The sequence below is a fragment of the Haematobia irritans genome, chromosome 2 (genome assembly GCF_050003625.1).
Source record: "Haematobia irritans isolate KBUSLIRL chromosome 2, ASM5000362v1, whole genome shotgun sequence".
NCBI classification, from domain to species: Eukaryota; Metazoa; Arthropoda; class Insecta; order Diptera; family Muscidae; genus Haematobia; species Haematobia irritans.
In genome coordinates this window covers 91115913-91232145 of record NC_134398.1, presented here as the reverse complement: position 1 = coordinate 91232145, position 116233 = coordinate 91115913, and the positions used below count along the sequence as shown (strand labels likewise).

General features: G+C 37.4%; 2 protein-coding genes across 3 annotated transcripts in view; one reads left to right on the top strand and one right to left on the bottom strand.

The window, feature by feature from the left end:
• The first annotated feature begins 4134 nt into the window (after positions 1 to 4134).
• Positions 4135 to 63310, top strand: Cox10 (Cytochrome c oxidase assembly factor 10). The gene is made up of 4 exons (XM_075295579.1): positions 4135 to 4302; positions 4366 to 4558; positions 4620 to 5306; positions 62956 to 63310. The coding sequence occupies exons 1-4, from the start codon at positions 4231 to 4233 to the stop codon at positions 63195 to 63197; spliced, it is 1194 nt and encodes a 397-aa protein (XP_075151694.1). The 5' UTR covers positions 4135 to 4230; the 3' UTR covers positions 63198 to 63310.
• A 44332-nt stretch (positions 63311 to 107642) lies between these two features.
• The window catches only part of TfIIB (transcription factor IIB), a 53426-nt gene continuing 44835 nt past the window's right edge, over positions 107643 to 116233 (bottom strand). Inside the window, exon 5 of one of the 2 annotated variants that reach the window (XM_075295577.1) lies at positions 107643 to 107871. In XM_075295577.1, the coding sequence (XP_075151692.1) occupies positions 107710 to 107871 (162 nt within the window). In that variant the 3' untranslated portion in view covers positions 107643 to 107709. Of the gene's footprint in view, positions 107896 to 116233 lie in introns of both variants that reach the window. The other variant, XM_075295578.1, reaches the window with a different exon arrangement.

Here is a 116233-nt window from a genome sequence, read left to right as displayed (position 1 = left end):
AAATGCACATCATAGTATTTGGGGAAGTAGTGATACTAATGCAAGGGGAGAGTCGCTAATAGAGTTTATTTTGCGTACTAACCTGGTAGTTTGCAATAAGGGAGATGCACCAACCTTCGTCACCAGGAACAGACAAGAGGTTTTGGACGTAACGTTGACCTCTCCGGAACTGAATGATAAGATATCTGAGTGGCAAGTTCTGAGGGAACATAGCTTCTCAGATCATCGCTACATCAGTTTCAGATTGGCTGTTCGTACTTCAAAGACCATATTTCCGCCAAATGTTAGGAAAGCTGATTGGAATAGGTATAGGGAATCGTTCAATTTGATGATACCGGAAGTGCCGGAGACAAATATGAGCACTGTGCAAGATATCGAACACGCAGTGGAGCGGATTACTAAGGCCTTCAACATTTCACTGAAAGCTGCATGCCCTAGAGGAAAGCCAAGGGGAAAAAATCGGCCGCCATGGTGGACTACGGAGTTAAGTAATATGAGGAAATCCTGCAGGAAGCTCTTTAACAAAGCAAAGTCCACAAGAGCTCCGGAGGATTGGGACACTTACAAGATGAATCTGAGAGAATATAAACGAGAACTGAGAAGGTCTCAACAAAACTCTTGGGATGATTACTGTAGCAGTATTGAAAATACGTCAGAGGCTTCCAGACTACGGAAGGTACTAGCATCCACTAACACCGCTCCAGGTTTCATTAAAACATCGGAGGGAAATTGGACAACGTCCAGTGAGGAGACGTTGGAGGTACTTTTGGACACGCACTTCCCTGGAAATCAGACGGTTGAACCATTTTCCGGCGGTGTAACAGAGGCTCAGCGATCATTTCCTATCGAGGAAATTGTGTCGGAATCTAGAATAAAATGGGCGCTAAATAGCTTTGGACCATTCAAATCCGCCGGACCTGATGGAATTACTCCGGCGGAGTTACAGGCAGTGGCTGAAAGAATTATCCCCTGGTTGACGGTGATATATAAACAATGTGTAAACTTAGCATATATTCCGGAAAAGTGGAGGGAAACAAAAGTCGTCTTCATACCTAAAGCAGGAAAAGCCTCTCACTCGAGTGCGAAGGATTTCCGACCAATCAGCTTATCCTCATTCCTACTTAAGACCCTGGAGAGGATGATAGACATGTATCTTAGAACTAGCGTGGATTCAGGTTTGCTCTCGAAACGACAGCATGCATACTCGAAGGGCAGGTCTACTGAGACCGCATTGCATGAACTGGTCAGCTTTATTGAAAGCTCACTATCTGTCAAAGAATACACAATCGTGGCGTTTCTAGACATCGAAGGGGCGTTCAATAATGTCCATCCGAGCTCGATATTAAATGGACTGACAACTCTGAATGTTGATCCAGGTATACTTAGGCTGTTAGACGAACTTCTAATGAAGAGACGTATTTCAGCCACACTAGGGCAAGCAAACATACAAAGGTATGTGAACAGAGGCACTCCCCAAGGAGGAGTTCTATCACCTCTTCTTTGGAATGTTGCTATAAACAACCTTCTGGTTTCTCTAGAAAAAGAAAGGATAAAAGTAGTGGCATACGCAGATGATGTGGCGCTAGCAGTCAGGGGAAAATTCCCATCCACAATCAGAGATATTATACAGAGAGCTCTCCGGATGACTGAGAAATGGGCGAAAGATAATGGTCTTGGTGAAAATCCAGCAAAGACAGAAATAGTCATGTACTGCACAGATCGCAAAACTCCCACGGTTAGGCCCATTTCCTTAGGGGGTACTGAAATTCCCTTTGGTGAGTGTGCAAAATACCTTGGCGTTATTTTGGACAGGAAGCTGAATTTTAGGCTTAATATTGAAGAGAGGGCGAGAAAAGCCACGGTAGCTTTGTACTCGTGCAAAAAGGCAATAGGGAAAAAGTGGGGACTAAGACCAAAAATTGTGCATTGGCTATACACGGCAGTGGTTAGACCTATAATGCTATATGGTGTTGTAGTCTGGTGGCCGGCACTTCAGAAACCGACTTGTTTAGATAAAGTTCAGCGTATGTCGAGCTTATGTATCTCAGGCGCATTTAGTAAGACAGGAACAGACTCCCTTAATGTCATGCTACATCTATTGCCTTTAGACATTTTGGCCAAACAGTCAGCTGCAACAACGGCTGTGCGGTTGCGCGAGCTATCGCTGTGGTCGGAAAAAATGTACGGTCATAGTTCGGTCCTCAAAGTAATGCCAGATGTGCCTAACGTAGTGGATTACACCCTGGCAAAACCACTTTTCGACAAAAAGTTTGAAACTCTAATTCCCAACAGTGAGGCGTGGTGTACACAGAGACCCCGGGGAATAAAAGATATATAGATTTCTATACTGATGGCTCCAAATTGAATGGACAAGTGGGGTTCGGAGTATATTCTAAAGATCTGGAAATTCGAATAGCGAAAAGATTACCTAATCACTGTAGTGTTTTTCAGGCTGAAATATTAGCAATAAGAAGGTGGCGAATTGGCTGAGAAGTAATGTTCCAACAAATATTGGCATTAATATATACTCAGACAGTCAACCTGCAATAAAATCCTTGGACTCTGTGTTCCTTAACTCAAAAACGGCCATAGACTGCCGCAAATCTCTCAACGAGATGGCTGAGCAGTACAATATTCACCTCATATGGGTGCCTGGTCATAGGAACATACCGGGGAACTGTGAAGCAGGCGTGTTAGCAAGGCTAGGAACTACCTTACATATTCCAGGGGAACTAGAATCTGTTGGTATGCCTCTGTCCACCTGCAAGCTCTTACTGCGTGAGAAGGCTGTTATGATGGCCAATATTCGATGGGAAAATTGCAAGGGTTGTAACGACACCAAGCAAATATGGCCCCATTTAAACTTAAACCGCACACTAGATATGCTAGTGTTCTCAAGGCGTCAGATAGCACTCCTAATATCTGCTATAACGGGTCGCTGCCTGATAGGCGAATTTGCAAAAACTATAGGTGCGAAGTATAATGACTATTGTATAAGCTGTCATGACGTGGAGGAAAAGGAATCAATTAAACACCTCTTGTGTGAGTGTCCTGCTTTTTGTGTAAGGCGTAAGCGAATTTTAGGAGCATATAGCTTTAGATTACTGGCTGACCTGGAAAACGTTAACTTAAGCAGTTTGTTAATGTTTTTGGAGCAATCTCGTTGGTTCCACAAAAGTAAATAATAGAGAAGGTTCAGTGGTTAAGACTAGAAGTGCCCATATGTAATAGGTACTTTTAGTTAATGTGGTATCACAATGGACTGAATAGTCTAAGTGAGCCTGAAATTTAATCGGGCTGCCACTTTAACCTAAACTAACCTAGCTCCACAATTTTATGAAACATAAAACTAAATTGATCGGCATTGGTTGTTGTAACCAATTGAATGGTTATGGGAAGTCCTATTTGATGTTGTGAACTTTTTTACAGTTGTGTTAGATATATAAAGGGGGAAATAATCAAAACATTGTTCTTGTAACCATTTCACTGGGTGTAATAGATCCGTTCGAGAACCCGATCATTTTTGATAATTATCACAAAATTTTGCTGCAAGTTGTTCGTTTAACAGCAAAAAAAAAAAAGAGCCGGAGAGAGACTACATTTGACAGTTATCAGATAGAAAAATTGCAGATTTTTGTTAGAGATTTTTTTCCAGTAAAATCTTGCAAACCAGTTGGTTGCTGATAACAGACAAAGCACCAGTACAATGTACATGTAAACCATAGCATACGTTGCCAGTTGGTTGCTGATAACAGACAAAGCACCAGTACAATGTACATATTCCACAACTACAACTGGAAGTTAAAACAAGAGGATCCGTTTTTTTGTTTTGAATATTTTAGAAGTTGAAAATTTTGAATGTGCAAATAGTTACTGGATGCCGTTTGAGTAATTGTCAGCAATTTAAGCAAATAAAATATATTCCTTCTCACTTGCTAGTTTTTAATGGAAAAAGTACGCGAACAGACCTATTATCTAGATTATCTTTGGGGGTTCAAATCAGCGTTGCCATATGTTTTATAAAATATTGCTGCAAATAAAGATACGAACGGTACATTAGGTTCCATCTATACACTACTTGAATGTTTTACCATGTTAGAATTCAATTATGCAATACAGAGTAATTGTATACAACTTTCGTCTTCCATCACTATTGATGGTCTGTTTATATTTTTTAAGTTGAAAGAATGAATATTACGATAATCAAGTTTATTTTTTATAAATGAAAATATGTTAAGGTTGTCTTTGAGATCACATAACATCAAGTTCTTTTATAGGAATTTTTACCCATTGTGTGCTCGTGTAAGTATAAAAATTTGTGTTTAACTTCTATTATGTAAACATAGCATGCTTTCTCATTACCAGCCTTTTGCATCCGACGCCAGTAAATTAGAGAGAAATCTGAAAGACGGGACTCAGAAAGAGCTCGACAATGTAGCCCCAGCACTTGATTGCTCCGGGGATAATCAAAAGAAAACGGTTTGGGAGCCTAGTCCTTGTTTGAAAGAAGGGCAGATTATTGGCCAATACAAGAAGCTTTCGAAGTTCCGTCTCACAAGTAAGATCAATAAAAATATATTTAAATGATATTTTAACAATAGTCAAATATATAAAATTAGCTCTAGTGGTTATTACAACTATGGCTGGATATGCCATTGCGCCGGCACCATTTGAACCAATATCATTTATCATGTGCACAGTTGGTACTGGTCTAGTATCAGCAGCAGCAAATGCTGTAAATCAATTTCACGAAGTACCTTTTGATTCCCAAATGTCCAGAACCAAGAGCCGAGTTATTGTGACAGGAAAGGTGACGCCCCTACATGCAATGGGATTTGCGGCTTTATCAGGTGCTGCCGGTTTAAGTATTTTATATTATGGGGTTAATGGCTTAACAGCAACATTAGGTTTAAGCAACCTAATACTCTACACCTCGATTTATACTCCCATGAAGAGAATTTCTATTGCAAATACGTGGGTTGGATCGGCTGTAGGGGCTATTCCTCCATTAATTGGATGGGCTGGTTGCTGCGGGAGCATTGACGTCGGTGCATGGATTTTAGCTGGTCTTTTGTATGCATGGCAGTTTCCACATTTCAACGCATTATCGTGGAATTTAAGACCGGATTATTCTCGCGCCGGATACCAAATGATGGCTGTTACGAATCCAGGACTGTGCAGACGTACGGCACTACGATATACAGTTGTAATTACTCTCCTTTCAACATTGGCTCCAGTAATGGACGTTACAAATTACTGGTTTGCATTGGAAAGTCTACCTCTTAACGGATATTTTTCGTATCTTGGTAAGTTGTTTTAAAATTATATATTTTTTTGTCGCCCAATTAGTGTGGCAGCAATGACAAATTTGAAAAAATCATATACGTTATACAATCTATTTAGTTCCTTTTGAGCATTTACCAAAAAAAAAAAACATTCCATGTCAATACAATGCCAGTGGAGGTTGGGAATCCTCCACTAAGCTTAGAGATTACATCAGTTAGATCATGTATAAATGAATCGAATTACAATCTTTAATCCTTTTGTTGCCACTCATTAACACTACAACCTGATACATTCTTTGATAGTAAAAAAAATGGATAATAATGGGTGGTTAAAATTTCAAGGGCCGATGTTGATTTTGAATAAAACACAATCTATTTAGGAAACTATTGTAATTTTATTTTATTATAATATACTGGTATTACTCAATTATGTATGGAACAAAATATCGGACAAATAGGCGCCGCGACCTCGGTGGCACACCTTCATCCGATGGTCTAAATTTTCGATTACGCTGAGCCATAATGTAGGTTCTATGCCGTTAATGTGCCGAATTATCTCATCCTTTAGCTCTTGAAATGTTGCTGGCTTATCGACGTACACCTTTTCTTTCAAACAACCCCAAAGAAAAAAGTCCAACGGTGTCAAATCACATGATCTTGGCGGCCAATTGACATCGCCATTACGTGAGATAACACGGCCATTGAATTTGTTGCGTAAAAGAGCCATTGTTTCGTTAGCTGTGTGGCAAGTGGCACCGTCCTGCTGAAACCACACATCGTCCACATCCATATCTTCCAATTCGGGCCATAAAAAGTTCGTTATCATTTCACGATAGCGAACACCATTCACAGTAACTGCCTGACCGGTCTCATTTTGAAAAAAAATACGGCCCGATGATGCCGCCAGCCCATAAACCACACCAAACAGTCACTCTTTGTGGGTGCATTGGTTTTTCGACAATCACTCTTGGATTCTCATTTGCCCAAATGCGGCAATTCTGTTTATTGACGAATTCACTGAGGTGAAAATGTGCCTCATCACTGAAGATGATTTTCTTCGAAAATTGATCATCCATTGTTGCCATTTCTTGGAACCATTAAACACGTTGTTGGATTGTGTATCTCTTCATGGTTCAAATTGAGTAAGTCTGAAATAGAGAAATGTCAAATAAAATTCGGAAAAAAACTTGGCGTTTAGGTGTGGTTCACATTCAACATCGGCCCTTAAAATTTAACCACCCTTTAAATATAAAACATTAAAATAAAAATAATATTCGTAATAATTGAAAATATAGTGGTAGGTCCCATTGGACCTCATCGCACAGAAACGCACTAAATTGCTTCAAACACCTATAAAACCCCGATCTTACGTAAAACACTTTAAGTCATTAACCATCACGCTGCAAATCATATAAAAGATAATGTTATATATGAATAAAAATCAAAAAGGTGCACCGAGCCTCATCACGCCCAAAAGGTTTAATTTTCCTATTTTGTGCGTGAATTTCACTCACGAGCACATCTCTAATATCGATCAATGTTGTTGTATACAACGGACGAACGGCCCATAGATTACGTAGCATTCCCTGATCGTTTCCGTAGATAGTGGATTGTAAGAAATGGCGAAAAAGTTACATCAAAAAGATTGAGTGTTACGATCAAGATATTTTAAATTCAGAGATAAATATATGCGGGAAATGCATTAAATATTATCCGACGAGAACCGTCAAAATTTCTACCTAAGTAGCTTAATTAAAGGACATAAGGATAAATCCATTCATTGACTCAAAAAATTAATAGAAATTTAGAAAAAAAAGTGTGAAGGAAAATGTAGATAATTTTAAAATAAAATTTAGAATATAATACTAGTGAAGGTAATTCACTTCACAAATACTTCGAATGTTTTGTCTAATGAATAGAACAGAAACACTGAAAAGCGATTACAATGTCAATCATTGCAGAGCCATCACATTCAAACGGAATCGTTGTGCAGTTCTTTTCATTTTTTTGTTGTTTTGTTGTAATCGCCACGAGTAGAACACACACTAAAAAAGTGGAAGCTCTATTTCATTTCATTTATTTAACAAATAGTAATACAAAACCTTTCATAGGCCAATATATATATTACTTAGAAAGAATACCTGAATACAACACAAATTTCTTAATTTAATATAATTATCTAATTTAAATGACATAATATCTAATTTAAATGATTTAAATAAAATCAAGTACAAAAATAAGTTAAAAATTGTTTTTTGTACTCTTAACAATTTTCTGTAACACTAGTCAATTTATCGGCTCCCCAGCCTAACTATAAATTAGCAGTTTTTAGGAATGTAAGAATAAATAAAGAATATTAGTCCCGCACGAGGTAGACATATACAAATAAACATTAGCGTAGCTAGACAATTTTCCTAGGGGGGCTATAGCCCCCCCAAGCTAAAACTTTATAGACTGACTTATAGGCTCAAATAATTTTTTATTTCATAAAATTGAATAAAAAAAATAGACATCAAAATAACTCGACAATCAATTTATAATAAAGCAACTAAATGTACCCTACGGGAAATTGGTGCAAATTGCCACTGACGGACCTATCACAGAACTGGTACCCGTGCTCCAGTTAGTTAGGTTAGGTTAGGTTAGGTTAAAGTGGCAGCCCGATTAAGATTCAGGCTCACTTAGACTATTCAGTCCATTGTGATACCACATTAACTAAAAGTACCTATTACATATGGGCGCTTCTAGTTTTAACCGCTGAACCTTCTTGAATATTTTTCTTTGTTGAACCAACCAGATTGTTCCAAAAATATTAGCAGACTGCTTAAGTTAACGTTTTGCAGATCCGCCAGTAATCTGAAGCTATATGCTCCTAAAAGTTGCTTGCGCTTTACACAAAATGCAGGACACTCACACAAGAGGTGTTTAATTGATTCTTTTTCCTCCGCATCATGACATACAATAGTCATTATACTTCGCGCCAATAGTTTTTGCAAAATCTCCTATCAGGCAGCGACCCGTTATAGCAGATATCAGGAGTGATACCTGACGTCTCGAGAACATTAGCATATCTAGTGTGCGGTTTAAGTTGAAATGGGGCCATATTTGCTTGGTGTCGTTACAACCCTTGCAATTCTCCCATCGAACATTTGTCATCATAACAGCCTTCTCACGCAGCATGAGCTTGCAGGTAGCTAGGGGCATACCAACAAATTCTAGTTCCCCTGGAATATGTAAGGTAGTCCCTAGCCTTGCCAACTCATCCGCTTCGCAGTTCCCCGGAATGTTCCTATGGCCAGGCACCCATATTAGGTGAATATTGTACTGCTCAGCCATCTCATTGAGAGATTTGCGGCAATCGATGGCCGTTTTCGAGTTGAGGAACACAGAGTCCAAGGATTTTATTGCAGGTTGACTGTCTGAGTATATATTAATGCCAATATTACTTGGAGCATTACTTCTCAGCCAATTCACCACTTCTGTTATTGCTAATATTTCAGCCTGAAAAACACTACAGTGGTCAGGTAATCTTTTCGCTATTCGAAGTTCCAGATCTTTAGAATATACTCCGAAACCCACTTGGCCATCCAATTTGGAGCCATCAGTGTAGAAATCTATATATTCTTTATTCCCCGGGGTATGTGTGCACCACGCCTCACTGTTGGGGATTAGAGTCTCAAACTTTTTGTCGAAAAGTGGACTCGCCAAAGTGTAATCCACTACGTTAGGAACATCTGACATTACTTTGAGGACAGAACTGTGACCGTAACCATTTTCCGACCACAGCGATAGTTCGCGCAACCGCACAGCCGTTGTTGCAGCTGACTGTTTGGCCAAAATGTCTAAAGGCAATAGATGCATCATGACATTAAGGGAATTTGTTCCTGTCTTGCTGAATGCGCCTGAAATACACAAACACGCCATACGCTGAACTTTATCTAAACCAGTCGGTTTCTGAAGTGCCGGCCACCAGACTACAACACCATATAGCATTATAGGTCTAACCACTGCCGTGTATAGCCAATGCACAATTTTTGGTTTTAGTCCCCACTTTTTTCCTATTGCCTTTTTGCACGAGTACAAAGCTACAGTTGCCTTCCTCGCCCTTTCTTCAATATTAAGCTTAAAGTTCAGCTTCCTGTCCAAAATAACGCCAAGGTATTTTGCACAATCACCAAAGGGAATTTCAATACCCCCTAAGGAAATAGGCCTAACCGTGGGAGTTTTGCGATCTTTGCAGTACATGACTAATTCTGTCTTTGCAGGGTTTACCCCAAGACCATTGTCTTTCGCCCATTGTTCAGTCATCCGGAGGGCCCTCTGAATAATATCTCTGATTGTGGATGGGAATTTTCCCCTGACAGCCAGAGCTACATCATCTGCGTATGCCACCACTTTTATCCTTTCTTTTTCTAGAGTAACCAGAAGGCTATTTATAGCAACATTCCAAAGAAGAGGTGATAGAACTCCTCCTTGGGGAGTGCCTCTGTTCACATACTTTTGTATGTTTGCTTGTCCTAGTGTGGCTGAAATACGTCTCTTCATTAGCAGTTCGTCTAACAGCCTGAGTATACATGGATCAACATTCAGAGTTGTCAGTCCATTTAATATCGAGCTCGGATGGACATTATTGAACGCCCCTTCGATGTCTAGAAACGCCACGATTGTGTATTCTTTGACAGATAGTGAGCTTTCAATAAAGCTGACTAGTTCATGTAGTGCGGTCTCAGTAGACCTGCCCTTCGAGTATGCATGCTGTCGTTTCGAGAACAAACTTGAATCAATGCTAGTTCTAAGATAAATATCTATCATCCTCTCCAGAGTCTTAAGTAGGAATGAGGATAAGCTGATTGGTCTGAAATCCTTCGCCCTCGAGTGAGAGGCTTTTCCCGCTTTAGGTATGAAAACGACTTTTGTTTCCCTCCACTTTCCTGGGATATATGATAAGTTGATACATCCTTTATATATCACCGACAACCAGGGGATAATTTTGTCAGTTACAGCTTGTAACTCCGCCGGAGTAATTCCATCAGGTCCAGGGGATTTGTATGGTCCAAAGCTATTTAGCGCCCATCTTATTCTAGTTTCCGATACAATGTCCTCGACAGGAAACGACCGCTGAGCAACTGTGGCACCGCCAGTACATGGTTCAACCGTCTGATTTCCAGGTAAATGTGTGTCCAATAGTACCTCCAGCGTCTCCTCACTGGACGTTGTCCAATTGCCCTCCGATGTTTTAATGAAACCTGGAGCGGAGTTGGTGGATGCTAGAACCTTCCGTAGTCTGGAAGCCTCGGACGTATTCTCAATACTGCTGCAGTAAGCATTCCAAGAGTTATGCTGAGCCTTTCTCAGTTCTCGCTTGTATCCTCTCAGATTCTTCTTGTAAGCGTCCCAGTCCTCAGGGGCTCTGGTGGACTTTGCCTTGTTAAAGAGCTTCCTGCAGGATTTCCTCATATTACTTATTTCCGTAGACCACCATGGTGGTCGATGTTTCCCCCTTGGCTTTCCTCTAGGGCATGCAGCTTTCAGTGAGATGTTGAAGGCCTTAGTAATCCGCTCCACTGCGTGTTCGATATCTTGCACATTTCTCATATTTGTCTCTGTTATTTCCGGTATCATCATATTGAACGATTCCCTATACCTATTCCAGTCAGCTTTCCTAACATTTGGCGGAAATATGATCTTGGTGATATGAACATCAAATTTAAAACTGATGTAGCGATGATCTGAGAAGCTGTGTTCACTTAAAACCTGCCACTCAGATATCATTTCATTCAGTTCTTGCGAGGCCAAGGTGATGTCCAAAACCTCTTGCCTGTTTTTAGTGACAAAGGTTGGGACATCTCCCTTGTTGCAAACTACCAGATTAGTACGCAAAATAAACTCTATTAGCGACTCTCCCCTTGCATTAGTATCACTACTTCCCCATATACTATGATGTGCATTCGCATCGCATCCCATAATGAGTTTCGTCTTTGTTTTCAGTGACTCCTCCACTAAGGTCTTAACGGCATATGGAGGCATCTCCCTGTCATGTCCCATGTAGACCGAAGATACCCAATATTTGCATTTGGCTATTTCTAAACTTGCAACGACAGTGTCTGTATTGCACATTGAAGGAAGCAGAAACAAGTTGAGCTCGTTTTTAGCCATTATACAGGCTCGATTTACATCATTACCAGTATACTGCAATAGTTTGAACCCCGGAGTACTTAATTCACATATTTTGTTTTTATAAACATATGGTTCTTGAATAAGAACTATATCTATGTCCCCTTTCATCAGGAGAACTTTTAAGGCAGCACATGCAGCCTTACAATGATGAAGATTTATCTGGAGGATCCGTAGGACCATCGAGATTTTCAACAACCGTCACATCAGCCGCTTCAATCGAGTCATCAAGAATGTCCTCTTCAGAGATATCGGTGACTCTCGCAATAACCATAGGTTCAACTTTGGTGAGTTCTGAGGCAGTAGAAGCCTCCTCACGCATACGGTATCTATCCATGTCTTCAAATGTCTTGGTATCCCCCTCGACTTCGCAAGAGGATCCGCTTACTTCTGATTCAGACAGAGGCTTGTCCATTTCTGAATCCTTTAGCTGATCGTTTTTATACACCTTCATTTGGATATAATGAAAGCCATAACATACACGGCCCTGGGACTTTGCTAGATGTGGCAAAGACTGAGTGTTCAATATAAACACTGCATGCCGTCTTGGCCCATCCACTTCATCCAAACGGCCAACCTTCCAATCAGCTGTTGGAAGATCTGGATTGCATTGTTTCAGTCTATTTAAAATAGATTCAGGGTCAGGAGGGTTTGCAGGTATCCACGCATGTGCTCTTGGTCTAGCCGGTATGTCTTTCTTCTCGACTAACTCTAGAGCAGCTCCTTCCCAAACTTCACCAATTAGTATCAGAGCAGCTTTTGGAGGATGGCAGCTCATCCGGTGATCGTTCCCTTTTTCCAGCCTCAAGAATTCCTTGAGCCCATTTTAAGGAATCGCTTTGTTTAGCCGACAACGTGCTTGGGTCGACTGATCCTAATTTCTTTAGGATAAACAAAGCATTTCTGCGTTCTTTGAATCTCTTTCGTGAGGGATTACCTCCTTTTGATGCCGTTACCTTGGAAAAGGTCCGACTTGTCAAATTGTCGCCACCTGTCGACCCGTCTACAGGTCGACTAATTGGGCCTAACTCTTGGTCATTGCCCAAATTTATAACTCCAGTCGATACCCGTCCACTGGGCCCTGAAGTTAGCAACCCAGTGGATGTCTTTGAATTTCTCTGCATGGTGGCCTAATATCCCACCACACTTGAAATTCGTAGTAGGTACTTATTACGATGATTTTATCCGCTATTAAAAAAACACGTCCGTTCCGTTCGACGGTTGAAATAATAATATCCAGTTAGTTGCAATTTTCACATTTAGTGAAATAAAATTATCAGAATAACCTTTTGTTCGACATATTTCAAAAAAAAAAAATTCATTTCGGGTTCGATTAGGAGCCCAAATTGAAAGAGATTTCTAAGAGTTTGTCCGAGACTGGTTCCTGAGGACCTGTTTATGGGTTGTCCCAGGACGTGTCCTTTGGGATGAGTCCAAGACGAGTCCTAAAATGTAAGTTTACTCCGTCAATGAAAAACCCATGTTAAAGTGGACGGTCCCTTCCATACGTTTTGATCAGAACTGGGACTGGTCCATACACACCAGGGACTAGTCCTGTACCAGTTCTGTGGTTGATCCATTTCCCGTAGGGTAGATCCACACTTTTCCCAGCAAAAAATTGGGATTTGTTCTAAAGGCACAACTTTAAAAGCACTTCCAAAAATGTCCTCACAAAGAAGTTAACTATTTAAACTACACAGGAAGTTTTTTTACTTCTTTTTTATATTTTAATGCGTAATTTTTTGTTTTCTTTTTTCAAATAGTTTAAAAAAAGGGTAAGAATAAATAAAATGGTACAAATTATTCAAATTTTGTCACAAAAATGCTAAATCCACTGTAGAAAAATCGATAATATTTTAAACAATTATAAACGGCCGTAAGTTCGGCCAGGCCGAATCTTATGTACCCTCCACCATGGATTGCGTAGAAACTTCTACGAAAGACTGTCATCCACAATCGAATTACTTGGGTTGTGGTATCTTAAATCGTTTTCTAAATTGTGAGTTAGTCCATACGTGGTATATATTAGACAAAAAGGTATGTAAGTCTACAAATAATTACGAATCGATATAGAATTTTGCACGGTACGTAGGGAGCCAGAATTGAAATATGGGGGTCGCTTATATGGAGGCTATATACAATTATTGATAAGGACCAATTTTTGTGTGATTGGGGATCGATTTATCTGAGGGCTATATATAACTATAGACCGATATGGACCTAGTTAGGCTAGGTTAGGTTAGGTTAGTTAGGCATGGTTGTTAACGGCCATATACTAGCACAATGTACCAAATTTCAACTGACTCGGATGAAATTTGCTCCTCCAAGAGGCTCCAAAACCAAATATCGGAATCGGTTTATATGGGGGCTATATGTGATTATGGACTGATTTGGACCACTTTTGGCATGGTTGTTAAATATCATATACTACTACCACGTACAAAATTTCAATCGGATCGGATGAATTTTTCTTCTCCAAAAGGCAATGGAGGTCAAATCTGGGGATCGGTTTATATGGGTGCTGTATATAATTATGGACTGATATGAACCAATTCCTGCATGGTTGTTGGATACCATATACTAACATCACGTACCAAATTTCAACCGAATCGGATGAATTTTGCTCTTCCAAGGGCCTCCGGAGGTCAAATCTGGGGATCGGTTTAAATGGGGGCTATATATAATTATGGACCGATTTCGACCAATTTTTGCATGGGCGTTTGAGGCCATATATTAACATCACGTACCAAATTTCAACTGAATCAGATAAATTTTGGTCTTCCAAGAGGCTCCGGAGGTCAAATCTGGTGATCGGTTTATATGGGGGCTATATATAATTATGGACCGATGTGGACCGATTTTTGCATGGTTGTTAAAGACCATTTACTAACACCATGTACCAAATTTCAGCCGGATCGGATGAAATTTGCTTCTCTTAGAGGCCTCGCAAGCCAAATCGGGGGATCGGTTTATATGGGGGCTATATATAATTATGGACCGATGTGGACCAATTTTTGCATGGTCGTTAGAAACCATATACTAACACCATGTACCAAATTTCAGCCGGATCGGATGAAATTTGCTTCTTGGCCTCGCAAGCCAAATCGGGGGATCGGTTTATATGGGGGCTATATATAATTATGGACCGATGTGGACCAATTTTTGCATGGTCGTTAGAAACCATATACTAACACCATGTACCAAATTTCAGCCGGATCGGATGAAATTTGCTTCTCTTAGAGGCCTCGCAAGCCAAATAGGGGGATCGGTTTATATGGGGGCTATATATAATTATGGACCGATGTGGACCAATTTTTGCATGGTTGTTAGAGACCATATACTAACACCATGTACCAAATTTCAGCCGGATCGGATGAAATTTGCTTCTCTTAGAGGCCTCGCAAGCCAAATTTGGGGGTCCGTTTATATGGGGGCTATACGTAAAAGTGGACCGATATGGACCATTTGCAATACCATCCGACCTACATCAATAACAACTACTTGTACCAAGTTTCAAGTCGATAGCTTGTTTCGTTCGGAAGTTAGCGTGATTTCAACAGACGGACGGACGGACATGCTCAGATCGACTCAGAATTTCACTACGACCCAGAAAATATATACTTTATGGGGTCTTAGAGCATTATTTCGATGTGTTACAAACGGAATGACAAAGTTAATATACCCCCCATCCTATGGTGGAGGGTATAAAAACGTTTCAAACAAGCGTTAGAATGCATTAAAAATCATAAAAAAGTATAAAAATTATTTATTTGGGAAAATATCACAAGATTTTTAATTCACATTCAAAACACTGAATTCAGATCACACCTTAAGAAGTGATGCAAATTCATTGCAACGGTTGTTGAAACGGTGGACATTCGTTCTATGACAAGTTCATATTACATTCATCGCTTCTCCGCCAATTTTGTACCACTTGCAGACCCAAAAAGAATATTTTCACCTCGGCGACGCTTTTTTGCAGCATTATTAAGATATTAATTTATGAAAGAATAGTTTTAATATCAATTACTATTTTTTATTCAACTAAATCATAAGTTCAACCACAGCTTTATTTCATAAATATCAGACTTCTACCACAACCCAAGTAATTCGATTGTGCATGAAAGTCTTTAGTGAAACTTTGTGCGTTGTACGAGTATATACTTGTTTAATTTTTATAAAAATGTAAAATCGTAAATAGGTTTTGAAATTCTGGGGGGGCTAAATTTTTTCTGGGGGGGTCTAAGCCCCTCCCCAGAGGCCTTCCTACGCTTATGCAAATAGACCAAGACATACATAACCAGAAATAGAGTCCCTCCTTCGATCATTGTAAACAAAGCGCACAATCACATTCACAGTCCGTCTTAGCTTCGCAAAAAGTTGTCCAGCGCAGCCTGAGATAACTTCAAGACATTAAGAGCGAATGAGCCAATTTGAGCTTGACATTGAGTGGCAAAAATAAATTCGATGAAGAAATCCTACGCAATGTAGAGCAGATCCTACCAGTCAGAGCATCAATATGGAATTGAAACGAAAGCTCAGAGTCAAGTACAACACCCAAACAACGATGCCTATCAACAAACTCTATGCGTTCATATCCAAGGAACAAATTAGGCAATTGAGAGAGCCCCCTGTTCGACCTAAATATCAAGGCTTTCGTCTTAGCCACATTAACCATCAAATCATTCACCAATGCCCAATGCCTAAAACGATCCAACCCGGCATTAACCTGAACCTCAAAGTTCCTAGTCGAAGAGCCACAACCGCTAAACAACAAGAAAACGTCATCCGCAAAAACGAACGTTCTACACAACCTAGAACAGTGGATATCATTAACATACAGGATGAATAAAAGTGGGCCCAAGACCGAACCCTGAGGTAGACCAGAAGCAAGTGGAAGAAAGCTAGATTCTGCACCATTCAAAGCAACAAATAGTTCCCTATTTCTTAAATATGAATAAATAAGCTTATAAACGTAATAATAAAAATAATAAAAAACCAAATTGACCTCCAAGTTTAGCAACTAATTTAGCATAACTCGCGGAGTCGAAGGCCTTAGATAGATCAAGAGAAACAAGAGAACTCAAACAACCATTGTTAATATCTGTGCGGACATGATCAGTTAATAACAAAAGCAAATGCGTAGTATTTAGACCCTGGTGAAGCGCATATTGAGACCCATGAATAAGATTAGAAGTAGCCATAAGTATCTGTCCTTTCATAATATGCTCAACAATTTTAGAAATTGCAGGTAGGATCGAAATTGGACGTAAATCGGTAGGTTCAGAAACAACCGGAGACTTCGGTATAGGAACTACACGAGCTTTCTTCCAAGCGGAAGGAAAAGTGGACGTTGTCAGAATGCAATTTACCAAATCCAAAATAAAGCTCGATACAAACGGGAAAATAGATTTAATAAAATTAATAGGCACACCATCCACTCCCACCGACCTCGATTTAACTTTTCCCATCGCTTCAAGAAACTCTAGGTCGTCGACACCACGAAAAGAAAACGGTGAATCTGATTCATGGAAACTATCAAAATCGAATTCTTCAATTCGGCTAAAAGGAGCTGAACCGTTAGCAAAAAAGAATTTATACATTCGACATCCAAATTAGTTTCCACGAAGTCATCAGCAACACACCCAGAACTACGCAAAATCCTCCACATACCAGATGAGTTCAAAGATTCAAACCGAGCAGAAAAGTGCAACCTACTCGCTTTGCGAATCATAGTCTTTGCCCTATTTCGGTATTTACGATACGTTATCCAATTCTCCTGGGATCTGTCTGACAGAAAGGCAGAAAGATCCCTAAGTGATCTGGCCAATCTAATATGGGAGGCATTCATCCAATTCTCATCCCTGCGAAGCTTCTTCCTAACATTTGGTACGAAATTAAAAAGATCATTAAGTAGAGTAGACAAAATAGTGCATTTCGTATCAACAAATGAACCCATATATAATATTCAACGTATTCAGAGATGGAAGCAAATTCGAACAACAGACTAGAAAAAATTTGGGCATGATCTGAGATTGAAGGGCATTGTACCTGATGCGAGAATTTACATAGAGAAATATCACTTATAAGCATATAATCAATAAGTGAAGTGGACCTCCTGCCTAAATCGAAATGAGTCGGCGCTGAATTGTGTACAACAGACATGTTCTATATAGTACAAAGACTACGAAGAATACTAGCTCGAGAATAATCAAAAAGGTTACAATTGGAATCACCGAGTATTACAATATGGTTATATCTCCAAAAAAGATCGCGGTGTAAAGTCTCAAATTGTTCCATGTTACCTGTAGGCAGGTAGACAACACCGAACAGTAGTACAATATCGTTAAAAGTAAATTCTAAAAATAAGGACTCACAGAGATAATTAGATGACTTAAAGATTAATTAAAATCTTAATCCATTGGTAATATAGACAGCAACTCCACCCCCCTAGATGAGAATTGCCTACCATTACGACATAGCTTGTAACCCGAAATGGAAAATGAACGGGTAGCAATATCATCCGAGAGCCACGTCTCCGTAGCGGCAAATAGCCGAAAAGAGCTGTCATCAAGTGTACATTTAAGTTCATCAAACTTACAGGGTTATTTGATATTTCTACAGTTAAGGTGTCCAACATTCAGTTGACCATCATAAGGTAAAAGTTTAGATTTAATATATGAGTTACCACGCACAATGGGACCAAGATTTTCGTTAAAAGACATCAAACTCAGTGTATAATATTAGGTTGGGGAACCGAAAGAATAATGAAAGAGATAAAATTACCATTAAATAACATAAAAATTCCATTATTATTAAAATCTTCATATTACACTGCTGATCATAGCAAAAAAAAAAAATAACAGGGATAAAATACTTAAGAGATCAAAATAATTGCATTCGCATAAGAATAGAATACAAATATACTCTATATAACGTATCAAAAGGTGCAATACTTCAGAGCAGACTACATTGTAATATAGTTACAAAAAAGAAATATAGAAAGAGGAAGAGTAGATAATGAGATAATACATATAGACCAGAGAATGAAGCCGACCCATTTTTGTCGGCGGAGGCGGACACTAAATTTTTGCCTCCCTCGGCGGCGGCTTAACGGCTGGGCCGATATAAATTTGTTCACTCGGCGGCGGACAATTATCCATTATAAAATCAATTTGAAGTTAATCGAATGGCAATGAGATGAGTTGTACAACCTATCTTACAAATAAATTTACTTTTCAAATATGCTGAGCTAAATTTTTGCTAAATTATTATAGCAGATTAAATATGATTGGTTGTGTTCAAAATTTTGGAAAAAATACGACAATTTAATAAAAAAAATTCTGATTTAAATCGATATTTTTGATTACTTGGCGGCTAAATTTGAGTCGAGATGAGTCGACATATTTGGCGGCGGCGTCGACTGGCAAAAAATGGTCGGCGGCGCGACTCGGCGGCTTCATTCTCTGATATAGACAGAGAAAAACATGCAAATAAAACTTCATCATAATTTGCATGAATTTCACTATAAAGTACTAAGGCAAGGTAAGTATATAAAATATAAAGTACATAAAACTAAAAGCAGAAAGAATAAACTAAGTAGAGGGCGCATCAGCATCACTGAGATGCAAAGCACATTGAGAGGTATCCTGGATAATTTCCTTACCATTAGGAAGAGTAATTTTGGCGTTAACTCTATCACTATTTAGCATTTTAAATTTGGTTATTTTACTCTGGCGCATTAGTTTGTTGCAGAGGGCATTCAGTTGAGCATCAAAAGGATAATGGTCATTGAGATACACTCGACTCGGAAATTCCCCGCCAGGTCCTTTCATGATGTCAAATACTCTAAGGGAACGAGTTTTATAGTACTCTCTCATAATACTGTCGCGTAACATAATGCTATTCAGCTTCACCAATATTTGTCTCTTATTATTTATATAGCATACATGGCACACATCTTGATTTGTTAGGATGATGTTATAAAAAGCAGCGATGGCGAAAACAGGTGCTGGGTCCCTTCTGAACCCAGCAATTCAGGATGTCTGCCCGAATTGTGGACATTCGCCTCATATCACGAGGCATCTCTTTGAGTGTCCTGCTAAGCCGACGGACCTGACACCAACTTCACTCTGGACACAGCTCGCTTCCTCGATCTGGATGTTGACGCTTAGATGTCTAATCCCTAGTAATTGTTTGTTTTGTCTTTCCTTTGTTTTTGTCTACTTTTTTCTTTCATACAAAATTCCCAGGGGCTACAACAACAACAACAACAGGTGCAACAAGATCTGTTAAACCATCAGGTAAGCCACCAATAAGGAAGTCGGCCCGATTTGATTTACGGTGTAGAACATTAATCAAGACATCCTGAGCGCCGAATTTCGAAGAAACCATATTTTCAAGTACGGAAATCGTTTCTTTGCATTTGTGGATGTCAGCTCGTAATTCAGGAAGACAGGCACTAATTTCCAAATTAATCTTATCAAGGGATTTCTTAATAGGGTCCATCTCCTCATCATTTTTAGCGATAAAGGCATCTAGTTTCTTGCTAACGCTTCTAATCTCGTCATACACAGCACTGTTGTTATTGGTTTTGTTTGCTAGGTTAGGTTCACATAAAACGCAAACGAAGAAACACTTCATAGCCTTCAATGCCGATAAGTCTTTATCAGATAGTTTTGCACAGGATCCATGGGTCCACTTGGAGCAGACTTTGCATTCAATGGATCCCTGAGTTTTGGTTATATGATTATTGCAATCGTGGCAAACATCACTTTTACCAGTCATAATGCAACCAACAAGAACAGCGGCAACAACAAAACTACTTCAGCAACAGTTATGAATACAAGGCACAACAGCAACAATAATAAACCAGTGAAATTGCAAGTTATGCAATAACACCCCAATAATATCACCAGTATTTTAAGCAGCTAATGCACAATTTACTTATAAATTCCAATTGATCCAAAAAATATTTCACAAATTTAGTACTGGCGCGAATAAACAGCAGCAAATTAAATCGAAGTATAACCAGCAGTGCTAAACAAACGTCTATTCAGGTATCAGGGTTGCCAAATTTCACTAAAGCCAGTTTAACTTTATTTTAGTTCATGGAATTAATATTTTAGGAGAAAGTTTCTTTTACTTATTTAACTAAAATTAACTAAAAATGGGAACAAATTATACACAAATGAAGCATAAAATTTACTAAATTCGTACCTCTCACATAAACAAAAGAAAGCCAACTGGGAAGGCTCCAGAGAATACACAGATAGCCGCTTCAGTGAGCTCCCGCCCCTCCCATATTCATGTTGCCCAGAGGGCGTTCCGGGACATCATCAACGCAGCAGCCGCTCGCTTCATTTCAGCTGGTCGAATTTCCCAAGTGAGGCCCAACTTCCCAGCCGTAGCGGTGGGACTCGCAGAGGAGCGTGATGAACGCCGTCGTGCTAGAGATTAGGAAAATAGTCGAGATTAGTAAGATAGTCGACGAGCACAAGCGGAACACTTAGTTATAGCATCTGAAGCAATGTAAACTAGGCACGGGAACAGGTAAATTGTGGTCAACAGTGAGAGCCCGCTCGAACCCCGCTACTAGGGATGATGGCATTTCAGTCACCTTTGGCGACGTGAAAGTGACTGATCCGAAGATGTGCGCCACATTATTCAACCGTCTGTTTTTCGAGCACCGCGAAAGTGATAGATCCCAAAGGAGAGCCATTCGTCGTATCCGTTCTCCGAGCCGATGACACACCACAATTTACCATAGCCGAAGTTACCAAAGTCATCAACAGCGCGAAACCATCCAAAGCGCTGGGTCCTGACGGAATCTCTATGATAATGCTGAAGCATCTGGGAATACTGGGAGTTGAGTACTTGACCAGAATGGGTGATGTCGCTCCAGACGGCGTCGAGATTGTATCTTACGTAGACGATTGTACAATCTTGCCACCTGCGCCCAATGTTGATGACATCTGCGATCGTTTAAACGTCTACCTCGCTAATCTTACCAGTTATTTCACTGCGAGAAACTTGACGATATCCCCCATAAAATCTGGCAGAAGTACGCAGACAGCTGAATATTAGTGTCGATGGCGAAATAATTCCGACCACAAATTACCCCAAGATTCTTGGGGTCACATTCGACAGCCTTTTCAGGTCGTCTGCCCATGTCACTGCAATTTGTAATAAGCTCCGTGGTAGAAACAAGGTCCTCAAGTCACTTGCCGAGTGCGGTACTTGGGGTGCGGACAAAGAAACCTTGTTAACTACCTATAAGGCAATTGACCGGTCAGTGGTAAACTATGCAGCTCCAGTGTGGACACCGCAGACTAGTGATACGCAGCGGAATAACATAAAGACCTGCCAGAACGCTGCCCTTAGAACTGCGACTGGGTTATTCCGCAGAACACCCCTGGATCACGTTTATGTGGAGACAAAGATCATCCCTGTGCGAAGACACAACTACATGTTGTCAAATACAATACAAACCACCATTTCATGGATACACAACCACCACCCAGGAACGTAAGGGTTTATATACATTATCTAGAGCGCGAGATTAAGCTCTACAAAAGAGAGCCTCTAGATCAAGCAGGATTAGAACAGTATTCATTAGGATACTGTAGGTGAAGCGGTGAGAAGCTACAAGGTTAATCCTGTTCTCGGAGTCCGACTACCGTCCATAGCACCGGAGGAAAGAGACCTCCCACGGCAGTTTTAGCCCAATGAAGATCAGGCAAGTGCAGCAGCCTCAATTCCTACTTATCAGTGACGTATATCCAATATTCAACCAAGGGCCACACGACACGCGTCATCTGTTCTCTTGACCAGCTAAACCAACCCGACTTACCACCAGATCACTCTGGACACACCCTTAGTCGCAGAGTTCCTCGATCTGGCCACAAGCTGAAGTACCAAAGCGTATAACACAAAAATGGATGAAATCATTTTTTCAACAAACAAACAAAACATGGAGACATTTGCCTCAGTTCATGCTGATTTATTCACTTATTACTCTGATATTATAGTAGTTGGCGACTTTAATCGCAACCTGTTTAATGTTACCCTATCTAATCAAGTTAGATCGATATGCACTCGTTTAGGTCTTACTATATCGCATAACTCACTACCTACACACTACGATGTGGTACATAATTCTTGTTGACTTATCGATTTTACATTATTGAGAACCACATAAACTTAGCCATTCGTGTGAAGTGCAATGTGCTTTTATTTCCCACCACGCCTTAATTTACGGGTCTTATGCATCTATAGCTTCTAACTCCAATGATTTTGTGCAATACCACGATTATAATCGAATCGATTGCGACAGTCTAATGGATTGCTTGACATCCTATGATACTGATAGTATATATACTACATCTGATGTGATAAGTACACTTCAAATGATTTATGGCGACACATTCAGCCAAGTATGGGACGGTACTTCGTTATCAGAACCGTTTGCGGTTACGAAGGGAGTACGTCTGGGCTGTTTATTGAGTCCATTGCTATTCTGTTTGTATCTGAACGATGTACATGACACTCTACCAGGGGGTATGTACATTGCTGATGTACGCGGATGATATTGTCATTCTATCCGATTCGCCAACGGAGCTTCAAAAGATGATACGGGCGTTATGGGAGTATTGCTCTATTTGGGGACTGAAACTTAAATTGGATAAGTCCAAAATTGTTGTTTTCAGGAAAGGGTCTAGATTTGACAGCAGATTGACTTGGTTTTATGGTTCTCAACCCATAAGTGTTGTCAATGAATACAAATATCTAGGGTTAAACCTCACTTATAACCTCTCATTTAAAAAGCATGTCACAAGTAAACTTCAGACTGCAAAGATGGCAATAAATTCCACTTGGCAACGATATTTACTGAATAGTCGTATTCAGTTATCGAAGAAAATGAAAATTTTTAACACTGCTGCCAAATCCATCTTGTTTTATGGAGCACAAGTCTTGGGATTCTGTTGGCACGTGGAAGTTGAAAAGCTTTTCAGATTCTTTATCAAGAAGATACTTTTCTTACCCGACAACACACCAAATTATATGTTACACATCGAAACAGGTCTCCCTAGTTTATTTACGGAAACTCTAAAGCGGTCCTTAGACGGTCGGATAAACACTCCGACAGAGGTTCGTCTATTTGTTGTGTGTTCGTTCAAGTTTTGCCCTTACACTGCACGAACAAATGTGATGACAACATGAAAAAATAAGAAAAAGCAAAAACAAACAATGAAGTTATACGAAGATTTATGGGTGAAACTATTTTTTACTGAAAAAATGGAAGAAAATAATAAAAAAAACCCTGGTATATGTGTCAAAACAATGATTCCTGAAGAAATCCACATTTAATATATTATTAAATTACTTGATGAATTTCAAAATACTTGTCGCCTGGTTTCCCATTGATTGGAAATGGAATTTTTCCACGTTTTTGCCACAATACTGGTTTAGATTTATATATTTCTTTAATTTTCAACCAGAATTGGCGATCCATCATTAATTTCATTGCAGAAATGCCTGTTTTTAATGTAAAAATAAATTTGTCTTTGATAATGTTTGTCGAACATACCCTTACACACAATGATTTGTACCACCCAACCAGAAAAAATCAAAGTTGTTTTGATTTTATGCCAACACGTTCCCGCGACAGCCGAACACGACCTTATACTATCGGATTTGTCGCCGCAACGTGTTGTGTCGCAGGGTTTATCCGACCGTATAAGGTGCCCTTAAAATAGAGGTGGAGAACTATCGATAGCACTATCGGCACTATCGATTGTTGGGCACTATCGAGCTATATCGATAGCAGCCAGACATTTTCGATAGTACTATCAATAGTTAGTCGATAGTTTGGCTTTCACATCACCAAATATTTTCCTTTTTTGTGACGTCTGCTGCAGCATTAAAAGGAATGGATCGCTTCCTCCAAAGAAGTGTAACATTTACTTTTAAAGTAGTTCTGAGTTTTGACTATGTGTTGAATTTCAGCTAAACTTCGGAGCTCCATGACAGTCAGTGAGTCGACCATGTCAGGCATGTGATTACAACAGCACAAACTCAGAGAAAAAGAAAAATAAAATCTTTCAAGTATGAAAATATTTTAAAAGGTCAGAGGACAAACAATTTTCTAAGTGCCTTGATTGCGGAAAGGAGTATAAAACGGGCAGAAACACATCGAATTTTCACGACCATCTAAAAAGATACCATTCTGGCTTGGAAATTCTAGCCTCTGATTCCAGCTATTTCGGCGGATACTGCCAATATTGCACCGACAAGCAGAAGTTGTAGATCGTCAATACATTCAGTAGCTTCTTACTTTAAAAGAGCCGTTTTGTACGACACAAACATCCCTGAAACAAAGCGGGACAAATTGTTTTCGAGAGGCGAAAAATGTTAGCATTATTTTATTTTTAAACCAAATCTTTTGGATCAAATAACATTAATATCGTAAAATATTCATATTAAAATATTAAACAAATTTTAAATACGAACCAAATATGTATATTATTGTGGACGATACTATCGTCGAATATCGATAGTACTATCGTCAACTATCGATGGTTGTGAAATTACTATCGTCGACTATCGATGGCACCGGCTATCGATAGTTCTCCACCTCTACTCTAAAATTGCATTTTACCTATATTAGGAAAGTTCTGGCGATGCCTAGTACAAGACTACCTCGTATATTAGCTGAGAAGACAATCGAATTGGGTGTGTTCTGGGCTGGAAGTTGGGTTGATATAAGGGGTGGTTTTAACATTGATTTCGATTTCGACACTAGGAATAGAGAACTAGGCATGTTGCAAGACAGAGTACTTGAATGTGTTAAAAGACAAGAGAGTGATCTATACAGGAACAGGGCACTGGCTTCTCAATTCCATGAACACTATCCGAATCTAAGATACGATTTCCCTCCTTATTTTGTGGATACTAATTCGCAGACAGTTATAAGTTTGATATTTCGTGCAAGGTGTGCTCTCTTCAACCTGGGTGCGAGAGCTTTCCGAGATGACACAGATGGCACTTGTACAATTTGTAATTTACAGGTCCCTGAAAACACTTTTCATTTTATTGGGGTATGTCCAGTATATGCATACGGAAGGAGAAAATGTTTTGAAAAGAGTCCGCTAACACTAAACGATTTTTACGACATACTAAACGGCAACCACTTTAAGCCTCTCATAAATTATTTAACATATAGCCTTAGATACAGGAAACTTATCATGAATGAATTTGATGCATAGAAATACGCAGAAGCAAACTATTTTTTGTTATTATTATTATTATCTTTTATTTATTATACCTTTCAATCAAACTGTTTCACATATATAATACAATAATGCCGATCTGACACACAACAAAATTGTTATGTCATATAAGATTTTCTTTAATAATTGTTAAACAATTTATCTGATGTAAATGAATTATCAATAAAATCTTTTCTAATCTAAATCTAATCTACTAAATCTGATGTAGATACTCAATTATATATTTTGAATGACCTTGTTAGTAGACTTTTTTTCCTTTGGACCTTTGATTAGACGTGAATTATCCCATAAGAGAGAACCTTGGTTATATTCGAGGGAAGTTGTCTAGGTCTCTGATGGACGTCGAATAGAGAATATAGGAAAAATCCCACTGAGGAGAATGGACGTATTTTTCGAATGTATCGCAACAGGGCAAAATTGGTCTTGCGGAGAACGAAGAAGAATTTTGACCGACAGAGGTTTACAGGTATGGACTCGCGTAAAATATGGAGAGCATTACGTAATAGTTGATGTTTTAAAGACACGGTTTCACCTACGGTTGATGCTGATGCTCTAAATGACCATTTCCCCGAACATAGGACACATACTGACCAGTTATCGGATTTGTCACGGTATAATTTACGCACTGGGCTATTTGCATTTGATTGCATTTATGAGGAGGACATATTGAGGGCTATGATTAGCAATAAATCCAATTCAGCTGGTGTAGATGGCGTTCCTATCAAGTTTCTTAAATTGATTTTTCCGTATATTTCTCGTCATATTCTTCATTTTTTCAACTCTATCATTACTACAGCAGTATTTCCGTCCGCGTGGAAATTGGCTCGCGTCGTGCCAGTTCCGAAATCTAGCAATTCTTTTCGGGTTGATGAGTACAGGCCTATTAGTATATTACCAGCGATGTCAAAAGTCTTTGAGTCTGTCATAAATAACTTTATGTTGAGATATTTGAACGATCGTGGTATCATTAGTGTCCACCAATACGGATTTCGGCGTGGACTTGGAACCACTGCTCACCTTATTCACCTCACCGATACAATTAGACGAACTATCGATAGTGGTTCCAGCGCTATCCTCGTATCACTGGATTTGTCAAAAGTTTTTGATCGTGTTAGTCACGTGATGCTAATTCATAAATTATACACTGACTTCCATTTTTCTGAGTACTCTTGTAAGCTTTTGCAATCATACTTGACTGGTCGTTCTCAATATGTTTCCTTAAGAACCTCCAATTCAGCCATTCGAAGTATTAACTGTGGAGTACCCCAGGGATCAATTTTAAGCCCTCTCTTATTTCTCTTGTATATCAACGATATTGTGGATAATATTCATGGCTCTAACTGCATACCTTTTCTATTTGCCGATGATATACATATATTGTTCCTTGGGAGCTCTACAAATGCTTCGGTTTCATTAGTTAATACCGTCTTAGGGGATATTAGTCATTGTGTGAATTCAAATGGTCTTGAAATTAATGCACGTAAGAGCAAGGCCATGTGTTTTGGACACATCCGTGCAAATCATTCTGATCCTGGTAAATTTTTGACGATGCCAGGGTAAAAATAGTTGACCTGATCAAGTGTTTAGGAGTTGTACTCGATCCTAAACTGGTCTTTGGTAGCCACATTGACTCCATAGTATCTAACATTGTAAATGTATTCTCTATTCAACCGTCGAACGGAACGGACGTGTTTTTCAATAGCGGATAAACTCATCGTAATAGGTACCTACTAAGAATTACAAGTGTGGTGGGATATTAAGCCACCATGCAGCGAAATTCAAAGTCATCCACTGGGTTGCTAACTTCAGGGCCCAGTAGACGGGTATCGACTGGAGTTATAAATCTGGGCAATGACCAAGAGTTAGGCCCAATTAGTCGACCTGTAGACGGGTCGACAGGTGGCGACACTCTGACAAGTCGAACTTTTTCTAAGGTAACGACATCAAAAGGAGGTAATCCCTCACGAAAGAGATTCAAGGAACGCAGAAATGCTTTGTTTATCCTAAAGAAGTTAGGATCAGTCGACCCAAGCACGCTGTCGGCTAAACAAAGCGATTCCTTAAAATGGGCTCAAGGAATTCTTGAGACTGGAAAAAGGGAACGATCGCCGGATGAGCTGCCATCCTCCAAAATGGATCAAAGATCGTTTGCCTCAGTTGTTAAAGACAGCCTTGTGATGGCTATCATTAATAAAGGAGCATTGGACGGTATGGTTCCAAAGTAAAAATGGGGGAAATTTAGAATGCTCTGTCTGTCGTCTACTCAAAGGTGCTGGAAAAGTTTCCCGGCCCAGATCCTCGACACCAAGAGGCTGGTTGGTATCAAGGACGATTTAAGCTAGTCGCATTTGAGGACCAGAGGTCTATAGAATGTTTTAAAGCTGCTCTGATACTAATTGGTGAAGTTTGGGAAGGAGCTGTTATGAAGATGTATAAAAACGATCAACTAAAGGATTCAGAAATGGACAAGCATCTGTCTGAATCAGAAGTAAGCGGATCCTCGTGCGAAGTCGAGGGAGATACCAAAGTTGAAGACATGGATAATTACCGCATGCCTCAGAACTCACCAAAATTGAACCTATGGTTATTGCGAGAGTCACCGAGATCTCTGAAGAGGACATTCTTGATGACTCGATTGAAGCGGCTGATGTGACGGTTGTTGAAAGTCTCGATGGTCCTACGGATCCTCCAGATAAATCTTCATCGTTGTAAGGCTGCATGTGCTGCCTTAAAAGTTCTCCTGATGAAAGGGGACATAGACATAGTTCTTATTCAAGAACCATACGTTTATAGAAACAAAATATGTGAATTAAGTACTCCGGGGTTCAAACTATTGCAGTATACTGGTAATGATGTAAATCGAGACTGTATAATTGCTAAAAACGAGCTCAACTTGTTTCTGCTTCCTTCAATGTGCAATACAGACACTGTCGTTGCCAGTTTAGAAAAAGCCAAATGCAAATATTTGGTATCTTCGGTCTACATGGGACATGATAGGGAGATGCCTCCATGTGCCGTTAACACCTTGGTTGAGAAGTCATTGAAAACAAAGACAAAACTCATTATGGGGTGCGATGCAATTGCACATCATAGTATATGGGGAAGTGGTGACATTAATACAAGAGGAGAGTCACTCCTAGAGTTTATTTTGCGTACTAATTTGGTAGTTTGCAATAAGGGAGATGCCCCAACCTATGTTACTAAAAACAGGCAAGAGGTTTTGGACGTCACCTTGGCCTCGCAAGAACTGAATGAAATGATACCTGATTTGCAGGTTTTAAGTGAACAAAGCTTCTCAGATCATCGCTACATCAGTTTCAAATTTGATGGTCATACCACCAAGACCATATTTCCGCCAAATATTAGGAAAGCTGACTGGAATAGGTATAGGGAATCGTTCAATATGATGATACCGTAAATAACAGACACAAATATGAGAAATGTGCAAGACATCGAACACGCAGTGGAGCGGATTACTAACGCCTTCCACATCTCACTGAAAGCTGCATGCCCTAGAGGGAAGCCAAGGGAGAAAAATCGACCACCGTGGTGGTCTACGGAATTAAGTAATATGAGGAAATCCTGCAGGAGGCTCTTTAACAAGGCAAAGTCCACTAGAGCCCCTGAGGATTGGGACGCTTACAAGAAGAATCTGAGAGGATACAAGCGAGACCATTCAAATCCCCCGGACCTGATGGAATTACTCCGGCGGAGTTACAAGCAGTGACTGACAAAATTATCCCCTGGTTGTCGGCAATATATAAAGGATGTATCAACTTATCATATATCCCAGGAAAGTGGAGGGAAACAAAAGTCGTTTTCATACCTAAAGCGGGAAAAAGCCTCTCAATCTAGGGCGAAGTATTTCCGACCAATCAGCTTATCCTCATTCCTACTTAAGACTCTGGAGAGGATGATAGATATTTATCTTAGAACTAGCATCGATTCAAGTTTCGAAACGACAGCATGTATACTCGAAGCGCAGGTCTACTGAGACCGCATTACATGAATTAGTCAGCTTTATTGAAAGCTCACTATTTGTCAAAGAATACACAATCGTGGCGTTTCTAGACATCGAAGGGGCATTCAATAATGTCCATCCGAGCTCGATATTAAATGGACTGACAACTCCGAATGTTGATCCATGTATACTTAGGCTATTAGACGAACTTCTAATGAAGAGACGTATTTCAGCCACACTAGGACAAGCAAACATACAAGGACGAGTTCTATCACCTCTTCTTTGGAATGTTGCTATAAACAACCTTCTGGTTTCCCTAGAAAAAGAAAGGATAAAAGTGGTGGCATACGCAGATGATGTGGCGCTAACAGTCAGGGGAAAATTCCCATCCACAATCAGATATATTATACAGAGAGCTCTCCGGATGACTGAGAAATGGGCGAAAGATAATGGTCTTGGTGTAAATCCAGCAAAGACAGAACTAGTCATGTACTGCAAAGATCGCAAAACTCCCACGGTTAGGCCCATTTCCTTAGGGGGCACTGAAATTCCCTTTGGTGAGTGTGCAAAATACCTTGGCGTTATTTTGGACAGGAAGTTGAATTTTAGGCTTAATATTGAAGAGAGGGCGAGAAAAGCCACGGTAGCTTTGTACTCGTGCAAAAAGGCTATAGGGAAAAAGTGGGGACTAAGACCAAAAATTGTGCATTGGCTATACACGGCAGTAGTTAGACCTATAATGCTACATGGTGTTGTAGTCTGGTCAGAAACCGACTTGTTTAGATAAAGTTCAGCGTATGGCGAGCTTATGTATCTCAGGCGCATTTAGTAAGACAGGAACAGATTCCCTTAATGTCATGCTACATCTATTGCCTTTAGACATTTTGGCGAAACAGTCAGCTGCAACATCGGCCGTGCGGTTGCGCGAACTATCGCTGTGGTCGGAAAAAAGTTACGGTCACAGTTCGGTCCTCAAAATAATGCCAGATGTGCCTAACGTAGTGGATTACACTTTGGCGAGTCCACTTTTCGACAAAAAGTTTGAAACTCTAATTCCCAACAGTGAGGCGTGGTGTACACAGACCCCGGGGAATAAAAGATATATAGATTTCTATACTGATGGCTCCAAATTGAATGGACAAGTGGGGTTCGGAGTATATTCTAAAGATCTGGAAATTCGAATAGCGAAAAGATTACCTAATCACTGTAGTGTTTTTCAGGCTGAAATATTGGCAATAAGAGAGGTGGTGAATTGGCTGAGAAGTAATGTTCCAACAAATATTGGCATTAATATATACTCAGACAGGCAACCTGCAATAAAATCCTTGGACTCTGTGTTCCTTAACTCGAAAACGGCCATAGACTGCCGCAAATCTCTCAACGAGATGGCTGAGCAGTACAATATTCACCTAATATGGGTGTTTGGCCATAGGAACATACCGGGGAACTGCGAAGCAGATGAGTTGGCAAGGCTAGGGACTACCTTACATATTCCGGGGGAACTAGATTCTGTTGGTATGCCCCTGGCTACCTGCAAGCTCATGCTGCGTGAGAAGGCTGTTATGATGGCAAATGTTCGATGGGCGAATTGAAAGGGCTGTAACGACACCAAGCAAAGATGGCCCCATTTACACTTCAACCGCACACTAGATATGCTAGTGTTCTCGAGACGTCAGATATCACTCCTGATATCTGCTATAACGGGTCGCTGCCTGATAGGCGATTTTGCAAAAACTATTGGCGCGAAGTATAATGACTATTGTTTAAGCTGTCATGATGTGGAGGAAAAGGAATCAATTAAACACCTCTTGTGTGAGTGTCATATAGCTTTAGATTACTGGCTGACCTGGAAAACGTTAACTTAAGCAGTTTGTTAATGTTTTTGGAGCAATCTGGTTGGTTACACAAAAGTAAATAATAGAGAAGGTTCAGTGGTTAAGACTAGAAGTGCCCATATGTAATAGGTACTTTTAGTTAAATGTGGTATCACAATGGACTGAATAGTCCAAGTGAGCCTGAAATTTAATCGGGCTGCCACTTTAACCTAACCTAACCTAACCTAGGGGGTATTGAAATTCCCTTTGGTGAGTGTGCAAAATACCTTGGCATTATTTTGGACAGGAAGCTGAACTTTAAGCTTAATATTGAAGAAAGGGCGGGAAAAGCAACGGTAGCTTTGTACTCGTGCAAAAAGGCAATAGGAAAAAAGTGGGGACTAAAACCAAAAATTGTGCATTGGCTATACACGGCAGTGGTTAGACCTATAATGCTATATGGTGTTGTAGTCTGGTGGCCGGCACTTCACCAGCCGACAAGTTTAGACAAAGTTCAGCGTATGGCGTGCTTGTGTATCTCAGGCGCATTCAGCAAGACAGGAACAAATTCCCTTAATGTCATGCTACAGCTATTGCCTTTAGACATTTTGGCGAAACAGTCAGCTGCAACAACGGCTGTGCGGTTGCGCGAGCTATCGCTGTGGTCGGAAAAAAGTTACGGTCACAGTTCGGTCCACAAAATAATGCCAGATGTGCCTAACGTAGTGGATTACACTTTGGCGAGTCCACTTTTCGACAAAAAGTTTGAGACTCTAATCCCCAACAGTGAGGCGTGGTGCACACAGACCCCGGGGAATAAAGAATGTATAGATTTCTACACTGATGGCTCCAAATTGGATGGACAATTGGGTTTCGGAGTATATTCTAATGATCTGGAACTTCGAATAGCGAAAAGATTACCTAATCACTGTAGTGTTTTTCAGGGTGAAATATTAGCAATAAGAGAGGTGGCTAATTGGCTTAGAAGTAATGTTCCAAAAAATGTTGGCATTAATATATACTCAGACTGTCAAGCTGCAATAAAATCCTTGGGCTCTGGGTTCCTTAACTCGAAAACGGCCATCGACTGCCGCAAATCTCTCAATGAGATGGCTGAGCAGTACAATATTCACCTAATATGGGTGTTTGGCCATAGGAACATACCGGGGAACTGCGAAGCAGATGAGTTGGCAAGGCTAGGGACTACCTTACATGTTCCGGGGGAACTAGATTCTGTTGGTATGCCCCTGGCTACCTGCAAGCTCATGCTGCGTGAGAAGGCTGTTATGATGGCAAATGTTCGATGGGCGAATTACAAGGGCTGTAACGACACCAAGCAAAGATGGCCCCATTTACACTTAAACCGCACACTAGATATGCTAGTGTTCTCGAGACGTCAGATATCACTCCTGATATCTGCTATAACGGGTCGCTGCTTGATAGGCGATTTTGCAAAAACTATTGGCGCGAAGTATGACTATTGAATGCGCTGTCATGATGCGGAGGAAAAGGAATCAAACACCTCTTGTGTGAGTGTCCTGCATTTTGTGTAAATCGCAAGCAACTTTTAGGAGCACATAGCTTCAGATTACTAGCGGATCTGGAAAACGCAGTCTGCTTATGTTTTTGGAACATTCTGGTTGGTTCAACAAAGAAAAATAATCAAGAAGGTTCGCTAGTATTAAATGCATATTATTTTATATAGTACCAACCTTCAAATGATTCGTGTCAAAATTTGACGTCTGTAAGTCAATTAGTTTGTGAGATAGAGAGTCCTTTGTGAAGCAACTTTTGTTATTGTGAAAAAATGGAAAAAAAGGAATTTCGTGTTTTGATAAAATACTGTTTTCTGAAGGGAAAAAATACGGTGGAAGCAAAAAATTGGCTTGATAATGAGTTTCCGGACTCTGCCCCAGGGAAATCAACAATAATTGATTGGTATGCAAAATTCAAGCGTGGTAAAATGAGCACGGAGGACGGTGAACGCAGTGGACGCCCGAAAGAGGTGGTTACCGACGAAAACATCAAAAAAATCCACAAACTGATTTTGAATGACCGTAAAATGAAGTTGATCGGAATAGCAGAGGCCTTAAAGATATCAAAGGAACGTGTTGATCATATCATTCATCAATATTTGGATATGCGGAAGCTCTGTGCAAAATGGGTGCCGCTCGAGCTCACATTTGACCAAAAACAGCAACGTGTTGATGATTCTGAGCGGAGTTTGCGGCTGTTAACTCGTAATACACCCGAGTTTTTCCGTCGATATGTGACAATGGATGAAACATGGCTCCATCACTACACTCCTGAGTCCAATCGACAGTCGGCTGAGTGGACAGCGACCGGTGAACCATCTCCGAAGCGTGGAAAGACTCAAATGTCCGCTGGCAAAGTAATGGCCTCTGTTTTTTGGGATGCGCATGGAATAATTTTTATCGATTATCTTGAGAAGGGAAAAACCATCAACAGTGACAATTATATGGCGTTATTGGAGCGTTTGAAGGTCTAAATCGCGGCAAAACGGCCCAATATGAAGAAGAAAAAAAGTGTTGTTCCACCAAGACAACGCACCGTGCTACAAGTCATTGAGAACGATGACAAAAGTTCATGAATTGGGCTTCGAATTGCTTCCCCACCCACCGTATTCTCCAGACCTGGCCCGCAGCGACTTTTTCTTGTTCTCAGACCTCAAAAGGATGCTCGCAGTGAAAAAATTTGGCTGCAATGAAGAGGTGATCGCCGAAACTGAGGCCTATTTTGAGGCAAAACCGAAAGAGTACTACCAAAATGGTATCAAAAAATTGGAAGGTCTTTATAATCGTTGTATCGCTCTTGAAGGGAACTATGTTGAATAATAACAAGTATATGCAGCAGTAAGTTCGGCCGGGCCGAATCTTAAATACCCACCACCATGAACCAAATATTAGGGTTTCCTTTGAAATTTCAGGAGGGCTTGAGGACACTTCCCGAAGATAAATTTAAAAATTTCACCTATGAGGACTATATCAGATTCTGGATTTATAAGAACCATTTTTGTTTAGTTTTAGAGGTATCATTAACATCTCTTGTAAGTGTGCAAGAAAATTATAAAATAATGTCTTGATTTGAAATCTTAAATCTGTAGTTTTTCACCCGAGAAGTAAAATCTGGAAATTTTACATTGAGTTTCAAGCAATTTTCATGATCAGTGCGCCTTCTATACCCTCAAGAAGTGAAGTCGCTCTATATGGAGGTATTACCAAAAGGACCGGTAAAAACTTAATCCGATACACGTTTTTGTGAGCCTAAAATACCAGAATATTTACAATTTCAAGCAAATCGGATAAAAACTACGGTTTCTAGAAACCCAAGGAGTTAAATCGGAAGATCGTTCTTATGGGGGCTATACTAAAATATGGACCGATATTAACCGTTTTCGGCACACCTCTTTATGGCCCGAAAATACCTCTAGATTTCCAATTTCAGGCAAATTGGATAAAAACTCCGTATTCTAGAAGCCCAAGAAGTAAAATCGGGATATCGGTCTATATGGGGGCTGTATCAAAACATGGACCAATACTCACCATTTGTGGCAAACCTCTTTATGGTCCTAAAATACCTATAAATTTCCAATTTCAGACAAATTGTATATAAACTACGGATTCTATAAACCCAAGATGTAAAATCGGGAGATCGGTCTATATGGAGGCTATACCAAAACATGGAACGATACGGTCCATTTTCGGCACACCTTTTGATGGTCCTCAAGTACCTCTAGATTTTCAATTTCAGGCAAATTGGATAAAAACTACGGTTTCTATAAGCCCAAGACCCCAAATCGGGAGGTCGGTTTATATGGGGACCATACCAAAACATGGACCGATACTCACAATTTTTGGCACACGTATTTTTTATTTTTATTTATTTTTTATTTTATTTATTTATTTTCTTGGCGAATCCAAGCCGCAAAGCCATTTACGGATTCCAAAACTACACAAACATAGCAATAATTACAAATTATAAAAATTATGCGCTTAAAAACTAGAAATTAATAACAAAAATAGTATCAATAAGTGTATCAATAGTATCAATTTGTGGTCCTACAATACCTCTAGATTTCCAATTTCAGGTAAATTGAATAAAACCTGCGGTTTCTATAAGCCCAAGAAGTAAAATCGGGAGATCGGTCTATATGGGGGATATTCCAAAACATGAACCGATACTCACCATTTTTGGCACACCTCTTTATGGTCATAAAATACCTCTAGATTTAAAATTTCGGGCAAATTGGATAAAAACTACGATTTCTATAAGCCCAAGACCGCAAATCGCGAGGTCGGTTTATATGGGGACTATATCAAAACCTGAACCGATATAGCCCATCTTCGAACTTGACCTGCCTGCAGACAAAAGACGAGTTTGTGCAAAATTTCAGCACGATTGCTTCATTATTGAAGACTGTAGCGTGATTACGACAGACAGACAGACGGACATCGTTATATCGTCTTAGAATTTCTCCCTGATCAAGAATATATATACTTTATATAGTCGGAAATCGATATTTCGATGTGTTACCAACGGAATGACAAACTTATTATACCCCCGTCACCATTCTATGGTGGTGGGTATAAAAACGAATTTTGACAAAAAAAATGTGTTTTTCTTAGTTAGACCGGGGACTTATCAGCCAACCTGTTAAAGATGCTCTCATAAAAGATAGTGACCATATGGAAAATGTTTGCATTCATCGCGGAATTGAGGTAGTACAATCTGACAACGTGTGTAGCGTATGTAATAGGCCAATTTGTGGTAGTTGCACAAACTTTTATTATAATAAAAGTGGACCGTTTGATTGCGAATTATGTTCCCAAAAGTTAACTATTAAACTATTAGTTTCGCTAAGCTAAATTAATCCACAAATATTTAAGCTTTTTAGCTTTCAATTAGCGTTTCATAAAAACAATACAAATCTTTTATTCGTAGTTCAACATTAACCCTTTCGACCTTTTATAGGTATCGCTAAAATTTTTTTTATACTCTTAATCATTTTTAAGTCATTTAAGAAGCGTCTAGCCAAAATTTCGGGTCGCCACGCCCATTCGTTTAGGCGGTAGAGAATGTTGCCTGTGGGCAACTTTGGGCAATTGTGACTACAATGATAGACGTATTACGTTTTATTTGATTTTTTATGTTTTTTGTTATTTTACAGTAAATAATTCAATCACACTCAAACACATTCACGAAGAAATATTTGTACTCACGCACGCCATGTGGGTAGGAATTCACGGTCACGAAATGAAAAGTCATACTCGCGCACGCTCACACATGAACAATTGCCTCACGCTTTCGCACGATTCACGACAATTTTCGTAATTTACGACAAATCTCGTGAGTCACGAATATTTTCGGAACACCACAATTTTCGTGGCTCAATAAAATTATAGTAATTAAAGAAATTTCTCGTGACTCACGCTATTGAAAGGTAAAGGTGATTAAAATCGGTGAGCTTGAATTTAATCGTGAACGTGAATTTGTTCGTAATTGTGACTTTTTGTGTCTCTGTTTTACCGTGAGTGTGAATTTTATCGTGAACATGAATTTAATCGTTAACGTGAATTTTATCTTGATCGTGAGTTGGATGGTGAAAGTAAATTTTTATCGGGAGCGTGATTTCGGAGAAATTTTACTCATTCACAATCACGAACACAATTTGATTTTTACTCACGCGCCACACATTTTTCTTTTGTGCCGTTCACGCACATTCACGAGATTTCGTTTAAATTTCATTCACGGCTTCGCGTGAATCACACGTGCCTCACGAAAATGTTTTGTTATTCTTTTTTTGTTTTTAACCCATGTGAATTTAACTGGCGGTTTAAAAAACCAAAGTGTTATAAAGCGCCAATATTCGTGCTAATCGACTAGTATGTTGCCAAGAAGTGGTTTTCTCCCTTTTTTCGATTTCTTCCAAATTCCCCACTGCACTGCAGATATGTTTTCCACATCATCGCCGCATTTCTCGTCACTGGGACATCGCAATCGAAGTTCAAAATTTTTTCAAAATCATTGTTTTTCAAACCTTTTTTCTCCAGGTCTTATGTCCAAAAATATGTAATTTTACTACCATAATTGCCCAAAGTTGCCCACAGGCAACTTTTCAATTTTAAAAATTTCCCATCTGTTGTTTTTTTGCAATTCTATAATTTGACTTCCAGAAATATTTTATTTGACATGTACTACAATAGATTTAGTAAAAACTTTCAACATTTTAGTTGTAATTTTTGAAAAAAGGCACATGTATAAAAACCTCTTTTTAAATTCGCAAATATTTTTTTCTTGAGGCACGTGCGTATTAATGAAAAAATTTTTGCTAATTGACAACCAAATTAGCAGATTTTTCATTCAACTTGAAGAAAACACTTGTAGCTTTCGATACCGTTACAGTTTTATGAACAAAAACAAAAACAACGCTGACAGTGAGTCTCAAAACACAAAAAGTTGCCCACAGGCAACTTTAGGGTCGAAAGGGTTAAGTCCATCTAATGGATGGACTTAATTTTTTTCACTTTTAAGGTGAGTACTATGTTCGTATTTTTCACCAAAACACTAAATTAAAAGTACAAAAATCTCTATGAAGACGATTATATTTATAAAAAGTCTTGCGAAATAATGAATGGAAAAGATCTAAGGAATTGATTGTGAACTATTTTATATTTATAATTAAATTAAATTAAAAAAGTAACCGTGAAAATGAGCGGGTTTTCAGCTTGAAAACTGAACATAGTACTCAGCTTTAGCGTTAAATAAAATTCATTCAGAAATGCCTGGCTTTTTAGCATTTATCTTATTTTAGTCCACTGTGTTTCCATAATCAACTGTATTTGAACCTATATTTATACCCTTCACCACTACTGTGGTACAGGGTATAATAAGTTTGTGCATTTGTATGTAACGCCAAGAATCGGCTTAGAATTAAATTCTGAGTCGATTTAGCGATGTCCGTCCGTCCGTGTGTCTGTATATGTAATTTTGTGCACAAAGTACATGTCGCAGTTTAAGTCCGATCGTCCTCAAATTTGACATAACGTCTTTCTTCGGGTAGAAGACAATCGCTATTGATTTTGGAAAAAATCGGTTCAGATTTAGATATAGCTGCCATATATAGTTATCACCGATTTGATCATAATTCACGTATTTATGAACCGACGTTCTTCAAATTTTGTACATCTGAATGTTTTGTCAGTCCCGTAAAAACTGCCAAATATCAGCTAAATCGGTTCAGATGTATATATAGCTCCCATATATATATATTTCCTCCGATTTGGACTTATATGGCCCCAAAAGCGAGAGTTTTGCCCTGATTTGCTTCAAATTTTGCACAACGAGTACGTTTAATAGTATCGTTAATTGTGCCAAATTTAGTTGAAATCGGTTCAGATTTAGATATAGCTCCCCTATATATCTTTCGTCCGATTTTGACTTATATGGCTTCAAAAGCCAGAGTTTTGCCCTGAGTTGCTTGAAATTTTGCACAAGGAGTACGTTTTATAGTATCGTTAATTGTGCAAAATTTAGTTGAAGTCGGTTCAGATCTAGATATAGCTCCCATATGTATCATTCGCCCGATTTGGACTAATATGCCCACAGAGGCAAAAGTGCTACTCTGATTTACGTGTAATTTTGCAGAGGGACTAGAATTGAACTTGAAACTTTGCACAGGCAGTAGAATTAAGGTTCAGCATATGCGTGTTTATTTTGGTTGAAATCGGTTCAGATTTTGATATAGCTCCCGTATATATCTTTCGCCCGATTTTCGGTCATATGACCACAGAGGTCAAAGTTGTTATACGATTTACGTGAAATTTTGCACAGGGAGTAGATTCAAAATAGTAACTATACTTGTGAAATTTGATTGCAATCGGTTCAGATTTCGATATAGATTCCATATATATGTTTTTCCTATTTAGGCAAAACTGGCCGAAATACCTGTATTTTCCTTATCAAATCGACACTGCTAAGTCGAAAACTTATCAAAATGACTCAAATTTTCCTATTACTCTATTACACATCTATCGACCAATAAATCATAAATACACTTTTGCGAAGTTGCCTCAAAATTGGTTCATATTAAAATGTTTCCTATATTTATACCCTGCTCCACACTGTGGAACAGGGTATTATAAGTTAGTGCACATGTTTGCAACACCCAGAAGGAGACGAGATAGACACATGGTGTCTTTGGCAAACATGCTCAGGGTGGGCTCTTGAGTCGATATAGCGATGTCCGTCTGTCCGTGAACACATTTTTGTAATCAAAGTCTAGGTCGCAGTTTTAGTCCAATCGACTTTGGCACAAGTATGTGTTTTGGCTCAGAATAGATCCCTATTGATTTTGGAAGAAATCGGTTCAGATTTAGATATAGCTCCCATATATATATTTCGCCCGATATGGACTTATATGGCCCCAGAAGCCAGAGTTTTACCCTAATTTGCTTAAAATTTTGCACAAGAAGAACAATTAACATAGTACTATAGTCAAGTGTGCCAAATTTTATTGAAATCGGTTCAGATTTAGATATAGCTCCCATATATATCTTTCGCCCGATATGGACAAATACGGTCCCAGAAGCCAGAGTTTTACCCCAATTTGGTTGAAATTTTGCACAGGGAGTAGAATTAGCATTGTAGCTATGCGCGCCAAATTTGGTTGAAATCGGTTCAGATTTAGATATATCTCCCATATATAGCTTTCGCCCGATTTACACTCATATGACCACAGAGGCCAATTTTTAACTCCGATTTAGTTGAAATTTTGCACAGGGAGTAGAATTAGCATTGTTGCTATGCGTGCCAAATTTGGTTGAAATCGGTTCAGATTTAGATATAGCTCCCATATATATGTTTTTCTGACTTCGACAAAAATGGTCAAAATACCAACATTTTCCTTGTAAAATCGCCACTGCTTAGTCGAAAAGTTGTAAAAATGACTCTAATCTTCCTAAACTTCTAATACATATATATCGAGCGATAAGGCATAAATAAACTTTTTCGATGTTTCCTTAAAATTGCTTCAGATTTAAACGTTTCCAAAATTTTTTTACTAACATTGTGTTCCACCCTAGTGCATTAGCCGACTTAAATTTTGAGTCTATAGATTTTGTAGAAGTCTATCAAATTCTGTCCAGATCGAGTGATATTTAAATGTATGTATTAGGGACAAACCTTTATATATAGCACCCAACACATTTGACGGATGTGATATGGTATCGAAAATTTAGATCTACAAAGTGGTGCAGGATATAATATAGTCGGCCCCGCCCGACTTTAGACTTTCCTTACTTGTTTTTTATTACCAAACTGTGGAAAACTATTTTAAAATATTGGTTTATTTATACATATTTAAGAAATTCCGCATTTAAAAAAATTATATATATTTGGTTAATACTGTACATGTTGTGAATACTGCTGAACTACATTTTATATTTTTTATCAATCTATACAAATCTATAACAAATCTAATTGAAATATTTAAAATATTCACTTACTTCAAAGTTTAAAAGTGCAAGGCACTTAATCATTTTGTGTTTAATATAGTTTCTAATTTTATCATTGTGATCTAGTGTATTTGTTGCAGATACGCAATTGTGAAATTATATTTCTTTCTAAGAACCACACACAAAGTTTATGTAAGGGAATTTTATTTTGGACTGACAAAATTATTTAAAAATTACAATATGGAAAAATGTGTGTTCTATGTCATAGCCATCTATGTTATGAATTGAAATAAAAGTAAAGTATTTAAACAGTAGAGTTGATTTCGATTGTTACTCCAACACCCTTCCTCAATCGATTTCAACGCCAATGGAAGTTCGGAATTTTTCATAATTGTTGCTGGTAATGGTTTTGTCATTATGTCTGCAACCATCATCTCACTTGGACAATAAACGCAAACGACATTCCCCTTTTCGACATGATCTTTGACAAAGTGAATTTTAGTATCGATATGTTTTGTGCGATTGCTAAGCTTTTCGTCCTTAATGATGCGAATGCAGCTTTGATTGTCCTCGAAGATGGTAGTTGGCCATTTTGAATAATCTTCATATCATTCAATAATTTCCGAAGCCAAATGGCTTCCTTGCATGCTTCAGAGAGAACGATAAATTCGGCTTCTGTTGAAGACAGAGAAACGCATGTCTGCTTTCTGCAAGACCAACTAATGGCACCACCATTTATTTGAAATATGTAACCGGAATTTGACGTCCTGTCTTTCGCATCTTCTGCCCAACTGGCATCTGCATAACCCTGCAGATCGTTTGCATCGTTTCCAGGCTTGCTAAGACGAAGGCTCGTTTTCTTTTCGTGCGGGAATGGATACACATGCTGCGATATCGGGTCTTGAATTTACGCTGAGGTATAAGAGAGATCCTATAAGCTTTTGATATTTCTTGTTGTCCAGCAGTTTCTCAGATTCACATTTTCCGTACGATGGATTCATTGGATATTTTGAGGATTTTGACTGGTCAAGACCATATTCTTTCAACAAGTTATTGATGAAATTTCTCTGGCGCAAACAGAAATTTGACGATTCGTCTTTGAATACTTCCAATCCCAAATAATGCTTAACTTCTCCAAGATTATTTATTTCAAAATGTCCTTGCAATAGATTTTGAACTATTTTTATTTCTTCCTCATTTGCACTAGCCACCAAAATGTCGTCAACGTACACTAAAATGTAGGTAATGTGGAAAAAGCTCGGAATGGATTCTTGATTCGGGAGCTACCTGTCATATTAGCTCTGAGAGGTCGTATTTTTCGTCGATTAATAATACCATAAAGGAATCCGTCACAGTAGCTAATAGCGATAGCATCCAATCAAGCGGTAAAGGAAGCTGTGAAATATAAACACTCAATTCAAAAGGCGAGATATTTCATGTCAAACTCGATGACGTACTTTACATACCATCCTTTCATGGAAATCTTATATCTGTTAACAAAATAATGAAGAAGGGATTTAGCGTTGTATTCAAAAACATACTGGGCCCATAACCTATTGCAGATACCCAATTGTGAAATTATATATCTTTCTAAGAACCACACACTAAGTTTATGTAAGGGAATTTTATTTTGGACTGACAAAATTATTTAAAAATTACAATATGGAAAAATGTGTATTCTATGTCATACCCATCTATGTTATGAATTGAAATAAAAGTAAAGTATTTAAACAGTAGAGTTGATTTCGATTGTTACTCCAACAGTATTTTAATTATACAGCATTTTATTGTTGTTTAAACGTAGATATCTCATTTTGTAATGTCTTTTGAATATTATTTTTCTTTTCTTTATTTTTGTTGTTTTTTAACTTTTTTTAATGTATAAGTTTGATAATATTTTAAATAAAACGCAAAAAAAAAAAATATTTTGTAACAGTATACGCTTGGAATTCAAACCAAAATTAAAATTCTAAACTTTGAGCAACCTTTCGAAAACCACACATAGTACCAACCAGGGCTTTGGAGTCGGAGTCAGAGTCTGAAGATTTTGCTGGAATCGGAGCCGGAGTCGTAGAAATTTTGCCCGACTCCGACTCCGGCGAAATAAAATTTTAAGAACACTTCATATCTTTGTAACTAAATAAATATTTCGACAAATTAGATTCCATTAGGGTTTTTAATCGAAAAACGTAAAACGAAGTACTGGATTTCAGGTCATTCAAAGTGTATTTTATGAGTGAAATTTAACGGTGATATAGGTTAGGTTAGGTTAGGTGGCAGCCCGATGTATCAGGCTCACTTAGACTATTCAGTCCATTGTGATACCACATTGGTGGTGGTATAAAAAGTAGGTTTTACTAGAATATGGGCTGAATTGATCAATTGTATTGTCCATTTTTATCTGAATTTTTAGCAGGCATGTCGAGTTCGACGATGGATTATACCGGACAATTTTGTGATATATGTTAGCACCTACATATAAACTAGTCTTCCGATTTGTTTTAAGGCGTTTTTCCTAGTCTACAATTTTCATAAGATTTTTTTTTTTTAATTTAGAGTTATTTGAGATCCATAAATAAATGCGAAAATTTCCCGTCGGTCCAGATTTTGAGATAGCCCTACATATTTACTTGAGAAATCTCCATATACATCCAATGTCCTTGGAAGCTGTAATTTTAAATTAAACCTCTGCCAACGTGACATCTGAGCCGGTCTTTTGGGAGAAAGTTTGTTTCATCAAAGCCACTCAAAATGCTTTACATTAAATTAATGGCCTCTAATGTCCATAACTGATAGACCATTTATAAATCGATGTTTCACCATTTTACTTCTATAGAAACAATATTCGTAACTATCCAGCTATTCCTGTCATCTGTTTTCTGATAGTGGTTATTTAAAATTCCGCCCATCCTAATTTTTGGCAGTTTATGTTTGTTTTATATATCCGACACATTACATTTTTTAACAACTATACTTTCTACCTGAGTAGTCCAAAATTTTGATTTTTATATTTTTTCCTTTTTATATAGATTTATTTTTTATAAAATGCCTATATAGACCAATACCAGGATTTTACTTCTAAAAGTTATGGAAGCCTAGTTATTTTTTGAAATTTTATGTTTTTATAAATTGCCAGCAAAAAAAGAGCTTCCAAAAAAGTAGTTTGGATCTCCAATCTGTGATCCGGAAGTAGTGCAAAATTGGATCATCTCCAATGAATTTTACATTTGATTGTCCTAGGACGGGAATACTCCCTTTTTGGATCCTTTGCATTGCTTTGGAAGCTGTGCCCTGGAATAAAGAAATTTAAAAAGCGAAAAAATTGTTTTCAACCAATTTCACTTTTTTCATTAATATTTTTTTATAATATTATTATATTCCTATTATCTAATTTTTTACAATTTGAAAAACTTTTACGCTCCGACCAGTGGTTGAACCTGGGGCCAAATCACCGCAGTCGAAATCGAGTACTTCGTCGTCGTAATGTAGTTTACACGGATCACCGCAGTTGTTATCGAATGGTTTCTACTCGAAGTTGAACACGATAGGTAGCATGCTGTCGAAAACGAAGTATGTAGTGATTTTTGAGCAGAAAAAAGGTAAACAAAAAGAAACAAGTAGTTGGTGAAAATGGAAGTATTATTTATATATTTTGGCAAAATACATTTAAGAAAATATAATATTACTTGCATTTAGGGAAACGGAACAAAGAAAGTAATGCTCAGTAGCCGCTTCAAAAAAACTCCTTTTTTCAAGAACATATTTAAAAGCTTCTTTTGACAGACAAAAGCGTCTTTTAAATCTATGGATGTTAAAAACACAAATAGTTAAAAGCACTCACTTCAAAATAGAATCACTTACAGGCAATGCACTTCAGGTAATGCTAAACGACTGATTTTGTCTCGAATATTTTTCCTTTTGTACTCAACCTCTGAATCCGAAGACGAGGAAAACAAAAACACATGGATTCATAATAATTTTTACACATATACATATTTTGATCACAAAAATTTATTTTGAAATCATCTTTTGCTTCCAATTTCTTATTACCATATGTTTACAGCAATGTAAAAAAAGTAGTAGACAAAATAAATTACGATCGAATGCGGTGATTTGGCCCCTGAACGCCTTAACACACTCAGCCACAAACGCCATTGAACATAAATCGTCGAAATGTCAATTCAAATGTTTGTGATATGATCGTAATACGACACCAAGGAATAACATTCTACTTGCTTCTCGAGATGTTCTTTATTAGTATGAACGAAAAAATAAGAAACTCAGGTTCAAATCTCACCAGCTGCAATTTTTTTATCAAATATTTTTCTAAAAAAAATATTTTTTTATCTTACGCATCGTTTTTATTTTTTATTTTCTGCATATATTTTCGTATAAATAAATTGTTTTCCATTAAAAATCAACAAATCATCAAAAAATTAAATATTCTTTTATTTTGCAAAACCTTCTCAAAAGAACTTACATGGAAGTGAAAAAGTCAAACGGCACAGGTTCAAATCCTAGCGGGGATAAAATTTATATTTTTCATTATTTTTTTTAATTTTTTTTTATTAATTTTCTATTTTTTTATTAATTTATTTAAGTGTGCAAAATTTGTCCTTAAAATAGCCTGATTGCGTACTTTCTAATACTTGTCCACAACGACTGCATCGGAAGTAGAAAAAAATCATTGGGGGATCAAAAGATGCGCTTTACAGACTATCAGTTATTCCGGCGACAGTGCTCGTGTCGAACATATCCCATATATTGTGCACATTATAAGTTAAGTCCGAAGGCATAATCGATACTGCTGCATGTTTATGGGATCGATAACACATTTACCGATTATTTAGTCATCGCCGATAAGTCGTATCGATCCGACACACTGTAAGATTCTCTACAAACACCGACATTCCGTCCGGAATAACTGATAGTCTGTAAAGCGCATTAGAAGAAATGTTTGTGGACTTGTCCAAAAGGACTGGATCGGGAGTGGAAAAAATCATTGGGGGATCCCACGATGCGCTTTAGAAGAAATGTTTGTGGACTTGTCCAAAAAGACTGCATCGGAAGTTGAAAAAAAATGATGGGGGAGTCTGGGATGGGCTTTAAAATAAATGTTCGTGGAACAACTTCCATTTTTTGTTGGGTTCGTTGTTGTTATCTACCCATATTTTTATGTGGACTCTATAGTCTTGTGTCGTATTTTAATTTATAGGCCTGAAATTAAAATGTAGAGTTCTTTACATTCCTAAAATGCTGAGGTTTGTCGTCGAGTCATATCAGAATTTAAAATTAGAATTCTTTTGGACATATATCGGTCTATTTTTGGAGCACTACACCTTAAAATTACTAGTGAAATACTGTTAAAATGAGATTTAGACACCTGGAGTCGACTCCGGAGTCGGAGTCGAGGCTTATAAGAAATGCTTGAGTCGGAGCCGGAGTCGAGCAAAATTGACTCGACTCCACAGCCCTAGTACCAACCTTTATATTACAAACCCGAGCATTTTTTTACTATATTCATTTTAAATACAACTATGTACATCTCTTTCATTAATACATATTTGTCATCTGATAAATACAAGAATCTCTAAAAATTATATGATCCGTTAATTTTCTTATGCATTAAATTTTTTTGTGATTATGAAAGCTGAGCTCAAGCCCTTTCCAATGAGCCTATTCTCTATATCGCACGCAGCTTAGTTTTTAAATAATAAGCCAAATACTAAAAATCCAAATTCGAATTTGAAATCCTAAATTCGAATTTGAAAAATATTTTTGGTGCTGGTGTGTGCCTCGGCTAAGTTTTTGCTGCAAATTTCAAATTCGAATTTATCTTCACACACATGAGTAGGGCGGTGTTTTTTTTTTTTTTTTTTTTTTTTTTTGGAAAAAGTAGTATAATCATCGTCGTCATTTGTATTATGATTTGTACCTTCTGGTGCCACGTTCGTAAAACTGAAGGCAAAACTAGTAGAAGTTGGTGGAATTTCTTTTTGATTTACTAGATAGGATTGGATCTGAACTAAGTAGGAACCTATTTAATATGTCTCGATTGCAATCCTCCCGACTACATTTGCGAGAAAAATGTTTTCTGTAGTTTTTAAAATCTTTGTTTCGGCCTTCCTCGGACAGTTCACCGATCGGTAATTGCGCATGCGAAATGATTTCTGTGACATGTATTAAAAACTTATGCAAGGTTGGTGGCATGTTAAACCACTGATACTTCTTTACAAAAATCGAGCTGTATTCTGAGCAGATTATAACAAAGAAAATTAAGAAAAAGCAAAGAAAAGACAAGAACTGATGTTTTTGCTTGAGCGACTATTTTCACAGTTAATTTAAAAAAAAAAAAAAAGAAAAAAATTTCGCGCAAAAAACGCGCAACGTTTTATTACTTAACATGCAAACTTAGGAACTGTAGTTTATTAAAAAATTAATATTCTAATAGCCAAATTTAGACACATTTTTTGTTTACACTTTTTTTAGAACAATGCTAAAATACCTGAGGTAGAAGATTCCATAGTGAAAGTATTACTTTTGACTTAATAGAATTAATAGAAATAACTTCTTTAGCTCAATCACGCCTGTATCCCATGGTTTACATATGGAGCTAATAAACTTGTAAAAATAGAACAATTAGGTGGCACTACTTGCTGGAAATTGACATTTCTTTATTGACTATTGGTATTTACGAAAAAGTGCCGGTTTGCTTTATTGTATAATGTTCTTTTTGAACAATTTTTACGTTTTTTTGTTTTTGGTGGCAAGTAATGTTTGGCAACACACCCAATTTGTGGGAGTTTCTCTTCAAATAATAAAAATAAATGAAAATTAAAAAAAAATACGTGTATTTTATTTTTTTGTTATCATCTCCAATACAAAAAATCATACAAATCGGTTCATGAGTGATAGAGGGTTAACTTTAACACAATGCAGCTTGACAAGTAGAATTTTATATACTTTAATCGGATACTAAATGTTGAGTTACATACCATGTGTTAATGCGTCCGTTGATTGAAGAGTTCAATTTTCTCTTTGAAAACAACAGTTTTGTTAGAGTGCTTCAAACTAAAAAAAATCAACCCTTCCATCAATGCAAGGATTCTAATTCAACCTTATATGTAATTCAACCTTAAGTATTTAATAAAAAAAAATATTTTTAAATTAATTGCGATTTCACCCCTCTTTGCGACGTTCAAAAGAAGATAATGGTCGAACTATCAAAGTTAAAGTTCAAAATCAAGAGATTGAGATCCAAATGGACAGATACGTCAGTACTAATGAAGCACTGTGGCAATTATTCTCATTTCATGAATTCATGAAGGATATCCCACAGTTGAACATTTAGCAGTGCTTTTCACAAATACATTTGCATTTGGAAAATATAAAATGGAAATGCGGCACAACGAGCTAAGACAACATTGACTAGCTTCTTTGCAATGTGTGAAGCAGATCCGTTCGCAGCGACGCTAATGTACGTTGAAATGCCCAAGTATTACACTTGGAATCATTCAATAAAGAAATTCCAACGACGGAAACAAGTAACCCCAGTTCAATATTGGCCACAGGTGTTTTCCACTGATGCACATGTATAATGTTCATCCTAGAAATGATTAATGTTTTAATTTGCGACTGCTGTTGGTAAATGTACGTGGACCAAAATCATTCGCGCATTTGAAAACCGTGAATGGCCACCAATGCCAAACATATCGAGAAGCATGTTAACTATTGGGTTTGCTGGATAACGGTTCTCGTTGGGATTTAACACTTGCGGATTCAGTCATTTCATCAAATGCGTACCAAATACGAATGCTATTCGCTTCATCACCTCATATTTTCCTTCACAACCAATTCAGTTATGGAACAAATACAAATACGACGTATGTGCGCATTCAAACGAATAATCCTGACATCCAAATAACCGATGAAATCTACAATGAAGGATTGATTCTGATCGAGGATCAATGCTTGACTATTGCAAACATGTTACTGATTGGAGTAGGAATGATTGCGCCAAATCTATCGATGCACGATGCATTCAACCAAGAATTAAATTGAGAGCTGCAATACAATGTTGATACATTGCAGGAATGCGTTCGAAATAATGCGCCGTTGCCATAAGCGTAGGAAAGCCTCTGGGGAGGGGGCTTCGACCCCCCAGAAAAATTTTAGTCCCACCAGAATTTGAAAACCTATTTATTATATTTATTTTTTCCATTGCTTCTATATAATATTAAACAAGTAAATTCAACAGCACAAAGTTCCGCTAAAGACTATCGTGTCTTTAGCACAAAGTTCCGCTAAAGACTTTCATGGTAGCAGTTGCCGATGTCAATATATAGTTTTTTTTATAAGTGAATTATTGTAAGTGAATGTTTGAAGTTTATGTTTAGTTTAATAACTAAACTACCTTTATTATTTTGTTTAGTCAAACCCGATTTAATTTAAAAAATAGTAATTGATATTAAAACTATTTTTTCATAATTGAATATCTTAATAACGCTGCCAAAAAAAGTAATAAAACTGTTCTTTTTGTGTTCGAAGTGGTGCAAAATTGGCGCAGAAGCGATGAATTTAAAATGGACATGTCATAGGACGGATGCCCACCATTTCAACAACCGTTGCACTGAATTTGCATCACTTTTAAAGTGTGAATCAAATTCAGTGTGAATTAAAAAATTTTATGATATATTCCCAAATAAATAATGGGAAAGGGGAACGTTTGACCAAAAATATTTTCAAAAATGCGCAATTTTTCTAGAATGGAATTAGCATTTTGTCGACATAATTTAAATAATTTGTATCATTTTATAAATTTTTTTCCTATTTGAAACAAAAAATATCCATTAAAAATATGAACAAAAAACGAGTTATAAAAAATGAATTTAAACACTTCCTGTGTAGTTAAAAGAATTAACTTCTTTGTGAGGACATTTTTGGCAGTGCTTTTAAAGTTGTGCCTTTATAAAAACTCCCAATTTTTTTTTTGCTGGAAAAAGTGTGGAACTAATTTTAGTTGCTTTATTATAAATTAATTGTCTAGTTAAGCTGAAGTGTGATTTTTTATTTATTTTTATAAAATAAAACATTAATTGAACCTATAACTTCTGTCCACTAATTTTTAGCAGGAGGGGCTATAGACCCCCCTAGGAAAATTTTCTACCTACGCTAATGGCCGTTGCTGACTGAACAGCAAAAACAAGTATACAAAACATTAATGCAAGCGGTAGACAATAATACTGGTGGTCTATTCTACCTGGACGCACCTGGAGAAATAGGGAAAACATTTGCCATTTCATTAATTTTGACCACTGTTCCATCATCTCTGACATCTCTGGCGTTAGCAACATCTGTAATTACGGCGACTATTCTAGATGGCGGTCGTACTACATATTCTGCGCTTAAGTTGCAACATAAGTTAAACACAATTGATACTCCAACATGCAATATTTCCCGATCCAGTGCAATGGGAAAATTGTTCATGCAATATAAGCTCATTGTTTGAGATGAGTGCACAATGGCGCATAAGAAATAACTTGAAGCACTTAACTTAACTTCACTTAACTTGGCAGGCAATTTCAGGCAGACATTGCCAGTAATTCCCCGTGGAACGCCTGCAGATGAATTGAATGCTTACCTCTAGGCATCACCTTTCAACTTCAGAATGATCAAAGTGCTGCACAATTTTCCATACAATTGTTAGCTGTTGGAAATGGCAGCTGGGCAATAAATAGTATTATGTCTGGAATGAGTGATCGTACTTTTGGGCGGTTTTAATTTGCCTATGGTATCTTGGCTTAGCTTGCCTGATACGGAGGCGTTGACTCCACTGACTACTTCTGGTGGTTCGGAATGGGTGACGTCTTTTTTGAATCTTTTTTCTTGATGCTGGTTTGGGTCAGATCAATGGAGTTTTGAATTTCTTTGGGAAGATTCTTGATTTGGTCTTTGTAGGCGATCCTTATAGTTTTGATTTGTCAGATGTGATCCTGTTTCTTATCCCGAGGGTAGTGATACCTAAAGGGTGATACGGTCAAAATTTGGTCAAGGGAAAACGCGTGTAAATCGGTGAAATCGTTTATTTAAAAAAATCAAATTAAATTTCTTTTTCAAGTGCAATTAGTATAAAATTCAGGAAAAATATTCAGTTAGGCTTTCGCTTTTCCAAAACCGAATTGCCGGGACTCACGCTTGACACCTGCCATCAGATTTTGTACAGCCACCTTGTCCACCTTCTTCGCCTCAGAAAGCCAGTTTGCCTTGAACTGCTGCTCGTCCTTAGCAGTTTTTTTGGTCTTTAGGTTCCGCTTGACAATAGCCCAGGGTTCTTGTCCTTGGAAACCACCTGCACGTTGTTGGCGGCGTACCACTCCATGGCCTTTTTACCGTAATGGCAAGATGCCAAATCCGGCCAAAACAGTACGGAACAACCGTGTTTTTCAGGAAAGGCAGCAGACGTTTATTCAAACACTGGATAGCTGGATAGGATTGGATTAGCCAGTACACTTTTGGCTTGGATTTCGTCGTATATTGAGTGCCGCACGCAGATTGTGTCTTTTGGTGATTCCTATTCGAGGTTCTTTGATGTCCCATCAGGTGTGCCTCAGGGTACTCATTTGGGGCCTGTCTTATTTTTGTTATTTATAAACGATTTACCTCAGTCTGTAGCTAACTCTAGGATTTTGATGTATGCTGATGATGTTAAGTTATTCTTCTCGTTTGATAATTCTGGCCGGGTGCATTTATTACAGGATGATTTGGATAGCTTTGGTGATTGGTGTAGGGTAAATCTAATCGATTTGAACTTGAAGAAATTCAAGTTTATGCACGTTATTGGAGAAGTTTTATTATTTTGTTGATCTTGGCATTGTTATGGTTCGTAGGCTTAATTTTAATGATCACATTAATTCGAAGGGCAAGTCTACTGAGACCGCTTTGCATGAACTAGTCAGCTTTATCGAAAGCTCACTATCTGTCAATGAATACACAATCGTGGCGTTTCTAGACATCGAGGGGGCATTCAATAACGTCCATCCGAGCTCGATATTAAATGGACTGGCAACTCTGAATGTTGATCCCGGTATACTTAGGCTGCTAGACGAACTGCTAATGAGGAGACGTATTTCAGCCACACTAGGACAAGCAAACATGCAAAGGTATGTGAACAGAGGCACTTCCCAAGGAGAAGTTCTATCACCTCTTCTTTGGAATGTTGCTATAAACAACCTTCTGGTTTCCCTAGAAAAAGAAAGGATAAAAGTGGTGGCATCCGCAGACGATGTGGCCCTAGCAGTCAGAGGAAAATTCCCATCCACAATCAGAGATGTTATACAAAGACCCCTCCGGATGACTGAGAAATGGACGAAAGAGAATGATCTTGGAGTAAATCCTGCCAAGACAGAATTAGTCATGTACTGCAAAGATCGCAAAACTCCCACGGTTAAGCCCATATCCATAGGGGGTATTGAAATTCCCTTTGGTGAGTGTGCAAAATACCTTGGCGTTATTCTGGACAGGAAGCTGAACTTTAGACTTAATATTGAAGAAAAAAAGCAATAGGAAAAAAGTAGGGACTAAAACCGAAAATTGTGCATTGGCTATACACGGCAATGGTTAGACCTATAATGCTATATGGTGTTGTAGACTAATGGCCAGCACTTCAGCAACCGACAGGTTTAGATAAAGTTCAGCGTATGGCGTGCTTGTGTATCTCAGGCGCATTCAGTAAGACAGGAACAGATTCCCTTAATGTCATGCTGCATCTATTGCCTTTAGACATTTTGGCCAAACAGTCAGCTGAAACAACGGCTGTGCGGTTGCGCGAGCTATCGCTGTGGTCGGAAAAAATGTGCGGCCACGGTTGGGTCCTCAAAATAATGCCAGATGTGCCTAACGTAGTGGATTACACTCTGGCGAAACCACTTTTCGACAAAAAGTTTGAAACTCTAATTCCCAACAGTGAGGCGTGGTGTACACAGACCCCGGGGAATAAAAGATATATAGATTTCTACACTGATGGCTCCAAATTGGATGGACAAGTGTGTTTCGGAGTATATTCTAAAGATCTGGAACTTCGAATAACGAAAAGATTACCTAATCACTGTAGTGTCTTTTAAGGCTGAAATATTAGCAATAAAAGAGGTGGCAAATTGGCTGAGAAGTAATGTTCTGATATCTGCTATAACGGGTCGCTGCCTGATAGCCGAATTTGCAAAAACTATTGGTACGAAGGATAATGACTATTGTATGAGCTGTCATGTTGCGGAGGAAGAGGAATCAATTAAACACCTCTTGTGTGAGTGTCCTGCATTTTGTGTAAGGCGTAAGCAAATTTTAGGGGCATATAGCTTTAGATTACTGGCGGACCTGGAAAACGTTAACTTAAGCAGTCTGTTAATGTTTTTGCAATAATCTGGTTAGTTCAACAAAAGAAAATAATAGAGAAGGTTCAGTGGTTAAACGTAGAAGTGCCCATATGTAATAGGTACTTTTAGTTAAATGTGGTATCACAATGGACTGAATAGTCTAAGTGAGCCTGAAACTTAATAGGGCTGCTACTTTAACCTAACCTAACCTAATTCGATGGTGAGTAAGGCTGGAGTTCTATGATTCATAAAGCGTTGGGCGAAGGAGTTTTCGGAGTTACCAAGAAGCTTTTTACTGCCCTTGTTAGACCTATTCTGGAGTATGGTTCTATCGTGTGGGATCCTCATTGAAGAGAAACCAACAATAACAAACAAAACGAATGAAGATAGAGGAAGCACGCTCAAAAACAAACCCAGCCAACTACATTCAAATCGATGATTTGAGTTTGGAAAGGGAAAAGAGATATGCTTGCACATTTCTTTAGGCAGTAGCCAACTATCAAACCTTTTTTCGGAAGGTTCAAGTGTAGTTCACTTTGGGTTGAGTGAATTACCCGAATTTATTCCGATAATTGGTTGATAGTTTTGCTGCAAGTAGAGGATGCTGATGAGGAACGTGGTAATTCCGAAACAGCTGTACATCCAACCATCTTGCAGTCTATAGGGCCTTGCCCAAATAAATTTGACAAGCATACATTGTAGTTTAGTCAATGTATGGTTTTAAGCTGAGATCAAAAACGACAATAAAAACATTAATATTGCTAAAAAAAATATTATACTTACTTATATTTCGCTATATTCACAGAATTAATTTTTTCTGTAGCCATGTTATCCGGATAAAACCTTCGACGCACATAGTTTTTAATTCCGCTTCTACTTTAGATTTTAAGCTCAAAGGCACAGAATACGGTTTAAAAACTTTGGTTGCGAACCTGACTGAACAAAAATGTCAGCCGTAAAATGTTTGATAGGGTCTTTACTTTTTACAAACAACGAGGGAAATTTACATTTCATATCCTCAATAATATTGGTTTGGCAGATGCTGTTTATACAGTTACGACCAGGGCTGTGGAGTCGGAGTCGGAGTCTTGGAGTCGGAGTCTGAAGATTTGGCTGGAGTCGGAGTCGGAGTCGGAGTCGTAAAAATTTTGCTCGACTCCGACTCCGGCTAAACCAAATTTTTTAAAACACTTCACATTTTTGTAACTAAAAAAGTTTTTACGTAAATTAGTTTCCAATGCGTTATGCATTCGATCAATGTACACCATGATTGGAAATGAAAATCAACTTCCAATTACGGCTATCATTTTATGTTTCCTAGAATGTTAGACTAGCAAATGGGCTGGATCGATCCATTTTAATCCCCATATCAATTTATTTGAAATAATTCGAACAATAATTCGAATTTATTGTTTTTAATTTTGTTTTAAGGCTATATACCTACACACATATGACAGAAAAAATTGTCAAAGCTGTTTTTTATAGAAAATTTTTTTCACTATTGTATTTATATGGAATGTTTTGTCAAAATTTAATTTCTATAAAAAAATTATTCGAGATATTATTACTATAGAAATATTTTTTTTTTCTATAGAAAATAAAAAATAAAACAAGTATATACAGCAGTAAGTTCGTCCGGGCCGAATCATAAATACCCACCACCATGAATCAAATATACTAATTTCCTTAGAAAATTTCATGGGGGTTTGATGACAGATCAGTTTAACCAGTTCGCATCCCGAAAATAAATGCAAAGATTTTACCTATCAGATTCCGGATTTATAAGAACTATTTTTGTTTGAGTTTTAAAGGAATCATAAACATATCCTGTAAATGTGCAAGAAAATTAAGAAAAAATACCTTGATTTGAAATCTAAAATCTATAGTACACCAACTGTTTTATGATTACGAGAAGAATTATCTGGCAAATTTACATTTATGGTAAATGCACCTTCTGTACCCTCAATATCTGAAATCGGTCTATATGGAGGCCTTACCAGCGTTGCAACAACGAATTTTTATTTTGGACCAAATTTTTCCAAAATTCGTACCAGGGGACCAGTTTTCTAATTTAAATTAATATAATTTAAAAGTTACAATTTTTCTAAAATTTTTCTTCGAAAGAAAATTTTTTCAAAATTTTATTTCTATATAAAATTTTGACCTCATTCTATTTCTATCGAAAATTTTGTCCATATTTTATTTCTATAGAAAATTTGGTCCAAATTTTATTTCAATAGATTTCATTTTAGCCAAAATTTCAATATAGCCAAAATTTAATTTCTATAGAAAATGTAGCCAAAGTTTAATTCTAATGAAAATTTAGCCAAAATTTAATTTCTGTAAAAAATTTAGCCAAAATTTTATTTCTATTACATATTTAGCAGAAATCTTTTTCTATAGAAAGTTATCGCAAAATTTTATTTTTTCTTAAAATTTGTACAAAATTTTTGCATAATATTGTATCCCAAAATTTTTTAAGAAGCTTATTTCTATACAAAATTTTGTTAAAATTTTATTTCTATGAAAAATTTGTTAAAATTTTATTTCTATGAAAATTTTGTTAAATTTTTATTCATATAGAAATTTTTGTCCAAATGTTATTTCTGCAGAAAAATTCCATTTGGTCTGACCATCGGACCAACTTCAATAATTTTTTGGGTCTATTTTGGTCCAATCGGACTAATGGGGTTAAGCCAAAAACATGGAAGGATACGTACAGTGTTCAGCACATCTATTGTAGTTCTAGAATATAGACCCCAAAACGGGCCGGTTTGTAAGGGGACTATATCAAAAACTGGACCGATACACAATATATTCGGCACACCTCTTAATGGTCCTAGAATACCTCCAGATTTCCAATTTCAGGCAAATTGGATAAAAACTACGGATTGTAGAAGTCCAAGAAGTAAACTCGTAACATCGGTCTAGAAGGGGGCTATATCAAAACTTCGTCCGATAATGACCATCTTCGGCACGCCTTGTAATGGTCCTATAATACCTCTAGATTTCCAATTTCAGACAAATTGGATAAAAACTACGGATTCTAGAAGCTCAAGAAATAAAATCGGGAGTTCTGTCTATATGGGAGCTATATTAAAACATGGTCCGATAATCACCATTTTCAGCACTCCTTATAGCCCTAGAATACCTCTAGGTTTCCAATTTCTGGCAAATTGGATAAAAACTACGGTTTTTATAAGCCCAAGACCCCAAATCGGGCGATCGGTTGATATGGGAGCTATATCAAAACCTGGACCGATCTAGCTCATCTTCGACATGACAAACTTATTATACCCCTGTCACCATTCTATGGTGGTGGGTATAAAAATATTTTTATGTAGAAAATTTTGTCAAAAATTTATGTCTATAGAAAATTTAGCCAAAATTTTGCTTCTATAGAAAATTGTGCAAAATTTTATTTACACAAAAAATTTTCCAAAATTTCTAATAATAATTTTTTCAAATTTTTTTCTATAGAAAATTGTGCCAAAATTTTGTTCCTATAGATTTTTTTATACAAAATTTTACGTTTTATTTTTATAGAAAATTTAGTCTAAATTTTCTTTCTATAGAAAATTTTGCAACATTTTATTTCTTTAGAAAATTTTGCACAATTTTATTTACTACACAAAAAATTTTCCAAAAATTTCTATTGATATTTTTTTCAAAGTTTTATTTCTATAGAAAATTTTGTCAAAATTTGTTTACTATAGTTTTTTTTATAGAAAATTTGGTAAAAATTTATTTATATAGAAAATTTTCTCAAACATTTATTTATATAGAGAATTTAGTTCAAATTTTGTTTCTATAGAAAATTTTGCAAACTTTTATTTACTACACAAAAAGTTTTCCAAAATTTCTATTTATATTTTTTTTTCAAAATTTTATTTCTATAAAACAATTTGTCAAAATTTTATTTATATAGCAAATTTTCTCAAAATTTTTTCTTACTGATACTCACTGCTAAGTCGAAAACTGGTAAAAGTGACTCAAATTTTGCTATATAAAAAATTATGAATGTTTCCCAAATACTGCACGAGATTTTGTAGAAGTCTGATTTCAGATTTTATCAAAATGTAGATCTAAATACAAAGTTGTGCAGAGTATGTTACAATCGGCCCGCCCGACTTTAGACTTTCTTTGCATTTTTATTTTTTGCTATAATTGTGTTACGTCCCATAACGTTAGATTTAAATTTTGGGTACAGAGATTTTCTAGAAGTATATACAATTTTGTCTAAATCGATTCAGATTCAAATTCATGCATATGGGAATATAACCCTTTATAATAGTTTTCGTCCACAAATACATATACTCTCGGTATCTTCTCATATTATGATGGGTATTTATATCATTATTTTATTTATTAAACATTGCCCTAAATTTGAAATAAAGAGTTTAATTGGTATAAATGCGAAATTAAGACCTTTCTTGCACACATAAATAAATACGATACTTTATATCGATCCATATATATACCCCATATATACCCCCTCAATACTAATTACTAAAATGAGATTTAGTTATATTACCCGGAGTCGACTCCGGAGTCGAGCTGATGAAAAATGCTGGAGTCGGAGTCGGAGTCGAGCAAAATTGGCTTGGCCCTGGTTACGACTCACCACTTTTTACTGTGAAAAAAGTTCTCCAATTCGGATACAAAATTTGCAACCAATTTCTACCCAATAAAGGTTTAAACCGATGCTTAGACTCCACAACCAACAACTTCATATAACAACAACCATTCACATCCACTGATATTTCTCCATGCACTTTGACTTCAGTTCCGTTAATAAGCTGTAATGGCGGATAATTAACATTACTTAATTTTATATCTTTAAAATAAGAATAATAATCAAAATTTGAACTCACAGACACCACCGCTCCTGTATCTTTTTCCATGGAAAATTTCCTGTCCTCGACCAAAACCTCCACCGTCAATGGTTCTCTTTCACGGCCAACCCAATTTATGGAACCAAGCTTAAAATCCATTTCATTCAAGTGCCGATTTCTGTTTTGGCTTCTAAAAGTTTGCTGCTGATGGACTCTTCGTAAAACATGCTTTTGATGAATGTCCTTTTTTCCCACAGGCAAAACAATTCCAATTTTTTGCAGGACACTTCCCTTTTGCATGTTTTGTGGTGCACTTCGAACGCTTCTCAAAAATTTGTTGAACATGACGTTGCTGTTTTTGTTGTTGTACTTTGTTCATTTCGTACGACGACGATGACTGCATACTTTTCTGTTCTTTGCTGACAAGTTCAAATGATTGTGCTAACTTGCACGCCTCCTCCCAAGTTAAAATTGAGTGGACAATAACTTTGTTTGCAACTAACCACAGCTAACCCCACACACCATACGATCTCTCAAAGCTCCTTCAAAAACGAGCCAAAATTACACTGACCAGCCAACAGTTTGAGATTTATAATAAACTCGCCAACACTTTCTCCCGGCTTCTGAACGCAATTGTAAAATTTAAAACGTTCTGCAATTACATTATTTTCAGGTGTGAAGTGTGGCTTGATGAATTCCACCAATTGTTTATACGTTTTACTCGTGGGTTTCTCTGGTAATAACAGCCTCTTTCTTTTCTTTTATACGTTTCTGGGCCCACCAGTGTAAGAAACAGTGCCACTTTATTTGCTTCTTCAACCACATTCTTTCGAGGTATTCCTCGAAATCATCCCGAAAGAAAATTGCTCGATTGATCCAATTAACGCCATTTCCACTTAATTGAACTTCCACTTCGTTGAACAAGATGGCTTTTTTATAAAAACGTTACGGTTTCTCCTTTGTTTTTGTTTTTCTCGTCGCCAAATTGATGTATATAGGGTTTCTCTTTATTCTTTTATTTACTGTCAGCTTTGACGTCAGCTGCCAGTCTTAAGCTAACAATCAATACATTAGTATTAGTATTATTATTAGTATTAGTGTACTAAATGCATACCTACAAATTCATCAACTCAGGGATGTTATTAAAACTTAGGGAATGTATCCACCTTTGTAGTTATACAACAACATATCATTTGTGAAGTTAGGGAAGGAGCCGCTTAGGAGTTAGTCGATAGAAAAGACATACCGGCTAAACCTAGAGCACATGCATGGAAACCTGCAAATTCTCCTGATCCTGAGTCAATACTAAACAGACTAAAGGAATGTAACCCAGATCTTCCAACCGCCGATTGGAAAGTTGGTCGTTTGGATGAGGACCAAGACCACATGCGGTGTTTATATTGAACATTGAGTCGCTGCCACATCTAGCCCAGACCCAAGGACGTGAAAGTTATGGCTTTCATGACATCCATATGAAGGTATACAAAAGCGATCCGCCAAAGGATTCCGAAACGAAAAATCCTCCGGTAGAGTTAGAAGAAGAAAAATCTTGCGAAGCCGAAGGAGGCATAAAAACTGCAGACATTGACGAACATCGTATGCGGGAAGTCCCTACAGGGACTTCGGGTTGTTGCGAGAGTCACCGAGATCTGTGAAGAGGAAGCCCTTGATGACTCAATTGAAGCGGTTCCTCCAGATAAATCTTCACCATTGTAAGGCCGCTTGTGCTGCCCTAAAAGTTCTCCTGATAAAAGGAGACATAGACATAGTTCTTATTCAAGAACCATACAATAGGTTACGTTAGGTATAGTGACAGCCCGATGTATCAGGCTCACTTAGACTATTCAGTCCATTGTGGTACCACATTGGCGAACTTCTCTCTTATCACTGAGTGCTGCCCGATTCCATGTTAAGCTCAACGATGTGGCTCTAGCAGTCAGAGGAAAATTCCCATCCACAATCAGCGATGTTATACAGAGAGCCCTCCGGATGACTGAGAAATGGGCGAAAGAGAATGGTCTTGGAGTAAATCCTGCAAAGACAGAATTAGTCATGTACTGCATAGATCGCAAAACTCCCACGGTTAAGCCCATATCCTTAGGGGGTATTAAAATTCCCTTTGGTGAGTGTGCAAAACACCTTGGCGTTATTTTGGACAGGAAGCTGAACTTTATGTTAAGCATAATATTGAAGAAAGAGCGAGAAAAGCCACGATAGCTTTGTACTCGTGCAAGAAGGCAATAGGAAAAAAGTGGGGACTAAAACCGAAAATTGTGCATTGGCTATACACGGCAGTGGTTAGACCTATAATGCTATATGGTGTTGTAGTCTGGTGGCCGGTACTTCCCTTAATGCCATGCTGCATCTATTGCCTTTAGACATTTTGGCCAAACAGTCAGCTGCAACAACGGCTGTGCGGTTGCGCGAGCTATCGCTGTAGTCGGAAAAAAGTACGGTCACAGTTCGGTCCTCAAAATAATGCCAGATGTGCCTAACGTAGTGGATTACACTCTGGCGAAACCACTTTTCGACAAAAAGTTTGAAACTCTAATTCCCAACAGTGAGGCGTGGTGTACACAGACCCCGGGGAATAAAAGATATATAGATTTCTACACTGATGGCTCCAAATTGGATGGACAAGTGTGTTTCGGAGTATATTCTAAAGATCTGGAACTTCGAATAGCGAAAAGATTACCTAATCACTGTAGTGCTTTTCAGACTGAAATATTAGCAATTAGAGAGGTGGCGAATTGGCTGAGAAGTAATGTTCCAAAAAATGTTGGCATTAATATATACTCAGACAGTCAACCTGCAATAAATTCCTTGGACTCTGTGTTCCTTAACTCGAAAACGGCCATCGGCTGCCGCAAATCTCTAAATGAGATGGCTGAGCAGCACAATAACATATTCACCTAATATGGGTGCCTGGCCATAGGAACATACCGGGGAACTGCGCAGCGGATGAGTTGGCGAGGCTTACATATTCCAGGGGAACTAGAATCTGTTGGTATGTCTTTGGGTACCTGCAAGCTCATAATGCGTGAGAAGGCTGTTATATGCAAATGTTCGATGGGAGAATTACAAGGGTTGTAACGACACCTAGCAAATATGGCCCCATTTAAACTTAAACCGCACACTAGATATGCTATTGTTCTCGAGACGTCAGATATCACTCCTGATATCTGCCGCTAACTTAATTTTGCCATTTTTTTGCTGTTGGCAATGCTAGAGAAATTGCATCAAATTTCGATCGAATGCCGTGATCCAAACTTTTAAAAATTGTTTCGATACGATTATGAATTCGATATCGAATGCCGTAATTAGCTCCCAGATTTCAATTGACGATTTATTGTAAGATGATCAACTCTCACCTAGTGGCCTGGGTCGCGGCTTACAAAAAACAGAAAGATTATATCTTTTCCACTAGCTAAGAAACCTATCAACGTCATTTATTTTTAGAACATTCTGAAATTTTTAAACATTTTTGACATTCCTGTCGATACTAGTTTTGGGTGTATATCGTTTTCAAATTAAATGACTTTCAAATTGTATTAACGTTATATTTAAAGTTCATCTAATTCATTCAAATCCAATCAAATTTCTAGATTAATAACTAAGGCTAAACAGCCATGTTTATACAGTATTAATAAAATTTGTGCAATGAATTGTTCCTGCATGTGGGAAAACTTTTGTGAAAGCACGTTCAAAAATAAAAAAACTTAAAAACTCGCCACAACTATATAAAATTTTATAAAAACTAACAAAGCTCTTATTCATTCATGAATAGTTCAAACAGGGGCCAAATCACCGCAGTCGAAATCGAGTACTTCGTCGTCGTAATGTAGTTTACGCGGATCACCGCAGTCGTTATCGAATTGTTTCTACTCGAAGTTGAACACGATAGGTATCATGCTATCGAAAACGAAGTATGTAGTGATTTTTGAGCAGAAAAAAGGTAAACAAAAAGAAACAAGTTGGTGAAAATGGAAGTATTATTTATATATTTTGGCAAAATACAGTAGCCGCTTCAAAAAAAAAAACTCATTTTTTAAGAAAATATTTAAAAGCTTCTTTTGACAGACGAAAGCGCCTTTTAAATTTATGGATGTTAAAAACACAATTAGTTAAAAGCACTCACTTCAAAATAGAATCACTTATAGGCAATGTACTTCAGACAATGCTAAACGACTGATTTTGTCTCGAATATTTTTCCTTATTAATGCCACTTTGTACTCATCCTCTGAATCCGAAGACGAGGAAAACAAAAACACATGGGTTCATAATAATTTTTACACATATATTTTAACACACAAAAACAATATAAATATCTCAGAAATAACATAATTTGATAACAAAACATTATTTTGAAATTCTACTCTCTTTCAATTTCTTATTACCATATGTTTACAGCAATGTAAAAAAAAGTAGTAGACAAAATAAATTACGATCGAATGCGGTGATCCAAAAATTTAATGCGATCGAAATGTTTCTCTATACGAAACAGAACTCGATGACGAATGCGGTGATTTGGCCCCAGAACTAAAAAGAGTTTCTTCAAATTTTTTAAATGTGCCATATTAAAATCATAGATATACAGATTACAAATTATATTCCAAACAAATGCTTTATAATCCGACTCCACAGACTTGGTGAAACATATAATATAGTCACCCCACCCTACTTGGGATTTTTCTACTTGTTTTAAGTATATGAATGTATTTTCATTGATTAATATATGTTTCTCTTTCTTTCAGCTTATAAATTTTACAAAGATTCAAATAGTGGAACCTCCCGCAAACTATTCCGATTTTCTCTGCTTCACTTACCAGTCCTCATGATCCTGTTTTTAGTAAATAAAAAAAGATGGTTCTTAGTAGAGAACACAACTGAAGATCATAGCAACGATTATTCGGGGAAAAATATAGGAAGTGTTCTAAAACTTAATGTGCCGCTAGTTAACGCATCTGAGGAGGATTTGTCACCAAAATCAATGTAAATTATTCAAACACAATATAAATGAAAATTATACTTAGTGTGTATGTGTAAATCATTGTAGCAAATTATTTAATAAACAATAAAACTTGATTATGAGTTCTAAAAAATATTAAATTAACTTGATTGAAATTCTTACGTTACGCGCCGATTAAATACTAGGTCGAAATTGGTTCTGAAGTTTGACGACGTTAATCGAAACGACGTAAACTGAATTAAAAATTTCTCATACTCCCATGGCTGAACAAGAAGGTTAAATCATGGGCCCATATGATTACAATTTTATTATTTCGACAAAATTTTAAGATGTCAAAATCATATGTTAATGGTGGTTGCAGCTCTCTTATTTGTCTCATATCGGCGTTCCTTGGATGAATTATCCACTTCGAAATCACTCATAGGTGACGCAATTAAATTTGAAACTTCACTTTTCTCTGGATTTGAATTATTTTTTTCAGGACAATTGAAAGAATAAATAATTGCCACTATTACCAATTCCATACGATACTTTTTATCAGCTGATTTTGACTTCTTAAAATTGTAAACATCATATTGAAATTTTTGTTTTTGTAATCGTGATTCAATCTCTTTATTCAGCCATGCTTCCTAAGTCCACTTAATTATGTATGTATGTGCGTGTACACAATAAAAAAACTTCTAAAATAAAGGTAATTCAGTCTTTTATTCATAAAAAAAAACTAAATAAATATATATACATAAACAAACATATAAACAAAAAACAACAATTCATTATTCAAAAATATCAGGATTTAAAAATTAAATTAATAAACAAATGAAAAAACCTGTATACATATAAAAAACATCGCCCCTTCGAAATTGCGTTATATATGCAATATCAATTTTTCAGAATTTGACGAATTTTCGGTAAGAATTTCAGAAATAAATGTTTCGGTGTCATCATCTTTGGTACCTCTTTCACTTATGGAAGGCGTTTAAGGTTGGCAAAAAATCGACGACGTAAATCAAAGTTGGATGGAACAAAACAATTTGATGATGTAAATCGAGGGAATGCTGTACGTCCTGTACAGGGGCGACGGCGACCACGTCGATTACTTTTAGTACCAAATACAATACTCGATAACAATTGGTGTATTACGGCGTTCTCACCAAGCATGTTTTGGGATTTGAAACGTTTTCCCTTTATAAGCACTTCAAAACGAGTCGTGTTCGCCATACTAAAAAACAAGTTCAAAACACAAGTTTTCCTCCAAAACACGTCAATTTTAGAATGTGAACCCACCTAATATGGAATATACCCCGAATAACATACCCTATTCAAAATATATGTCAAAATATTAAAATAAGTCTCATAGAAAAACTGAAAATAACATAAAATTTGTTTTCCTTTGCGCTCGCGGTAATTATTTGGACATACGTTGTATATATGTGAATTTCTAGTTTCCATGGTAACTGTCAAAGTAAAACATCTCAACCCGGTGTGAACGGAACTAGAAAACAATCAGATGATGTGCAAAACATTTTTTGAACTCCGTTCAAACAATTACCTTTTTTATACTGAAAATTTACTCTTTTATACTGACCTAGCAAACTCGGCGAACCCCGTTCGCCGTTTTGCTAGCTTCGTCTTATGTAACATTTCGTTTGGTGATTAAAAGATGAAGAAAAATGTTTAATTTTTATTTTATTTATTTATTTATTTAGTGTAAAATTAATTTACAAAAAAATATAAAAAGTAACAATAGGACTGGTTGCCAGGACCTTCACCTAAAATATTTAATAATTGTTTATTGCTTGTAAGAAAAAATTTTAAATCATTATATATTTCTAAGAATGCTAGCTGGTAGGTGAGATTTCAGTTGGGAGTAATCAATTTCCGATTTTGAGTAGTTATTGTTGTTGAAGCAGGATAGTAGATGGTTCATGTTTAACGGGTTATTACAGTTTGGACAAGCGGGGGGTTGCTGATTTTTTATGATGTGTTCGTGAGTTAGCTTGGAATGGCCTAATCGTAGTCTGATGAGGACTTTTTGTTGTTGTCTAGATAGTTGGCTCGGATAAATCGGTTTTGAAAAATTGGGATTGATTGATTTATAATATGCATTTGCGCCGATTTGGGTTTCTTGCTTTAGTTGTGGATATATCAGGTTCTTCACATCTTTCTTCGTGTAGTTGTTAATCATTATTGTGGGTGAATTGCTAGCTAATTTAGCGGTCTTATCAGCGAATTCGTTTCCTTAATGTTAACATGAGCTGGTGTGTATAGGATTTTGGTATTTTTGCTACGCACTAGTTGTTCTTTAACACGGCTTATGAATCGGTCGGAGGGGTTAATTGAGCTTAGCGATTTAATTGAAGAATTGCTATCGGTGCATATAAGAAGTATTTCCTTTGACTTTAGAGCTTCTTCGATGGCTGTTAATTCTGATGTGAAAATTGAGGTGTAATGTGGTACTGAGCCTATTTTAAGGACATGATTGTTTTCGTCTACTAAGGCAAATGAATTTGCTTTAATAGTTTTCGAGCCACCACAGTACCAAATGGTGTATCCTTGGGATTTGAATTCGTTAATTTGTTCTAAATGAAGTTGCTGGAGCTCCTCTAGAGACGAGTATTTTTTTCTACCATCTATGTTATTTACGAAAAAATGGTTCGTGTCCACCCATGGAGGTTGCATGACGGGAAATCTGGATGGTTTATTTAAAAAAATTGAGAACTCTTCTATCATGTCAGATATTTGTGCAATAGTTGTAGGAATTTTTGGTTTCCGTTTAATTTTCCTGTAGTTATTAGCGTCATTATATATTATGTTAGATCTAATTTGAGAAGTTTTAAAAATTTGATTCGCCAGAAGTGATTTAAGCCTTTGCTCGATCGATGGTAAGTCTAGTTCGGCTAAGATATTGTTAATCGGGGTGGTTCGGAAAGCTTGGGAAATTATGCGTATCGATTGGTGATAGTATCGTTTTATTGGAACTAATTGCGAATTTGGGGATTTTCCGTATATGATTAGTGCATAGTCGATTTTGCTCAGTATTATGGATTTAAATATATTAGTCAGGGTTCTTATATGGCTCTCACTGTGCATTCCACAAATACTTTTTAAAATGTTAGTTCTTTTAGATAAACTTTTACTGACAAATTTTATGTGATTTACCCAATTAAATCTATTGTTAAAGTGTAGACCCAAAATTCTTAGTTCAGAAACATCCTCGAAATTGGCATTGCCTACACTGAAAAAACAGTGAACCCACCAGGAAGAAAACTTTCGGTTAATTTTAGAAAATTTTGAATATTTGTAGAAAATTTTAACTAAACAGTATTACAAACGTTGGCATCACGCCGATGTCATAAAAATAAGAAAATATTTTTCGACTAATTCAAGAAAATTTATTAGACATAACTAAGTTTTTTCACTTGTTAAAGAAAAATTTGTAGTTTGAAGGAAAAACTTGGAGTTCAAAATTGCAAGAATGACTTTAGTGACATACGAAGTTCATGATGGACGCATTTTTGGTAAAATTTACAAATTTAAAGAAATTCTGAACTATTTTGTGGAAGATACGAATTTAGTTAATCTTTATGCTTCATTTGAGTATATTTTTTTCCTCGGGTTTAGTTAATTTAACTAACGTACACAAAAAATTATTAGAGTAAAGAAAACTTCCTCCAAACGTAATTATTCTATGAACTAAAATAAAGTTAAATTGGCTTTAGTGAAATAGAGAGTTCACTTTTTTTTGAGTGTATAGTAAAATCACCCATTGAGCATTTTTGTTTTCTACATACATGTAGATGCTTGCATTTCTGCTCTGATATTGTGCTCCATTTAGAAAGGTCTTCGGTGACGGATGTTATAATATTTTGAACTTTCTGTTTTGTTTTGGTTGTGGTATACAGGTAAAGGTCGTCGGCGTATAAACAATGTTGCAATTGTTTATATTTGTTTAAAATTTTGTTTATCTCCTCAAAGGCAATTAAAAAAGAACTACAGAGAGCGGCGAACCTTGGGGGATGCCATTCTCCAGTTTAGTTATGCGTGATTTGTTCCCATTTGCACATACTTTGAAAGATCTATTAGTAAGGAAACTTTTAATGTAGTTGTATATATTTTTTCCTACCTGCCAATATTCTAATTGTTTTAGGACACAATGAATTCCAATTTTGTCAAATGCTTTTTCAAAATCTATGCTAAAGATGTAGCAGTGATTGTGCCGAGAGAGGTGTTTGGAGAGGAAATATTCCATATGTATTAATGTATCTAAAGTACTAGTATTTGCCTTGAAGCCGGTTTGTTTGATATCGATGAAGTTGTTTTGGGATAAATACCAAGAAAGTCTTTTCGAAATAATTTTTTCCAACAGTTTGCTAGTGCATGAGATCAAAGAAATTGGCCGATAACTCTCTGGATCTGTTTTGTTTTTGTTGGGCTTCGGAATGCATATAATGTTAGATTTTTTCCATTCATGTGGTATAACTCCTGTGGAGAATATTGTGTTATATAGATCTAGTAATCTCTCTTTTAGTCCAGTAGGGGAATTTTTTAGCATGGAATACGTTATTCTATCTGGGCCTGGACTGTTATCTTTAGTTGATTTCAGAGCGGAATTGATTTCAAACATGTTAATTTGGGTTTCGATTTGACGGGCTGATTTTGTTACGTGTTGGGGTTCGTAATTGTAATTCAATGATTCGTGTTTTTCAGTTATAAAATCAGGTGAGTATACTTCGTCACTTGATGCTTTTGAGAATTGTGAAGCTAAAATATCGACTATTTCTTCTGAATAAGTTGTTAAGATTCCGTTTGAGTTTTTGAGAGCTTTGATGTATTTGGAGTTTGATGCAGTACCTGAAAATGACTTTATTGTTCGCCAAATGGATTGAATATCCATTTTGGGATTGATTTGTGACGTAAAATCTTTATATTTCTGTTTTTTAGAAAGCTTTGCTGCTTTTTTAAATAAAGCATTCGCTTTTCTGTAAATAATTGAGAGTTGAATATTAGGTGTGGCTTGGAGTTGGTGCCATAGTTTCATTTTTTGATCTCTCAGAGATTGTAGGTTTGCATTCCACCAGTACGTATTGCGATTTGATCGTATTGGTTTACTTTGAGGAATCGAAACATTAGCTGCGCCCATTATGGCTTTTTTTTATGGAGGCATTTTCCTTGTTAACGTTGGAGGATGCTTCTCTTTTAGTTAATTCACCAGTCAAAGTTTGTTGGTATAAGGCCCAGTTGGCATACTGTGGTTTAAATTTCGGGACGAATATTGAGTTGCTATTTCGTCTTTCCATTTTTAAGATAATTGGAAGGTGGTCGCTTCCATATAAGTCATCTAGTAAATCCCAAGTAAGTTTAGTTGAAAGATGTGTGCTACATGCGGAGATATCTATCGCAGTAAAAGTATTGTGGGTGGAGTGATGGGTGCTCATTCCATTGTTTAGAATAAAAAAGCCGTTGTCGTTAAGAAAATTCTCCACTATTTTGCCTCTTTCGTTGATAGTTGTAGATCCCCAAACCGGATTCCATCCGTTTATATCTCCCATGATAATGTTATGTTGTGCGGCTGCATCTATTGTACCATCTAAACTAGTTTGAGTAATTTTATTGTTTGGTGGCAAATATATATTTTGTAATAGGATTTCGTATTGAACGTTTATTATAAAGGATTGAATTTGAAAATTAGTGGGCTCGGTTTGAGTTGTGGCTTGAGAGTGTTGCAGGTTCTTTTTAATTAGGAATGCAAGACCTTGTTTGCTTTCAGTGAATGTGTTATGAAAATAAGCTTCGTATTGTTTGGGATGCTTTTTAGATAGACCTTTGGGAATATGCGTTTCTTGTAGAACCATTACGTCTGGCTTGTATTTTTGGATAATTATTTCTAAGTTGTTGTAGTTATTGATGTACCCATTAATATTCCATTGAATAATTATCATTTAATAAGAAAAAATAAATAATAAATTAAGTCAAGAAATGTAATGGTAATAAAGAGATCATATTCGGCTTTTTATTCCATTTCATCATCACTAATCGCATCAGTCAAGAGTGTTATTGTGTCTTTATGTGTTGGCGGCGTAGTTTTGTCATTAGTTTGTTTTTTATTATGATGATAAGAGTGTTGATTATCTTTTTTTGAATCAAAAAGAACTGTAGCAGTTGTGGGGTTTGTATATTTTGTTGTAGAGTTGGAGAGAGTGGGAACTGAAATCATTGATTTTATTGTTTTATTTGGAGAGTTACTGCTGGTGTTTTTGTTACTTGTTTCTTTGATATTTTTATGGGGTGTTGTTGTTTTTTTAATGTTTTGTGTTTTTGTATTATCGGTTGCATTTACATTTTCGGATGTTTTTGTATAGACATTATTCGTTTTGTTGTTTAATTTTGCAACTCTTATTTCTTCTAAACTCTCTATTGGAGCATTTTTAGAGAAGTGATCAGCTGGATAAGTTTCATTTATGTACTTCGTTGCGTCAGCGAAAGAGAGTCTATTGATAGTGGATTGTTTTATAATGGCTTGTCTTTTAAGTATTTTTGGGCAGTTTTTGTTGGTAGATTGATGTTGAAGGCCGCAGTTTATGCATTTTACTTGAGAGCAAGTGTCGCCGCCGTGCAAAATTAGAGAGCATGTTTGACAAAGTTGGACATTGCTGCATCGTTTTTGTGTATGACCAATTTTATAGCAATTTTTACATTGCATTGGTTTTGGAATATAATGATCCACAGAAAAGTAGTCAAATCCAATGAAAATTTCATCAGGTTTCTTGTATAGATCGAAAGTGAGAATGTGCAAAGGAGTGTTCTCAAGTTTCCCGTCTATCACTTTTTTTATTTTGTAGGCTTCAATAACATTTTCCTTAGCAAGACCTTTGACGATTTCTGCTTCATTTAATTTCTTTAGTGCGGGGCAAAAGACAACACCTTTTACAAAATTTAGTTTTTCGTGGTAAGAGCAAGTAATGTCGCAAATATTAGAAAGTTTCTTTGTTTTTATTAATAATTCCGCATGTCTTGTAGTTTTTGTTAGAATAAGGAGGTTACCGTCGCGGGTAAATTTAGTCATTAATCGGTTATTTTCGCTAATAAGACCGTTTATCGCTTTGCTAAGAAGAAATATATTGATGTTATTTAGAGGTTTTTCTGAATCTGTTGACTTTATTACCACAAATTTGGGGTTATCTTGTGGTTTGGTATTTCTTGGAGTTGGTGTTAAGTTAGGGAAGTTTAGAGTGCAATCAATTTCTTGTATTCTATGCCTAGATTTTTTCCGCGGTGGAGAGATTTGGGTTACCTCTCCGCCCCCCAGAGGAGGCGACTTCATATTTTTATATTATTGGGAAAATCACTATATGTCAGGGAATATGTTTACACTGATGGTTTGTCAAACAAAGTTCCGTATATGAAAATAAATGTTTTTTTTTTTATTGTTGTTTTTGTTTAAGAGTTGAATAGCAGGTAGAAAAAATACGTGTAGTTTGTTCGAAGGCTAACTACTCACTATGATGTTTAATTTTATTTTATATTTGAAAAAGAAAAATTTTATTTCATTTCACAGCAGTAATGAATTTATTTCGATTACAAAAATATAGTGTTATTTACCCCCATTTTCATGAAGCTCCGTTAGTGCTTCGTTAGCTAAAGAACTTTTAAACCGTACTATGGACATATCTGCCATCATGATTATGTATTCCATATACCAATTAGGAACTTAACTGATGAAAATTTTTCAGTTTAAGTTTACCGGGAAAAGATATTTGCAAATTACTTTCTGTTAACTGGCAGTTAAAGTCTAACGGAAAATGGCCGTTAGTTGAACTTGTCTAAATGAGAGTGAATCCAAAGTAATTACAGAATCGAAGTGTTATACGTGTCCGCAAATTATTCGTTTCATTCTTTGGTAAACCACATTTTTTGTTTTTTGGTCTGACGTTAACACAAACAAAGCGGATGGTTTCCCAACTCTTGAACACGCAACGTATAACTGACCATGTGAAAAACAATGATTTTCTAAATGTATCCCGCAAACACTAAGCGATTGGTCTCACTACTGTTAATGGTCATTGCGAACGCAATGCGAACTGGAAATTGCAATCTTTTAAAGTCAAACAGAAGATCGGTCGGAATCATTGGTATTCGAGAAATATATACATTTTCACATGCATACTTTCCGTTAATAATGGTTGCCTCAATCAAATTCGGCATAATTCTTTTTACCAAAAGTCGAGTTCCGTGGATTCAAATTAGGCAATATCATAAAAACCGTACCAACTTTGAGTTGCAAGTTATGGTGTGGAAATCCTGGTGAAACTCTGCTGGATAATTTACAACATCATCTGGATTTGTTACGGAATCAACGGATTGTATGTTACCAAATCGCCAGCAATTTTTGATTGAATGGTGAAATTCAGTGCGTGTACATCATTATGTTTTTCTCAACCGTCGAACTGAACGGACGTGTTTTTTAATATCGGATTATTTTAGAGTAATAGGTACCTATTACGAATTTCACGTGTGGTTGAAAATTAAACCACCACGCCGCGAAATTCGAAGTCGTCCACTGGGTTGCTAACTTCAGGGCCCAGTGGACGGGTATCGACTGAAGTTATCAATTTGGGCAGTGACCATGAGTCAGGCCCAATTAGTCGACCTGTAGACGGGTCGACAGGTGGCGACTTTTTGGAAAGTCGAACCTTTTCTAAGGTAACGACATCAAAAGAAGTTAATCCCTCACGAAAGAGTTTCAAAGAACGCTGAAATGCTTAGTTTATCCTAAAGAAATAAGGATCTGTCGACCCAAGCACGTTGTCGGCTAAGCAAAGCGATTCCTTAAAAAGGGGCTCAAAGAATTCTTGAAGCTGGCAAAAGGGAGCGATCACCGGATAAACTGCCATCCTCTAGACGGGATCAAAGACCGTTGTTGCAAAAGACAGCCTTGTGATGGCTATCATTAATAAAGGAGCATTGGACGGTATGGTTCCAAAGCAAAAATGGGGGGAAATTGAGAACGCGATGTCTGGTGTCTACTCGGAGGTGCGAAAAAAGTTTCCCGGACCAAGTCGTCGACGGCAAGATGCTGGATGGTATCAAGGACGATATAAGTTAATAGCATTTGCGGACCAGATGTCTATGGATTGCTTTAAAGCTGCTTTGATGCTAATTTGTTGATGTATAATGTTGTATAGGGTTTCTCTTTATTCTTTTATTTACTGTCAGCTTTGCCGGTAATACAACGAATGATCTTATTCTAACAGTTTTAAGCTAACAATCAATACATTAGTATTATTATTAGTATTAGGGCCAGTTTCTCAATGTCTTGTTATTTTTTATCGTGTCGATAAAACAGCTGATCCCATACAAAAATTGTACTAACCGGAGGTCTATCCACCGGTTAAAATTAATCGGAGGATGAGAAACTGGCCATTAGTGTACTAAATGTATACCTACAAATTCATCAAACAGGGGTGTTATTAAAACTTAGGGAATGTATCCACCTTTGTAATTATACAACAACATATCATTTCCCCCTTTCTTTAAATTAGTGTCGTACATGCAACATTATGAATAGAGACATAATTTTTAAAAATAGTTTGGAATTAAATTCAAAAGAAAAAAAAAAGGCTAATAACAATTAATTTCCCTTTTGCTAAATCTCTATAATTAACCTTAGGTTTTTTCCTTAACCTTTCTTTAATAGCAACTTTATCTTCAGGCGCAACTGTATCCTCAGCATCATAAAATACTTCTTCTGCTTCTACCTTTACATCTTCACTCTCAACATTCTCATTATTCGTTAAAACAATGTCGTTTTGATATTTTTTTAATTGGTTACGATGCGCAACCCTTCTTCGATTTCCCACTTGTATTAAATAAAGAGTATTTGAAATGACTTTTTATGATGTCTCTGACCCATTTTGCGTCGCTATTAGCATTTGGATTCAAATACAAAATTTCTTCACCCAACTCTAAAATAAAATTTCTTGCTTTAGAACTTTCCAAAAAGCTGTTCCTATCCTTCAACTTTGTAATTTGTTGGTATGCTTGTGTTTGTATTTGAAACCAAATTGCGTTGTGTGAAAAACAACGGTGTTATTGGTTTATATGCTAATACTAGCTCCCTTGGGCAAATTCCAGTGATTGTTGTTGGTGTATTTCGGTATTTAAACAAAAAGTTGAAAATAATATTTTGCATTGATAACTTCTTTGCTTGATCGGACAAAAAATACGCCTTCAAACTACGCTTAACAGCCTGTATACCTCGTTCTGCCAACCCATTACGTTGAGGATGATATGCAGGACTAAACATTTGATTAATATCATTACATTTTAAAAACAATTCAAATTCTCCACTACGGAATTGCGGTCCATTATTGCTAACCAAAGTGTTGCAAAATCCGAAATTAGAAAATACTAATTAAAGTTTTTGAATCACATGAAAAGTCGTTGTCTTATTCACTTTGAGAAATCATCAACAAGAATTAAAAAATATGTGTCTTGGTACTGAAATAAATCGATATGCACACGTTCAAACGGGTATGAAGTAGCAGGCCACGTAAAATTTGGACAATCTTTTGTTCTACTTTGTATTTTTTGACAACCCGAACAACTGGAAACAAATTTTTCTATATTTGCATCGATAACAGGCCACTAAACACAACCCCTTGCCAACGACTTCATCCGTACCAAACCAATATGAGTGTCATGTAGCAATGTTAAAATTTTCTGACGTAAAATGAAAGGTATTACCAACCGATCTGCATAAAAAAGACAATTATCCTTTACCTCAAGGGGTAGTTTCACATTTTTGTATGGAATTAATTCCTTTTGAAATTTTTGTGACGGCGGCCACGCGTCATCCTAAACTTACTTCAAAACTTGACCAATGCTCTGATCCTTTTTTGAAAATTCTTTTATCTCACCAAGAGAAATTTGAATTGAGTCCAAATCAAAATTGAAAAAATTTATATTTAAGTTGTTTATGTTTGCACTCCATTCTAAGGGTAACCTCGATGGGGCATCAGCATTTTGCTGCCTCGATCCAGGTCGATATTTTATTACACAACTGTAATTTGAAAGAAAAAGAAGCCATCTATGGAAACGAACATTTTGCCAAAGCTTTTTGGTCTCCCAAAAGTTTCACTAAAGGATGATGATCGTACTGATCCATAGAAAAATTATTACCATACGGGCTCAAATCGATACGGTACGTTATTGATAGTTAGCCAACCCCGAATGGTACAATATCAATATCAAACGGTACAGGCGGAACGCAAAGCTTGAAAGTACCATACGGTATTAAGAAAGTACCAATATGGTATTAAACACAAAGCCTAAGCGGTATTAATATTTATACCGTAAAGGTATTGATGTATAAACAGTGCGGTATTACCAAATATTACCAAAACGGTATTGGTTTTTAATACAAACACAGTATTAATTAATTCAATAAATATTTAGTTTAATATAACACAAGTAAAAATCTTTGTTTCTTTAATTCATTTAATACATAACATACATACATACACCTTATCATTTCTCCATGCAAAGTTTTTCTACCAATTCATGTCACACCTCAGGCACTGTATTCCACAAGTCGTCTGTTGTGGTATATGGATGGGTTTGGTATGTCACTTGCGCATCTAATTAAAGAACATTGGCATTCGTAAACATTTTCCTCTGTTGGTTAAGCTACACTTATAGTTTAGTCAATGCATGGTTTTAAGCTGAGATCAAAAACAACAATAATGATTGAAGAGAAACCAACAACAACAAACAAAACGAATGAAGATAGAGGAAGCACGCTCAACAACAAACCCAGCCAACTACATTCAAATCGATGATTTGAGTTTGGCAAGGGAAAAGATATATACTTGCAAATTTGTTTAGGCAGTAGCCAACTATCAAACCTTTTTTCGGAAGGTTCAAGTGTAGTTCACTTTGGGTTGAGTGAATTACCCGAATTTATTCTGATAATTGGTTGATAGTTTTGCTGCAAGTAGAGGATGCTGATGAGGAACGTGGTAATTCCGAAACAGCTGTACATCCAACCATCTTGCAGTCTATAGGGCTTTGCCCAAATAAATTTGACAAGCATACATTGTAGTTTAGTCAATGTATGGTTTTAAGCTGAGATCAAAAACGACAATAAAAATATTAATATTGCTAAAAAATATTATACTTACTTACACCCAGAGAAATGGTTGGTTGTAATTCGATAATTACAATGAGGAAATTATGTCAGTAACTTATTTGTTGTTACAAGAACAATGTTTTGATTATTTTCCCCATTATACATTCAACACGACCATAAAAAAGTTCACAGGATCAAAACGAAATTCCCATAACCATTCAATACCGATAAATTTGGTTTTATGCTGCATAAAATTGTTGAGCTAACCACCAGCATAGTGAGACCTACATCATGGTAATCAACAAATGGTTGGTACAACCAAAAGTTGAGTATACTACGAGAATCTTAGTTCAATTATAGGACGGGCGTAAGGTAGTTGTTGCAACAAATAAATATTTATATCAACATCGACATGGTAAATGGTATGACGCTACAAAATTTGTAAAACGGGGAACAACATTTACTTGATAATAGTCCGCAATACATTGAATAAAGTTTATCCCATAGAAAAGAAGTTGCCTTCAGGTAAGTATCGCGCCGAATTATAAAAAAGGAATATTACAAAAATTTCCATAAAAATTGCAGGCTTCATACACCAACAAACACAAATACTTTTTACGGCAAGCGAGCTTTTTATTGTATTAAGAATACAGGAAGAGTCTAATTCGATCTGTATTTATATCTAGAGACTTAAGGAAGAAATTTCTGGCAAGTATATATTGAATTAGGTTCTGTAGTTTGACCACATAATTGCAACCTAATAACCATGTCATTGGTATACAAACATTACCTATAAAAAATTGTAAATTGTAATGTAAATTGATCTCACATATACATATGTAGATCAAAAGCCTTTGTTGTTAGCACCTTTTGTATTTATTTTCGTAGTTTATTATGATTGTAAATCTTGTAATAAATTAATAAAATCTCAATATAATCTGCTCTTTCATTTGATATTGGAATTTGGTTAGGATAAAAGTAAAGAAAATCGAGGGCGGTTGCACCAACAAACAAGACAATTAATATGAAATTGCGACAACCCATGCAAAGTTGATCCAACATACTACCATGTAGTTACAATTGCCAAATGTTTGTTGTGCTGACAGATATCATTGATAGTTGATGGAACCACCTGCTTTCGGTTGGCAAATAATTCGGTTGAGGCAACGAATTTGTTTTCTGGATGTATATTTCGCTATATTCATTAATTAATTTTTTCTGTAGCCATGTTATCCCAAAATAAAGTTTTTTTTTTTACCTTGCGGCGATGTGATTGTTAATACCATAATAATACCTGATGTAAATTATTTGATACAATGTTTGATACCACATTAAATTAAAAGGTAACGCGAATCAATTTGTTAATACCACACGGTAATGGCCACGTACCGCCATTTTTCTACCAGTGTATACACTGTAAATGTATACCCATAAACGTATTTATGAAATTTTCTAATAGCAAAAACTACGGCCAAAGCCTCTTTATGAATATGGGGATATTTTTTTCAGCTTTTGTTAATGTGGTTGACACCATGTAACAGGGACGTTCTTTTCTATCCATCACAACACTGAGAATAGCCCCCCGTAGCATCACCCCGTAGGGTGATGCATCACATGCAATAACAATTTGTTTTGTTGAGTCAAAATGCGTTAACAGATTGTTCTCCATAAGAAGTTTTTTACAATTAATAAAAGCCTTTGCACAGTCACTGTCCCAACGCCACTGGGTACCTTTGCCCAGTAATTTATACAATGGTGCTAACACACGTGAACTGTTCGGAAAAAACTTCGAATAGTAATTTACTAAACTGGCTCAGCAGCCAACATTATGGCATCCATTTTCTTTTCAGATGGTCTTATGCCTTCTGGAGTCAGAGTGTGGCCTAAATATTCGAGATTACTCTCTAAAAGTTTACATTTGTCCCAATTAATCCGAACATTGTATTCAATAAGTCTACTTAAGACTTTGCACAACAGATTGTAACAAACCTGCCTTCCGACACCCGCCACTAGTATATCATCTAATTATACTGCCACGCCATCTAGACCTTGCATGATATGGTCCATGGCCCTTTGAAAAATCATAGGAGCTGTTCAAAGTAAATATCTTTTGAACATGAATGCGATTACAACATCTTGTAACTGCAAACAATATGCATTTGTTTACTTAGGTTCGCCATAAAAGCATTGTACTAGCTGATAAGACCGTATGTGTGTGGGATCTTAATGTAACAAAATAGATAAGAGATAGCTGTGTGCGACGATCAGATGGTCTAATGCACAGGCAGTTTAGTTTGTAAGTGTATATAAGGAAGAATATTTTTGTAAATAAATTAGTATGAAAAGAGTACTCGTCTTGTTTGTTGATTTTTGAAACAGGAGCTGTTGAGACTCCAAACGCAAAATTCAAATAACCCCAGATGGGTATTTATGGTTAAAAATGACCTTGAAGGTTCATTTCCTAAAAGCTGTAAATACGCTTTACTGATATCAAGAATACAAAACATGTTTTCCCCCTCATACTGGTAAGGATTTCATCTATTAAAAGCAATGGATATACATCCAATTGAATTACTGGATTAATTGTAACTTTAAAATTGCCACAAATTCTCACATTGGTATCTTTTTTCAATACGCATAAAATGGGTGCTGCCCATTTGCTATCTCTCACTGGTCGGATAAAACCTTCGTCGCACATAGTTTTTAATTCCGCTTCTACTTTAGATTTTTAGCTCAAAGGCACAGAATGCGGTTTAAAAACTTTGGTTGCGAACCTGACTGAACAAAAATGTCAGCCGTAAAATTTTTGATAGGGTCTTTACTGTTTACAAACAACGAGGGAAATTTACATTTCAAATCCTCAATAATATTGGTTTGGCAGATGCTGTTAATACAGTTACATCCATACGACTCACCACTTTTACTGTGAAAAAAGTTCTCCAATTCGGATACAAAATTTGCAACCAATTTCTACCCATTAAAGGTTTAAACCGATGCTTAGACTCCACAACCAACAACTTCATACAACAACAACCATTCACATCCGCTGATATTTCTCTATGCCCTTTGACTTCAGTTCCGTTAATAACCTGTAATGGCGGGTAATTAACATTACTTAATTTTATATCTTTAAAATAAGAATAATAATCAAAATTTGAACTCACAGACACCACCGCTCCTGTATCTATTTCCATAGAAAATTTCCTGTCCTCGACCAAAACCTCCACCACCAAAACCTCCACCACCAAGTCCTCGACGGCAAGATGCTGGATGGTATCAAGGACGATATAAGTTAATAGCTTTTGCGGACCAGAGGTCTATGGATTGCTTTTAAGCTGCATTGATGCTAATTGGTGAAGTTTGGGAAGGAGCCGCTTTGGAGTTAGTCGATAAAAAAGACATACCGGCTAAACCTAGAGCACATGCATGGATACCGGCAAACCCTCCTGATCCTGAGTCAATACTAGAGAGACTAAAAGAATGTAACCCAGATCTTCCAACCGCCCATTGGAAGGTTGGTCGTTTGGATGAGGTGGATGGACCAAGACGACATGCGGTGTTTATATTAAACATAGAGTCGCTGCCACATCTAGCCCAGACCCAAGGACGCGTAATTTATGGCTTTCATGATATCCATATGAAGGTATACAAAAGCGATCAGCCAAAGGATTCCGAAACGGACAAGCCTCCGGTAGAGTCAGCAGTGAAAAAATCTCCTAGCGAAGCCGAAGAAGACATAAAACCTGCAGACTATGGCGAAAATCATATGCGGGAAGTTTCTACAGGCTCAAGCCTCACCAAAGCTGAACCGCGGATTGTTGCGAGAGTCACCGAGATCTGTGAAGAGGAAGCCCTTGATGACTCAATTGAAGCGGCGGATGTGACGGTGGTTGAAAATTTGGATGGTTCTACGGTTCCTCCAGATAAATCTTCACCATTGTAGAGGAAAGCCAAGGGGAAAAAATCGGCCGCCATGGTGGACTACGGAGTTAAGTAATATGAGGAAATCCTGCAGGAAGCTCTTTAACAAAGCAAAGTCCACAAGAGCTCCGGAGAATTGGGAGACTTACAAGATGAATCTGAGAGCATATAAACGAGAACTGAGAAGGTCTCAACAAAACTCTTGGGATGATTACTGTAGCAGTATTGAGAATACGTCAAAGGCATCCAGACTACGGAAGGTACTAGCATCCACTAACACCGCTCCAGGTTTCATTAAAACATCGGAGGGAAATTTGACAACGTCCAGTGAGTAGACTTTGAAGGTACTTTTGGACACACACTTCCCTGGAAATCAGACGGTTGAACCATGTTCCGGCGGTGTAACAGAGGCTCAGCGATCATTTCCTATCGAGGAAATTGTGTCGGAATCTAGAATAAAATGGGCTTTAAATAGCTTTGGACCATTCAAATCCCCCGGACCTGATGGAATTACTCCGGCGGAGTTACAGGCAGTGGCTGAAAGAATTATCCCCTGGTTTACGGTGATATATAAACGATGTATAACTTAGCATATATTCCGGAAAAGTGGAGGGAAACAAAAGTCGTCTTCATACCTAAAGCAGGAAAAGCCTCTCACTCGAGTGCGAAGGATTTCCGACCAATCAGCTTATCCTCATTCCTACTTAAGACCCTGGAGAGGATGATAGACATGTATCTTAGAACTAGCGTGGATTCAAGTTTGCTCTCGAAACGACAGCATGCATACTCGAACGGCAGGTCTACTGAGACCGCATTGCATGAACTAGTCAGCTTTATTGAAAGCTCACTATCTGTCAAAGAATACACAATCGTGGCGTTTCTAGACATCGAAGGGACATTCAATAATGTCCATCCGAGCTCGATATTAAATGGACTGACAACTCTGAATGTTGATCCAGGTATACTTAGGCTGTTAGACGAAATTCTAATAAAGAGACGTATTTCAGCCACACTAGGGCAAGCAATCATACAAAGGTATGTGAACAGAGGCACTCCCCAAGGAGGAGTTCTATCACCACTTCTTTGGAATGTTGCTATAAACAACCTTCTGGTTTCCCTAGAAAAAGAAAGGATAAAAGTGGTGGCATACGCAGATGATGTGGCGCTAGCAGTCAGGGGAAAATTCCCATCCACAATCAGAGATATTATACAGAGAGCTCTACGGATGACTGAGAAAAGGGCTAAAGATAATGGTCTTGGTGTAAATCCAGCAAATACAGAACTAGTCATGTACTGCAAAGATCGCAAAACTGCCACGGTTAGGCCCATCTCCTTAGGGGGTACTGAAATTCGCTTTGGTGAGTGTGCAAAATACCTTGGCGTTATTTTGGACAGGAAGTTGAATTTTAGGCTTAATATTGAAGAGAGGGCGAGAAAAGCCACGGTAGCTTTGTACTCGTGCAAAAAGGCAATAGGGAAAAAGTGGGGACTAAGACCAAAAATTGTGCATTGGCTATGCACGGCAGTAGTTAGACCTATAATGCTATATGGTGTTGTAGTCTGGTGGCCGGCACTTCAGAAACCGACTTGTTTAGATAAAGTTCAGCGAATGGCGAGCTTATGTATCTCAGGCGCATTTAGTAAGACAGGAACAGACTCCCTTAATGTCATGCTACATCTATTGCCTTTAGACATTTTGGCCAAACAGTCAGCTGCAACAACGGCTGTGCGGTTGCGCGAGCTATCGCTGTGGTCGGAAAAAAGTTACGGTCACAGTTCGGTCCTCAAAATAATGCCAGATGTGCCTAACGTAGTGGATTATACTTTGGGGAAAACGGGCATCGACTGCCGCGAATCTCTCAATGAGATGGCTGAGCAGCACAATATTCACCTAATATGGGTGCCTGGCCATAGGAACATACCGGGGAACTGCGAAGCAGATGAGCTAGCAAGGCTAGGAACTGCCTTACATATTCCAGGGGAACTGGAATTTGTTGGTATGCCCCTAGCTACCTGCAAGCTCTTACTGCGTGAGAAGGCTATTATGATGGCCAATATTCGATGGGAGAACTGCGAGGGTTGTAGCGACACCAAGCAAATATGGCCCCATTTAAACTTAAACCGCACACTAGATATGCTAGTGTTCTCAAGGCGTCAGCACTCCTGATATCTGCTATAACGGGTCGCTGCCTGATAGGCGAATTTGCAAAAACTATAGGTGCGAAGTATAATGACTATTGTATAAGCTGTCATGATGTGGAGGAAAAGGAATCAATTAAACACCTCTTGTGTGAGTGTCCTGCTTTTTGTGTAAGGCGTAAGCGAATTTTAGGAGCATATAGCTTTAGATTACTGGCTGACCTGGAAAACGTTAACTTAAGCAGTTTGTTAATGTTTTTGGAGCAATCGTGTTGGTTCCACAAAAGTAAATAATAGAGAAGGTTCAAAGGCTAAGACTAGAAGTGCCCATATGTAATAGGTACTTTTAGTTAAATGTGGTATCACAATGGACTGAATAGTCTAAGTGAGCCTGAAACTTAATAGGGCTGCTACTTTAACCTAACCTAACCTAATTCGATGGTGAGTAAGGCTGGAGTTCTATGATTCATAAAGCGTTGGGCGAAGGAGTTTTCGGAGTTACCAAGAGGCTTTTTACTGCCCTTGTTAGACCTATTCTGGAGTATGGTTCTATCGTGTGGGATCCTCATTGAAGAGAAACCAACAATAACAAACAAAACGAATGAAGATAGAGGAAGCACGCTCAAAAACAAACCCAGCCAACTACATTCAAATCGATGATTTGAGTTTGGAAAGGGAAAAGAGATATGCTTGCAAATTTGTTTAGGCAGTAGCCAACTATCAAACCTTTTTTCGGAAGGTTCAAGTGTTGTTCACTTTGGGTTGAGTGAATTACCCGAATTTATTCTGATAATTGGTTGATAGTTTTGCTGCAAGTAGAGGATGCTGATGAGGAACGTGGTAATTCCGAAACAGCTGTACATCCAACCATCTTGCAGTCTATAGGGCTTTGCCCAAATAAATTTGACAAGCATACATTGTAGTTTAGTCAATGTATGGTTTTAAGCTGAGATCAAAAACGACAATAAAAACATTAATATTGCTAAAAAATATTATACTTACATATATTTCGCTATATTCACAAAATTAATTTTTTCTGAAGCCATGTTATCCGGATAAAACCTTCGACGCACATAGTTTTTAATTCCGCTTCTACTTTAGATTTTAAGCTCAAAGGCACAGGATACGGTTTAAAAACTTTGGTTGCGAACCTGACTGAACAAAAATGTCAGCCGTAAAATGTTTGATAGGGTCTTTACGTTTTACAAACAACGAGGGAAATTTACATTTCAAATCCTCAATAATATTGGTTTGGCAGATGCTGTTTATACAGTTACATCCATACGACTCACCACTTTTTACTGTGAAAAAAGTTCTCCAATTCGGATACAAAATTTGCAACCAATTTCTACCCATTAAAGGTTTAAACCGATGCTTAGACTCCACAACCAACAACTTCATACAACAACAACCATTCACATCCGCTGATATTTCTCCATGCCCTTTGACTTCAGTTCCGTTAATAACCTGTAATGGCGGGTAATTAACATTACTTAATTTTATATCTTTAAAATAAGAATAATAATCAAAATTTGAACTCACAGACACCACCGCTCCTGTATCTATTTCCATGGAAAATTTCCTGTCCTCGACCAAAACCTCCACCATCAATGGTTCTCTTTCACGGCCAACCCAATTTATGGAACCAAGCTTAAAATCCATTTCATTCAAGTGCCGATTTCTGTTTTGGCTTCTAAAAGTTTGCTGCTGATGGACTCTTCGTTAAACATGCTTTTGATGAATGTCCTTTTTTCCCACAGGCAAAACAATTCCAATTTTTTGCAGGACACTTCCCTTTTGCATGTTTTGTGGTGCACTTCGAACGCTTCTCAAAAATTTGTTGAACATGACGTTGCTGTTTTTGTTGTTGTAATTTGTTCATTTCGTACGACGACGATGACTGCATACTTTTCTGTTCTTTGCTGACAAGTTCAAATGATTGTGCTAACTTGCACGCCTCCTCCCAAGTTAAACTTGAGTGGACAATAACTTTGTTTGCAACTAACCACAGCTAACCCCACACACCATACGATCTCTCAAAGCTCCTTCAAAAATGACCCAAAATCACACTGACCAGCCAACAGCTTGAGATTTATAATAAACTCGCCAACACTTTCTCCCGGCTTCTGAACGCAATTGTAAAATTTAAAACGTTCTGAAATTACATTTTTTTCAGGTGTGAAGTGTGGCTTGATGAATTCCACCAATTGTTTATACGTTTTACTCGTGGGTTTCTCTGGTAATAACAGGCTCTTAATCCTTTTATACGTTTCTGGGCCCACCAGTGTAAGAAACAGTGCCACTTTATTTGCTTCTTCAACCACATTAATAGTGAACAGCTGTTCCATTCTTTCGAGGTATTCCTCGAAATCATCCCGAAAGAAAATTGCTCGATTGATCCAATTAACGCCATTTCCACTTAATTGAACTTCCACTTCGTTGAACAAGATGGCTTTTTTATAAAAACGTTACGGTTTCTTCTCTGTTTTTGTTATATTTTTTTCTCGTCGCCAAATTGATGTATATACACGGATGAAAAAGACTGTTTTTCATATGTTTGGCTATAAACATTATATGTTTGGAACACAAATTTTTAAACACAATATTTTTGAGTGCAAGCATATAATGTTCATAAACTAGCATAACATGTTTGGGACATATATGTTAATATGTTAGAACATATTATGTTTGGGACATAAAATGTTTTTAAGTATAATAGGCTTGGATGCAAACATATATTAATTTAGAAATAGCCTATAAACATATATGTGTTTAGTAGCTTGGAGCGCTATTTAACAGGGAGCGATATTGAATTAAGTTGGTGGTTGTTGCTTGTTATTACAAAATTAACATTTTATTTTTCCTTGGGCAATTGATCAGCTACTTCTTTGATCCTTACAAACTGTGTGGTCCGCTGTTCGAATCCCCGTCCGGCAAAAGGTAAAATTAAAATAAAAAAATCATACAATTGAATAATTTCTTCTACAATGTTTGTATTACAGAAAAAGGTGCTAAGAACTAAAAAATCTCGTGGAAGTGAGAAAGATGTGGGGGAATATACAATTGGGCAGAAACAAAATTTTGAGCATTCAGGTCGAAAACCTATGTTGTCAGCACCTATATTACCTGTTTATTTTCATAATTCATTATGATTGTAAATATATAAATAAATAAATAAAATTTTGAGAATTTTTTTAAGCATATAATAATTTTGGGTGCAAAATGCTTCCAAACATATTATATGTTCATATAATAACATATTGTTGTTTTGGAAGACAACATTATTGAATTTGGATGCAAAAATACAAAATGTTTGGAACTTAGACTACCCAAACATATATTGTTTAGACCAATATGCTTTCAAACATATTATATATTGGAAGAGATCAAACATATAAATGTTTGGGCAATACCCAAAAATGTATATGCTTGAAGCAAAATATGTTTGGGAGTATATGTTACAGAAGCGATTTTTTGTGAGCGTGTAGGGTTTCTCTTTATTCTTTTATTTACTGTCAGCTTTGCCGGTAATACAACAAATAATCTTATGGCGTTTTCTTTTCTTATGAAAAATGCGCACTTTTTTTGCATTTTGGCCGGAAAATGTACTTTTTAGGTTCTTTTCTAAAAAAACAGGCAAAAGTGCGAAAAGGCTTCGAATTCTTTTGTGAAAATAGTGCCACGCATAGAGGCAAATTACGGGCATTTTCAGCACTGCCAACAAACGAGAGTGCTGCGATTGCCCTGTTTCCTTCTTTGAATTCTTTTCTGCCCGCTGAAATAATAGCATTTTTTTAGGTTGCTGGTAACATTTTAAAAATGCGCATTCTGTACAGACAAAATGACGGCAAAGCACTTTTTTCAGAAAAGAAAACACCATTAATCTAACAGTCTTAAGCTAACAATCAATACATTAGTATTAGTATTATTATTAGTATTAGGGCCAGTTTCTCAATGTCTTGTTATTATTTATCGTGTCGATAAAACAGCTGATCCCATACAAAAAATTTACTAACCGGAGGTCTATCCACCGGTTAAAATTAATCGGAGGATAAGAAACTGGCCATTAGTGTACTAAATGTATACCTACAAATTAATCAACACAGGGATGTTATTAAAACTTAGGGAATGTATCCACCTTTGTAGTTATACAACAACATATCATTTGTGAAGTTAGGGAAGGAGCCGCTTAGGAGTTAGTCGATAGAAAAGACATACCGGCTAAACCTAGAGCACATGCATGGATACCTGCAAATTCTCCTGATCCTGAGTCAATACTAAACAGACTAAAGGAATGTAACCCAGATCTTCCAACCGCCGATTGGAAAGTTGGTCGTTTGGATGAGGTGGATGGACCAAGACGACATGCGGTGTTTATATTGAACATTGAGTCGCTGCCACATCTAGCCCAGACCCAAGGACGTGTAAGTTATGGCTTTCATGACATCCATATGAAGGTATACAAAAGCGATCAGCCAAAGGATTCCGAAACGAAAAATCCTCCGTTAGAGTTAGAAGAAGAAAAATCTTGCGAAGCCGAAGGAGACATAAAAACTGCAGACATTGACGAACATCGTATGCGGGAAGTCCCTACAGGGACTTCGGGTTGATGCGAGAGTCACCGAGATCTGTGAAGAGGAAGCCCTTGATGACTCAATTGAAGCGGTTGATGTGAAGGTGGTTGAAAATTTTGATGGTTCTACGGTTCCTCCAGATAAATCTTCACCATTGTAAGGCCGCTTGTGCTGCCCTAAAAGTTCTCCTGATGAAAGGAGACATAGATATAGTTCTTATTCAAGAACCATACAATAGGTTACGTGACAGCCCGATGTATCAGGCTCACTTAGACTATTCAGTCCAATGTGGTACCACATTGACGAACTTCTCTCTTATCACTGAGTGCTGCCCGATTCCATGTTAAGCTCAATGACAAGGGACCTCCTTTTTATAGCCGAGTCCGAACGGCGTTCCATATTGCAGTGAAACCACTTAGAGAAGCCTTGAAACCCTCAGAAATGTCACCAGCATTACTGAGGTGGGATAATACACCGCTAAAAAACCTTTTGGTGTTCGGTCGAAGCAGGAATCGAACCCGCGACCTTGTGTATGCAAGGCGGGCATGTTAACCATTGCACCACGGTGGCTCCCCATACATATACATATTGTTACGTTTTTATATTTAGGCGTTTTTAATTACCCGACAATTAAACACAGTTCTTTTAAATAACGACAATCTACAATTTATTTACTATGACTTCACACTTTACAATTCGTTCACACTGAAGTTATTCGTTTGACGCTTTAATTAAGACTGATTCGTTAGCAGCATGCGAGTGCTTTTATATATGACGGTGTGGCAATTCGAGAACATTTTGGTAGCACTACAATATTCTGGCAACGCCAGAACATTCTTAGACAATGCTAGAAGGATCTACGACCATTAAGTCATTCATCTGGTGGCTGCCAAACACATACACACTCACATAGATATGCGCTCGCATTACTACAAGAACAAAAACAATGACAATATACAATGAGATGAAATGAGAATGCAAAATAACAAAACAAAGGGGTTGTTATCAAAGGGAGTGAGAACTTACATGAAAATAAGCAAACAAAAGAACATAAAAGAAATTCAGGAAAGTGCTAGAAAATGAATAGATGATTCCAACAAGTTATAACGAAATTTTATCGTTACAATTTGAAATTTAAATTAACGGAAACTAATTTAAATAAACTTAAATCTATAATTATCAAATTCGTAACACTGCCTCCCGCTTAAGCCTGTTCGTCCCGAACAGGCACAGAACCTGTTCCGTAAGGAGCCAATCGTTCCAGATGTACAACTTTCATCTTTGATCTAGGGCTGTCGTCCTTCTGAATCCGGTATACAACATCATTGATCTTCTTGATGACTTTGTATGGGCCTTCCCACTGTGTTTGCAGTTTGGGACACAGTCCTTTCTTTCGTTGCGGGTTAAATAGCAGAACCAATTCTTCTTCTTGGAAGCCCTCAGTATTTACAGCACGATCGTATCTCGCCTTCATTCTGTTGCTGACCATTTTTATTTTGTTGCGCACTGATTCGTGAACTTCTCCGAAAGTGTTTGGGATGTCGTTTCTGTTTTCTTCCATGGCGAGCTCATAAGGTTTAGCGCCGAATATCAGATCTCCAGGCAACTTTAACTCAGTTCCGAATAGAACATTGGCCGGTGTTCGAGAGGTGGAATCATGAATGGCAGATCTATAGGACAGCAAAAACTTTGGTATATGCTCGTCCCAGTCCCTCTGGCCGTTGTCCACCACTTTTCGAAGATGTTCCTCCAGGGTGCGATTAAACCTTTCTACCATGCCATCGGATTGTGGATGTAATGGCGTAGTCCTCGTTTTCTTGATACCAAGGGATTCACACATCTCTTTGAATATGGCCGATTCAAAATTTCTTCCCTGGTCTGAGTGAATCTCGGACGGCACACCGTAGCGACATATCCAGTTTTTGTTGACCACATCCACAATCGTTTTTGCCTCTTGGTTTGGAATTGCATACACCTCCGGCCATTTGCTGAAGTAATCCATGACCACAAGGACATAACGGTTTCCAGAATCACTTACTGGGAAAGGGCCTGCCACGTCCATTGCTATTCTTTCAAACGGGGCTCCTGGTCTATATTCTTGCATAGGACCTCGACTTTTCCTTGTTGGACCTTTCGCCTTCATGCACTTCTCGCAATTGGCTACCCATTCAGCAATTGATTTCTGGCATCCAACCCAGTAGAATCGTTGCTTCACTTTCTCGGCGGTTTTGGTTATTCCCAGATGACCTCCACTGGGACCATTATGGAACTCCGCCAAAACATCTCTTATTTTGGAATCTGGAACGATGATCAAATTTCGGCTGCTCTTGCCATCTTCGCTTTCCCATTTACGTTGCAGGGATCCATTGACTAGAACTAAACTATCCCATTGAGCCCAGTATGCTTTCATAAGTGGACTTTCGGCTGCGATGTCTTTCTTGCTGGGTTTCTTATTTTCTTGTTTTGCCGAAATAATTTTTCTCAGAATGGGATCTTTATGTTGCTCTGTTGACCAGTCTGTGCCAGATTCGATGTGTAACTGCCTGACATTTACAACTGTCTCCTTTGGTTCAGCCTTCGAGTAGCGTCTGCTTTCTACATTGCAATGCCGTCGTGTCAAGGCTTGATCAATAACTTGTTTGCCACCTTTTCTATTATCCGCAAAATTTGAATTTGAGTCGCTTGGCTTTGTGGTCGCCTTCTTCTGATTATTGTTTAATGGAGATGGCGAGATTGACCCCGACGTTTTACGCCACGCTTTACATTCCCGGGAAAGATGTCCAGCCTTATCACAGTTATAGCATTTCATTCTAGATTTATTTGCTTGCTGCTTCATTTCTTGCATTATCTGCTTTAGAGCCTCTTTTACCAATTCAATGACCGATTTCGATTCTTCACACTCGGTCTCTACTCTGCGCCGCTATTACTTCATTATAGTTATTTCTAGAAGCAGCGGGAATGCTTTGTATCACATCAGCAGCATTGCCCTTTAATGCCAATAGAAGTTCAATTGCTTTATCATCGTCATTCCACAAATTTCTAGAAGCAACCATTTCGAATTGGAATTTGAAGACATCAAATGACGTTGAGCCATCGAAAACAGGAGTTTTGATTTTTGAGCCCTCAATGACGCGCACTGGACCACCTTTAATTTCCAGCTCTGACATTTTTTTCTCGATGTGCAGAAACTTCTCATCATGAACCATAATTTTCTCATCCACAGAAAGAACTTTCTTATCCAATTCCACAATTTGATTTTCTATATGGTCCACACGTTTCTCCATGCCTTCAGAAATTTGTTGTAATTTTTCGTTGACCATTCTAGAATTTTCGTCGAATTTTTCTTCCAATTTTCTAGAATTTTCTTCCATTTTTCTAGAATTTGCTTCCATTTGTAGGGCATTTTCTTTCAGCAATTTTCTAGAATTTTCTTCCATTTTTCTAGAATTTTCTTCCATCATTTTGCTCAAAGCATTGAGCATTGATGTGTAATCCACAACATTCCAAGCCACAGATGGAGTTTCTACACTGCTTGTATTGACGAGTATTGATTCATCAATGTCTTCCTTATAATCAAACTCATGCGTCGCAATGTCCATATTACGCCGTTCAAACTCTTCCAGTAGACGCTTTTGAAGCTGGGCCTTATTGCCTGTTGTCGGCAGCTCCAGTTTGCTCAATTCCTTTTTTAAGTCTTCCACTCGAAGCTCATTAAACTTCATTGTAGATTTTTTTCGTTATTCCACTTCTGACACCAATTGTTACGTTTTTATATTTAGGCGTTTTTAATTACCCGACAATTAAACACAGTTCTTTTAAATAACGACAATCTACAATTTATTTACTATGACTTCACACTTTACAATTCGTTCACACTGAAGTTATTCGTTTGACGCTTTAATTAAGACTGATTCGTTAGCAGCATGCGAGCGCTTTTATATATGACGGTGTGGCAATTCGAGAACATTTTGGTAGCACTACAATATTCTGGCAACGCCAGAACATTCTTAGACAATGCTAGAAGGATCTACGACCATTAAGTCATTCATCTGGTGGCTGCCAAACACATACACACTCACATAGATATGCGCTCGCATTACTACAAGAACAAAAACAATGACAATATACAATGAGATGAAATGAGAATGCAAAATAACAAAACAAAGGGGTTGTTATCAAAGAGAGTGAGAACTTACATGAAAATAAGCAAACAAAAGAACATAAAAGAAATTCAGGAAAGTGCTAGAAAATGAATAGATGATTCCAACAAGTTATAACGAAATTTTATCGTTACAATTTGAAATTTAAATTAACGGAAACTAATTTAAATAAACTTAAATCTATAATTATCAAATTCGTAACAATATATAAGAGCAAGATCTGTGAATTAAGCACTACGGGTTTCAAACTTTTGCATAATACCGATAAAGATATAAATCGAGCATGTATAATTGCTAAAAACGAACTAAACTTGTTTCTGATTCCTTCATTGAGCAATACAATGCTTCCTTCATTGAACAAAACTCAAATGCACATCATAGTATTTGGGAAAGTAGTGATACTAATGCAAGGGAGAGTCGCTAATAGAGTTTATTTTGCTTTTTGTACTAACCTGGTAGTTTTCAATAAGGGAGATGCACTAACCTTCGTCAGCAAAAACAGGCAAGAGGTGTTGGACGTCACATTGGCCTCTCGGGAACTGAATGATAAGACATCTGAGAGGCAAGTTTTGAGGGAACACAGCTTCTCAGATCATCGCTAGATCAGTTTCAGATTAGCTGTTCGTACTTCAAGACCATATTTTCGCCAAATTTTAGGAAAGCCGATTGGAAGAGGTATAGGGAATCGTTCGATTTGATGATACCTGAAATACCCCTAGAGGGAAGCCTAGGGCGGAAAATCGACCACCATGGTGGTCTACGGAGTTAAGTAATATGAGGAAATCCTGCAGGCAGCTCTTTAACAAAGCAAAGTCCATCAGAGCTCCTGAGGATTGGGACGCTTGCAAGAAGAATTTGAGAGGATACAAGCGAGAACTGAGAAAGGCTCAGCATAACTCTTGGAATGATTACTGTAACAGTATTGAGAATACGTCCGAGGCTTCCGGACTACGGAAGTTACTAGCATCCACTAACTCCGCTCCAGGTTTCATTAAAACATCGGAGGGCAATTGGACAACGTCCAGTTGGGAGATGCTGGAGATACTATTGGACACACATTTTCCTGGAAATCAGACGGTGAAGCACGTTCTGGCGGTGCCACAGTGGCGCAGCGGTCATCGGAATCTAGAATAAAATGGGCGTTAAATAGCTTTGGGCAATTCAAATCCCCCGGACCTGATGGAATTACTCCGGCGGAGTTACAAGCAGTGACTGAACGAATTATCCCCTGGTTGACGGTGATATATAAAGGATGTATAAACTTAGCATATATTCCAGAAAAGTGGAGGGAAACAAAAGTCGTTTTCATACCGAAAGCGGGAAAAGCCTCTCACTCGAGTGCGAAGGATTTCCGACCAATCAGCTTATCCTCATTCCTACTTAAGACTCTGAAGAGGATGATAGATATTTATCTTAGAACTAGCGTCGATTCAAGTTTGCTCTCGAAACGACAGCATGCATACTCGAAGGGCAGGTCTACTGAGACCGCTTTGCATAAACTAGTCAGCTTTATTGAAAGCTCACTGTCTATGAATACACAATCGTGGCGTTTCTAGACATCGAGGGGGCATTCAATAACGTCCATCCGAGCTCGATATTAAATGGACTGGCAACTCTGAATGTTGATCCAGGTATACTTAGGCTGCTAGACGAACTGCTAATGAGGTGACGTATTTCGGACATACTAGGGCAAGTTAACATACAACGGTATGTGAACAGAGGCACTCCCCACGGAGGAGTTCTATCACCTCTTCTTTGGAATGTAGCCATAAACAACCTTCTGGTTTCCCTAGAAAAAGAAAGGATGAAAGTGGTGGCATACGCAGACGATGTGGCTCTGCAGTCAGAGGAAAATTCCCATCCACAATCAGAGATGTTATACAGGGAGCCCTCCGGATGACTGAGAAATGGGCGAAAAAGAATGGTCTTGGAGTAAATCCTGCAAAGACAGAATTAATCATGTACTGAAAAGATCGCAAAACTCCCACGGTTAAGCCCATATCCTTAGGGGTATTAAAATTCCCTTTGGTGAGTGTGCAAAACACCTTGGCGTTATTCTGGACAGGAAGCTGAACTTTATGTTAAGCTTAATATTGAAGAAAGAGCGAGAAAAGCCACGATAGCTTTGTACTCGTGCAAGAAGGCAATAGGAAAAAAGTGGGGACTAAAACCGAAAATTGTGCATTGGCTATACACGGCAGTGGATAGACCCATAATGCTGTATGGTGTTGTAGTCTGGTGGCCGGCACTTCAGAAACCGACTTCTTTAGATAAACTTCAGCGTATGGCGAGCTTATGTATCTCAGGCGCATTTAGTAAGACAGGAAAAGACTCCCTTAATGTCATGCTACATCTATTGCCTTTAGACATTTTGGCCAAACAGTCAGCTGCAACAACGGCTGTGCGGTTGCGCGAGCTATCGCTGTAGTCGGAAAAAAGTATGGTCACAGTTCGGTCCTCAAAATAATGCCAGATGTGTCTAACGTAGTGGATTGCACTCTGGCGAAACCAGTTTTCGACAAAAAGTTTGAAACTCAAATTCCCAACAGTGAGGCGTGGTGTACACAGACCCCTGGGAATAAAAGATATATAGATTTCTACACTGATGGCTCCAAAGTGGATGGACAAGTAGGTTTCGGAGTATATTCTAAAGATCTGGAACTTCGAATAGCGAAAAGATTACCTAATCACTGTAGTGTTTTTCAGGCTGAAATATTGGCGATAAGAGAGGTGGCGAATTGGCTGAGAAGTAATGTTCCAAAAAATGTTGGCATTAATATATACTCAGACAGTCAACCTGCAATAAAATCCTTGGACTCTGTGTTCCTTAAATCGAAAACGGCCATCGACTGCCGCAAATCTCTCAACGAGATGACCGAGCAGTACAATATTCACCTAAGTAAGCGAATTTTAGGGGCATGTAGCTTTAGATTACTGGCGGACCAGTTGTCGCATCAACTGGGATTTTTCCATTTTCAACAGTTAACAATTGTTTGGAAAATTTTGCAGAACTTCAATCATTCTGAAGTTGAACTCTCATATTAGTGGTTAGCGATAATATTTTTACGTCATTTCATAAAGGTGATGCCTTCACCCATGCATTCAATTCATCTGGAGGCGTTCCACGGGGAATTACTGGTCTGCCTGAAATCGCCTGCCAACAATATCATCAATGGTTCTCTTTCACGGCCAACCCAATTTATGGATCCAAGCATAAAATCCATTTCATTCGAGTGCCGATTTCTGTTTTGGCTTCTAAAAGTTTGCTGCTGATGGACTCTTCGTAAAACATGCTTTTGATGAATGTCCTTTTTTCCCACAGGCAAAACAATTCCAATTTTTTGCAGGACACTTCCCTTTTGCATGTTTTGTGGTGAACTTCGAACACTTCTCAAAAATTTGTTGAACATGACGTTGCTGTTTTTGATGTTGTATTTTGTTAATTTCGTACGACGACGATGACTGCATAATTTTCTGTTCTTTGCTGACAAGTTCAAATGATTATGCTAACTTGTACGCCTCCTCCCAAGTTAAATTTGGAGTGGACAATAACTTTGTCTGCAACTGACCACAGCTAACCCTACACACCATACGATCTCTCAAAGCTTCCTTCAAAAACGAGCCAAAATCACACTGACCAGCCAACAGCTTGAGATTTATAATAAACTCGCCAACACTTTCTCCCGTCTTCTGAACGCAGTTGTAAAATTTAAAACGTTCTGCAATTACATTTTTGTCAGGTGTGAAGTGCGGCTTGATGAATTCCACCAATTGTTTATACGTTTTACTCGTGGGTTTCTCTGGTAATAACAGGCTCTTAATCCTTTTATACGTTTCTGGGCCCACCAGTGTAAGAAACAGTGCCACTTTATTTGCTTCTTCAACCAGATTAATAGTGAACAGCTGTTCCATTCTTTCGAGGTATTCCTCGAAATCATCCCGAAAGAAAATTGCTCGATTGATCCAATTAACGCCATTTCCACTTAATTGGACTTCCACTTCGTTGAACAAGATGTTTTTTTTTATAAAAATGCTACGGTTTCTTCTTTGTTTTTGTTATATTTTTTTCTCGTCGCCAAATTGATGTATATTGTTGTATGGGGTTTCTCTTCATTCTTTTATTTCCTGTCAGCTTTGCCGGTAACACAACGAATGATCTTAATCTAACAGTCTTAAGCTAACAATCAATACATTAGTATTAGTGTACTAAATGTATACCTACAAATTCATCAACACAGGGATGTTATTAAAACTTAGCGAATGTAATTATACAACAACATATCATTTGTGAAGTTTGGGAAGGAGCCGCTTTGGAGTTAGTCGATAGAAAAGATATACCGGCTAAACCTAGAGCACATGATAATACCTGCAAATCCTCCTGATCCTGAGTCAATACTAAACAGACTAAAGGAATGTAACCCAGATCTTCCAACCGCAGATTGGAAGGTTGGTCGTTTGGATGAGGTGGATGGACCAAGACGACATGCGGTGTTTATATTGAACATTGAGTCGCTGCCACATCTAGCCCAGACCCAAGGACGTGTAAGTTATGGCTTTCATGACATCAATATGAAGGTATACAAAAGCGATCAGCCAAAGGATTCCGAAACGAAAAATCCTCCGGTAGAGTTAGAAGAAGAAAAATCTTGCGAAGCCGAAGGAGACATAAAAACTGCAGACAATGACGAACATCGTATGCGGGAAGTCCCTACAGGCTCAAACCTCACCATCTGTGAAGAGGAAGCCCTTGATGACTCAATTGAAGCGGCTGATGTGACGGTGGTTGAAAATTTTGATGGTTCTACGGCTCCTCCAGATAAATCTTCACCATTGTAAGGCCGCTTGTGCTGCCTTAAAAGTTCTCCTGATGAAAGGAGACATAGATATAGTTCTTATTCAAGAACCATACATATATAAGAACAAGATGTGTGAATTAAGCACTACGGGTTTCAAACTGTTGCATAATACCGGTAAAGATATAAATCGAGCATGTATAATTGCTAAAAACGAACTAAACTTGTTTCTGCTTCCTTCATTGAGCAATGCAGACACTGTCGTAGCCAGTCTAGAGATATCCAAATGCAAATACTTGGTATCTTCGGTCTACATGGGACATGATAGGGAGATGCCTCCATGTGCCGTTAAGACCTTAGTTGAGGAGTCACTGAAAACAAAGACAAAACTCATTATGGGAAGTGAAGCAAATGCACATCATAGTATTTGGGGAAGTAGTGATACTAATGCAAGGGAAGAGTCGCTAATAGAGTTTATTTTGCATATAAACCTGGTAGTTTGCAATAAAGGTGGGTATTAAGTTCGAGTTTAGCCGCTAAAATCGTCATTTTTTCACGATTATTTTCTTTAATAATCCATTTTAATGAATACAAACTTTGTGCAAATTTACTTTGGGATATTTCCCATCAGGTTATAATGAAATCTGCAACAAATATGTATAATTTTATGACTTATTTTGCTGACTTAGTTTCCACTTTAGTGAAAATTAGCGGCTAAACTCGAACTTAATACTCACCTTAAGGGAGAAGCACCAACCATCGTCACCAAAAACAGGCAAGAGGTGTTGGACGTCACATTAGCCTCTCCGGAACTGTATGATAAGGTATCTGAGAGGCAAGTTTTGAGGGAACATAGCTTCTCAGATCATCGCTACATCAGTTTCAGATTGGCTGTTCGTACATCAAAGATCATATTTCCACCAAATGTTAGGAAAGCTGATTGGAAGATTTAGGGAATCGTTCGATATGATGATATCGGAAATATCAGAGACAAATATGAGCGCTGTGCAAGATATAGAACACGCAGTGGAGAGGATTACTAAGGCCTTCAACATCTTACTGAAAGCTGCATGCCCTAGAGGGAAGCCAAGGGGGAAAAATCGACCACCATGGGGGTCTACGGAGTTAAGTAATATGAGGAAATCCTGCAGGCAGCTCTTTAACAAAGCAAAGTCCACCAGAGCTCCTGAGAATTGGGACGCTTACAAGAATCTGAGAGGATACACGCGAGAACTGAGAAAGGCTCAGCATAACTCTTGGAATGATGACTGCAGCACGTCCGAGGCTTCCAGACTGCGGAAGGTACTAGCATCCACTAACTCCGCTCCAGTTTTCATTAAAACATCGGAGGACAATTGGACAACGTCCAGTGGGGAGACGCTGGAGGTACTATTGGGGACACATTTTCCTGGAAATCAGACGGTGAAGCATGTTCTGGCGGTGCCACAGTGGCGCAACGGCCATTTCCTATCGAGGATATTGTATCGGAATCTAGAATAAAATGGGCGTTAAATAGCTTTGGGCCATTCAAATCCCCCGGACCTGATGGAATTTCTCCGGCGGAGTTACAAGCAGTGACTGAAAGAATTATCCCCTGGTTTACGGTGATATATAAAGGATGTATAAACTTAGCATATGTTCCAGAAAAGTGGAGGGAAACAAAAGTCGTTTTCATACCGAAAGAGGGAAAAGCCTCTCACTCGAGTGCGAAGGATTTCCGACCAATCAGCTTATCCTCATTCCAATTAAGACTCTGGGGAGGATGATAGACATTTATCTTAGAACTAGCGTCGATTCAAGTTTGCTCTCAAAACGACAACATGCATACTCGAAGGGCAGGCCTACTGAGACCGCTTTGCATGAACTAGTCAGCTTTATTGAAAGCTCACTGTCAATGAATACACAATCGTGGCGTTTCTAGACATCGAGGGGGCATTCAATAACGTCCATCCGAGCTCGATATTAAATGGACTGGCAACTCTGAATGTTGATCCAGGTATACTTAGGCTGCTAGACGAACTGCTAATGGGGTGACGTATTTCGGACACACTAGGGCAAGCTAACATACAAAGGTATGTGAACAGAGGCACTCCCCAAGGAGGAGTTCTATCACCTCTTCTTTGGAATGTTGCCATAAACAACCTTCTGGTTTCCCTAGAAAAAGAAAGGATGAAAGTGGTGGCATACGCAGACGATGTGGCTCTGCAGTCAGAGGAAAATTCCCATCCACAATCAGAGATGTTATACAGAGAGCCCTCCGGATGACTGAGAAATGGGCGAAAAAGAATGGTCTTGGAGTAAATCCTGCAAAGACAGAATTAATCATGTACTGAAAAGATCGCAAAACTCCCACGGTTAAGCCCATATCCTTAGGGGGTATTAAAATTCCCTTTGGTGAGTGTGCAAAACACCTTGGCGTTATTCTGGACAGGAAGCTGAACTTTATGTTAAGCTGAATATTGAAGAAAGAGCGAGAAAAGCCACGATAGCTTTGTACTCGTGCAAGAAGGCAATAGGAAAAAAGTGGGGACTAAGACCGAAAATTGTGCATTGGCTATACACGGCAGTGGTTAGACCTATAATGCTATATGGTGTTGTAGTCTGGTGGCCGGTACTTCCCTTAATGCCATGCTGCATCTATTGCCTTTAGACATTTTGGCCAAACAGTCAGCTGCAACAACGGCTGTGCGGTTGCGCGAGCTATCGCTGTAGTCGGAAAAAAGTACGGTCACAGTTCGGTCCTCAAAATAATGCCAGATGTGTCTAACGTAGTGGATTGCACTCTGGCGAAACCAGTTTTCGACAAAAAGTTTGAAACTCAAATTCCCAACAGTGAGGCGTGGTGTACACAGACCCCTGGGAATAAAAGATATATAGATTTCTACACTGATGGCTCCAAAGTGGATGGACAAGTAGGTTTCGGAGTATATTCTAAAGATCTGGAACTTCGAATAGCGAAAAGATTACCTAATCACTGTAGTGTTTTTCAGGCTGAAATATTGGCAATAAGAGAGGTGGCGAATTGGCTGAGAAGTAATGTTCCAAAAAATGTTGGCATTAATATATACTCAGACAGTCAACCTGCAATAAAATCCTTGGACTCTGTGTTCCTTAACTCGAAAACGGCCATCGACTGTCACAAATCTCTCAACGAGATGGCTGAGCAGTACAATATTCACCTAAGTAAGCGAATTTTAGGGGCATGTAGCTTTAGATTACTGGCGGACCAGTTGTCGCATCAACTGGGACTTTTCCATTTCCAACAGTTAACAATTGTTTGGAAAATTTTGCAGCACTTCAATCATTCTGAAGTTGAACTCTCATATTAGTGGTTAGCGATAATGTTTTTACGTCATTTCATAAAGGTGATGCCTTCACCCATGCATTCAATTCATCTGGAGGCGTTCCACGGGGAATTACTGGTCTGCCTGAAATCGCCTGCCATCATCAAACCGCCAAAGATGTTGTTACTTCGCCGAAGATCCTTCAGTGTGAAGTTAAGTGCTGCAAGTGATTTCTTATGTACCATTGTGCACTCATCCCAAACAATGAGCTTGCATTGCATCAACAATTTTCCAATTGCACTGGATCGGGATATAGAGCATGTTGGAGTATTAATTGTGTTTAAATTGAGTTGCAACGTAAGCGCAGAATGTGCAATACTACCGCCATCTAGAAGAGTCGCCGCAATTCCAGATGATGCTAACGCCAAAGCTATGTCACATCTTTATCGAATTGTGGCCAAAATCAATGAAATGCAAATGTTTTCCCTGTTCCTACAGGTGCGTCCAGGAAGAATATACCACCAGTATTATTCTCTACCGCTTGCATTATTGTTTCGTATTCTTGTTTTTGCTTTTCATTCATTTTTGCTTTTCATTCGAACGAATTCCTGCAATGTATCGACATTGTAGTGCAGCTCTCCATTTAATTCTTGGTTGAATGCATCGTGCATCGATCAATTTGGCGGAATCATTCCTACTTCAATCAGTAGCTTGTTTGCAATAGTCAAGCATTGATCCTCAATCAGAATCTATCCTTCATTGTAGATTTCAACGGTTATTTGGATGTCAGGTTTATTCGTTTGAATGCGCAAGCGATACAAAGTATCTTCACATATGTCGTCTTTGTATTTGTTCCATAATTGAATTGGTTGTGAAGGAAAACATGAGGTGATGATGCGAATATCGTTCGTATTTGGTACGCATTTGATGAAATGACTGAATCCGCAAGTGTTAAATCCCAATGAGAATCGTTCTTCAGAAAAAACTTTTCATTCGGTTCGTTTTGTGCACTTTCCATCAGCCATGCAAGGCGATAATGGATTTAATGCACCGCACGGTCCTTGCACCATCTGTGTTGTCACAATGTCGTGTAGATGGGGATCAGTGACTGGATTATTAACTGTGGGTGCATTGCATCTTCGCACATGTCCACCTGCTACAATCCGCTCTTATGACAAATTTGTGCGTATCCGATGGCATTCGTTCCAATTCTGTTTTAAACATATTAACGACAGCATTATTAGCGTGATGCTTGCAATTGTTCAATAATTCGTCTCTTTAAATGTTGTGTTCCTTGTATATTGCACCACACATTTAGCTGATCAATCGACGAAATGAAATAAATTGGTAGAAATTAATGCGGTTCATCTAATGTTGACACCATTGAACCGTGCAAATGATATATTTGTCCTTGTATCTGTATTTGCAAACAGTCATTTATTGAAGAAATACGGTGTAGCTTCTGATCGTGTGATGTATACGTAGTTCTTATGTGTTGCAATTCATTGTGTTGGTGTGAGAGATTGGTTATGTGTGTTGTATCTTTTACTTTGCAAGCCTTCTCGAATGATATTACCTCCAAAGGAAGTCATGCGAAAGCAGTTATTGTATTCAAGGATGTGTTGAAGAAAATGGCTTGAATCGGGATCACTTCCATCGAACAATGATTTCAGTGGCTGTGGTGGTGTAGTAATGGATCCAGTTTGACTTTTCCACTTGCGCAGCACAATCCAGCCGTTTCTCTTTTGAACTTTAACGCATTGCAATATCGGCATATAGTCGTCATTGGTCCAATATCTAAATTTTCATCATCACTGTAGTTCACAGTGGGATCATATTGGAATGCCAAGAGATTGTATGATGCCAAAGATTTTCGTGTGCTCACGCGTTGTCTCAATCGGACACATAATTTACACAGTTCAACTTACTACCTTAAAGACAAATGTCTGCTGTTTAAATTCACTAAAAATTTGCTCAATACTCGTAATTGATTTGATGATTTCCAATTGAAATGTTAGGAAACGATTAAATTATTTTTTTATATTTTTTCACAATTTCACAGTGTACACAATGCCGGTTGTCACATCACTTTGGCATACTAAAAATTTGCACAATACACTTAATTGGTTTGATGATTTTCAATTGAAATGTTAGGAAACTAATAAGTTATTTTTTTAATATTTTTTCACAATTTCACGGTGTACACAATGCCGGTTTGCAACATGAATTTTTGTCACATCACTTTTGCAACTTCTTAAATCTTTCGCAATATAAAAATATATTTTATTGAATGACAATTCATTTGAAAAAAATTGAATGACAAGTCATGTGAAAAAATAAAATTGCAAAATTAAAAATGAAAAATAAAAAGCAACTGCGATGAATTCAAGTTATAATTTTTTTTAATGTGCGCTGTATGTAAAAACCGATTTTCCAGCTTTTCCGTTGAGACTTTTCTTGAATTTTCTATATCTATAAACCTCACAGAGCCCGAGACCTTTCCAACGAATGCAAAACCGTGGAAATCGGTTCGTGCGTTCCGGAGATGCATCCGAGATGGCGCTCCGTTGAAACTTTTCTTGAATTTTCTTTGCTATAAACCTTACGGAACGCGAGACCTTTCCAACGAATGTAAAACCATGCGTTCTGGAGTTATTGTTATTAATTTATTTTAAAGAATTATTTTAAATTATTTTAATTTATTTTAAAAGAATTGCTAAGATGAATTACTCCTATGATCAGCGTTACCGTTAATGGTGATTTCGTTTGGGAAAAAAGCATACAAATGGTACAACATTTTATGGTGTTACCACAGTGTTGCCGAAACCCCTTGCAATGACAACACAGTTTGCGTATGAAAACGAACAAAAAAGGTGCAACACTGATATAAAATCAAAACAAAAGAAATTTGGCGGAAATATTTCGATTATTATTAACAACTATTATTGGAATCCCGACTAACACGCAAATTTTTCTTGAACTAAGAGAAATTGTTAAAACTTTTGATTTTATATTTTTTTAATGATCTTACTTCTACTTCAGAGTACAAAATACATCCTCCGTTGGTCATTTCGTCCAAGCAATGATGTTGTAACTTCTTCCTCGTCGTCAGAAGAACTACTCTCCAATGGCACATCTTCAATGGTGTTGGCCAAAAAAAAGCACGTGCTTTTTACATTTTGCTATTATATTAAAAATATTTAATATTGGATTTTGTTGTCGCGGCGCTAAATAATTGATATGCTTCTTCTTGGTAAATTAATCAGCTGTGTTGAAGAAATTGAAAAGCAACCACAATACACGCGTCACGCACCTTCTTTTGTATTTGCAACAACGCTATTATTTAGGTCGAAGAATAAAAGCGTCTTCAACATCTGATTGAAAGTGTAACCCTCTGCACCGTAGACCAGCTATTGTGTAAAATGGGTTACACTTTTGCTCTTGCGATGGGTAACACTCCGTCAATCGAACGTGCACATTTTGGGTAGGCTGCACCGAATTTTCCAATCGAAAAATTTTCGATTTATAGGCTGTTATGCACCTCTAGTGAAATTTTCTGTAGCAAAAATTTATTTAAGTCTACAACAAAAAAACAGGGCTGTGTACACAAATTTTAAACCAGCTAATCGTTTTTAAAAATTGTTAATATATGTTCCAAATATTCCTCAAATAAATTGTTTATTATTTACAGACCTTTTAAAACTTTTACGCACACAATGATTGTAATAAATTAAATGTTTGCTGCCAAAATATGCTTTTGACAACCCTGTTATTTTCATTAGAGGTGCGTACCAGCTTACGAAATTGAACGCTACCGAAAATTTCGTTAGCATAAATAGCAATGCATTTCTTATGGGAATGAAATTTTTCGCTAGAGGTGCATACCCGCCTTATGGGGGTAAGGTGTAAAATATGCAACATATTTTTTACCAATCGAAATCACCATAAGCCACTTTAGTGGCAAATTCGCCACTTTTTTGCCGGTGCCACTAAATGGTATACTTTTTAAGATTTTGTGCCACTTTTTCAAAAGTTTAAATTTAATGGGAAGTTAACACCATAAAGAGATGTGTTATTCAGAAAATTGAATATTATGCACTAAACAGCCATCATTCATTAATTGTTATTATACGTGTACGGTTATGATTCAATTTAGGTTGGTATGTTATATCGTAATCTGAATATGTCAAATTTATTTTTTATAGACTGATTGTTCCAGTTTGCAGACTATAATACTGAAATTGAATGCTGGACAGTATTGAAGCATTACTATATTATAGAAAAGTTGGAAGAAATATGTCCCACGAAATTCGAGAAAGTATAAAGAATCCAAAATGTACTGTCCTCTTAAATTTTTAGTTTAGCATGAATACCTTTAACAAAACATTTCAAAATGAATCCTCCCAAATTAAAAAAAAATATTCTATTACAAATATACATAAATTGAAAGCTATGATCCAATTAATGATTTAGCAGATATAGACTATAAATTTCTTTGTATATTAAAGAAATTACGAAAATATACGTAGTCCACGAAATCAAATCACAAATTATTTCAGAAAACATTACAGTTAAAACTAATTACAGTTAAAACTAATATTCTAAAATGTTACCCTAAAATCGTGTTAAAATTTTATCACGAATTTACATAAATGACAAAAAATTTAATAACTTAGATGCGAATTGTTTGAAATTATTGCAAAAGTCTGAAATACGATCGGTATTAATGCAAATTCTCTGGTTACCAGGTCTATGTTATGTTCTTTACAGTAAGAAAAAATGCTGAGTTTTACTAAATCATTAGCATTAACACTGTAAATTGAAAGTGGTTTGCTTTACGAACAGCCAAAACACTTTCAGTCGTTCTTCAGCCTACAGGACAAAAGTGTGGAGTATGGAAAATGTTTGCATGAATTAAGTCGAATTACACTGAAAAAACAATGAACCCAGCAGGAAGAGAACTTTTGGTTAATTTCAGAAAATTTTTAAGATTTTTAGAAAATGTTAACTAAACAGTATTACAAACGCAGATATCACAAAAATAAGTAAATGTTTTTCGACAAAATCAAGAAAATTTATTAGACATATTTAATTTTCCACTTTTTAAAGAAAATATTGCAGTTTGAAGGAAAAAATTGGAGTTCAAAATTGCAAGAATGTCTTTAGTGACATACGAAGTTCATGATAGGTGCATTAGTAAAATTTACAAATTTAAATAAATAATAAACTATTTTGTGAGAAATACGAATTTAGTAAATCTTTATATGTATAATTTTGTTCTGTTTTTTTAGTTCATTTAACTAACGTACGCAAAAAATTATTAGAGTAAAGGAAACTTTCTCTAAACATAATATTTCCGTGAACTAAAATAAAGTTCAATTGGCTTTAGTGAAATAGAGAGTTAACTTTTTTTGAGTGTATCGTGAATTTGTATAACAAATCAACTGATAGCACAACTCATTGTTTTAAAATAATAGGTCATTACACATTTACCCAGAAATTTCTCTCATAGGTTTATTGTCCTTTTTAAAACAACGATGAAATAAATAATGTATTAATTTAATAAGAAACAATTACGACTTTTGCAGAATTTTGAAAAATCTACTTTTCAAACCGTATATACGTCAAGAGTCGACTCTTCGATTCCCTTTGAACATATATATTAACACACCAAGTGGGAAATCTTCTTAAAATTAATCCACACTGAAGTTATTATCTATTAATTTCGCGTTCTCACGAAATTTTGCAACTTCGGTTTACATGTTTTTTCAAATTAGAATTTTTTTTTTTTAATTTATCTGTTATAAATTGGATTTTAAACTGACATTTGTACATGAATATCACAAAAAAAGAGAATGAATAGGTCGAAAACCTTTGTTATTTGTTGTACCTATCTCATTTAATATCATAATTTATTATGATTTTAAATTCTTTAATAAATAAAGAGAATGAAAATTCGATATATGAGGATTAGAATCAAATAAACTTTTTTTTTTAAGTGTAGAAGGTTATATAGGGGTGTAAGTAAAAAAGGACCGTACTATGAAAATGAGATACGCTTTATGATGTATTGACGTGCTCTTACTATTTTCGAAGGGCTGCATACGTGGCTATAGAGGTATATATTTGGTATGACGTCGGCCATTTTCCAATCTTCCTCATTATTTGCTTTTGTCCTGAACTTTCCTGAGGAAAATAAACAAAAATAAATAAATAAAAGAAACAACCGTCGGCCACCCGCAACACACGTAGATTTTCCCAACCATTTCGTAGCTCAAAATTCCACAAACCATACAATATTCTTAATTGCCCTTCACATAGATTTCCCCCAAAAATTGTTTGTTGTTCTAAGACCGGTGCATATAGCTTACAATTATCCCAAATCCTACCTAATAAGGAATATCAAGATGAAAGCTCCTACTCAACTATTACACCTATGCCGGTTAAATTGATAGCTTCTCTAGATTTACTGACTTTCAACATAATATTTGATACACCTGTCATAAATGAGATTCTATTAGTGTACGAAAACAAACGAAACGATTGAGGTACGTATCATTTAAAGTCACAAACTTTTCAATTTTCGTCAATCGTTTTATACGCAGACAAAAATAAAACAACAAACATTTCAAAAGCAAAAGAGACGAAACGAAACGATTGCTTTTATGCTCTTCGGATTTGTGGCGCCAAGTTGTTTCAGTCGGTAACGCAAAGGGAATAAAACGTTTGTTGAGCGAAACGATGATAACAATGTTAAAAGAAATCATATTTACCAATGTAACAGGTGTTATTGTTCCAAGAATAAATTGAATAAATAATGCAAGACATAAAAAATAACATTCAAGTTTATTCTTCTTGCACCGACTTAATGAAACGTTTGCGAAACGTTTGCACTCAATGTGTACTGTTTTGTTTTCTATATTTTACTAAGCACCGCAGTACTTTTCAGTTTAGGTTTGGTTTCCACTCACGAACAAAAACAATACAAAACGAAAGGCAAGTGCCGTTATCTTGGGGTTTCGTTTAGTTTCGTTTTGGATACGTGCATTGTACGAAACGAAACAATTATAAACGTCTTGTTTTGTTAGTTTTCGTACGCTGGATTGCAGATTGGATACAAAAGACCGCTTCTTGGAAGGAATTCACGAGTTGTCTTTGGTCAACACCAGGTATAGATATCATCTACTATATAAAAATAAGTCTGGTTTTCCTTCCTGACGCAATAACTCCAGAACGCACGAACAGATTTCCACGGTTTTGCATTCGTTGGAAAGGTCTCGGGCTTCGTGAGGTTTATAGCAAAGAAAATGTTCAAAGAAAAAAATGGAGATTAATTAAACTACTTATCCGATTTTAAAAATTATTTCACTATTATAATGCTTCGTTATCACTGAGTGACATACGCTACACATCTTTTGGAAAAGTCGGAGATGCCACTACCACTATTAAAAATAGCTCTAGCGGCCATAGTAATGGACCGATTGTCATGAAGCTTTCCCAACCGCACCGCCCATTCAAACTTGGAACGGATATATCTCATGAACTATCAGAGGTATGAATATGAGATTTGGTATATATGTTGATCGTACAATATGAATTACATCCAAGGTGGAATAGGGCGGTGCTACACCCCATTTTAAAAAATGTTCTGGCTCAGTCGGTTCTTTTTTTGTTGGAAAAAATTAATACAATTTTCACATAGTAATCAGTTTATGTTTATTATATAAAAAAATATTAATAATAACGTTGACGAAAAGGGGCCTGTTATATCATATATGTAACTAAATTCGGGAACCAAAACACATATAAAAATTGTTATAAAAATAGCTTGTTGCTTCATATCTACAAAGTAGGAATAAAGTTTATACATCAATTTCTATATATATCGTTTTATATTATACAGACATTTATTTCTGGCCTGCTATTTTAAAATATATGCCAAAAGTCATCAAACTCCAATGCATTGCCCTCCATATAATCATCGTCGTCATCTGTTTCATGATTTGTGCCTCCTGGCCTTCGTCAAAACTGAAGGCGAAACAAGTAGATCTACCACAGATTTCGGAAGTTGGTGGAATTTCTTTTCGATGCACGATGCATTCAACCAAGAATTAAGTCGAAAGCTGCAATACAATGTTGATACATTGCAGGAATTCGTTCGACATAATGTGCCGTTGCTGAATGAACAGCAAAAACAAGTATACGAACCGTTAATTCAAGTGGTAGACAATAATACTGGTGGTCTATTCTTCCTGGACGCACCTTGAGGAACAGGGAAAACGTTTGTCATTCATTGATTTTGGCCTCTATTCGATCAAGATGTGACATAGCTTTGGCGTTAGCATCATATGGAATTGCGGCGACTCTTCTAGATGGCGGTCGCAGTGCATTTTCTGCGTTTAAGTTTCCACTCAATTTAAACACAACTGATACTCCAACATGCAATATTTTCCGATCCAGTGTAGTGGCAAAATTGTTGATGCAATGCAAGCTCATTGTTTGGGATGAGTGCACAATGCCACATAAGAATTCACTTGAAGCACTTAACTTCACACTGAAGGGTCTTCGGCGAAGTAACAACATGATGATATTGTTAGCAGGCGATTTCAGGCAGACGTTGTCAGTATGTTAATTCACCATGGAACGCCTACAGATGAATTAAGTGCTTGCCTGAAGGCATCACCTTTATGGAATTACGTAAAAATGACCAAAACAGATTATATGAGAGTTCAACTTCAGAATGATCAAAGTGCTGCACAATGGAAAAGTCCCAGTTAATGCGACATCTGGATTAATTATTCTTACCAACGACTTTTGCCAATTTATAGACTCTCAGTTAGCTCTTATTGAAAATGTTTTCCCAAACATTAGTGAGAATTATCAGAATTATGCTTGGTTAAGTCAACGAGCAATTCTTGCCGCAAAGAATAATGATGTACACGCACTGAATTTCACCATTCAATCAAAAATTGCTGGCGATTTGGTAACATACAAATCCGTTGATTCCGTAACAAATCCCGATGATGTAGTAAATTATCCAACAGAGTATCCAATAATTCCGTTTGATTTCAAACGATTGCAATTTCCAGTTCGCCTTGCGTTCGCAATGACCATTAACAAGCCGCAAGGCCAATCGCTTAGTGTTTGCGGGATAAATTTAGAAAATAATTGTTTTTCACAATGACAGTTATACGTTGCGCGTTCACGAGTTGGGAAACCATCCGCTTTGTTTGTGATAACGTCAGTTTGCTAGTGATAATATAAATTGGAAACCTGGTGTATACCAAGTCCAATGGGTTAAAATTTCTGTATCTAAGGACCATTTTTCATATACTTTCATTCCGACATTCTGCTGTCATTAATCTTTTATTCATATACGATTTTAAATTTATCGGCATTATCACTTTTAATTAACAAAATTCCGATTTTAATTAAAGCAATTTAACACCACTTTATCCAACCATAAAAATGGACTTCTAAGTTTTCGTCCTATGCATAATATTTACATAAGATAATTTATTGGATTATATAAAAACTTGTATTACATTTGGGGAAGTTGTTCAATTGGAGTTGTAAACTTAAAATCTTCTGGAAACAATTTTGCTGCTTCAGGATACATTAATTTATATGACTGCCGTATTGTCACATCAGCTACACCAGCAATGTCGCCAATTTCCTTTTGACTTCGTTTATGCTCGGATGCCTGAAAAGACATTATATTTTAAAACTAATGTAATTAGAGATTTTCTTGCTTCAAATGGTTTTATTGGGATTGTACTATTATGTAATATATCATATCCTATTATATCTCTATTTGTATATATTAATGTATTATGACAATTATTGTATCCCATGTGTTATTGACACTAAGTAATACAGTGGACTACTTCCGCTGTTACCATGTGCTCCACTGTAGGTTATGTTCCCAACTTAGAAAATTGTAATATCATCCATTATCAACTTAACCCTTGTGTATGTGATAACACTGGAAGCGATACCAGCGTGATGAGGTCCCGTGGGACCTACAATAAAAAAAGGATGGTAGATAGGTTATCCCTACGATATTTTTCGATCATTTGCTGTAGGTGGACTCTTCTATGATCCACAAATTGCATATATAAATATTTGGTTGTAAATATAGAGTTTTATTTAACTTTTAATAGGATACAGATAATGTTTAAATTTTTGATAAGTATACTAGAGGCCCTGATGTTTGTCGCAGTCGTGGTAGCTATAAGTATCCTTGTACGTACCAAGCAATAATATATTGTTTTGGTAGTTGAATGTTCTGTACAAACTGGATTTTTGAAGGAAAAACAATAAGATTTTTTTAGTGGCGGTCGTTTTGTTCGCAGTATTATGTGCATAGTGGTTGTTTCAAACTTGGTCCGAATTGAGGCACATCTTGCCAAATTCCAGGAGCCGATGGGTCTGGGACATGTATGGAAATATAAAAGCTTAGATCGGCCAAGATTTCCATGAAGTTCAAATAACTTTTTTTGCACTTTTAGCATCACTATAGTGGATATATCCACGGAAGACATCAAATTATGTACTACCAAGCAACGAAACCAATGGAAACTTCAAAAATGACAAATCCTTCAAATAACGGTATTTTTTGAAAGGATGTTAGTGTTATTAATTGTTCCAAATACGAAAATCGCATTTGGAACTTTTAAACTGTGCTAAAACCACTAATGTAATAAGTGGTAGGTCCCATTGGACCTCATCACGCAGAATCGCACTAAACTTTTTCAAATACCTATAAAAACCGATTTAATGATTCAATCACATAAAAATTTAAAGTTTTCAACTCAAAACACTTCAGTACAAGAAGTCATAAACCATCAAGTTGCAAATCATATAAAAGATAAAGTTATGTATGAACAAAAATTAAAAAGGTCCAGCGGGACCTCATCACGCACAGAAGGGTTAATCTCAACATGTCGAAGCCGGATAGTACTTCAGGAGGATTGTCTATCGACAGACCTTTGGGAAGAGAAAAAAATTGCTGGCTTGTCAAGATTGGATAATCTACCAATACCGGAGAGCGAGAAGTAAACTGTATCCCCTGGTTGTCGGCGATATATATAGGATGTATCAACTTAGCATATATTCCACGAAAGTGGAGGGAATCAAAAGTCGTTTTCATACCTAAAGCGGGAAAAGCCTCTCACTCGAATGCGAAGGATTTCCGACCAATCAGCTTATCATCATTCCTACTTAAGACTCTGGAGAGGATGATAGATATTTATCTTAGAACTAGCGTCGATTCAAGTTTGCTCTCGAAACGACAACATGCATACTCGAAGGGCAGGTCTACTGAGACAGCATTACATGAACTAGTCAGCTTTATTGAAAGCTCACTATCTGTCAAAGAATACAAAATCGTGGCGTTTCTAGACATCGAAGGGGCATTCAATAACGTCCATCCGAGCTCGATATTAAATGGACTGACGGCTCTGAATGTTGATCCAGGTATACTTAGGCTGTTAGACGAACTTCTAAGGAAGAGACGCATTTCAGCCACACTAGGACAAGCAAACATACAAAGGTATGTGAACAGAGGCACTCCTCAAGGAGGAGTTCTATCACCTCTTCGTTGGAATGTTGCTATAAACGACCTTCTGGTTTCCCTAGAAAAAGAAAGGATACAAGTGGTGGCATACGCAGATGATGTGGCGCTAGCAGTCAGGGGAAAATTCCCATCAACAGTTAGAGATAGTATACAGCGAGCCCTCCGGATGACTGAGAAATGGGCGAAAGAGAATGATCTTGGAGTAAATCCTGCCAAGACAGAATTAGTCATGTACTGCAAAGATCGCAAAACTCCCACGGTTAGGCCCATTTCCTTAGGGGGTATTGAAATTCCCTTTGGTAAGTGTGCAAAATACCTTGGCGTTATTTTGGACAGGAAGCTGACTTTTAGGCTTAATATTGAAGAAAGGGGGGTGGGGACTAAAACCAAAAATTGTGCATTGGCTATACACGGCAGTAGTTAGACCTATAATGCTATATGGTGTTGTAGTCTGGTGGCCGGCACTTCAGAAACCGACTTGTTTAGATAAAGTTCAGCGTATGGCGTGTTTGTGTATCTCAGGTGCATTCAGCAAGACAGGAACAAACTCCCTTAATGTCATACTGCATCCATTGCCTTTAGACATTTTGGCCAAACAGTCAGCTGCAACAACGGCTGTGCGGTTGCGCGAGCTATCGCTGTGGTCGGAAAAAAGTTACGGTCACAGTTCGGTCCTCAAAATAATGCCAGATATGCCTAACGTAGTGGACTACACTTTGGCGAGTCCACTTTTCGACAAAAAGTTTGAGACTCTAATTCCCAGCAGTGAGGCGTGGTGTACACGGACCCCGGGGAATAAAAGATATATAGATTTCTACACTGATGGCTCCAAATTGGATGGCCAAGTGGGTTTCGGAGTATATTCTAAAGATCTGGAACTTCGAATAGCGAAAAGATTACCTGATCACTGTAGTGTTTTTCAGGCTGAAATATTAGCAATAAGAGAAGTGGTGAATTGGCTGAGAAGTAATGCTCCAAGCAATATTGACATTAATATATACTCAGACAATCAACCTGCAATAAAATCCTTGGACTCTGTGTTCCTCAACTCGAAAACGGCCATCGACTGCCGCAAATCTCTCAATGAGATGGCTGAGCAGCACAATATTCACCTAATATGGGTGCATACCGGGGAACTGCGAAGAAGATGAGCTAGCAAGGCTAGGAACTACCTTACATATTCCAGGGGAACTAGAATCTGTTGGTATGCCTCTGGCAAGCTCTTACTGCGTGAGAAGGCTGTTATGATGGCAAATGTTCGATGGGAGAATTGTAAGGGTTGTAACGACACCAAGCAAATATGGCCCCATTTCAACTTAAACCGCACACTAGATATGCTATGTTCTCGAGACGCCAGATATCACTCCTGATATCTGCTATAACGGGTCGCTGCCTGATAGGCGATTTTGCAAAAACTATTGGTGCGAAGTATAATGACTATTGTATGAGCTGTCATGATGCGGAGGAAAAGGAATCAATTAAACACCTCTTGTGTGAGTGTCCTGCTTTTTGTGTAAGGCGTAAGCGAATTTTAGGAGCATATAGCTTTAGATTACTGGCTGACCTGGAAAACGTTAACTTAAGCAGTTTGTTAATGTTTTTGAAACAATCTGGTTGGTTCAACAGAATAGTCTAAGTGAGCCTGAATCTTAATCGGGCTGCCACTTTAACCTAACCTAACCTAAACTGTCTTAGATGATCACCCGGTATGTTACGTTCACATACAAAATGTAAAGACATCCACAGGGCTTTATAACCAGCTACCAAAAGCATATGAAGATTCTATATTGATTCGATGTTTAGCGTTATAGCGAAAGATACTCACAACGTCTCTTGCAAGCTGCGGGTCGATGGAACGGCATTGGTATCATTATAAGTGAAGAGTGGGTTGGCTCTTTGTTACTTGCTGACTATTGGATGAATACCGACCAATGATTGTGGCTTTCGGAAACTCAGGAAATAGCATCACTAGAGATAGCATAGAGGTGAAACTTCTGCAAGAAATACAAAGTGCATGCGAAATATCCGCAGCGTCTGCCAAATCAACAATACGTCCTGATTGTCATGATACAGAAATAGAAATAAATGATGTACGATAATGCGAATTCCTGATTTATCAACAAATTTACTCGGTAAGTCAAAGCGGAAGAGGATAAAGAATCTCTGATGCACAACAATTCTTGCTAATTGTTATAATTCAAACCAAACTGCAAAGCAATCAGATGGAAATGGAATTTGGAACCAAACGTGACGTCCATGGTAGAATTGATGGTTATAAAGCACGATTGGCTATAAAGGATACTCGCAGCGAAAGGGGTTGGATTATGATGAAACATACTCGCCAGTTATATGTCAAGTTCCCTATGATAACTTTTTGCAATCGCGATAAAACAAAATCTACAAGTTGAACAAATGGTTGTCGTCACAACATTTCATCAAGGCAATGTTGAAGGGGAGATCTGCAAGGAATATGCTCCTCCATACACAGATCATAATAATGCGACTAAAGTATGTCGTATAAATAAGGACTAAAGCAGTCAATCAGAGTCTGGAACAAGGAACTAAAAATGATCCATGTGGTTTTACAACCTCGCAGAAAACAAACTTCTTATAGTATGTGGATGACATCTCACTGTTCTGTAAAGATAATAATTGGCTCAAAATCATGAGAGGTCATCTTAACCGTAAATTTCACATGAAAGACGCTGTAGCCGCGAAACAAATTCTTGGAATGATAATTACTTGATCAAAAGAAATTTACTTGTGAAAATTTATCTTGATCAAGAATGCATTCTTGAAAAATTTTGAATGAAGAATGGAAGAACGACAGTACACCTATGAATGCAGGTGGAAATATTCAAAAGATTAATGTGGTAGGACCACATCTTAGGAAATGAAGAAAATGCAAACTGGTCCGTAACAGGAAGATACCGGATGTCTTATGTATTTGTCTCAAAGTAGCAGCCCTTTTTTCAGGCTCACTTAGACTATTCAGTCCATTGTGATACCAAATTAACTATAAATACCTATTACGTGTAGCCACTTCTAATTTTTTAACGTTGAACCCACCCGATTATTTTCTTCTGTTAAACCAACCTGACAGTTCCAAAAAATGCACGACACTCGCACAATAGGTGATTGATTTCTTTTCCTCTGCATCATGCAGTAGCCATTATACTTCACGTCAATAGTTTTTGCAAACTCATCTATTAGCAGTCACCCGTTATTGCAGATATCAGTGGTGTTATCTGACGTTTGATTTGCTTGGTGTCGTTGTGTTGTTGTTTTTAATATAGTTTCATCCATTTTATTCTATGCTTTGGTAGTTCAATTAGTAGCCAGATCAAGTAACTCTGCGACAAGGATGGAATGTGTCCAGAGTGATCTGGTGGTAAGACGGGTAGGACTAGCTGGGCAAGCGAAAAGGTGACGAGTGTCACGTGGGACACACTCCAGCCACGTTGCTATCAAACACTGACAAGTAGAAATTGAGGCGGCTGCACTTGCCTAATGTTAGTTGGGCTAAAACTTCCCTGGTCTGCAGTGGGAGATCTCTCTCCTCCAGTGTTATTGGCGGTGGTCGACCTCGGAGAACAGGATTAACCTTGTAGTTTCTCACCGCTTCAGCTACAGTATTTTCATGAATCCTGTTCAGATCTGTCTGCTATGTGCCTAATCTTGAGGCTCTCTTTTACAACGCTGGATCTCGCGCTCTAGAAGGTGAAGATCAACCCTTAAATTCCTGGGTGGAGGTTGCCTATCCACAAGATGGTGATTTGGATGACAACTTCGATAGCAACCCAAGGTACTGCTTTGACAACATGTAATTGTGTCGAAGCACTGGGATGATCTTGCGGAGACATCCAATTGCAGTTCTAAGGGCAGCGTTCTGACAGGTCAGTCCGTTATTCCACTGCGTGTCGCTCATTTGAGGTGTCCACACTGGCGCTGCATAGTTTACCACTGACCGACCAATTGCCTTATATGGTAGTCAACAAGGTTTGTTTGTCCGCACCCCAAGTGTTGCCGGCAAGCGACTTGAGGAGCTTATCACGCGGAGCTTATCACGAATTGCAGTGGCATCGGCAGACGACTTTAAAAGGCTATCGAATGTGACCCCGAGAATCTTGGAGTAATTTTGTGGTCGGAATTATTTCGCCGTCGACTCTGACATTCTACCGCCTGCGTACTTCCACCGTCCATGTAGTGAATAGTGTGGCTGAGGATTTTGTGGGAGATATCCTCAAATTTCTTACAGTGAAATAGCTGGAAAGATCAGCGATGTAGACGTTCAATCGATCGCATATGTCATCAACAATGGGCCCGTATGCCATGATTGTACAATCGTCCGCATATGATACAATTTCCACGGCGTCAGGAGTGAGTGGAATAGAGGAGAAGTAGAGGCTAAAGAGTTCCGGAGATATCACCCCTCCTTGGGGAACTCCCTGTTTCACTTTACGGGGTCTTGAATTACTGTCCCTAAATTCCACATTCGACTGGCGCCCGCACAGATAATTTAGAACCCAGCGTTTGGCTCCTGCCGGTAGGGACGTACTCTCGGTGTCCTCGAAGAGTTCGGCATGGTTGACCGTATCGAATGCCTTCGATAGGTCAAGCGCCACGAGGACCGTCCTATGACACGGCTTGGACTGGTTGAGTCCTCTATTAATGTATGATGAAGCCGTGTTCGTACTGTGTACTTTGCGGAATCGATGTTGATGATTAGCAGGTGGAAAATTCTCCAAAAGGCTGGGGAGTAGTGCCTCGTGTCTTGGATACTTGCGAGAGAAGGGATATCGGCTTGTACGATTCACCTTTACTGGAATGTTTGCCTGGCTTCAGTAGTGGAATCACCCTACCCATTTTCCAGACATCGGGTGATTCCAAGGACAAATTGAGGAGTCTGGTCAAATACTCAACTTCCAGTGTTCCCAGATGATTATGCATTAGCATAGAGATTTTGTCGGGCCGCTTCGGCTGGGAAGTTGGGCCTCACTTGGGCATTTCGACCAGCGGGTATCAAGCGAGCGGCTGCTGCGTCGATGTCCCGGAACACCCTCTGGGCAACATGAACTTCTCCTTGGGGATCATTTGTTCACATACCGTTACATCTGACGTTTCGATTGAGTCATCAAGAACTTTTCCACAGATCTCGGCGAGGGGTTTGAGGCTGTAGAAAGTTCCGCATACGATGTTTTTCCATGTCTACATTTTTATATCTCCAGCGACTTCTCAAGAAGATCAGTTCACTTCTGACTCAGATGGAGACTTGTCCGCTTCCTTAGTCCGTTTAGTATAGATTCAGGATGAGGAGTATCGTTTAGTGCGTGCAGGTATCCATACATATACTCTAGGTCTAGCCAGTATGTTTTTTTCCGACTAACTCCAGCGCGGCTCGAATTTCAAACTTCACCATTCAACGTATTTATTTATTTATTTTCTTGGCGAATCCAAGCCGCAAAGCCATATACGGATTCCAAAACTACACAAACATAGCAATAATTACAAATTATGAAAATTATGAGCTTAAAAACTAGAAATTAATAACAAAAATAGTATCAATAAGTGACTAAACAGAATTTGAAACAAACAGATACACAACAATTAAAACAATTAACAAAAAAATTATGAAAATTACGAAAAAAAACTATTAAAAAATATAAATTAAATTAATTATCAATGTAAAAAATTAAAAAATAAGAATAAAAAAATAAAAAAAAATAAAAAAAGTAAAAAAAACACATGAATATGTGAGTAAGACAGCACTACAAACACAAAAAGTTAGTAAAGAGTGAGTATGTGAGTAAGACAGCAATACTAACATAACAAGTAAGGAAAGTGTAAAGTCGGGCGGGGCCGACTATTTTATACCCTTCACCACTTTGTAAGTCCACATTTTCGATACCATATCAAATCCGTCCAATGTGTTGGATGCTATATGAATCCATACACATATATTCTGTATATCTGAGCAGATCTGTACAGAGTTGTGCAATACTTATAGATTTTACATTTAAGTCGGCTAATGCGCTGAGATGGAACACAATGTTGTTAAAAAAAAAAAAAAAAAAAAAAAATATATATATATATATATTTATATATATATATATATATATATATATATATATATATATATATATATATATATATATATATATATATATATATATATATATATATATATATATATATATATATATATATATATATATATATATATATATATATATATATATATATATATATATATATATATATATATATATATATATATATATATATATATATATATATATATATATATATATATATATATATATATATATATATATATATATATATATATATAATATATATATATATATTAATATATATATATATATATATATATATATATATATATATATATATATATAATATATATATATATAATATATATATATATTATATATATATATATATATATATATATATATATATATAT

Coding starts and splice junctions, on each gene's coding strand:
- Cox10 (XM_075295579.1), top strand. CDS start 4,231: ATGTTAAGGTTGTCTTTGAGATCACATAACATCAAGTTCTTTTATAGG. Junction 4,303..4,365: donor TTTACCCATTGTGTGCTCGT/GTAAGTATAAAA, acceptor TCTCATTACCAG/CCTTTTGCATCCGACGCCAG. Junction 4,559..4,619: donor TTCGAAGTTCCGTCTCACAA/GTAAGATCAATA, acceptor ATATAAAATTAG/CTCTAGTGGTTATTACAACT.